Source organism: Eucalyptus grandis, chromosome 2, assembly GCF_016545825.1.
Source record: "Eucalyptus grandis isolate ANBG69807.140 chromosome 2, ASM1654582v1, whole genome shotgun sequence".
NCBI classification, from domain to species: Eukaryota; Viridiplantae; Streptophyta; class Magnoliopsida; order Myrtales; family Myrtaceae; genus Eucalyptus; species Eucalyptus grandis.
The window spans coordinates 15,785,637-15,911,660 of NC_052613.1; the positions used below are offsets into that span (position 1 = coordinate 15,785,637).

Sequence of the window (126,024 nt, forward strand, 5' to 3'; positions counted from 1 at the left end):
TTCTCACCGTATTTTACAATGGCCACGGATGGATTAACTTGGAAACTTAAGTCAGCAACGAGGTTCCCTACCTCATGTAACCAATTACTAGAATTTTCAGTCCTTCAAATATCACAAATTCTATGTGAGAGATCATAGATAGAAACAAAGTGGAATGACTAAGCTTCAAACATGAAAACAATAAGGTGCTAGCATCTTATCTACGAAGACTTGATTATCTTCTCAACTCATATTTGAGATACTTCACTTTTTTTGCATCATCATTTAAGCTCATGAAAACTTACATATTGTCTATCTTTTCCTTTAAATAAGAAATTGCAAAAAAGTACAAGTCTTTGTCTTCCACAATCTCAAGTATGGAATTCAATATCTCTATGAGGTCCTTATAAGAACCAACTAAATTGATTGTTTTAGATGCAACAATGGCAGTGCTCTTACTCTCAATAACTGTAAGCATACATAAAATGATTGATATATTTCTTTCCTTGTCCCTTTAAGATCCAGAGGCATTGCGGCGGAAGCGACACTTCAAATCTAGAACGGTCGCTCTCTGGGAAGCATCGCATACATAAAAGGTATCAATTCTTTAAAGAAATTCATTTGTTCATTTCTACTTGTTGGACTATAATTTTGTTATTCTCTATTCATGTTAATTTGGAAAAACTAGTATTAATTAGATTTTCTAGGTCGCTTGCTCAATGTGCTTAGATTCTATCTCTTATGAAGATGGAAGAAGTGCCATCTTTATTGTTAAAATGTCAAAATCTAACACTATATGGACCAGTTAATCAATATGACCTTCTTGCGATAGCATACATGCTACGAGGTTCACCATGCTGGCTTTACCTGAATCGTAGAGAGAAAAAGTCTCTAGAGAAAGGAGCTATGGAAAGAAAGAAGCATTTGTATTACTAAAAGGATTGGATTGATACAAATGAGGGGAGGGCACCCCTTCTTATACTAGAGGCCTTCAGATTACATCCGTTGATCGACTTTTTATCCGGTAGATGAGATCGCACCGCCATATCTACCAACTACCAACACTTATAACAGGAGACTTCTAGAATTTGACGTAATGACCGTATCACCCGCCCTTGGAATGTTCCAGAGGTCTTATTGTTGGGAATCCAAGCAAGCACAGGAGGTCCTCCTCGAGAAGGCACGGCCCTTTAGCTCCAAAAACCTCTTGGCCATGACAATGTACTGGAGGTTCCTTTGTTGCCATGTAGCATTAGGATCTTGAACTAGGAGTGTAGCAATGTGCACTTAGAAGGAGAAGATGTTTTATATGTATAGATGAGTTTAAAAGCTTAATTTGATTAAGACTCGTTATAAAGGAAAACTAACTAGCATTTGTAGTGAACAAATGAAGGTTGTTTGTTTGAAATTTCAGCAAGTCAATAAATTTTTTTTTCCTGTGGATCCACATATGATATGGAGTAAATTTCTTAAATGAGCTAATACATGCAATTTGAGCTTGATGAAGAATCTCAAGAATGTTTTAACTTTGACGAAGGAGTTTTTTGTGTTCACGTAAAGGAACTTTCAATGTTTGGCGAAACGTCTCAAGAGAGTTGAGATCATCGGTTTGGAAGCTAATAGTTTTGAGTTGAAACATCTACTCGCCCTAATTAAGCTTCTTCTTGAAATACACGTGCTAGAGAAGTTTATTATCAAGGCTAAATTGCCCATACAATATGGACAAAATTGTTTTGAAGCCACATTTCTGTCGAAACTACTTGCTGTGAAAAAAGATGTGCTCACCTGTCGAAGAGATTCCAAAAATGTTGACGTAATCTTCGATTATCCTTCTGAATAGGTGTACTTAGAAAAGCATATGGACGGCCGAGTTTCAGGTTGACCTCATGGCAAGGTATGTTGACCTGGGCACTACACTGCTCTTTCGTATTGACACTCTTTTGACGGTAAAGCTACCTGAATGTGACAGTATTAGGCTTTTTAACAAGCATCTAATTTGCTCTTGTTTCAAGTTTCATTCTAGTTGTAAATATGAACCTCTCAAGGAAAGAGTTTAATGCTAGTGCTTTGGTTAAAGGGGAATTTTTTCCCAACAAAAAGTTTGCAATTGGAACTAAACTTTATTTACGGTTTGATTTGGTTCGGGTTTTTGAAAATCAAAACAAATCGTGGATTCTCGAGTCTCCCCATTAGCTCCGTCAGGTTTTATTGGATGTTCACATGTCATTTTTTTATTTGATGGTCACAGCATATCAAAAAAATGAAATGAAAAAAAAATAAAGTCACGTGACATTTTTTGTTCACTTAAAATTGACGAAGTTAACAAAAAGATCCAAATACATCAAAGTTGTATGTTTGAGTATTTAATGCACGCAATTCAAGTTTTTGGAATTCAAGTGCATTGTCATAAGAAAACTTGTTCTATAATTATCCAAAAAAAAAGCATATTATGTAGCTTGTCCTATAATTATCTGAAAAAAAAAAAGGTATATTATGTAAGACTTCGAGTTTGGCTAATTCTTTGGAGTAAAATCTAATTATTTTTTACAAAAAAAGAAAAGAAAAAAAAAGGTATGTAAGACCTGTTTTAAGTCGCACGAACAAATCTGAAATTTAATATAAACTGACGGCTTTAAAGCAGGCTATCACTAGTTGAAAAAGTATATCTCAACTGCTTCAACTTTTAAATGTTCTACTTTCTATTTATGATAATTTTGAAAATTTTGCAGCACTTATAGTTATATTTTTTATTTAACGTGAAACACTTGAAACATTTTAAAATGTTTACATAATGTAAAGTCAATTCATATATTGTTTTTTCATCCTTTTTAGTTTCAGATTTTAAAGCAAAATCATGAGCAGAAATATTGAGTAATTTTTCTGTGATTCACAAACGCGTGGGCGATGCTCAAATATAATCAACCATACTAGAATTAAGTTCTCAAATATTAAACTATTGAATTAAATGACATTTAAATTACTGGATAACTCAATTTTCATACTTAAATAATTAAGATATTAATTATCATAATTAATTAAAGCGATTTCATCATTATTGATAGTTATAATTCGTTTCAAAAACTGCTGAAACTTAATAGTCCCTAACCCGTAATCGTCAAGTTGTCTATGATTTATAATCATTGCCATAATATAAAAAGATATCGATGCATTATTATATTATATTAGGATTTAACCATCATATAATTAAGGGAAAATTCTAAAAAAAATGCCTAAAGTGGACCTATTTTCAAATAATAGCCTGAAGTGCCATCGTTTTTTTCTAATAAAAATCTAAAGTGGACATTATTTCAAATAAATAGCTAAAATTGCTATGTCAATATCAAAGAATTGCCTAATCTCAATGACTGACAAGGACATTTTTGTCCTTTATTTTTCGATAATTTTTCCTTTTTCTATATTAGATGAAAGATAAATTAAAAAAAGGGGAAGGGAAAACAACAAGGGCCTGCAGAGCCCTTGTCACCGCCACTCCACCATCGCCAAGGGTCGGTGAGGGCTTGTATTGCTAGGAAGGGCTAGCGATGGTGGGGAAGCAATGACAAGCCTAATTTCCTTCCTTTTTGAAAAGATTTAATATATTTTAAATATTATTTAAAATTAAAATTATATTGGACAAAAATGCGTTTGACCAATCAGAATATTTAGCCAGCTAACAATGTTAAATCCTTATCTAAAACTGTCAAGACTATTTTAGACTCTTATTTGAAAAAAAAAGTCAACTTCAACCTCTTACTTGGAATTTTTCCTTTTATTAAAACTGACAAGAAATAAAATGAAGCTTGCTGATGTTATTATTAAATTATCCTATTACCAAATAGATTATATATTTTTCAATATCCATTCCGAGTTTGATTTATATTCATGAATTCACAAATCAAAGGATGAGGGGTTCACCCTTTCCCTTTGCCTAACTAAAAAGATGGAAAGTTTCGACCCAAAAAAAAAAAAAAACTAAAAGATGGAAAGCGGTCGCTAGAGCAAAAACTAGCCAGCGACAACTCAAGAAAAGTCTCACAGCTTGTGCTCGATGCTCTCCCTCCCTCTCCTCCCTCCCTCTCTCTCTCTCTCTCTCTCTCTCTCTCTCTCTCTCTCTCTCTCTCTCTCTAAAAGAAGGTAGAAGAAGAAGAGCAGCATCAACTAGGACCGCTCAACGAACCCACAAAGGCCACTCATCAGGACCACTCATGGCCCACTACTCGGTTCCATTTCCCTCATCAAATAGCCTATCATTTCCACACACGGTTCAGACATGATCAGAAGCCAAACAGCTTTCTTGGAGGCATCAAATGGTGCGTAATTTTCATGTTTCCTCTTGATGGGTGTTTTGGTTGTTCTCTTTCTGAGTAGTGGTCTGGCCTTTTGGAGCGATGACCGCACAAATACAAGCAGGTCCACCAGGCATTTTGTGGTCATGTAGAATGTGTGTTCGTTTCTGTGTAGTTAGGTAGCTTGAAAGATGTTAGCTTTAGCACTGCTAAGATATTTGCATATAATATCTGTAACCAAACTTTGCAAATCCGGACAACGGGTGGTCCATGTCCCATGTTGTCTCTCTGGTTGCAGATTCCTTGGTAGCGGAATCTTTTGTCGTGGCAGAAGGGGAATCAGTTTATGATTTCTACTGGTACTCATACATATCTGCTACACCAATTAATGAACATGGTTATTTTTTCAGCCGTGGTTATTTGTCCTCCGGTAATTAGCCACAGCTAGAATTGAGCTTGGAAGCTTTTCATTATTCAGACCCGGTTAGCTGTGTATTTGCATCAACTACTTGGGATCATCCGATTCATGTCTTAACTGCTACTACCGACAGGTCAGAATTGTTAAGTTTAGTTTAGAGGTTTTAAGATCTCTTAGGGAGACTTTATGGGAGCCATATAATCGTTTCGGGGTACACTGAAGTTGTAGATCCTGAGCTTATCACACGTCTTAAACCCAAGGTGGAATTGTCGGGTAAGATCCATATGATAATTTTTGGTGACTCGGGTCGGGTCACGTGAGAGGGGCCTGCTATTGGGCTTTTCATTGGTGAATCTATGAGCGACAAAACTGAGCACGACCAATGTATTTGAACAAAACCAAGGGAGGCCATTGATAAAACTGGAAAAATATGAATTGTGGATATAAAGATAAACAAAGAATTGAGTTGATGAAGCACGCTCCTTTCATTGATACTTCTTCATACAGTACAAGTAGCTAGATATCACCCTCCCTTAATCACGGTGGAAGTTGAACAGCAATTTTTTTTTTTTTTTATGACCCGGAAAGCGCCGTACAACCGGCAACCGGAGGCATAAACCCGGGGTGACCCGTAAGGACCCACCTCGGGTTTACCCGCAGGGACCCACCTCCCACGGGCCGCAGGTAAGTTGTGCAAATGATGAGGTGGGGAGTTGAACTCTAGCCTTGCGAGTGGCCAACATGCAACTCCACCATCTCTGCCACCAACGGGATGGGTAAGTTGAACAACAATTTGATTTACATTAAGATCGAAGAAAATCAGATCGAGGGGAAAAAAACTCTAGATGATCAACTCGTGAACGCTCTACTTGATATATTCTATTTGTGCTGATTTGTAAAAATTATGCACTATATTTGTGGATGGATAGAGGAGGACTGGCAGGGACGTAGCACTTTAGTCATTTGTCATGCAAGCATACTTAAATTATTATAAAGTTGATGTTAGACCTTCTCGTTTACAGTCAAATCCAATTAGTTGTGTTGGGTATTTATATTTATTTTGAAGTTTAGTGTTCAATAGTGGATCTAAACTTTAAGCAATATCACACATTGACATTGGACTATATTTACATCTTTATATACAGGAAAAGAAGTTTAGTGTTCAATAGTGGATCTAAACTTTAAGCAATATCACACATTGACATTGGACTATATTTACATCTTTATATACAGGAAAAGTATTTAAAAAAAAAATCCTAAACCTAGCCATATCACCTAGAATGGCCGACATTCAAGTCAACACTTTCCTAAATAAATTGACTGAATGGACTATATTAGTATCAATATAAAAGTCACCGCACTCGTTTATGACAAAATTGGTCAAATTAAAAGGTTTATAACTAAATTTGTATCAATACAATAGATTTAGAACATTTTTTGTACTTTTCCCTTTTTGTAATGTGCAAACCTAATATGTGACAAAATTAGTCAAATTAAAAGCCCAAAGATTTAGAACATTGAGAAACAAACTTGTGGGAAAAAAAAAATTGACAGAGCGTTTGAGAATTCAAATTACAGACATTCTTAAAATCTAATATTTTTTTTAAATGACACGTATTATACTTTACAACTTAACCCATCTAAATTCCTAACTTCAAATTCGTCCTTCCATGTCAGCTACTTTTTATAAATTAAAGCTCTTGAACGGTACATTCAAAAAAACACTTAAAGATAGAAAACCCAAGTTGTCCGCCAACTACTTTCCATACACCGTCCGGTTTAAAACCATCATTGCATCAAAACATATAAATTACGTTTGCTGGTTTGAATTTATAACTTAGATAAAACTGGATATATTATTTGGTAGAAATGCCTATATGAATCGCAAATTTTACAAACGAAGATAGTAAAAATTTCCTTGTCTACTTTATTTTTATTTCATTTTTATTTTATTTTCCTCTCTCTTTTTATTAATTTCTTTTTATTTCTTTCTTCCCCTTCCATCATTCTCTAATAAAATTTTATTAAATAGAAAATTGTACTAATATACCTAAAATACTAAAACACCTAAAATATGTAATAAATATATATTTATATATTGAATTTATATAATAAGATATAATTAAATTCGAATATATAAATAACAATAAGATTAAATTAAAAATAAATAATTTTTCATTTTTTATTATTGTGAATTTATTATATTAGAATTCAAATATTATTTATATTGAAATATAATTTTAATTTGTTAATTTAAGAAATTTGTTATATGAGAAAAAAATTCTATTATAAATATTAAAATCATATCCATCTTTACCATATCTCTCCCGTGGGATAATTTATCCGGTCTATATCCCCTTTTACATCCAACTTTATTCTATCTTGAGCAAATATCAAACGCAGGATAGGAGATCCTAAATTTTATCCTAACCATCAAATGTAACCATAGGGATCACAAAGAATCTTAAACCGGTACACCTATAGCAATATATGCCTAACTAATTTTTTTAACCATTAAAAATCTCAAACCAATGCGCTTGTAACAAATTTATCCAAATTTCTCATTCATTAGTTTTCATTAAAACCGATACATTGTTGAATTAAATGACACGTAATAATTTATATGTGTATCAATTTGGATTTTTACATAAATATATTAATTTGTGATTTTTCATAGTATATTTTCAAATTAAAGAAAACTAACATATGGTAAATTTATCATAAATATAACAATTTAAAGTTTTTAATGATAAAAAATTAGTTTGAAGATAAATTTATCATAAATATATTAGTTTGAGATTTTTCATGATACTATCACAAGTATATATTACTAAACGTGCCAATTAAAAATCACCAAAATAAAAAGTGTCAGAACACAAGGTACAACAGTTCACGGGTACGACCAGGACACAACTCCCTATCCATATGTGTCGGTACAGCTACAGCCATGACGAGCGTCCAGCTTTCGCCCGACTTTCCGCGTTGAGGCTGGAAGACCAGTCAGTGCATTGATTTCTGTCGGTCGGTGGTGGGAGGATCGGCTCGCGATCGTTTTAAAAAAGCCCAAATAATGCAGAGCAGTCCGGGTTGACCGCGAGCAAAATGCGTGACACGATGCTGAAAAACAGGGACTCTCCGTCCGGGAGGAAACATCGCTGTTCTCTCTCCATGCTCTTTTGCCTTTTGAATTTCTCATCTCGGCAATTTCCTTTCGAAATTGGTAAGAGGGTATCCAAGCACTCTTCAGAATGTCAGCAAGAGTGGACCAAGTTTTACTGGGTTGATCGTAGACAGATGTTTTATGTTGGGAAAACTTGATTGTTGATGAAGATAAAGAAGTCATAATAGATTCTCCATGCTTTGATGCATGGTGACGATTACTACCCTTAAAAATATTATTTGCCTTATTATTGTTGTTTCTAGATATAGACAAAAGCCGCAAAGAAACGAGTTTAACAATTTACTTACTGTCTCTCTTAGAATTTCATTTTGAATATGTCGTTAAAGTTGTAAGAGGTAGTTCTGAAGAAGAAACATTCATGAATAGTTGTGATTATTATGTAAACTGGTCTCTAGACTTACCAATTAACACATCTTTTGAAAATATGTATATTATCCCCAACTATCACCACTCTATACCAAAAATTATATGACGACGTCTTTTTAGGACAAGAGTCACTTCTTTTCATAATTAAGAGTCGCATCTTCTTTTAATCAATAGATATTTTTTTTTCTTGTGAGAACAAATTATTTCAACAACGTTTTGTCCAAACCAATCTGGTTAAAAAACAGGGCATATTCAAGATTTGGCCAGGAAGAAACCCTGCCGCGTCCGCTGGCGCTGGCTATAAAGGGTGGCCTTGGCTTTTTTATTGTATTGTTGCCTGTCCTTTTGTGCTGTGTGGCCGCTCAAGGGTTATATATTTTCAAGTGGTGTGAGGAGCTCCTCCTCTTCAAGCCTCTCCCTCTCAGCCTCCACCCCCTTCCCTGAGGCACTACAAATTCACACCCTCCCACCTCCATCTCCTCATCTCATCTCCTCTCACCTGCTCTTTCTTCTTCAGCTATATCTGCTGAACTTTCCAAATATTTTGCCCCCTCTTCCTTTCGGTTCCTTCTTCTGGCATGGCGACCGTTGTCTGCCAAGATCTGCAGTCACGTCTGGAGTCCCAAATCATGGAGCCGGTGTCTCTAAGGCTCAAATTGACTTCACCAAGTCCTCCCCACTTCTTTCAGTCCTTAGACGTGCCCTCAAGGAGCAGCCTCTTGGGTAACTCCTGCGACTTTCTTGCCAATCCCGTCTCACCAGTCAACAAGCAAGATTTTGCCTATGTCCCTCCGCTGACAAGGAGCCCTTCTTCGATATCACTCCGCGAGAGAAGCTTAGAGATGTGCACTGAGGATCTAGGGAATGAGACTGGTATTGTCGACCATGTTAGCGAAAGCGTGGTTGTACCTTCCATTCCGACCGACCGGTCAAGGTCTGATCAGAATTCGCTTGAACCCCCTCAACATGCCGGGGCTAAGGAACCAACGCGCCGCAGCTTTCCACCTCCGCTGACAACCATCAGCGGGGTAAAGTCCCTCCAGTTTAGGCCTCACAGAGAAGACGGGAGGTTGGTCATCGAAGCCATTGAGACCCTGTCGAGTTACCCTCAGTTTCAAGCCGAAAGGAGCGACGGCCGGCTTCGGCTATGTTTCCTGAGAGAACCCGCTTCATCATGCGTTGATTCTATAGATGATGATGAAAGAGAGAATGTCCGACGGCGACGAGATGGAAGATGATGAAAAGGATTGGGGAGAAAACGGTGTCTTTGAGCTAGAGGAAGCTGATGGTGATGAAAATGATAAGAGAGATGACGATGCCTCTGGGGATGTCAAGGGAATCTTTCACAGAAGTGGAAGATGCAAGGAAAGAGAGCCTGAGAAAAGAAGGTTGTTAAGTTGGGAGCCACACTGGGTGGCCACATCTTGAAGCTTTTTCTCTTCTTTTTTTTTGAATGAATATCATAGTGCAATTTTGTTAAGTGTAGTCCTTTTCCATCTTGTTATCCTTTCGTTCTTTGCAATTGGGTTTTCTTTTTTCTAACTTGATAAAGCCAAGAAAAAACAAATCAAGGAAGCAAAAACACACGTTCTAGCCAAGGGGGTGTCATTCTTTGTTACCATCTCCTGTCCCCAAGTTCACTTAAGGGTACATGTTGCCAAACTAGACATCTCATTTTCTCACTAAACCACCACGCTCTTCCCTTAAGACCATCGCAGCCGCTGTCGGCATCCTCGCCGCCTCCGTCTCCCTCCCCCGGTGTATGTTTGTGTATGCGCGTACATCTCTCGTGCATCTAGTTCCCTCCCATGAGCTCTCTTTCTCTCTCTCCTCTTTACTCAATCCCGCTCTCACCGTCGTGGTTGGCGAGGGCTTCTACGGCAATTTTAGGACATCTCCGATGAGAAGTTAACATACCTGAACAAGTGACGATGCTGCATCCTCTCTTACTTTAGGTGTTCATATCCCAAATTCAAAGCAACCTAATTCACGAATCAGAGAGTATGAAAGAGTAGGGAATAATTGTCAAAAAAATCTTGAATCTATTATACAGCAATCAATTTAGTCAAAAACATTTCAATTATTCCAATTTAGTTTTAAACATTTTGAAGTTTTATCAATTTAGTTTTAAACATTTTAAATGTGCTAATATAATACGAAACATTTTGAAAATTTGCCATTTTAGTCCAACACCTATTATTTGAATAATTGGTTGGAAAGACTACATTAATAAATCGTTAAAAGGTTTAGGACTAAAATGGCAAAATTAAAATGTTTATGATCAAATTGATAAATCATTAAAAAAAATAGGATTAAATTAGTTATTAAAAGGTTTAAATCTGAAATAAATATGGGATTTTCTTTTTTTTTGTAATTTTTCGAATGAGTTGCTTGGTACAGATGACTTGACTGAAAACACATACAGACATGTGACCGTGAAAGTTAAATCCACATCTTGTCTCGCATCCATCCAACATAAATTTAAAAGGATGTCCCGGCACCGCCCTCGAAACGGCCAAATGTTCCTCAATTTTCTGCATATTTATAATTTTCCAGCTCATTCGACGTGGCCGATGCAACTCCAATCTTCTCAGATTTGGATTAGGTTGTCTAAAACTATGAACCATATTCAATCTGCACACCGCCCACATATGCAGCATGTGTTGAAAATGAAAACATGGTGGCACCATCATGAAAAAGGATATAAAAAAGAACAATCTTTTGTCCTCGTGAAATAATAAGATTTCACTTTATTTGCGGAAAAATTATCAAAAAGTTCTTAATTTATTGCATTTCTACCAATTCAACCTTAAATATATTAATTTTACCAATTGAATTTTAAACCATTTCATATTTTTTCAATTAAGTCCATCCGGTCAATTTTGGATAAAAATCACTGACGTAAATATTGACCGTCTTACGTGGCATGACTAGTTAACGTAGACAAATTTTAATAATATTTTTTCAATTTTTTATTAATTTTTATCTTTTTCTTTTTCTTTCTCTTTTAAACAACTTTGGTTCTCACCGGCAACCATCGATGGCCAAGGGTTCTCACCATCTTTCACCTCTTTGTCTTCAACGCCATTGAAGATGAACTCATCATCTTGGACTCCTCGTCCTCCCAAGCATGGGCGTTGCGAAGACCAGGCTCATGGCCGGCAACCTCCATGGCTAGAGGTGTAAAAAAAGAAAAATAATAAAAATAAAAATAAAATATTAAAATGTTGAAATATTATTAAAAATTATCCACGTCAACTTCAACAATATCGCATAGGATAACTAGTATTCATATTAGCGATTTCTGACCAAAATTGATTCAATTGATTCAATTGATTAAACATTAAAAGGTTTAAGTCTCAATCGGCAAAATTAAAAATTTTAACATTAAATTGACAAAAGAACAATAAATTTGGGATTTTTTGGACAATTTTCCCGAGCAATAGACACGATCTATTTCAGAATATGTAGGTTTCAAATCAAGAACTTAGAAATTACCTAATGATTTGTATTCTCTTAGAAATTGATTGGTTCCAAAGTGACCCGAGAATCGAGCCAACCTTTACAATGAGAGGGATCTATGCTTAGAACTAAGGAAGACCAAGTCGGTCGCAGCAAGTATGCTATCCCACAACAGGCACCAACCTCTTTGTTTAAGCCTTCAAGGGATTGCCTTTTAGCCATGAACTACTCAAAAATTTAATTCAGAGCATAGAGACGCTCATGGGTATCAAGATTGTAACATTTTTAACTTGATAGAGCTGCATTTTTTAAGGTATCCTACCAAGCTGGAGAAGAATAAGTATTTAAAAAGACATGGAGAGAATTTGCATAAGTACACACTTTACTTTAAGGGGCTCCACCTCTTACATTACATCATCTTTACCTTTTATAGGCATTAAGAGGTCACAAACAAATAATGACCATATTCACAGGTCCGAAAACAATCAGGCTCCAAGATTCATGAAGAAAAATCTGCCTCAAGCAATCAAAGTATGTGGGAAGCTCTAATCTCATAAAGGGAATCCTCTCACAATACCAATAATCCTCCTTATAATGTTGGAATGGAACAACGCTACAAGAAAAAAACAGCTTGCAACACATAACTCTGATGATTCAGACTATGACTATAACTCTCATAATGACAAATATACTTGTAGCGAAAGTTACTGTAGCACAGGTCACTGTAACAAAGTATTGTAGTAATAAGCTAAGAAAATCACTATTCATAGGCACTGTTCATACCATCTAAAATAATTTGTGACATAAAATTTAAGTAATAATCATGTGAACAACTTATAGTATAATGGTTAAGCCATTGACAATTCATAGTATAAAATTGGAAACTATACTGGTCAAAGCCAATTCGATTCGATTCTCGAGTTGAATTAGAGTGGTTGCTTAGGAAATGTTTGGTAACGTTTCTATTCCAAAGAACAATTTTTGAATAGAAATAGTTTTTTTTGGTTTCTGTCGTATGGGAGGATCCGGAATAAATTGCAAACCCAGGTTTTGCTTCTGTCGTATGGGAGGATCCCGAATGTTTCTTGTGCCTTCTGCTCAAGTAGGCCAGACTCAATCGATCACTTATACTTTGGTTGCTCAATTACGGGTAGGTTGGCTTCGTTCTGGGCTTCTAAATGTAATTTCAGTTGGTGAAATGGTCCTTGGAAGGACAATCTTCAGTGGATGGTCAGCCATCTCTCAGACTCGAGCTTCCACCATTCCATTGCTCGCTTTGCATTTGCTGCCCTGTGCTACCTCATATGGAAGGAGCGAAATAATATAATTTTTCGGAATCAGAGCCTATTCCTGCCCGCTCTCAAAGAACATCTTCGGAAAGCTGTCAAAGATAGAGCCTCCACATTCTCAAGAGTTCCGGATAATCCGTGTAACCAAAGGCTCTAAATGTGCTGGGGAATCCATCCTTCAATCTTTGAATAATTCTATTATTGATCTCTGGCCTTATACACTATCGCTATGCCCCTCTTTCGGTTGCCTTTACTGCCTCGAATGCTTTTGGGTACACCCCTCTTCCTAATGTCTCTAGACAGGGTCTCCATCCTGGCCTGTCTCCCTTGCGCTGCGAGATGCTGCTGTTGTTGAAAATGCGTCCTGCTCTCCCTTCGCAAGGCTATTCTGTTTTGTTTTTTTTTCGGTTGCTGCCGGGTTATTCCCCTCCCCCTGCTCCTCGTCTTGGCAGGCTATGGTTCCCAGGCCCTTGGCTTTTGCTTGTTCTTTTCTTTTGGCCGTCGTGTTTGGCCTTTTGCTGCATTTGTTTCTTTTTTTTCTTTTTTTTGCTATGTAGCCCCTCCGCCTCCTGTCCACTCAGTCTGACGCCTGTGTCAATTTGAGTGCATGTTTGGAGTCGGTTGTTTGTTGTGCCTTTGTGTAGCTCTTTGGTTCTAAAGTTATAATATTCTTACTTCTTACCAAAAAAAAAAAATAATAATTTATGAGTATAAGAACGTGTTTGATAACTGCAAAAAAAAAATTTACTTCAGGAATCGAAACACGTTTGGTAAACTTATATAATTTTTTTGTTTCTTTTAATTTTTTAATATTTTTATTTTTTTTCCTTTTTTCCTTTTTTATTTTTTCTTCATTCTTCCTTTTGGTCGGTTGTCGGCGACCGGCCAACGAGGGTCGACGAGACCGAACCTCGCTAGATCTAGGCGAGCTCGAGCTCGCCTAGATAAGGCAAGGCGAGGCGAGGCCGACCGTGCGCCGCCCGGGCAAGGCCGAGCCTCATCGGTGACCTCGCTTGGCCACCGAGGCCATCAGCGAGGCTCGGCCTCGCCCAAACGACGTGAGGTTAGCCTCGCCTTGGCTGGGTGAGGCTGACCTAGTGGTGGTTGGGCGAGGCCAAGCCTCACCGGGGGCCAATGACACTCCGGCGAGGCCGACGACCAGCCAAAAGGAAGAAAAAAGAAGAAAAAATAAAAGTGTTTTTCGGAAGTGTTCTCGAGAACATGAAATAAGTTTTTTTTACTTCTTGTTTATATTCCAAATCTGTTCCTAAGAACAGAAGTGTAAACAAACGCATTTTTGTTCTTTTTTTGTTCCTCGGAATAAAAATTTGTTTTCCGGCGAACGGAAACATATTTTGCCAAACACACCCTTAGTGAGCAACCATAACACCATGTCTATAGTCCAAATGTGACGATGTTTATTGTGACAACTTGCAAGGACGATACAAGATATAATTTTGTGGTTCACATAATCTCATAATAATTATCATAATCAAATTACTTCCATTAGATAGAAAGGAATATGCTATTTTGTTGTTTTCTTTTGCTCATTTGTTGAGAGCATATTTTGCTCCGAGTGGGAAATGAATAGGTCCAAAAAAAATTTCTTCCCTATGGAATCGACAGAAGATATGGTTCATGTTGCCATCACCTTGCTGTCCCAGTGGTCCCGATACCAAGTCAATTTAACGTACTGGCGTGTTGTTTCAATATAACATAATTAGACAGTTTTAACACGTTTAACGCTCATATTTAAAGACTTTCATGCTATTGTTTGTCTAGAAAACTGTTAAATGTGTCAACGCAAATGATCATGCATAAACGCGTTTTACATATTGATTATGTATATAGGTTTTTTTATATTTGCAAATATATGTTAATGGATAGTGTCATGTCAATACCTAATACCATGAGATGCTTGATAATTGTGTGAGTCATACGATACCACGTAATCTATTTCGTTAGGCATTTCATATTCGTGTGTCATTTCAACACCTTTAATAATGAACATGTCACATTCAAATTAGTCATATTCGTGCGATATCCTGTTTTGATACAAAACAAAGCGATTAATATGATACGACACAAGTCACTATCTCTATATAGGAATATATTTTTTAAATTTTATAAGTACTAAAGAAAAAGAAAATTTTCCCCGGTCTAAACCAGGTAAATTTTACCTGCGGTAACGAAACTTTGATGGATTCATTGACTTTTGATGTCAATTACTTTACGAATATTAACCTTCCATTTCTTAAAAATTACTGCCCTTTTATCGTAATTTATAATCCATCCATCCATGACGTCAGCAAAAGAATGGAACCTGGCGGCGTAACGCTCTGACGTGGCTCTCGGCACATCAACGCTGACTAAAACAAAATTAAAAAAGTTCGCGAATATAACAAAAACAAAAAGGAAACAGAGAGCGGCAGAGAAGAGCCTGTTTGTTTGGTTTTTATCTCTCTTCCCATAACACAATTTTTGTTCGTTTTTTCTATTTTTATTTCCTAAAATAATTTTTAAATAGAAATTTTACCAAACACATCCAAAGAGACCCGCCACCTTTTTTTTTTTTTCCTTATTTTCTATTTTTCAGATTCTTTTATTTTTCTTAATTAGGGTTGACCATGACAACATGACATCTTCCGGCCGTATTAGCATTTTGCAAAAAGACTGATTGGTGTGTTCTTATAGCAGAAAATAAATAATTTAAAAAATATTTTTCAAAAAATTATTGCTTATATTATTTAGAAAATTAATAAATAAGAAATATTTTCATCATCAATAATAATCTATATCTAACTAAAAAAAAATCTATTCATTTATTATTTTAGACGATATTAGCAATCGTTTTCAGAAAATATTTGTCAAACTACTCATTTTTCACGGGATGAATGCGTCTTTAGTTGTGGTTAAAATGAGTTAGTTACAGAGAAAGGGAAATTTCGGTGCATCAAAAAAAAAAAAAAAAGTTCCATGTAAAATCCTTCAAAGTATCCTGTCAATCAAATATACCCAACTAATTTTGGGTCCCTCGTTTGTACGTCATCCGTGGTCCGAAAGATAAGACACTTGCACAAAAGAAATTGGAAAAAGTACTCGAAATAGATGAAATAGAGTTAAGCTATCCAGCTAGTATGTCGAACTCCGATGATTTTTCAAGATCAACTCACCTAATACAAATATGAGGTCAATTTGAAGCTGCCCCAAATATTTTGTCAAGCCAAATTCAAGCTTGATCAAGCTTCGACTATATCTTTGAAGAAAATTTAATACTTGTAAAAATAGATATAAAATATTTAAAATTGCGAAAAAAAAAATGCTCAACCTTTATTCGTAAATAGATGGCTATCTAGTCTAGTCTAGTCGAGTCGAGGTGATGTATCCCAACTTTATAAATAAGTCGAGTTCAAGCAGGAAAATTAATGCACCATGAAGTTTGAGTCGAATAAAAAGGTTCTATTTTAAGTAGACTTATTCAGCAACATTCTCTACTTATTTCCAACCCCATTTGTCCCTCATGATATATTGATTTAGTCAACATCATCGAATTAGTATAATTTTTCTTTGCAAGTTCCATTTTCATTAATCAATCTATAATTCGAAAAAAAAATTGAAGAACAGTCAAAATTCTCTTGTTTTACTTGATTGTCACCTTTTCTTTTCTTTTTTCCTTTAAATCTTAGCAACTTAAGTACGAAACAACAACTACTAAAGTAAAATACAATTATATTGTATTTATATATAATTTATAATCTAGATATATACGGAATGCAAAAACAATCTCCATCTTCTTCTCTCTCACACCTCGGAGAAGTCAAACGAACAACTCATTATTCGCTTTGATGATAAACAAGCCTGTAATTAAACAATTGAGTCATATTCAACATGTAAAAAAAATATATGAATGGTTCTAAATAATTGAAAATAAATCTTTGATATTTCCATTTTTTTTTTCATTCTGTGCTCAGCACGAAAGATGTGAATAAAAAATGAATTTTTATTTTGTTGATAATTTCTATGAAATGCAAATATGTTCTCGCAATTTTCATTCTCGGAGGCAAGACCTGTTTTATTGGGCGAGCCTTCCTGCCCAAAGCCCGCCCAGGCCCAACCCAAGGGTAAAACATGGGCTAGCCAGGCCCATCCTATGGCCACCATTCTTTTTCTAATTTCTAAAATTTTCAACTAAAAAGGAGATAGAAATGTGAAAACGGAAATTACTTTTAGGGCTTCCAGTCATCTTATTTTATTAGTTCACCTATTACTTTTATGCTATTTTTCTCTACTATATTAGAAATAAAGGCCTATTTTATCCTACTAGCTTTTATAAATAATAAATATTTAGAATCAAATTATTATGAAAATTATTCTATGATGTTTTTCAAGAATATACGAGCAGGTCGAATTTGGCTTGAAGGCCAACCAAATCTGGTGTCAACTAAACCTACCCATATTGAAACCTTGTTACAACATTTCATTCCTCTATATAATAAGGCCCAACGAACGTTTGGTAATGTCATCAATAGTGAATCACCACATTACCTCGAGCCAAACACTTAGGCATCATTCAATCAGTAAGAGCAATGTGAGGTGTGTGCAAAGCCCTCATTAGCAAAAAAAAAAGGGTGTAGAAGCCGCAACAAAGCAATTTGGTTAACGAAAAATATGTGTAGCTACTAAATAATAATCTCCTCTTGCAAATAAACAATGGGTGTAATAGCAATCTTAATTTTTTTAATTTATGCAATTAAACAATAGAATTTTTTAATTCGTGCAATCAAATACCTTCGTTCACTCAATGCGTTGGACAAAAAACGACGAGATTGCTTTTTTATAATAATTCTAGACTGCAAGTGGCCCTAAGTGGGCGCCGCCGCATAAGAGGACAAGACCAAAATCATTATTATTATTATCTTTTTAAGAACAGACCATAAAAAGGCCAAAAAGGGAAAATATGCCAATAATTCAATACAAAAAAAAAAGGGTTTTTTTTAAGAGAAAAGGAAGGACAGAGTTCAATCTTAAAAAAGCTAGCAAGGAGTGACCGTTGAAAACGTGATTGGACAAGAACTTACAACCGCCACCAACCCCTCAACTAGGATTTACAACCCTCGTTAGGTGTAGGTAAGGATTCAATGACCCTTGATGATGCCATCAACCAACCTCGCATCAAGTTCATCAAGATTTTGCCATTCCAACCAACCTCGCATCAAGTTCATGAATAGCCTTTTTTTTTCTCAACTATTAGATATGGCTTTTTCCTTTTTATTTTGTGGTTTTTTGTTTTTCCACTTTTTTGGGCTTTTGGACCCCTTTTTTTCCTTATTCCATTCATGCCACAATAGCCTTTTCCGGTGTCAATGAAGTCAACAAAGTTTACAAATTGTAAAGTTTTAAAACTTAATTACAAAACTTGAAATTTTTAAAATTTAATTGTATTTACATGACCAATTTATGATTTATTGCACTAATTCCAACAAACAACTCACGTATGGAATTTTTTTTTTTTTTTGGTTAAAAGTAACAAAGAATTGATGTGCAAAAAGTCATTAGTCAACTTTGTTGCGAATAATAATCATACTTCTGTAATGAGAGGTTCAAATCTTTGAAGAGTGGGTTTTGGACTCACCACACCCTACTGAGGAGCGGGGCAAAATTTGAGTGTTAAAGTAGGATTAGAGTATGATCGACAAAAAAAAAAAAAAAAAACTTTGTTGCGAATAATAATCATATACGTAATCTAATGCACTTAAACCTAAATTGTCAAGTTAGTAGAATTACTTCTTAAATCTCACTTGCATATATGTCTATATACAATTGAAAAAAAAAAGGAATAAAAATTAAAAAATCAAAATCAATCTTTGTAAAACAGTGCACAGGTACTTGATAATAATCTCTTTATACAAGTAACTCAAGTATGGAAAATCATTCGTCGGAAGGTTCTATTTTGTTTTTGTTTTTTTTTTTTTTTGGGTCGAATTAAAAGGTTCTATTTTAAGTAGACTTAGGGCTGTTTGTTAACATTTTTTTTTTTTTTATGAATAAATTTTCTGTTTTTTTTTTCCATTTCGGACAAAAAAAAAACGAAAACGCGTTTGTTTGCGTTTTGTTCCAAATCTATTTTTTGTTCCTAGGAACATATTTAGAATAAAAATGAGAAACAAGAAAAAAATGTTTATTGTTTAACAATTTTTAAGAACAAATTTTTTATTTCCTCTCTTTTTCTTATCTTTTTTTTTTTTATTATTATTTTCTTTTTCTTTTTTTTGGCTTTGGCGGTGGCCTCGCCCAGCCACAACGAGGCTCGACCTTACCCATGGGGAAGTCTCGCCGATCTGGGCGAGTTCGAGCTCACCTAGCCACTAGCGAGACTCGTCGGCCTAGTAGTCCGGATCACAACTCACCATATAGTTTTACCCCGATCTTGCGCGAGGGCCGCCCAGCCACAATGAGGCTCGGCCTCCCGGGCGAGAGCCTCGCCGTGGTTGGACGAGGTCATAGCCGAGGCGGCCAAAAAGAAAAAAAAAAAAAAAAAGAAAAAAAAAATTAAAAGAAACAAAAAAAGAATATAAATTTACCAAACGTGATTCTCGTTCATTTTTTATTTCCGCAAGTTCTTTACAAACGCTTTTTTCGTTAAAAATTATTCCCCGGCGAAATAATTTTTTCTATTTTTATTCTCAAACAATTTTTTAACAGAAATGTTATCAAACGCGCCTTTATTCGGCAACACTCTCTACTTATTTCCAACCCCATTTGTCCCTCATGATATATTGCTTTAGTCAACATCATCGAATTAGTATAATTTTTCTTTCCAAGTTCCATTTTCATTAATCAATCTATAATTCGATTTTTTTTTTTTTGGGAAGAACAGTCAAAATTCTCTTGTTTTACTTGATCGTCACCTTTTCTTTTCATTTTTTACTTAAATCTTAGCAACTTAAGTACGAAACAACAACTGCTAAAGTAAAATACAATTATATTGTATTTATATATAATTTATAATCTAGATATATACGGAATGCAAAAACAATCTCCATCTTCTTCTCTCTCACACGTCAGAGAAGTCAAACGAACAACTCTTTCCCAGAAGCTCGCGGCTTCCCAGCTTCGCTTGTCCCCGCCGTGATCGGATTCTCGACCCGCGGCGACGCCACGCCGGCGCCACCCTGCTCGTCGCCGTCGTCTTCGGGCCGCAGGTACCCCAGGAATCCGGTCTTCTCCCTCTCTCTCTCTCTCTCTCTCTGTGCGTCTGGTGCGCGCGTTGGCCGATTCTCCCTGTATGTCTAGCTTTCGTGCGTGCGTTGGAACTTGGTGAATTTGGATTTCTGGCGGAGATCGGCGCTTGGCATGTGGATGTGCGATTTGGGTCTCTGGATTTTGAGATGTTATGAATTGTTGGATCTTGTTTTTGGGGTTCAGTCATGTAATTGGTCTCTGAGACTTGATGGGTGTGTGAAAGAGAGAGGCTATAAATGAAAGAAAGGGGCGGTGTCGATGGAAGCAAAGGAGCTTCCATGGCTGAATAGAAACTCTCGGATGGAATTTTGCCCATATGGGGCGGGGTCCCCGTGGCGGTTGCCGCTACCTAATGGCGGATGCCCTCGGACGAATTCTTCCGCTGCTGCCGGGAAGGGCGGCCGAACGCGTTCCTGTTGAAGTAATGCCTTTCGCCCCGTTTTCTTGGAACATTCGTACTTCATCAGAAGTGCTTTCTGGGGTGATACCAAAACATGCCTTAAGACATCCCAAAAGCTCTTGTGCTTTAAGGAAGAATTGGATCATATGGATTTGGCGAAAAGAATTCTTGTTTTTTTCGCTTTCGTATTCAAAAAGGACTCATTTTTGGAGTGTCCCTTTGAAGGAGTTGTTGTTAGACCTATTTACAAATTTTTAAATCCTATGTCGATGGATAATTCTTCTATGAAGGTTCTCTTTTTTTGCCTAATGGTGTTTTTAACAGAAATAACTTATTGTGAGATTGTCAACATCCTGCAACCTGTTGGCAAAGAAAAGAAGTTCACATAGGAAGGACCCTTTGAAAAAACTCCTCCATTTTTAACATCATACCTCTTTCCATCCTCTGTTTTATACAGCTTGCTCTGCATAGGCTATACAAGCCTTGCTCGAATGAATCAAAAGAAGTTCTCAGGAAGCAGAATGCTCTGTTTTGAAGTTGAAGATAAAGAGGCAGTGAAGGGAGAAAGATTTGAAACCTACCATTTGGACTTGGTTCCTAGAGTCTAGTTCTCAAGGAGAAAGGAGAGGCATTCCTTGATTATCTTGGTGCGGCTAGCATCAATAGAGTAGGGGTTTTAGAGTAAGGTCACCCAGTAGCCATCTTGCTGGGAAGAATCCCCTAACGCAATTTGTCTAGTAGGAACCTGATTTCAACCATCCACCCACCTTAATTACCACTTTGCATCTTGAGTTTTCATCTTGGAGACCAAATTGCACCTCACAATAGTTGACATCTTTGATTTGTTTACAAAAACTCTATTTCTTCCTAAATTAGCCCTGTTATAGTTCTAAAATTCCCACACTCCATAAAAACCCTCCCTATTAGAAAAATCACAACCCTAACCTCCCAGCCTAGCTTCTGCCTCCACTTCCACAGCGCCATACCATCCACCATCCCAATTATCTATTGACTGGCCGGTGGATTTCTGAAAGTCATGCGTTACTAGGGCTTTTGCATCTATTCTTAGGTTTGAACCAGAGTTGCGACCAATGTCCTAGGATTTTTTGAGATGCTCTGTGCCAGGTCTGGTTAAAATTCTGCACTTGAATGAAGTTGTTAAGCTATATTTGAGTCAATCGGATCACATGATGGAGTTGGAGTTTCAGTGATGTTCCGCTGGGAAATTCTAATCTCAAAGTTTTGACTTTTTGTTTAATTGATCAAGCCATGTTCTTCGTTTGCCTTAGAACTGTTATCCTCCAAGGAAATTTCTCGTATAAGAATGTAGTGTTCTTTTATTGCTTGTAATCGTTTTGGCAGTCTTTGCACCATGCTTTATGCCATATTCTTTCATGTTATGGTCTTGTTATCATACAGTAGTTTGTATTAGTGACAAACTGGCATCAATCGCCAAAATTCGATTAATGCTACTGGTTCAAATAGTTTGAACAATTAGCATTGGCCCTACATGACATGTGGACTGTCAAAAGGCCTGTGCGTGCCCCTTTTCTTTGACCAGTAAATATGCTAGCCCTTTGTCCATGTAGTTGTTGCCTATGTAAAAAGCCAGATTGTTTATGACAGATCTATGCTTCTGTCGCCTGTGTAGCTGTTTCTTTATCTTAACTTAAATGAAAAAAGTGGGCTTAACATTTGCTTATGGAGACTCGCTAAGGCATAGCTGTACAAATAAAGGAAGCCTACTATAAGCACCTGTTGAGCAATAGATGGCGATTTGTATACTATTTACTACTTTAAGATCTATGGTTATCTTCTGTCATCCATAAATTTGTGCTAAGAGTTGCAAGATTACTTTTCCAAGATAACCTTTGTAATGCGGTTGACCATTCTCCAAGTTTTGCATGAGAGTTATATCTACATGTAATTCAGAGGCATGCTTCTTATGAGCCCAATCTGCTTTTTCTGTAGGAATTACTTGCAGTAAATGGCTTCTTTTCGAGCTTTCCTGAACAGTCCTGTTGGCCCCAAAACTACTCATTTTTGGGGACCTGTTGCAAACTGGGGATTTGTGGTCGCTGTACGCTTCTCTTCCTACTGTCTATTTCTACGTGCCCTAATGAAACATCTTGAAATTTTAGTTTTTCCACTGGTGTTTTATTTACTTGGTGCTTTCAACAGGGATTGGTTGACATGCAAAAACCGCCAGAGATGATATCTGGCAACATGACTGCAGGTGAGCAATTTCTGATCCAAGAAACTGCATCAATTTATCTTCTTTTCATGCCCAGCTAGACAGCGTTTTCACCTCCTTGTCTTGGTTGCAGCTATGTGCGTATACTCAGCACTGTTTATGAGGTTCGCATGGATGGTGCAACCACGCAACTATCTACTTCTTGCATGCCATGCTTCAAATGAAACCGTCCAGCTCTATCAACTCTCCCGTTGGGCAAAGGGTCAGGGGTAAGTCCCGACCACAGTATTGGTTTAATACACTATTTGCATATTACCTCTAGTATACACTTAAGATTTCTTAGGCTCATTCATCATTTTACTTTGCCGTTTCTCTATCTAGGTACTTGTCGGAGAAGAAGAAAGATGAAGCCTCGTCACAGTGATATGTTGTGAATGTATCTTTCCCTGTTCCAATTGTCTTTTGATATTTTCACTGGAGTTCCATAAAACAATTTCCTTTCTTATGCTATTAAAATCGCGATTTAGCGAGACTTGAGTGATCCTAGCTGGATTTGTATATCTTGGTGTTGCAATTTACAATTTATGTTAAACAAATGGTGCTTACGATTGCACATATGTGAATGGATAGGATCACGCTGTCTATTTGTGCTTGCAATGAAAATCGCATCGTACAATCTATGAATGTACTGTGCAATCCATTAGGCAAAGATTATTTACCTGTGGGGAGAGGAGTCAGGAAGCGCAATCTGTTTGATTTAATGGTGAAATTTCCCTATCCAGTTTTGTTTGGCATGTGGGCTCCTGTGTCCATTGCTTGAGAAGATATGGATCCATGTTTTTCTCCAAATTTATAGACTTATAATGCATTTAATCAGCTTCTCGAGATGCTTCGGAACTGATTAACTCAATCTCGCTGAGAATGTCAGATCGATCCTTAAACTAACAAACCAACTAAACTAGCAAATCTGTTCAGTTCCCTTTAGCTTTGAACCGAGTAACCTTAGGAGAAAGAACAATCTTCTGTTTCCTATTTGAAATTCTTTCAATGAACGTTCCCTGGGTTCTAAATCTTCACTTCCTTAAAATCTTTTGTAGCGTAGGTAGATCGAAGCATTTATTCCAGAATAGAAATTACAGTCCAAGGCTAGTGATCTCAAATTGTTTTGCCAGAATATCTCCTGTGACTAAATTCGTTTCACCCGAAAGTCATTTTTCTGGTTATTATTAGAGGGAATGAGTTCTGCACCAGTTTTGGACGAGAAATATCCAAGCACATAAAAAAAAAAAAACAAGAGCTTTTCTTTGAACCAAACTATAAAAAGATAAATTGTGTCAGAATTTAATTGACAACAAAGCTTAGAAAGTACAGCTATTACAATTTTTTCTTTTTGGCGCTCCTGCAACTATTACAAGTGACCCACATGTGAAAAAAAACCTCTGCAAAGTACAACTATTATAAGCAAACTAACTGTAAGTCCGAATTTGATTTATGAAGCCTAAGTACACCAAGATAAAGATATACATCATAATTTAATTGATGACACAAATCTGAAAACTACAGCCAAGAAGCATGTCGAGATTTAATTGATGATGCGAGTCTAAAAAGCAAAAGTACAGCGCATAAAAGTAAACATATTGAGAGATAGTAAATTTTGTTTAATCTATTCGGGGCTCTCATTTTGTTTGATTTATGTGGATCTCTCAATAGATAGGCAATTGCGTCCACGTTTTGACGATGCCATTATCTTATTTTCAAGCGGTTGTTCCTACAAAAATATATGTTCCCTATCTCACGACTGCAATCACTCTGTTCTCTGGTGGCTTCAAACTTTGCGATCATATCTCGATGCATCTTCTCTTTCAATACTTTGATAACTCATCGATTTTTTCTATAGGTATTCTTGTCGATTATCATTACCCATTTATTGTTGATGATTATCAATATGCACTAACATTAAAACCGATTGGTCACTTTTCACTCTAATCACATGTCGATAACTAGGTCACTTTTTGGCACAAACACAAATTAAAATCAAATAATTCGAAATAGGTTGTCGATTTATTGGTTGGTTTTGGTTGGGGCGGAAGAGCAACATAAGTCTTATATAGCTTGGCGCCGGGACACTTAAGTGCTTATAACTTCCAAACGGTACACTTAAGTGCCACTTTTTTTTTCGAGTGGGACACTTAAGTGCCACCTCCGGCGACCCTTGCCGGAAATCCTACGTGGCAATATTTTATTATTATTTTTTGCCTACGTGGCTCGCCGGAGCTCCAAATCAGCATAAAAATTAACAAAAAAAAATTTTTAAAAAGAAAATTTTAAAAATTTTAATTTAAAAAAAATTTAAAAATTTAAAAAAAATAAGAAAATTTTAAAAAATTTAAAATTTAAGAATTTAAAAAAAAAAAAAGTGGGGGAGGTCGAACGGGCGGGCGAGGGCTGAGCCCTCGCCGCCGCCTCCCCACCGTCCGGGAAGGGCCGGCGACGGAGGGGGAGGGTCGGTCGGGGTCGCCGGCCCCGGCCGACCGACGGCGGGGCTGCGAGCCCTCGCCAAATCGCGGCGAGGGCCGCGACCCTCGCCCCGGATGCAGGCGAGGCTCGCGGGCCCTCGCCGCCGTCGGCCGGCCCCAGCCGGGCCCGGCGACCCGGCCGACCCTCCCCCTCCGTCGCCGACCCTTCCCGGCGGCGGGGAGGCGGCGAGGGCCCGCGACCCCTCGCCGGATCTGGGCAAGGGTCGCGGCCCGCGCCCAGATCTAGGGCGAGGGTCACGGCCCTCGCCCAGATCCGGCGAGGGCTCGCGGGCCCTCGCCACCTCCCGCCGCCGGGAAGGGCCGGCAGCGGAGTGGGGAGGGTCGGCGAGGGCCCGCGAGCCCTCGCCCGGATCTAGGGCGAGGGTCACGGCCCTCGCCGCATCGGCGAGGGCTCGCAGCCCTCGCCGCACCGCGAGGGCTCGCGGCCCTCGCCGTCGATCGGCCGGGGACAGGCGACCCGGCCGACCCTCCCCCTCCGTCGCCGACCCTTCCGGCGGCGGCGGGGGGGCGCGACGACGGGGAGGCGGCGGCGAGGGCTCGCCCTCGGCCGCCCGTCGACCTCCCCCACCCTTTTTTTTTAATTTTTCATTTTCTTAATTTTTTAAAAATTTTAAATTTTTCTTAATTTTTAAAAATTTTAAATTTTTCTTAATTTTTAAAAATTTTAAATTTTCTTAATTTTTTAAATTTTTGAATACTTTATAATTTAATTAATTTTTATATTATTATTTACACGTAGGCACAAAACGGCGTCGTTTTTGCGTTTTCTCGCCACGTCGGCGTGCAAAACGACGCCGTTTTTGGACTAAACTCGCCGGAAAATTGCCACGTCAGCCATTTGGCCGGATTTTCGCCGGAGTGGCACTTAAGTGTCCCATTTTACTCCGATGATGGCACTTAAGTGTACCATTTTAAAGTTATGGCGACTTAAGTGTCGTCGTGCCAAGTTATGGCACTCCAGGTGTCCTCACCTCTTTTGGTTGGAGTAAATCAAAAGATTGAATTCCATCTTTAGACCTAAAATTTGAGTAACCTCATTGTTTAGACCATTAACGAGAGAGAAGCGAAAGAGAAGTTGCACCAAGAGAAGCGTCTCATTGGGATTTTGTATCTTCAATGCTATTCTTGAAATCAAAATGCGTTTTTTTTTTTCTCATGTAAAACACATGGCCTTATTAAAATTTCCTTGACTTGTTTGGATACATATCGAATAGAAATGAAGAAAGGTTGTTCAATTTGTGAATGGACTAAATTATCTATTGTCTTATTTTACACATTAAGGCATTATGAAAGAAAAGGCAACATTTGCATTTTATTTTTATTTTTTCCATTTTTTTTTTGTTTGTTTTTGGAAGAAAATGGAAGGTCAACTGTAAGGAATTATTTTCTTACTTTTCAAAATATGTTTGGGATAGTGGTACCACTTTAGAGGTTTTTGTGGGTTCAAAAGTAGTTTGGGATAAATGCTTCTAAGTAGTATCAGTTTAGGATTTTCTATGGCATTAGCCTAAAAATAATAATAAATTATTTTATATTCCACTTTGTGAATAAAAAAATCAAAATATTTTCTTATTAGTTATTTAATACAATAACAAAGATATCAAATGACATATTTTTAGTTATTTTAGGAAATTGAAATGGCTTTTGATGCATTCTAATGTTAATCGTTTCAAGATGATGAAAATAACAAAAGATGAATGCCAGGGAACTAATGCTAGGACATTAAATGTGTGCTTTGGCTTTTCAAGTGTTTGGTAGTAGCCTCGTAGCTGAAGCACTTCACAGCATCAACCACAAAGCTACCTCTAGTAGTTTACAGAATACTTTATTAGGATAAAAATATTGTGAATGCCTCTTTAGTGTTATACCGTAGCAATGCCAATAAAGTCAAACTAACTTACCGTTTACCCAATACATTTGACATGAGGTTTTAGAATGGTTAAAATATGTTTCAAGTTTAAGTAGTCAAAGAGACTCCATCCAGGTAGATTGAATTTGGTCTTTTAAAGGGTTTTCTATTTTAAATACAAATATTATGCATATGTAAGATATGAAATTCTACCCAATGAGCACACACTAGAGCATACAAAATGAGTGTTCAGATTTCTTTCTATGAGTTTTCTAATCGAGTTCTTCTAGAGGCTGTGAGATAATACTTATGTATTTAGTTTAGGTGTAATCTAGGGTCAAGGTAACTTGAACAATTGAGTAATTGTACTCCGTTCTCTAAGGGTTTATAATTGATTTCTAATTGGCTGGCTTTCTATGTAAAGTATTGACATTAGATCGAAATACATAACAATTTATGGTGTCTTCATTATTCTTTCTTGATTTCTCTTGTCTGTTAGATTTGAATTACAAGATCCATCACTTCTACCTTATTTTCACAACAAGAATCCCTCCCAGCCAATTTGGGAAACAAGGGGACAAGATCACTGCCAGCAACCCTAAATCCACCAATGTATGTGGTAGAACAATAGTTGAGGGTATTTCTGAATTGAGGTTTCACATCTTGCATCTTTTCCCTCAAAATAAGCTATCGTGGGTAGATGTTTCGTCCTTGTTCGCCCGTACCTAATTTCATTTTGTCTGATCTTTGATTTAAAATGTCATATTGATTAATATCACTAAAATAACAAATTTATATATTTGTAATAAATTTACACTCATTTAATTTTCATCAATTTTATCATCAAACTATTATGTTGGATGATACGTGACAGTTGATGGGTGTACCAATTTAAAGTTTTACCATGTATTTATTATAAATGTAATAGTTTATAGTTTTTCATTATATTAATCTAATTTAATGAAAAATCAAATGATGGCAAATTTGTCAAAAATGTACTAGTTTAGAATTTTGGATGGTAAAAAGTTAATCTTGGGCAAATTTATTATAAGTTTATTAATTCACTTAGGGTGAAGTTATCATGAATGTGTCAATTGAGGCATACATTCGAAGATTACGATTTGTATATATATAGGGGTGAGCTTGACCCTAGATCGATCTTGAACCGACCCAATTTGATTTTCAAGGGGATTGGGCCGGTCCTTAGTCTTGAGATTTCTAGTTATGTATTAGTCAAATAACGGTTTGTCGACGCGAGTAAAACAAAAGAAAAGCCCCCGTTACAGACGTTCACGTTTCCGATTCCCGAAAAGATACACCGTCACACGGCACAGTCTCTCTGTAACCAAAGCCCATCACTTCCCACCATCACTTTCACTACCTCTCTCTCTCTCTCTCTCTCTCTTCCTTGACCCAGCTGCTCACCTCCCGGAAGACGACGCACGCCCTTCCATTCCCCGCCTCTCCAACTGGGCCTAATGGACGCGGCAGCGGCGGCGCGTGAAGTACGGTGACGGCTCGGTTCTCCCTTTTATCCGCCGGCGAGAACTCGGAAAGACTTTCTTGAATCATGGCGTTTAACCTGGAGTCCATCTCGGAGGCGACGTCCGGGGCCATCGGAGCGCTGGTCAGCACCACCGTCCTGTACCCGCTCGACACCTGCAAGACCAAGTACCAGGCCGAGGTTCGATCCCGCAACCACCAGAAGTACAGGTAATACGAGATATTTCTCTCTCTCCCCTACTGGGTCCCACTAAAAAAGCACGAGTTTTTTTATGCTGTCGTGCTTGCTTTCGGCGGGATTTTCTTTTGCGTTGTGATGGTTAGCGTTGGTTTCTTGATGTTCTTGGATCAGGGTCTTGTGTTTTGAAGATGATAGTTTATCTTGGGAAGATGCTCTGTTGCGTGAACTTCTTTTTATCCGGATTATGGGTAGTTTTCTGCTTTAAATAGTGCCAGTGTTTTAGTAACGTGATGTTGTTAGTATAAAAACAGTGGAATGGCTCAGAATTAGCAATGGAGATATCAAAATTTGCAGTTAGTCTCGCTGTCCTGTTGCTGTTTTGTACTCCCGTCGAGATTGTTCGGAGTATACGAGTGTCTAGGGGATCGTTGTACTGTGGACATAGAAATGGCTCAATTGGCATGGCCTTGGACTCTCCGGAGGAGTTGTTTCAAGTTTCGACTGAACGTTGTAGTAGCACAGGCTTCCGCTGGATGCTAGACTTTTGAGGAATCATTCATTGTGTCAGGCAACTGCTTTTGCCGAGAAACATCAGTTTGTATGCAGGAATCATGAATTCAAACTTAGTCCCTTATATCTCATGCTTCTTATAGCTTTCAGACATCCACTGTCCATTTTTTCTTTGATTTCTGTTGGAATCATTTCTCCAAGTACTCCATTGTATTCTTGCCGATGAATGAATCTGAGAAGTGAAACATTGAGATCCTTCATCATCAATGGGATAATCTAGGACCAGGTCACATGCAAACACTATAAGATTGTTTTGTTCAGAGCATGTGGTCTAAGTGGGCGAGTGACAGTTCTAACACTCACAATCTATGCATGCTGGACTTCAATGCCCAATTTGTGGCACCCTTGGGAGGTTTCTGTCTGGTTGACTTCGTAATCCAGTAGTTCATTGTGATTTTATTTTCTGTACATCAATGGTTTTTTTTTTTCTATATTTGGTTGTTTATTTATTTATTATGCAAGCTAAGGATGCTGAGCATTTCCCGGTTTCTGTTAAAACTGATTGGGTAGTTGTCTGGTGTTTGTGTCAAGTGTTAATCTGTACATTGCTTTTGCAATGTGCTTTGCAGTTGGATGGGGGTGAACCATCTTCAAGTTTGTAGAATAGCAAAAAGGAGGTTTTGCTGACAAGATGTGAAACAACGGTATTTGTGTTTTTATTAAACCAAGGACTGACTAAGTTGAAATTTTCGAACTAGTTGGAGTCAATGTTGCTGGTTCTCTCATGTTATTTTAAATTTCTAGATCCTTCCATTTATGGGGATGCCTGATCTGTTTCAGTGTTCACATCCTCATCCAAGTTGCTGACATGGACCTTCTGAAGATAGCTTGTATTCTGTGTCTTGCTTCTTCAGGAACATTTCAGATGTCCTATGGGAGGCAATTTCTACGCGCCAGATTCTTTCATTATATCAGGGACTTGGGACGAAGAATCTCCAATCTTTCATTTCACAATTTATCTACTTTTATGGATATAGCTTCTTTAAGAGACTTTACTTGAAAAGAGCGGCAATAAAAGTATTGGAACCAGAGCAAACCTGATTCTTGCAGCTGCAGCTGGAGCTTGTACTGTCATTGTGACACAGGTAGTTAACATGGGCTGTTCTCGTGTTTAAAATTATATAAATATAGGAGGAAGGGATTGGTGTTATTTATCTTGAAATCACAAGGGAAATATGGATAGGTATCACAAGTAGAATTGTAATGAAGGAGTAAAACCATTAGGTTAATGTCTAATGCGATAACTACAACATCTGCTAATCTTTTTGTGCCATTGATGAAACCAGACATTTAGCCCAGTGAAAAGGCACTATTTCACCAATATTGTTTAGAATTCTTCTTCCATAATAAATGTTGATGTCAAGAGTGAATAGATCTGTTTTCGTTTGATCTTTTTTTAGTAGTCTAATATCAAAAGCATGATGCAGCCCTTGGATACTGCATCATCCAGGATGCAGACAAGCGAATTTGGTAAATCTAAAGGACTTTGGAAGACCTTTTCAGAGTTCACATGGAGGGAAGCATTTGACGGTCTTGGCATTTCTCTCCTCCTAACAATAAATCCATCTATTCAGGTAGGTGATTCTCTTTCAATATGTAGTCACATGTAGAGAGCATCTACTTTTCAGGGCTGCGAGATTCTTGATGTTATAATGTACAAAGATGACTATGGCGTGTTCTGTTCTAAAGAGGAAAAAGGTAACTAATGTATCCAAGATCCATTTTCATGCATGATGTTACTGTAATAGCTGATGTCAGGAACTAATTGCTGCTGTCTAATTGATGTTAGCTGCTTCCAATTCTGCAACATTTTTAGAGAGCGTTAAATTGTTGCTCAAATGTTACAACCCAAGGAAACAACCTGATGGCAGCTAGTAATAATTAAGACCCACCTTATAGAATCATTCCAAAAAAAAAAAAAAAAAAAAATAGAATCCACTTGCTGTAACTATAGATATATGTTTTTCTTATTTTTATGTCTAGTTGAAAAGGTTAAATGCAGACAGCATATTTAATAATGCAAGTATTTTTGTATTCTACAGTACACTGTCTTTGATCAGTTGAAACAGAGATTGTTGAAGGAAAAGCAGAGCAGAAGTAGAGGTACGGGGTCATCTCCTGAGTCTCTTTCTGCCTTTTCTGCTTTCGTCCTGGGTGCAGTCTCCAAGTGTGTTGCGACCTGCACAACATACCCAGCAATCAGGTGAACTTATCAGTTTTTCTTTTCCTGACACATGGTTAATTTAACCTAATTCTTGAATTCATAGTTATGTTGCAATAGCCAGTTGGGATGAATGGATGGTAATAGTTACTGATTTTTTTTTCTTCGTCTTCTCTGTTGTTTCAGTTTATGCAAAATACATCAATAGGAGGCTTTCATGAAATTTTTTTGACAGAAAGATACTGCAATTGCCATACTTATCTGTATAGATCTTTCGGATTTTCTATGGAAACCAAATACTCATATATTGTGAAAAGTTGTCTACCTAAATGCAAGCTTAATAACTATTATCTGCTGGGCTAGTTTTCCAGAAGCTTGATACAAGATCTTTTGATGATGACTTGTGCATGATTGTCAATTGAGTGATATGAGTCTAAAAAAGAGGGCTGCTTTTGTAATAAATGCTTGTTCACATGCTATCAATCAACCTTGATTAAAGGAGCAGTAGTAAATCTATGAGATACTTAATTCCACATATTTTTCAGCTCTTAATGAGGTCAAACTTGACTCTAATTGTGTGTTCCATGGTTGTCCTCAACCTGCTATTTGTCTGTGCCTTCTACAGTACTGTCTACAGAACTTACTTTATCGAGTTTTGACACAGGTGTAAGGTCACGATTCAGGCCGCGGAATCAGATGAAGATGAGACAAAGGAACCTCGGCCTAAAGCCGAGAAGACAATTACTGGTGCAATGTACGCAATTTGGAGACGGGAAGGCTTGCTGGGTTTCTTCAAGGGACTGCAAGCTCAGATCCTGAAGACGGTGCTAAGTTCAGCATTACTCTTGATGGTTAAGGAGAAGATCACAAAGAGCACGTGGGTTTTAATGCTTGCGCTTCAAAGGTATATTTTGGTCAATAGTGTCAAATTAAAGAATGCTTGATCATTGCTGCATGTCATCAAAATTGTGGGTTGTAGAGCGTTGGAATTCGAAGTTGTGATTAAGGGCCTCTTCCAAGGGAAAGGGAAGATAAATCAAATTCTAGCAGATGGCGGCTACTTTCTCCTTGTTTAATAATGTGGGAATGGTTTAGGTTTGTTAAGAGATTATAAGTAGATGTATTTCTAGATCTCTTCTGCATATGTGATGTTACTTTGCCAATTGGATGTGATTTGCTTGCGTACTAGAAAATCAAGTCCGCAAACTCATATTGCCTGTATGAATGCCGGATAGGGATTCAGCCGCGTCCCTGCAATGGTAAATTGATGCTACGGCATCTTGGTCTCTTAAACAGGTTTTCGTCCCTGGTTTGTATTATTTGAGGTGACTTTAGTTCAGCATGTGAATAAAGATTGGATTTCAGATTTTGTTTTGGTCAACAAATTCGAACGTCTGTAGCTGTATTAGTTCTTGCGCACACAAAACGAACTTGGGTGTGCCAAAGAACCCATTCAAAAAGATTAATCACTCAGCAAGATAAGTAAGTGAAATATATTAGGAGTCTTGTATATTTTGTTGAGATTTTCTACACAAATTAGATAATTAATTACCATTAGTAAACATATAATGATGTAGCAGGGTTGAGCTCCTATTTTAGCGGTCAATATTTTGGAAAAATGTTTTCTTGATCAATGTCGATCAAAATATTAGCCCACTCTAATTGTTTAGTGGCCTGGTCAAGATAAGATCGACAAGTCCAGTTGTTTCGAGCTAAAGGAGAGGCTAGTCATCAAATGGGCCGAGCTATCACTGAGTCAAATGATTGTTCATGCCATAAGCTTTTCTCTATGCAAAATTTAAACTGTCAGAAGAGCCCGGTCATATATATATAGACTATATTAAATTCTTATTACTTTTCCCATATGCGATCTCTTTGTATATGTAAGCTGAGTCTTGTATGTGAAATACAAAATTATATCGATCTAGAATTTTAATTTGAGGTGAACAATATATGAAATTTGACTATATCTAAGCTTGGCATGGGCGAGATCTAAAAAATTTTAAAAGGAAATACTAGCAAATTTGACCTCAAAAAAAAAAAAAAAAAATCATGATCTCCCCTCTCACTTCCAAAAAATCATTTGAACCCACTCAAGACTTTCTTGCGTTCGCGTAATTGACCAAGATATTAAAAAGTGGTGAAAATCAAACAAAAACGACTAAAATAAAACATGACTGGTCTCAAAGTAACACTTTCTTTTAATTGACATCATAGTCAATATTTCATATGCCAAATTAATACAAATTTCGGTAACCGTTGACCTAGGGAAAGCAGAAAGAAAACCAAAACATGAGAAGACCTTCCCATGGCTTCTCAAGCAAGCTTGATTTGGATGGCTGTTTCCGCAAACCGCCCGGAATTTTGTCGGCGAGAATTTATGGTGGCGTCGCCTTCCCTTCCTCTTCCTCTCAATCTCCTCTTCCCTCTTTCTCTTTCGCCCTCACATCGGTTTTCAGGTTATTACAGTTTCCTTAATGAAGTTTCTGTATTATCCTTGGGTGATAGAATTGTTATTTCACTGATCTGCCATTTGGACATTTTGGACCTATTTATAGCACCATAAATTAGTTACTTAAGTGCATGTGCGCACATGAAAAATCTTTGCTATTGTTGATCACATTCGTATCATCCAATTCTCCAAAACAATCCAGGTTTAGATAGATGGATGGGATAAATATGTGCAAGAGCAATTTTCTTCCTTACCGGGGTTATTAGCGAGATGTGCATTCTGTATTATCCAATCGGAAAAGCTTGGCAAGATGTGATTTTTTGGTAAATTGCTTCCGTTGACATTCAAAATATAAACAATACACTTTCAACTTCAGAGCAGTGCTTATTTTTAACCATGCATACATACGTAGGCACGGACAGACAGACACAGACAACAACATGCACTTATTTGCCCGGAAACCAAAGTTAGCTACTTGCTACTTTTGGTTAGGGGCTACATTATTGTCTTATTTTTTAAGGAAACCAGAAATTACAAAATAGCACACAGCATCATTGCGCACAAAGGTTCTTGTTCCTTTGATGGCCGCACCAACTTGAACTGTTCTCGTCAAGGTTTGACTGTGAAATCGAAGTTGGCGCAAGTAGTGGCATAGCCCAGCAATGAGGAACTGAACCCCAGCGTCGATTGAGCCAGATCGAACACAAGGAAGTTGTCCTCCATTTGGTAAGACCCGATGGCCACTGCTTGCTCGGCCGCCTTCCCTCCGTCCACGAAGGCCAGGCAGGCCACATCCTTGCTCACTTGCTTCATCGAGTTCGCTCCAGAGATTGTCCAGTCCTTCCCACTCGCCACTTGCAGACTAATCTGGGGGACCTGTAAACCCACCCGAGTCGACGCAATCGCGCTTGACTTGAGACAATAATCAAAGGGCTTCACCTTTCTCGCTTGAGGAATGTGCTTGGTGGCCATCTTGAACTCCCTGACAAGGCATCATAGACATCGCTCCTGAGAACAGTGTAAGGAAGCACAGTGCTCAGCTTCGTGCCGCCACGGCCAAAAGAATCAATGGAAAATGCGTTTCTTGGGAAACGGACTGCCTTCCCAGCAACTGATATGCCGTTGAGGCCGATGTAGTAGTCAGATGATTTAGGGTTCTTTACCAATGGGGTGTAGGAAAGGTATCTGGATACATCAACCAAGGCTGGGCTCCTAAAGAGATACGGGCCGTTTCCAAAGAAAAGCGTACCCTTACCATTAGAAACACTAGGAAGACACATAGCGAATTTCTTGGTTATTCCCAAACGAGGAGGGGTTAGTTGTGTCGAAAGAGCGAGAGAAGCCCACGAAAGGGAAGCCAAACCAGTAGTGCCCGAAGGAAGAGACTTCAAAAGGTACCCAGGAGCACAGGACATGTATATGTCGTTCAAAGTTATAGAACTAGTCGGGTGTCCGCCATTTGTGACATAAAGGGCGACGTTCTTGTACGTGAGGTCGGACAGAGCGCAAGTTTTGGTAAGCGGGTTGACGGGAGTGGTGATGCAATTTTGGCAACGGTTGTTGGAGGAGCTGCTGGATGGAGGGCAAAGTGGGGAGAGGTAGGACCTTGCCGACATGCATGGCGCAGCCTTGCAAGTTACGGGAGGGTGCTTATACTGGCAAGAGTACCATGAGAACGGAGCGCCGAGATCGACGAGGTAGTTCTCATGGAAGTTGAGGGTGGTGGTGTAGAGAGAAGTGGTGGTGTCTTTGGTGATGGGTGCAACTAGGGTTTTGTAGGGCGGAAATGCTGAAACATGAGAGCCAGCAAGGGCAAGTGCGAGAAGCAATAATGCTTGAACTAGCTGCATTTTTTCTCTTCTCTTGGATTGGATCAGTGTTGATGCTTTGAGGGATGATTTTGGGTGATTGGAGAGATGGTTATTTATAGGGAAAGATAAGCATTGACTTCTTGATGGATCAAGGAGAGTAGGTACTTCACTGGGACTGGAGAGCATATCCTCATGGATAAACAGCGTGCTAACTTGAGCAGAAGACTTCAACTGATTCTGACCAGAGCTACTAAAACAGCCAATTGATGGTCTCTTAGCTTTAATGACTTCTTCATTATTCAACTAATCTGTGTACATGTCATTAATAAATATGGATTCTCTCACCTGTGAAGTGCATTGATGAGTCCGCTTAAAAAAAAGAAAGTACATTGATGAGATGAGTGTTTTCAATAATTCAAATTTAATTACTTTTTAACCATACTCAATCTTAAAAATTCGATTTCAATAATATTGTTTATTTTGAACTTAAGCAAGTTCTTAAAAGTTTTTGTCTAAGTACTCGTCTGGACCTCATAATTACCTGGATGTAAAACAAAAGGAGGAAATTGTTGGTATAGGGCAAGAAAAAGATACTATACCAATATAGGGCGCATGGTGTATGAACACCGATACGTCAAAATAAGAAATGCATATGTGGAACTTGTTGTCCTTATATATAAAATGGACAAGCTGCATAGAGCCATTTGAGAGTTTCAGCTCCTCTTATGTGGTCATAACACAAGAAAAAGTACTGCATTGAAATTTAAGAATTTTACTAATTGATTGCTAAAAAAATTGCCTAGGAACCCCTTAATAGGCTCCTAATAAAATAAGGAATTATTGATTGTCAAATTACGACTCGAAAGCACCATAAGAGCATTAATAAAGAATCACACAAACTTATTTTTGGAACGAAACCAACAAGTAAAATATGAGCAGGTATTTATGTGGTAATATCAAAAGTATAATTAGCTCAGCTAAATTAAAAGATAAGGAAAAAAAAATCGTATTAACCATCTCTGCCAAATTTTTAAAATAGATCATTCATATCAGAAAGATTGTACAACGTTTTTGTAAGCCCATGTGCTGGATGAATGTGCTGAAGGAAGTCAAATTATAGAAACAGCATTATCATCACTCTTCTGTCTAGTATTTTAAAGGCACTTCCAAAAATCCCAAAGGATCCGACTCTTGGAGAAAGGCGAGCGTTGGGTTAGTAGAGAATGAATCTCGGTCTTTCATTAAAAGCCTCTAAAGTATTTGTGTAGTACAAGATTTGGTGAAAAGGATATCACAAAATGCAATTGAGTATAATATTTTTAGGAAGATAAATCAGTATCTCGAGAGTCCATAAAAATCCCATTTATACTTTGAGGTGAGAACTCTCCTCAACATGGTTGCATTTAATAATGGTTGCTAGATTGAGAGTAAACTGTGAACCACTACTAAAGAACTTTCAATCGATCCTCAAGAGGGTAGGAGCGATGACTGGTTTGATTAGAAGCTTCTTCTCGTTAGTCAAAATACATGGGCTTTGGCTTGGGCCTTCTACCTTTGCTTTTCTCTTTTTCTCTTTTCTTTTGATTTTGCTTTTGAGAGGTTGGCAATAGGGCCTCTAGGAGTTGAAAAACTAGTGTTAACATTCCGCGGGTAGCCGCAAGTCCGAGAACGCATTCTTTACAGGGCTTAGAGTCTTGTCGGAACTTAGGAGCCTCAAGCAGGCTGACAGCTTTGACCATAGCCGTCAGCTTAAAGTATAGCATCCATCAACTACATTGTCCCAAAGTGACTCGTTATCTTGGAGATGGCCGGATTCAATAAAACAATCAACAATCTACAATTAAAGAAATGGTTTTTTAACAGGATTCTTCCGCTAAGCATAAATGCGCAACCCATTTTGGGTCGAAAGTGTGCATTCGAATTGAAGGCACAACTTGCCATATATCGGTGACACAATGGGCAATTGCCTTTGAAACTCAAAAACCTTGGAATTAGAAAGTCCTCTCATGAATATATCAGCAATTAAGACTGGCCTCTCTGGGATAAAGTTTCTGGTTTCAGCCTCTAGCAGTTGCCGCATCATGTGATGAACACAATTAACACGTGAACTAAAGAGAGTATAAACACTTTGGAATGATTAATTAGGTGAAGACCAGTGATTGCACAAGAATATTGCGGATCCACAGATTTAAAGCTTGATCTACTGCACTAAGTAAGCAAAAAACAATTAATATCTCATCGATGCCACACGGATTTGGTAGAATCTTTGCCCATAGGCCACCGACCATTTACTTAGCATAAGCTTTTCTAAAGGAGTGTGAACCTTTTGACAGCCAAAAAGAATCCTTCCTTCCATGAAGCCTACTACCTTTTCTCGGCAGAGCTATTGCATTGTTAATAGCCACACATAAGCTCTAGAGATAGCCAGGTGTGACATACTACCGTGGTTACCGCACGATACTGTGGAAAAATTCCATCATTCACCAATTGTATCTTAGTCGTATCAAAGACTAGGTAGTTAGTTCCTGTTTTCTTCTTCTATTTTTTTTTAATTGACTGCTTAAAAGATCGGAATTAGCAAGCAACAAAATGATTAATTGAATGAGTTTCGATGCAGATAAGGCCGTCCTACCCAATTGACATCCAGCCTCACTCAACCACGCCCAAGAATGCGAGAGCAATTGAGATAGCACGGATGATACTGTTCCAGTCTCGAAGGCACAGCGCCACAGCCCCCGAGTTAGAATTTTCACCAAGGAAATAATGAGCAAGGGCAACAAATGATTTAAGGTTAATCACTACTCTAGGGCTTCGCCCTAGAGGCCAGCTGCTCTTATGAGAATTGCGAGGTTCGACTCTCAGTCTCTCACCTTTGATGGGGTTGGAGACTAAATAGCCTATGAGTTCTTGAGATGCAATGCAGCAACAAACCAAGAAAGTAAAAAGGGAAGAAAAGGTTTATGGTCTAATCGCAACAAATGGAATAATAAGGAAAGCTTTCGGAAGAACAGAACCAAGAAACCTGCGACTCTTTTGCACTAATTCCCTTTGCAATGTACCTCAGTATTCAAGTAAAGGATGAAATTAGGGCAAAAGGAAGAACAAATATAACATAGTAGAATCCTCATACCAAGTCACGTGTTACATATTTCCAGCCACAACACAAGCTACTACGAAAAGAATGTACTCAAGATTATTCTGCAATTTCACCTTTTCCTTCAAAATAAAACAATGCAATGAATACTCTGTAGCTGTTCTTTGATTGCTCTCCGTCAAGCAGCCATTAGGCCATGTTATCACCAGTTTCATAATAGGAGCACAAAACCGACCAGTAGAAAAAGCAGTTGATAAATGAAACTGCTTTTCAGAATCAAACTGGCTGACTCGACACTCATGAAGCTTCCTTCAGGTGTATTCGTGGTTAAGATGACTACCATCCAATCATTTTCAGAATTAATTCCAATTCCTGTATACTTGCTATCATTTAGGCTAACTGAATACTGAGACTGGGTGAAGTTAGTGAGGACAAGGCTTGGGACCAAGTTGGGAACACAAGCAGGCATTATTACCCCATCCCTTATGACAGAGACATTCAGATGGCAGTTGGCTAAAAGTGTTGGATAGTTGGAGAACTGAGGCTCAGTACCGGTACTGTGTCAGCACCTGTCGTATTAGTGCAAGGTTGATTCTTATATTGATCAGCCATTTCCTTGGCAAGGCATTCCGCATTATCATTTTTTGTAAGGACTGTTAAATTCAAAGTTGTCCGATAACTATTAATGCCTTGAAGAAGATTATCTTCCTCACCTGCAAGGACAAGGAGAAGATGAATTAGATGGTAGTTTGGAAGCACGGGCAGGTGCACATATGAGAGATGGGAGAGGGAGTAAGGGGCTTGTTCCTTGGAGATGTGATATTCATGGATATTTAAGAAATGAATTAGGTGGCATTGATTTTCAACAGCATACCAGCTCTAAAATACAAAATTGTTCTAATTTTAGCATATCAATCATTTAACTAAATAAGCTAGCAAAGTTATAAAAAACAACCAAAATACTAGAACGTGGTAGGTGGGATTCGCCCATGGTAATAGAAAGGCCTCAGTCATCCCCCACATGACAATGAAAGACATGGCTTGTCGATATGCAGTGCAACTATTTGAAAGGCATGGCTTGTCCATGCGCAGAAATTGAAGGCCAAACTTTAGACTGGGATACCTAAATATATTGATAATCCATACTTTAGGTGACCAGAAATTAAAATCTATAAACTCACATGGTGCTCCGCATTGAACTACCAATGGATTCAGAATTTTGTGAAGTACAATACATCCAGACAAGCATTACAAGAAAGTGTAGTGACAGGAGTAGCTAAAAAAAACAGCATAGGCATTTATCTCTCCTGGATATTAACAGAACTGCCTTGATGGCAAGAAAATCAAATGACTTAGCTAAAAAAAACAAATTCAGCTCTAGTGTAAGGATCATAGGAACTAAAAGTAAACATACAGCTCAATAACCTATTTACTGCCAAGTTACAGATTGACAACATGGACAAAGAATCGAAACCAGTCCATCAGAAGGTTTGAGACAAATTGTTTGATGGCGATATCTGAAATAAATCTACTTCGCTGACAGCAATTACCATAATTTTCTCCAGATGATTCAGTCCAGTTAAAGAGAGTCGATTCCATCTAACCATGACATGAGTAACAGTTTGGCAGTGACGTAGCATTTCTAAATGGAAAGGCATGTTCCTACGATCTACACAAGATTCAGTTAAAGTCAAGCAAAATCATCGACTTCCAAAACTTGGCATCTGTGTGTGCAAATTTACTCCATGCTCTCATTCATCAGTTTAAGACACCTCAGAAACCATCTCAGAACAAGCGGCAAAGAAGAACCCAACCCAAAAAAAAAAAACTTATGGAGAAATGACAACATGACATACAGAAGACTGTCAACATTTTTGACGAAAATTGCATAGATTTCCATGGCCACCCAAGCCTGGAAAAGTTCAGGTCAGATCTGTTCCTACCAATTAAGAGACAGCATAACACAAACCCAAACCCTCAATTCGCCTGCTCTCCGTAACAGTCAACCACACATCGCATCGGACATTTATGAATTGCTTCAAATATATACACATCCATCAACTACGTTCACAGGATGATCAGAGACCATTTCTTCCCATCAAAGTTCTCCATCCAGTCTAAATCTTCCTAAGACGAAGAAAAAGATTCAGCAGCGTTCCTGAACGGATCGAAGCATAAATAAACCGACGGCATCAACTACTCCAACATCCAATCAGAAAATCAACAGCGTAACCGCAAAAAGTCCTCCATTTCTCTAAGCCGAACGACAACCGCGAAATCGCAACCGAACCGAAGTCAAACCGACGTCAGCGGATGTAAACAGCGAGTCTGGGAGCTCAACAGCGAAGCTAGACCAGATTCGGCGCTCGGATCAAAGGATGCTCAGATCTCGCCACCTATCCCCGTCCGCGGCACCGACGGAACTCGCGATGTTCGAAATGCACCTCTCTCTCTCTCTCTCTCTCTCGGATACAGCAAGGGAAAAGGACGGACGAGCGAACGAGAAGGCAAGCGGGAGGGAAGGAATGCCGAAGCTTACTGTCGCACTTGACCAGGAGGCGGTCCGGGGAGAGGATCGCGACGGCGAGCAGAGCGAGGAGGAGGCGGCGGAGCGCCGAGGAAGACGAAGGCAGCGGCGGCGGCGGCGACGTCATTGTTGTCGGGACCTGAAGAGAGAGAGAATGAATGCCGGTGAGCTCGCTCCGTCTGTTTCTCTCTCTCTCTCTCTCTCTAGCTTTCTCTGTTGCTCCGTCTGTTGCTCCGTCTGTTGCTTCTTTATTTTGTTGGTGCAGAGAACGAGGAGAGAGGGAAGGACGGTGGTTCGGGAGAGGAAGACGGGCTAACTCACGACGACGACGACATTCTAACAAGTAACCACTTTTCTGGTGCAGGTCAGGACCGGGACCGTCTTGACTTGACGGTCGGACCGGGTTCGACCGGTTGTGACTGCGGTTCTTCCGCTGGGAGGCTTGCTGCCTGGGCTTTTTATCCGGTTGGGCCAGGGCCGAGTCAGGCCCATGGGCCCTTCCGAGGCCCATTTTTAGAATTGAGTGAATGAAGTATAGGACCCAATTCAGGCCGCGCAGCATGGCCCGATGGGCATCCCTAATTGTGGCTCTACCTTCAGCATGACCTTTCGACTTTGAGTCTAACTACTTTTTGGAGCTAGAGATTTCAATTTTTTTGTTCAGTAATGAAGTCTCGAATATGTAAGTTATCGCGGTTTTTGAAGGGACGGGTTTCGAGAAATCATATATCAAGTATCAACGGCTGAGATTGCTTCACATAATGCTTATGTATTTGTCAAGGTCTCGAGGTTCTCGCTACCAAAAGATTCCGCTAGATCAAGGAAAACCATCCAAAGTTGCTTAGAGTTTTCCGGGCATTCTCAAGGACAGGTGAGACGATAATTGTGTCAAGTTCTAGAGTTTTCTCGATTTAAATACTAATAGATGGTAGGAGAATAGATGCGATCTCATTCGCTAGATTAAATATGAATCAACAGATGTAACGAGAGGCTTCTAGTATAAGAAATGATGCCCTCTCTCTCTTATTATAATCATCCAAACATTTCAATTATAGAGTTCTCTTCTCTCCCAAAATTTCTCTCTTTTTACAATCTAGGGCAGCGGTGAGCGATGATTTTTGGGAAAGGCTTAGCTTATGAGCTCTAACAATCTAAGGAAGCCTAAGTCATAGCACGGTCTCTATCCCAAATAATCAACTTGTGACAAATGTCATCAGAGCAAGTAGAGGAAAACCGTTCTAAGAGATCGAGGAGAACCAATTGGTCAAGAGAATGTCGAGCCAAGGTGTTTGTTGACACCTAAATTTTGGCAATCTGATCATTTATTTATTGCATAAAAAATTAGGGATTAATTTTGTCCCTGAAAAATATTAATTTCATATCATATAGATTTAGGTGCATTTATTTTGCATTTATTTATTGGACCGGTGGCAGATGAGTTCGACTTGGTGGTTCTAAGTTTTAAATTAACAAGTAGGACTAAGGCGCGAATGGAACAGTCATTGGCAAGCCCGTTTTCTTTTATGACAAAACATTATCTAGTGAGGAACAGTCATTTGAAATTTTCTAGGATATGATGGGGATGTTTCAATATCATCAGATAGGGCAACTATGACAAAGAATATCGCGAGCTCATCTTCGCAAGATTTGTGATTTGAGAAAAATTCTATCACAATCTTGAATAAAATTGATGAAGGAATATTGCATTCGAAAAATCCTCATGGATGTTGATCTAAAATGCTAGTCCCACTCACCTATAAATAGGTTGCTGCACCACATAAAAAGGGGGGCATAATTAAGCACACGATAAAAAAATTGAGAAGACACGGGTGAGAAATTGAGAGGAGAAGGCGGATCTTGAGGAATATCGATAACGAAGAGCTCTGCCCTCGGGGACTCCTTCGACGTCAGAGATCTCCATGCACGTCCGTGGTGTTTTCTCGGTGATGCTATTGCGTTCGGTGAAGGACGCCTAGCATCAATTGCCGCTGTTCCAGTTGCTATACCACGCCAGGTGCCTTGTGGTGTCCGTGAGCCGTGCCCCCAGCTTCACCAGCAAACTGCTCGGATCTCCGAACGCCAGGTGCTGCTCCCGCTGATCTGCCACGCCAGGCGCTGCTCCCGCTGATCTATCACGCCAGTCCAAGTGTGTGTGTCAAGAAGGATCGAACAGCATCTTCTCAACATTGACGTGGGCTTTCAAACATCCAGCTTGCTATTCCTGCTGCCTTGCCACGCCTGCGTCCATCTCTTAGTGAAGAGGTATTCGCCGGTTCTTCAGCCTTGAATCGTGCCCATCACGGCCCAGCCCAACATCGGCGAAGCTTGCCGATCTTGCTGCATCGACGTTGCTGCTTCCTGTTCAATTTGACGCCACGGTTTTCTTGGCGTCTCCAACGATAGCCCATCAAACCTGTTGTGACTTTGTCGATCCACGCCAAGTCACCACCACAGCCATCATCCTTAGCCATGCCGCCCCGAATCTCCATCGTCGATCCATTCTACCTTGGATTTTTCAAGAAAATTCAAATTTAGGTAGAGATTTATTTTATTAGGTAAAGATTTATCTTATTAGGTAGGTTTATTTTATTTTATTAGGTAGATTTATTTTGTTTTAATTTTTTATGTTTTGTCTCATTGTTTTAAATACTTTTCTATGCATAATTGAAATCCCTGATGTAGTATCTAATTCGCAACCGCATGAATTTTTATCCTATCTATAAGGCTTTAGATGGAATAATTATTCACACTGGAGTAAAATTGATATCTTGATCTTTAAGGCTTAAGATCAATTTATCGATTTTATTAGCGAAATAATCAAGTTTGAAATTCAATTTGAATGGTGGATAGCATTTTGGATGACTATGGATGGCTTGATGTTTATCTTTTAATTGTTTTGTTTATCCCGAAAGTACAAAAAAAATTGCATTTGCATTCCATGTAGATTAGAATTGATTGCATGATAGGTTAGTTAGATTTTTTTTTACAAAATGCATGTATTTAGAATAGATAACATTTCACTTTAGTTTTCACTTTAGTTAAATTTCTATTCTTAGTGATTTTAATTACGAATTCTTATAAAAAAAATACAAAACTTCATGCGCATGTCATATAGATTTAGGATTATGAAATGCACGTCATCTAGTGATTGTTGCTAGATTCATTTAGTTAGAAATTGCTCGTCATTAGAATTAGATCATTTGGTTAATTTCGCATATTTAATTGTTGCATTTCTTTAATTTCGAATTTCATGAAAAAGGAAAAAAAAACTTAGAGTTAGGGCATGCTTTGTACGTCATTGCATCTTATGGTAAGATTGCATGTTTAATTTTATTTTCTACTTAGTTATAGTTAGAGATAATTTTCTTTAGGATAGACTGCATGCTTATATTTTATTTGTGTATAGTTTATGTCATATTGCCATGTCATATCATTTCATGTTAGATTAGTAGCATGCATTGCATGATTCTTATTGAATAAAATGAAAACAAAAAAGAAATTGCGTGTTAATTAGATATCATATCTAGGATTGTCGATATGAATTCTGATCTAACATTGCAGATGTTTTCGATGCCATAAGGTAAGTTCTGCAATTTATTCATTGCTTTATCTAGGTGTTAAATTGGTGGTTTGCGCACCTGCATGATAACCTCACGTGTTAGGAAGATAAATTAAAATCAATTCAAGCTGCTTGCCAAACATTTTTTTCAAAATGAAAGAGAAAGGTATTGAAATAGTGTTAGAGAAATCTAACGTAATCAAGTCCCTGTACCCAAAATCTCTGGTTCATAGAAGTGAAATAATTCTCCCATTATTTTACTTAGGTGTCTAATCGACTTATCGTAAACCGATTAATGGCGACTCACTTTTGCATGTTAGATATTTGAACTTAAGTCGTGAATTGGTATAGGCTTAGGAGAGCCCGAGCTAAGTTTAGACTTAGTAGTTCATTAGCCTAATTTTAGGTGGTGCACCAAGTCAATAGATGGAGAGATCCCCCAAATCAAGGAGATCCGTGGCCAAGCCAAGAAAAGGGATACCTCATTGGACGTCATGTCCGTCTTTGATGAGAAAATTGCTTTTGGTGAGGAGTGCCATGGCGAAATTCATGGATGGAGTCAATGAAGTGAGAGACTACATCAATGAAGTCAAAGACACGCTCCTTCTCAAGTAAACTATTGTCATGAATGAAACCACAACGTCTTTGCATAAGAATGATGAGGCCCTTAAAGCATTGATCAATGCTATAAAGGCAAAGGTCCAAGAGCTCAAAGAGGACAACCCCCACAATGCCAAGGTTGAAGCCATGAAGGTGGAGATCCAAGAGCTCAAGACCAAGCTCGCCTTAAGCAAGCTAAGCATCACAAACGGAACAATGCCTGTTCAAATGGCACCCAAGCTTGGGGTGCCAAATTTCAAAGAGTTCAAGGGCAACCAATCCACCAAAGATGTGGATAACTTCTTATGGAGCATAGAGCAATACTCTTGATGCCATTAATATCCAAGAAGAGATGGCCAAGGTAAGAACCACTTTGATGTTCCTTAGGGACAATGCAATGCTTTGGTGGCGCAATAAGTGTGATGAGACCAAACGAGGTGTTGATCCCATCAACATGTGAGATGACTTTGTGAAGGAATTTTGAGACTACTTCCTTGAGTTTGCTCAACAAAAAACCCGAAGCAAACTCCGTTTCCTTAAGCAACAAGGCATGGTCCAAGAGTATGTGAAGGAATTCACCGAGCTTAAACTCCAAATTCCCAATTTAGGGGAGGATGAGGCTCTTGGGCCATTCATGGATGGACTAAAACCGTGAGCACAACTTGAGCTCAAGTGAAGGGATGTCCAGAGTATCTTGAGGGCGCCCACCATGGTTAAGTCCCTTGTCGACTTCACAAGGTGGAATCATCCAAGTTCAAAACAAGTGGATGGAGAACAAATCACCACCATGAGGACTAGGAAGGAGAAACCAACCGTGGCCAAAGAGACCATGGTGGCCAAGACAAGTCATGGGCGAGAAGAATCGTCTAAGTTGTCATTCCAAAAGAACTAGCTCCAAGTGGACTTCAACAAGAAAAATTCAACCAACCTCCACCATCCCCGTGCTTCATTTGCCAAGGTCCTCATTGGACCAAAAAATGTCCCAAGAAGAGTATGATCAATGCCCTTCTCATCATAGAAGAGGAAGGAGCTGAAGCAAGAGAGGAGGCAAGCACAACTCAAGCTGTTGAAGGTTCCCAATTCCGTGTGAGCCCAAACACCAACAAAATCCATAAACACAAACATGTCATTCATGCAAGTCAAGATATGTGGCATGACCCTATATCCTTGGTTGATACAAGTGCTTTTAATATGTTCATGTCTACCGAGGTGGCAAAGGCCTTGGGACTTCATGTGGAGCTAAACAAGAATCAATTCAAGGCCGCCAACTTGGATGACATCAAGGGCATAGGCTCAACCTAAGATGTGGACATCCAAATTGGCGAATGGAAAGACAAACTCTCCTTCGAGGTAATTCCAATTGATGAGTACGATCTAATTTTGGGTTTGGAGTTCCCCGATAATGCAAAAGCCATGGTTGATGTTAGGACCAAGTGCATTATAATTACCAAACCACGACACCTAATGATGATGCTGAAGTTGCAAGGAATGATGGACACCAAGAGCATCTCCACTGTTTGATTCATGGAAAAAGGGCCAATAGTTGAAGAGCTCATGATCGAGTCACGCCCAAAGCCACAACCTTTGGAGAAGTCGAAGGTAGGGTTGGATCCTCCTACTCTAACTCGTGACATGCTGATCCATGTGCTTTTTACAGAAGTAGAGTACTTGCAAGGCACCATGGTGATGGCTGAACCAAAGAAGGAGCCGTGTAGCCGATGAACTGAGAAGCCTAAGACGAGGCGAACTTGGAAGAAGAAGAATCGCTCCAAATGACCAACACCCCGAGTTGAGAGCACCGAGGGTGTAGCTCAAATGGGTGGGGAGAATGTTACAATTTCGAGCTTCCCATGACTAAAGGATTGTGCTTGATTGAGGAAGACCATCCAAAATCACCTTGGGTTTCCAAAACATTCTCAGGGACTAGCAAGACAATAATTGTGTCAAGTTCTAGAGTTTGCTCAACTTAAATGCCAAAAGTCGGTAGGAGGAGATGCAATCTCGTATGCTAAATCGAATATGAATCAATGGTTATAACGAAAGGGCCTCTACTATAAGAAGGGTACTCTCCTCCTCATTGTAATCATCCGAATATTTTAGTAATTGAGTTCCCTTCTCTCATAAAGATTCTCTCTCTAGAATTTTCTCTCTTTACGATTCGGGTGAGCAAGCGAGTAATCGATTCCCGGCAATGGCTTAGTTTAGGCACTCCAATGATCCAAGGAGGCCTAAGTTGGTGCTCTAATGATTCAAGGAAGTCTAAGTCCCCGTTTGGTAACTATCCAAACAAAAAGCCAAATTCCCGATTCTTTGTTCCCTAATCGTTTATTTAGAATCGCGTTTGGTAAAATTTTTGTTCCTGAACAGATTGGGAATAGAATCAAGAAAAAAAAGTTGATTCTTGTTCTAACGAATTTGAGAATCAAAATCAATAAATTTTCTTCTTCCCTTCGGCCATCTCGCGACCGCCGTCCACCACCGCCCGCCACCGTCCCGCCGTTCGCCACCGCCATCCACCGCTGCCGTGGCCGCCATCGCCGCCGTGGCTGCCGCCGTCGGCCGCCGGTCCAATGAGCTCGTCGGAGGCAAGCCCGCCATCGGCTCTCGGCCTCCCCAGATCCGGCGAGGTCGAGCCTCGCCGGGGCGGGCGAGGCCTCGGGCGGGTCGGCGAGGCTCGCCATGACCGGGCAGGGGTCGGGCGAGCCTCACGACGCCCGCCCACCGGTGGCTGCGAGGCTCGTCAGCCCGGCGGGTGGCCTAGCCTAGCCTCGCCCAAACCCGATGAGGTCGGCCTAGCCACCTAGCGGGCTAGGCGAGCCTTGCTCGGCGCCGGCGATGCCCGATGAGGTCGCCGATCCGCGACCGGACCGCGACCGGCCGTAAGAAGAAGAAGAAGATGAGAAAAGAAAAGAAAAAGGAAAAAAAAAAAAAAAGAAAAAGAAAAGAAAAAAGGAAAATGAAAAGAAAAAAATTAAAAATTAAAAAAAGAAAAGAAAACAAAGGAAAAAAGTAAAAAATTATTTAAAAATTAAAAGAAATTGATTTGGGAATTAATGAACACGGCATTCAAATGCAATTCTATTCCTGTAATCGAAATTTTGAATGATTCCAAACGCTTAAAATGCTTAGAATCGCTTCCCTAGAACAGACAAAAAGAATCGGTTCATCGTAATCGCCTCCTGAATAGAATCGTTACCAAACGCGCCCTAAGTCGCTGCACAATCTTGATCTCAAACGATTGGCCCGTAACTTATTCGTGTTCAATAAAAATATAATCACACATTCATATTAAAACCTGTTCATTTGCAATCAAATGTTGGTCTTGAACTCATAGAATGGTAGGCAGATTTTTGACCGAGAAAGGCAACAAAACAAAAGCTTTGACTTGAGGCGAGTTGCCGCCTAATATCATTTGAGGAATATCATTGTAAGAGATGGTGAGATTTTTGGTCTTTCAAACATGGCAAAGAATCTAAATCATGATTTTGTGTTTAAGTGCTTACAAAGTATGTCAATTTGTATTAGCATGTCCTAATCAAATCTGTAATTTGCATCACTTCGTGTCGATCTAAAGCATCTTGATTTTGGTGATTCCACACGTCAAACGGTTGAATTACAATAAAAACATGTTAATCCATCTTAATTCGTGTCAATATATAAAGTTAGACATATCACGTTGTATAACATTAGGTTTTTATCTTCGTGCGATGTAAATGAGCCATGGTCAACATCAGTTAGTCGAAATTATGGATCGCATTAGTAGGAGAAGGTGGTGGAAGCATTTAACCACACAAGCCGCATAAACCCAAGCATTCAAACCAAAAACCTACTACAGTAGTTTCCAACTTATTCATGGATTATGATTTTTAAAATCTTATTCTCTATGCTAGTTCTCCATAAAGTCAATAACATGATTAAGTAGTAATACATGGATTGAGATGACTTTTGAATTAAAGAAAAAATCACAATGGTTTTTATTCTATTAGCATGGGAATTTTGCATCAAGTGTTGCCAAATTTATTGTTTTTCCCCTCTTCCCTCGCATGGGAATGAGAAAATTCTAGCTTTTTTTTTCAACCAAAAGTTGAAATGCAAAAAATAAGAAAGAAAAGTCCGGCACGGAGAATGCCCTAATTTGCTATCAACGTCATAGATAATTCACAAGGTATCGCAATTATATTCAGTTGGATAACAGAAGATTTCGTTGCGAAACTTGACTTGCTAATACGATATCATCAGCATATCGGGCGCAAAACTGATACTTTCTTTCGTGATCACAAGAGGAAAAAGGAAAGGTGGTTGTGCTATATAATTGCAAATTCTAGATGAAATTAACAACGTAGCAAAATGTTCTACTCTTGTGAACTGTCGACTCAAAAGGGAGGTGGCCGAATGATCTTGAAACTCTGAACATGTGATTGATCATGGAGGGCAAACTGATCACATAAATTTATAATTGTAAAAAGCAAGACAATATAGAAATATATTGTGACCAAAGTTCTGATGAGAATTTGACAGAAATCAACACCAGAGGCATATTGAAATATAACTTTAACATGTATTTTTGAGAGAGTCACATAGAGAGAGAGAGAGAGAGATTTAGCCGAAGTCAATGCTAAGGGCAAAAGGAGAGTGATTTAAAAAAATAAAAGGCAAATTAAAAAAACTAAAAAATCACGAGGCAACTTGCTATAATCTCAAAAACTATGGAGCAAAATGTGAATCACATTATTAAATCAATCATCTCAGTCGACTAGATTTTGATAAACCAACATAAATGGGCCTAGTTAAATAAGCCCACCCATTTGTCCCTTCGAGCTGATAGAGCTTGACCGGGACTAGTCAAGACATCGGGCTACCTACTTAAGGATCTTGTCTGGTCATTGGGTTTTCGAAAAGTTGTGATGCATTATTGTTATATCTTGTGTGAAAAGACTTCTTCGCTACTTGTATAGTTCATGTGATCTCCAATTTCAAACCTTCGGTCAAGGATGGTATAAAGTAATTATAATTAAATTCAGATTTTCATAGTGATTGATGGGCATATTCCCTATTTCACGGTTCCAGAATCAAACGCACAATGGCCAGGAGTCACTAGTTACAAAAATGGCATGTCATGCAACTTCTTCTTCAAGAGGACCACAAGTAGCAGGAACAAGAAATTGGTGGACGCCATTTATTGAAGATAACGTCGCCCAATTTTCCATTTCCATGCATTTCCATGAAATCAAATATCTCTCTCTCTCCCTCTCTCTCTCTCTCTCTCTCTCTGCCTTCACTGTCCTCTGCTCAGTCTCCATAGTTCACAGTCTTCATCTACGTGAACACAGAAAACGCTAAAACAATTTGACACTTCTCCAAAGTTCGATCTTTTCTCTACCATTTCTTGAAGAGGAGATGGCGGTCTCGGCTGATGGCCGGGTGTCGCTCTCGGCCACCGGGCAGCTGCATGGCGCGACAGGATTGGCGGGCCGGAGCTGGAAGATGGTGAAGTTCTGCAACGGGGAGTTGATGGGGAAGAAGCTGAAGATGAGCCAAACGGGTCACGGGGTCAACGGAAAGAGTGATGTCAAGAAGCATGTGTCCATGTCTCTCGCTACTGATATTGCAGGCGAGGCTAAGGTAAAGCTAACAGTTTTGATGCTCGCTAGACGCTATGCAGTTCAAGAAAATGCGAAAGCCATTTAACCATGCATCAAGAGATCACATTACTTAAAGATAGTTTAGTTATTGCATTATGTACAAACAGGACAGGGTTCTCTGGGCTGCTAGCATATGGTAATTTTTTTAAAGATTTAACCACTCAGAGCTTAAGATGGCAGACGTTTGTCTGCAACCTTTTTTGCTATTTTTGGTTGAGCAAGTAGTTAAGCATTAAAAAAGAGAATTGCTGAACAAATAGAGATCAGAATACCATGCTTCAGGAATTGCGGAATATCGATTAGAAGATCCTATGTTGTGTATACGATGTACATGTTCGAATAGCAAATTGCTGGATTGATATTACTGTTTCTAGTTACAAGGTTCGGTATGTTTATTCAGGACGCGTTGGCCAGACGTAAAAGAGCTGGTAATTTCTCCACTTCTTGAATAGAGCAATCTTCTCTCACAAGCAAAATGTGACCCGGAAATGGATTTTGAATGCCCATGTGAAATTGCTTTTTAGCAACGTAATTCTACTTGGTGATGCAGTCACATTAAGCGACAAAATTAGCTTCTGAATGATGTTACATGATGCAGTTGAGGGACTTGGAGATGGAAAGGAGGGATGCAAGGACAGTTGCGGCAATTATATTGGGAGGCGGTGCCGGTACTCGTCTTTTCCCTCTTACCAAACGCCGTGCCAAGCCTGCCGTAAGTGTCATAACATCATCTCTCTACCTCCAACTTTCTCTTGAATTTGTCCTATAGAATTGACTTCAGTGACAAACACAAGGGGCCTACTTTGGGTTCAGACATGTTGGCCACACGTTTCTTGAGTTATGTTCGCTGAAAAGCAACTATGCCTAGCAATTTTGCCAGAGCTAAGTGACGCAGGCGGTTCTATGATTCTACAAATAAGTATCTTACGTGGATTGCAATCGACTGTTTGATAGAACGACTCTTACAGAATTTGCTGTGTTTCTTTTGCTCCTACTTGTAGGTTCCGATTGGGGGCGCGTATAGGCTGATTGATGTGCCGATGAGCAACTGCATTAATAGCGGAGTCAACAAGATCTACATCCTCACTCAGTTCAATTCAGCATCTCTCAACAGACACCTTGCCCGTGCTTACAATTTTGGCAGTGGAGTCACCCTTGGAGATGGCTACGTCGAGGTAATCACTTGTCTACAACTTATTGTTTCTTGTTGCATGCAGTTGATTAATAGACTCGCTTATGAATAGATCTTGGGAAGTGTGAAGTCAATTCGGAGTTGTTAACTGAGGCTTACTAGGGCTGATTTTTGGCCAGGTTCTTGCAGCAACCCAAACTCCAGGAGAGGCAGGTAAGAGGTGGTTCCAGGGCACTGCAGATGCAGTTCGACAGTTCCATTGGCTTTTTGAGGTACTGTGCAACGCTACTAAGATGCTTAGCTCATAATCTCAAGACATTGAAATGATGTGCACTTCTACTGTTCTGCAGGAGTTGAATTACTGAGATTGACTGTTTGCTCAGAGTCAAATACTCTCGAGATACCATAAAAGTGGATCATTTCAGGACACGTAGAACATAGGAAAGTGATTTGGATGAAATTTTAACATGTTCTAGATGAGGTTTATACTATGTAGTCAGCCTTTATTTGCGAATTAGCTGATGATCAACCAGGTTGCCCCTCTATTTCTATGCTCCTCAAGACTGAATCTTGGAGAGAGGCATTGATGCTCTTGATATTCCAATAGGATGGTGCAGTAACAGCTAGCATTCTATGGTAGAAACTGAATCCGAACATTAATCAACACTATGATACAGTCCATGTCAGTTTGACCCTTTTCCTACTAGACAGAATCTGTATGTCCAGTGAGAATGTCTATGCATTTCGACCTGAAATGACATTTTCATCACATGAATGATGGTAAATAACTCGTTCCTTCCTGATGCAGGACGCGAGAACCAAGGAGATTGAGGATGTCCTTATCCTATCCGGGGATCACTTATATCGGATGGACTATATGGATTTTGTTCAGGTGATGAACCATTGGAGAACTCCGGGGAATCTTAGTGGGACTATTCTCGTTTCTTAATGGCATTTTACAGTTTTAAAACACTCTCACACATGATTTTATATCTTCATTTCAGAACCATAGACAGAGTGGGGCAGATATCAGCATTGCTTCTTTGCCAGTGGATGACAGGTAGAGCACTGATTCAATCAAACCCAGGTCTATTTCCATGCCTAAAAACATTTCTTCAACTTACCCAAAGCACTAGAATTTCACGACCTTCTTGCGGATACTTTGTATTGTGTCCAGTTAAGCTTCGATCAGACGCCAAACCTCTGTATCGGTCTCCATTTCCAACATCCAATCAGCAGTCACTGTCTCTTAATGTTATGTTGCTTGCATTTATTCATGATGAAGATTACCTATTTGACAAGCTTTCTTCTGTTTCTACACAGACGGGCCTCGGACTTTGGTTTAATGAAGATTGACAACAAAGGAAGGATCCTTTCCTTCAGCGAGAAGCCCAGGGGAGCTGACCTCAAAGCAATGGTACTAACAGAAACCAGAATACTTTTTATGAACTTAGGGTCATATTCAGAAACTGGTAACATGCTGATACAAATGAATGCTTCAGCAAGTGGATACCACTGTTCTAGGTCTTTCACGGGATGAGGCAAAGAAAAAACCGTATATTGCTTCCATGGGAGTCTACGTCTTCAAGAAGGAGATACTTCTGAATCTTTTAAGGTACCTGTTCACTCAAAGTCGTGCTTCTCATGCACGAATGTACAGAACTATGGCACATCTTAGGCTGATCAATGCAAATTAATTCTATGCCTCTTTGTCGATTCAGATGGCGCTTTCCCACTGCCAATGACTTTGGATCGGAGATTATCCCTGCCTCTGCCAGCGAATTCTACACAAAGGTCAGAATTGTTCCATGCTTATTGTCATCGGTGAAGTATGTTTTTAGTTCATTAGCTAGTAACTTTAGGTGCTAGCATCAACAGATTCATTGAGAAGTTGTTGCAGGCTTATCTATTTAATGATTACTGGGAAGACATAGGGACCATCAGATCCTTCTTTGAGGCAAACCTCGCTCTGACCGAGCATGTAAGTGCATTATTTAACTAGATTGTATCTCACTTCTGTAAACTAGCTTCAATGCTTCTTTCTGTTTCCATCTGGAACAAAAAGTACGACATTGACTGCATTTTTTTCCATGTTCTGGGTTCTTATTAAGAGCTCTAACCCATACAGAGCATTTCTTTTTTTATCTCTCAGCCACCAAGATTTAGCTTTTACGATGCGACAAAGCCAATATACACATCAAGAAGGAACTTGCCACCGTCCAAGATCGACAGCAGCAAGGTGAGTTTAGGTTACATTCCCCATTCCATCAACCTGGTAACATTGCCTTTATCTTCAAATAGTTTATATTGGGGAAGGAAAATGTGCGGAGATCTCTTTTGTCCTACCAATCGTTGGCCAACTGTTCATCCTTTCTTCAGATTGTTGACTCAATTGTATCACACGGGAGCTTCTTAAATAATTGCTTCATAGAGCACAGCGTCGTTGGTATCAGATCGCGCATAAATGCTAACGTTCACCTGAAGGTAATTACCACACTTTACTCTGATCTTAAGCGAATTAGACATGTGCGAAATTGCTGATTTGGCAAGTTTATTATGATCTCATTTAGGAGCTCAGTTGCTGCTTAGCATGAAATGTTCTGCTTCAGCTAATTACATGGTGTTACAGGACACAGTGATGCTCGGAGCTGACTTTTATGAAACTGATGCCGAAGTAGCCGCGCAGTTTGCTGAGGGAAAAGCCCCCATTGGCATCGGAGAAAACACGAAAATCAAGTATCGCAACAATGCTCCTAATCTTTCCATTAATTCCGTTCCGTCCTCATTTCATGTCTTTCTCCATGTGCACTAGAGCGAGGTTGAGCATGTTTGGTGAACATCTGCGCGCGCATGAAACACCATGGAGCCTGGATCAAGCTATGATCCTTATGCACTCTTGCCTTCGACTTGCTTATCGTTACATATCTGTGCAGGGATTGCATCATCGACAAAAATGCAAGAATTGGGAAGAATGTCGTCATTGCGAATTCCGAGGTTCACTGAATTGAATTCCCCTTGATATGCAGCCTAAAAGACATCTCATTTCATACATGATACGGGGAGTTCATTCATTCAATCGTCAGATGTTCACATTTCATCGTTCTTTTTGCAGGGAATACAAGAAGCTGACAGATCTTCGGAAGGCTTCTACATCAGATCCGGCATCAGCGTTATCCTGAAAAACTCAACGATCCCGGACGGATTTGTAATATAAACCGATCGCCCTATCCTTTCATTTTGTTCTGCGATTAGGGATGGGATATCAAGGGGACCAAAGAAGACAATGAATACAAGATTATGTTTGCTAGAGAAGGGAAAGAAACATGTCACTGCAAATAGCCAGTGTCTTCAAAAGGCATACGTCAATATGCAATGCGAAATGACCTGAATTCTCGTTAGTCTTTCAATTGATTTCCTAATGCATCTTAAATTTAGATTCTTTTGATAAATATATGAAACAAACGATGCTAAATTTGTTAATGCAGATTACAAAACAAGAAATTGCCAATTACTTTCATAAAAAAGATCATAGTTACATAGGTAAAGATCTTAAGATTATGGCCATAATGTGTAGTCCATAGGTTTGCTGCAATAATCCTGGGACTAGAATCAATTGGACCGGCTGCAAATGGGCGGGCCAGAGTCTATTGGACCAACTAGTTGGCCCTGACTAGGCTTTTTAATTTGGATTACTTTTTCGAACCCGCCCATCTGCGCTTCAGGCTCGGTCGATCTACTGGGCACGTGAACACGTTTACTATTAGTTTAGGAACAATTACAATGGAATTCCTAAAATTTGTAAGCACTTAATAATTTTACCGTATATTTAAGTTCTAAAACTTGTCGCCATTCTCCATTTTAGTTGGTGCTTCTGTGAGCTCTGTCAGCTTTTCGTGGACCAAAAGTCCAAAACAACATGTTTCATTAAATTTTTGGTGCTTGTAGGGTCAAATAAGCTGATGGAGTTCATTAAAACTCAATATGAGTTACAAATTAAAATGAAAAAAAAAATTCACTGGTTCAAAGATGACATCATCGATTCCCTTTCTTTACTGCCCCTTTTTGACCTGGATATCCGAGCCATGCTATTATTATTATCCTTATATAAGTGCCTGCCACTGGCATAAAAAAAGAAAAAGAAAAGACAGTCTGACGTGCGACTCACGAAGGGGGGAGATCCCAATATTAGGACATGTCGGCATGTTTGGGTTGCGACAATGCCTTTTCTTTTAAACTATAATTTTCATCTAATTAATATGACAAATTTATCTCAAAATATTTTATATCACTAAAAATCCAAATTTATCATTTATTAATTTATATTAAATTGACTAAATATCTATAAATTGATACATATGTGCAAAAAAAGTAAAATTCTAAAATCGCAAAAATTGATATATATGTGACAAATGAAAAATAAAATCCCAAATTACATAACTATCAATTGTTACGTGCCATTTAATTCAATAATTTGATGAAAGAATTTAATTGAAATTAACTAAGAGTAAATCTGTTATAAATATAATAATTTGAGATTTTTCTTGGTCTAATAATAAATTTGGATAAATTTGTCATAAATGTATTAATTTGGAATTTTTTTGTTATATCAATCATTTTTATTTTCTTGGATAAGTGCATTGAATATCTTAAATTTTGTCACGAAAGTACAATTAATTTTTAGAACTTTTTAAAAGTGCAATCAATTTAATAGAATGACTAATTGCACCAATTTGACAAATTTTAGGATTTGAATATACTTTTTGAAAGTTTTAGAATTAATTGTATTTTTGTGATAAGTTTTACGATTTTTAGTGCACTTATAGCTTGTGAAAGTTGTTTTTTTTTTATTTTTATTTTTATTGTAAGATATTCAGAATCTTTAAATATGGTTAAGATTTAGATTTATATGCATATTTTTTCACAGTTTTTTTTTGGCATATTTTGGCAAGAAATCTGACTTCCAAAAAGTTGAGACAAATTAACCCTAATTGCTTGGGAGTGTGGCAATCTCCCGTGTTCTCATGTAATTGGATAATTTTCGGGATAGGAGACTCGTATGTCACAAGTCAACACTTCAAGGCTTGCCCGGTCATCTTGACCATCTTCAGGGTCTGTTAGGTCTCGATAACCTCCAATCCGTGACACATAATCCTATAAATAAGTCTCAAAATGATCAATTTGAATTGCAAGTGCCATAGATTATCACGAAGGTGACGAATTCCAACGGATACGGCGGTCCAGATGCTTTCTATTCTTGTGCCATGCTCATAGAATAGTAATTCTTCATCGAACGATCCTTTGCGTGGCTTCAGTGAGAAGTTCCGAATCCAAATGGATAGCCGTCGGACCGGAAGTGGACAGCTCCCACTGGCCGTCGTGTTGCCACTGCTTCATGAAGAAATCGACGCGAATGTATGTACGGAGAAAAAGCAATAAAAACATGGGAAAACACTTTATTGCAGCCGGATGTTTCACACGCATGCCAACTGCACATAACTAAATGGAAACAACCGGAACTGACGAGACCGGAGTTACTAGGGGCGTAGAAACGATCTAGACGGGGCAATACACAACAAGACTGTCTACAGAATCGTTTGGATACTCGCCCCAATCGCGAAGCAATGTCCATACAAGCTTAATCTATTCTGGTCGACAACAGCACCTTGTTGATCACCTCGTCCAGGTTCAAGAACGACGACCCGGAAGGACGCGTGGCCTCTCGGGCCATCTCCTTCCACTCCATCGCCTTCCTCTTCATCTGCTTCCCTTTCTCCCCCTCCATTAGCTCCTTCACCTGCCTCTCCACCTCGTTCCTTTTCACGTTGTTGTCGATCTCCATCCCGATTCCCCACTCCTGGCAGCTGTACCAGCAGTTCGTCTGCTGGTCCCCAAAGAATGGCCAGCACACCACCGGCACCCCAGCCGCAATGCTCTCGATCGTGGAGTTCCACCCGTTGTGGGTCAGGAACCCGCCAACCGCTGAGTGGCTTAGCACCCGCTCCTGGGGGCACCAGCTCACCAGCAGGCTCCGCTCCCTCGTTGCAGCCAAGAAATCCGGAGGCAGCATCGCCGCATCACCAACGACCAAGTCTGGCCTGATGACCCACAGGAACGCCTGGCCGCTGTTTGCGAGCCCCCATGCGAACTCCACCAGTTGCACTGGCGACATCACGGTGATGCTCCCGAAGTTCACGTACACAACTGAGCTGGGTTGTTTCGAGTCGAGCCACTCGATGCAACCTGGTTCTTCCTTCCACAGGTTGGACCCGAACGGCCTGGTGTTATTATCGGATAGTTGCTTTGTAAGGAGATGAAGGGGGCCAAGGGTGTAGATGGGAGGGAACATGGCCTTGAGGGCGTCGAGGACCTCGTGCTCTAATTGGTCGAACGTGTTGAAAACAATGGCTGAGGCTCTCTTCGCTCGATCGACCTCTCTCAAGCAGAAGGGTATCATTAGGTCGTTCGGGTCAGTGGTTTGGATGAAGGACGGTAAGTCTCTCAGGCGGATGTTTCTCATCCCGGGTATCCAGTCAATGGTGGTGTCTAGATACCCGTTTGTCAAGTAGCTGGCATCTACAAATTGAGAGTCGATCGATTAAACCATTTAACCATTCATGATAAGGTTCTTACATCTTAAATTCTACTTTTCACAGTTGACTTTGTTAAGTATTTAGAAAACTACGATACAGTCCGCCACTGGCTAATCATGTAAATCAGGAACAAACAAAGCCACACGTTATAAACGCCAACCAAATCCACAAAAGAGAAGAAAAATCATTAGTGTAAATCTGCTAAGTGAGATTACTTTATTAAACCAAATCGAACAGTTTACCTTTGAGTGGAGTAAGACCCTTGTCAATAAGACTGCGATACTGCACGTAGCCCATGAAGCTGCACGCGCTCGCCGTCCAGAGCAGGACCTCCGGCACGCCGATTGCCTCTGCAGCATCGAGTGTGAAGGTCATCGCGCCATCCGACACCACGCAGCTCACCAGCGGGGAACCCGACGTCGCGCTCTCCTCGTTGAGCCTCTGGAGCAAGTCCCGGAAGTAGGGCAAGCAGAACTTACTCGTGGACTGGCAGAGGGCGAGAGTGTCCTGCGTGGCGTCGGCGGCGGCATCGGAGGGCGGGAGGCCGTCGGGGATGGTGCGGAACTGGAAAGATGGGAGGCCATCGAGGGAGGAGGGGCCGCGGGAGCGGAGGAGGCGGCTGTGGTTGTACTCGGTGTTGACGAAGGTGACGTGGAAGCCCCGGTGGTGGAGGAGCTTGGCGAGGTTGAGCATGGGGTTGATGTGGCCCTGGGCTGGGTAGGGAATGCACACCGCGTGCGGCTTCTGGATCATATCTATCTTATCCATCTCTCTCTCTCTCCTCTGTGTTTTGATCGTTTCTCTTGATGTTGTCTTGCTCTTTTCTGGTTTTGGTCCATTTATAGGCGGGGCGAGATCGAGAGGGGACGGCGGGTGGCACGTGGGCGACCAATTCCGGCCGATTTGCAAGACGTGAGAGAGACACGTGATGCGGCGGGGGATAAGAAGAACGTGACATGGCTCGTCGTTCACGTGCATTTGCAGATCTCATAATCCAAAAATGGGTCGACGCCATGATCCTTGGCGTGTTTGGTCTTTTTCCGCTATAAAAAATAAAAATAAATAATGATTTCTTTATTTTTAGTGGTTTGAATAATTGGTGAAAAGTTAGGTAGTTTATAATTTTTTAGATACGGGCTGATATATGCTATTGCAAGACCGTCATTAATGAATAGATTCAAGTGCTTAACAGGCAGATCCAGGGTCCTGATAACTAGACCTTGGAAGCTAGTGATTAGATTTAGATCTTTGATGCTTGGATTGTAATTTGACAATTTTAAATACCAAATGATATTCGAACAAGCGAAATATATTTGAGAAGTGAATCCATCCGTTTATATTATCTTATAGGCTAAATTTACACCATTATCATCCCCATTCTCTTGTTCTCTATATGAAGCTCTATGAGTCATTGTTGAAAGCAGCATATGCTTGCATGCCTAGTGTGAACAAAGGTTTTAGACATGCGTCATGCACTTATAAGAATTTGAAACTTTGGGAAAGCAAAATATTACTTGATTTACAAATCCAAGTCCATTTCAACCATCAATCAATCAGGTGAATCTACACTAAAATGTGCATAATTGATAATCCAAATAATAATGATTCGCATGATTTACGAATCACGCAATATACTTTTCGAAATTTACCCGGACTTGTCAAAATAGGCAATGGTTATTATTTGGACTGTTGTTATCCGTTTTCCTCTCGTGTTCCAAAATTCTGGCCATAGAGAAAAGCAGTGCGAACTGCGCTGCGAAGCCAAATTTGAGTGAAGGTGACTTTAGAACGCACGCTGCACTTTTCTATTTGCATGTTTCCAGCTTTGTTGTATTGGTCATTGGATCTTGGTTTTCCTTTGGATTTGATGATTGAGATTTCTCCTTGAGTGACGATAGCGGATAGCCCTATTTTAAGAACTCGTCCGATATTAAGGATCTGCAATAGATAGTTTAAATTAAAGATTGAATTTTAGGTTACGAGAGAATTATTTCGATAACATTAGCAAAATACGGTGGTCCATGAAAAACATTTTGGAAGGTGAAAGGCCATGGAGAGATACTGTCCACGACTCAGGTATCTCTTATTCAAGCTCATATTCTTCTATCCATTTATTTGTTTCTTCATATGCCTCCCCACCAGTAGATCTCAAGATCGGATTCCATGCTTGTGTAGCCGATGGATTAAGTAGCCATTTTTATCATCTTTTTCTTAAACGGAACGAATTACGTTGTGTAGCCATTTTCTTTTTTTCTTCTTCTTATTACGTAAAGTAGCAACTTTCGTGCTGAGCAAGCTAAGTGGTATTTTGACTTTATTGAATATTTTTAATCTATTCAAATTATGCTTGCCAGACATCAAATGGGTTCAAAAGGCTGAGCAATCTGGGGCTCGCTTGACTCTGCATGCCTCATGAATCGATTAGATAGTTGATACGCATATTGTAACTGGAAAGAGTTTACATACGATTAGTAAGATTTTAGCGGTTGACTTTTAGATTTTGAGCTAAAAATATCCAGAACAGTTTGTAGTACATTTGAATTTTCCGATTTAGCCAATTTAAATTTTCCGGTCTAGTTAGCTAAATGCTTATGCAAATTCAACAACTGTTTTTGATCCTAGGCTAGCCAGATAAACTTCACAAGCAAATGACTGAGGAGGTTGAAATTTGAAGAACTTTTGTTCTCATAACGTGTATTTTTTTCGCGGGTTACGCACCGCATGACCCATTTTCGACCTCAGCAATGGAGAAAATGTTAAAAAATTTCATGCATTGCTTCGCCTCTTGCCCATGCGCTCATTTAAAATAATGTCTTCTAGAAAATTCTTTGGCTAAATATTTTAGTTATAGGGACGTCTTTAATTATATTTTATTCAAAATAAATTATTTTTCATGGCATTGGTTGTACAAGAGTCTTTAGGATACTTATCAACAAAATTTCAATAGCGTAATTGTCTCCTCGAATTGAAATGTGGGTCGACGACTTTAAAAAAAGGAAGAAATTCAAATAGCCTCCTTCTCACAGTAAGTGGCGGCCAAATAAAATAATCAATTATTCAACTAGCCATTGACTCCGTATAAGCCGCCACGGGACTAATTAAATGATTTAAAAACAAAAATGCTCATTTCTTAACATACTGTGAACATAAAAGGTAATTACCAATTTTAACAGTAACACTTAAACGTTTAAATTGTCAAAGCGCATAAAATGAGACTTAATAAATAGCTGAAGAACACTCTTTAATATTTTATGGTGTGTTTTTTTGTAAAAAAATGATTTGAAAAATATTTTTTTTTAAAGTATCACTTACGAAGAAAATATATTTTCATCGTCCGAGAAGTTATCAAATATTCTACTCAATTTTAGCCCAGATTATTGCACGAGTTTGGTCAGCGGAAAACGCACATCATTTATTCTTTTTGCTCGATTGATTGCTCATGGTGGAACCAATCTTTGCGTTTCGTACTAGGCCGACATCGACGGATTCGTTATTTTCAATTTGGCGGAACTAGAGCCCATGGAACTTAATTGGAAATTTTCTACAAGTTGGACGATATATAACAGAAATTATAAAATTGAGAAGTTAAAGAAAACAATGCAAGTTTAGTAATCAAATGTACATCATGGGTTTTTCAATAAATTCAGTCTCTATTTGAAATGGTTTTTAGAGTATATTTTTTTCACAGAAAATTCAATAAGAAAGCATTTTCCAAGAAATACGATTAGTTTTCTTTTATTTGGTGATATATGATCAAATTTTATTTTATATTTTTTTATTATGTTTGGATCTTATTGGAAAAGAATTTCAATCTCATGCCTTCTTTATCTTAGGCCAAAAAAATATTTTTTTAAATATTTTTAAATTAAAATTTTAATTATCTTTTTAAATTTTTTGATTATCTTTTTTTCTTTTTTCTTTTTTTTTTCCTCATCCTTGTTGTGACTGGCTGGCAACAATCATAGGCAAGCTCTAGGCTTGCCCAATATTGGCCTTGGACGAGCTCAAAATCACCAAGATTTGGTGAGATCAAGCCTCGTCGGCCATCACCAAGACATGACAACCGGTTGAGGGAGAAATAAAAAGAAAAATAAGGAAAAAATTAAAAATTTAAGATGAGCAATTTCAAAAGGTGTTTTCACCTCTTTAGATTTAGGAATTCACTTTCCTAGACTTATACATAAATATTTTCATTGACCGCAAAGTGTTTTCGGTCAACAAGCCATTTTCCGTGAAAATCCGAAAAATCAGTTCCCGAAAAACGCTTTTCCTACAAACATATCCTTACTTTTTACTGTTTTACTTAATCTAAATCTCTCAACTCACGCACTTTTTTTCTCAAAGTCAAAACTCCCAAAACATTTACAATACTCCCAAACTGTCACATGAAATTCACAATTGATTTTTATTCAGAACAATAATTTAAATGTTGGCGAGTACTTTCCTTTTTATGAATATGTTGGAATAAATTTGTTATATCTAACATGGATCCTTTGGTGTCAATCTACTTCCAAGATGGGAACCTAGCACTTGAAACTTGAAAAGAAATAATACACAGAGACTCCTGCAATTAGAAGGCATTATGAAAATTCACCACCATGATCCCACAGTGAAGTGGCAAATTATAGCAATAATTAAAATACCCATCATAATAATGGTGAAAACAGGATATACTCAAATTATATCAAGCAGCCCTTTTATGACATCACTATGTACAGAGCGAGAAAATATTTGGTACGCTTGGGGTGCCAAGTCATCTTCCTACTAGTCCATTTAATATATGACATGTGTTCATAAAGGGTCCCACTTGTAAGATTTTTCTCTCTTCTTTACCCTCACTTGTAATCTCACCTTTTTTTTTCTTGTTTCCTTTTTGCAGACGACCTTGCACAATGCCGTCTCTTCCCTTACCCGCCTCACCTCCCTTCGGCTCTCTCCCTCACCTGCATGGCGATGGCAATCATTCACCTGCCATCTCCCTCACCTGAGCCTGACCTTTGCACCTCCCCCACCAGCGACGACTCCACCAATGAAGCCATCCACCACACCCGCGACCCCTTTGGGTCCAAGAACAAGCCGAGTCCCTCCGTCATCATCACCCACGACCCCGAGCCCTCCTTCTCCCTCTCCTTCTCCCTTACACCCCGCATCCTCAAGGTTCTTTGTGGCTCTGCCGTCATTGTCTCCCTTCACAACTTCCGGATCCGACGAGGGCTCAACCCTCGCCAAATCCAATGTGGTCATCCCTCACCTTAGGTGCAAGAGTCGCCCCTCACCACTGTTCTAGGTCTTTCACGGGATGAGGCACAGAAAAACCGTATATTGCTTCCATGGGAGTCTACATCTTCAAGAAGGAGATACTTCTGAATCTCTTAAGGTACCGGTTCACTCAAAGTCGTGCTTCTCATGCACGAATGTGCAGAACTATGGCACATCTTAGGCTGATCAATGCAAATTAATTCTATGCCTCTTTGTCGATTTGGATGGCGCTTTCCCACTGCCAATGACTTTGGATTGGAGATTATCCCTGCATCTGCCAGCGAATTCTACACAAAGGTCAGAATTGTTCCGTGCTTATTGTCATCGGTGAAGTATTTTTTTGGTTCATTAGCTAGTAACTTTAGGTGCTAGCATCGACAGATTCATTGAGAAGTTGTTGCAGGCTTATCTATTTAATGATTACTGGGAAGACATAGGGACCATCAGATCCTTCTTTGAGGCAAACTTCGCTCTGACCGAGCACGTAAGTGCATTATTTAACTAGATTGTATCTCACTTCTGTCCACTAGCTTCAATGCTTCTTTCTGTTTCTATCTGTTGACTGCATTTTTTCACATGTTCTGGGTTCTTATTAAAAGCTCTAACCCATACAGAGCATGTCTTTTTTTATCTATCAGCCACCAAGATTTAGCTTTTACGATGTGACAAAGCCAATAACACATCAAGAAGGAACTTGCCACCGTCCAAGATCGACAGCAGCAAGGTGTGTTTAGGTTACATTCCCCATTCCATGAACCTGGTAACATTGCATTTATCTTCAAATAGTTTGTCCTACCAATCGTTGGCCAACTGCTCATCCTTTCTTCAGGTTGTTGACTCAATTGTCTCGCACGGGAGCTTCTTAAATAATTGCTTCATAGAGCACAGCGTCGTTGGTATCAGATCGCGCATAAATGCTAACGTTCACCTGAAGGTAATTACCACTCTTTACTCTGATCTTAAGTGAATTAGACAAGTGCGAAATTGCTGCTTTGGCAAGTTTATTATGATCTCATTTAGGAGCTCAGTTGCTGCTTAGCATGAAATGTTCTGCTTCAGCTAATTACATGGTGTTACAGGACACAGTGATGCTCGGAGCTGACTTTTATGAAACTGATGCCGAAGTAGCCGCGCAGTTTGCCAAGGGAAAAGCCCCCATCGGCATCGGAGAAAACACGAAAATCAGGTATCGCAACAATGCTCCTAATCTTTCCATTAATTCCGTTCCGTCCTCATTTCATGTCTTTCTCCATGTGCACTAGAGCGAGGTTGAGCATGTTTGGTGAATATCTGCGCGCGCATGAAACACCATGGAGCCTGGATCAAGCTATGATCCTTATTCACTCTTGCCTTCGACTTGATTATCGTTACATATCTGTGCAGGGATTGCATCATCGACAAAAATGCAAGAATTGGGAAGAATGTTGTCATTGCGATTCTGAGGTTCGCCGAATTGAATTCCCCTTGATATGCAGCCTAACAAGACATTTTCATTTCATACATGATACGGGAAGTTTATCCATTCAATTGTCAGATGTTCACATTTCACCGTTCTTTTTGCAGGGAATACAAGAAGCTGATAGATCTTCGGAAGGCTTTTACATCAGATCCGGCATCAGCGTCATCCTAAAAAACTCAACGATCCCGGACGGATTTTTAATATAAACTGACCACCCTATCCTTTCATTTTGTTATGCAATTAGGATGGGATATCAAGGGGACCAAAGAAGACAATGAATACAAGATTATGTTTGCTAGAGAAGGGAAAGAAACATGTCACTGCAAATAGCTAGTGGCTTCAAAAGGCATACGTCATATGCAATACGAAATAACCCGAATTCTCGCTAGTCTTTCAATTGATTCCATAATGTACCTTAAATTTAGATTCTTTCGATAAATATATATAACGGTTATCAGATGATGCTAAATTTGTTAACACAGATTACAAAACAAGAAGAAATTGCCAATTGCTTTCATAAAAAAGATCATAGTTACATAGGTAAAGATCTTAAGATTATGGCGACAATGTAGTCCGTAGGTTTGCTGCCATAATCCTGGGACTAGAATCAATTGGACCGGCTGCAAATGGGCGGGCCAGAATCAATTGGACCGACTAGTTGGCCCTGACTAGGCTTTTTAATTTGGATTACTTTTTCGAACCCGCCCATCTGCGCTTTGGGCTCGGTCAATCTACTGGGCACGTGAACAAGTTTACTATTAGTTTAGGAACAATTACGATGGAGTTCCTAAAATTTGTAAGCACTTAATACTTTTACCGTATATTTAAGTTCTAAAACTTGTCGCCATTCTCCATTTTAGTTAGTGCTTCTGTGAGCTCTGTCACCTTTTCGTGGACCAAAAGTCCAAAATAACACGTTTCATTAAATTTTTGGTCCTTCGTAGGGTCCAATAAGCTGATGGAGTTCATTAAAACTCAATATGAGTTACAAATTAAAATGAAAATAAAAAAATAATTAATATTACAAAATCTGCAAAACTATATCTACCACGGCACAAGTATTCTCAACTTGTTTGTATTGCTAAAAACACTAAATTTGCCAAGTGTGACAAAAAAAAAATGCCACACTTTTTTTTTTTATCATAAAAACTTCTGAAACTTATACCAACGTAACAAATATATCATGAATGGAACTAAAATAAAGAATATATATGTCACATGTATAATGTTTGGATTTTTCCGTGACACAAACAAAATTATTACTTTGAAATTTTGTGGTATTTACCCTAAAATAAACTCAAAATAAAGAAATAAACTATATTAAGATCAGGGACAAAAAGATTGAGGGCAAGACAAGGATAAGCACAAATGTTCAGGAACCCTAGTCACTGTGAGGGCATGCCAGGGCCAACTGGCTCTTGCTCGATGATGACTAGCCATGTTGTCACAACCATCAAAAGTGGGCCATTGTCTTATTTTTCTAAACCTTCTTAACGATGGGATCTTCATTAGAAAAATAGTCACTTTTCTTAATATTGCAATTTGTACAATTTCTTTCATTTTTCACTAAACAAATTTTTTTTTAAATTTTCAAAAAAAAAAAAACAAAAAACCAAACCAAATTGAACCAAGTATTTGATTCTTGGCACAATTCCGTTTGGTTTTACTGAAAATCCAAATTGACTCAAACCAAACCAAACTATCCCGGTGGCGACGAGCTGCATTGCCCTGACCACCGGGATGGTCAGGGCCCTCGCCTTCTTTTTCCAAACCTTCTTACACGGCGGAATCTTCCGTAGAAAAAGGGCCAAAACCGAACCGCGTTAAAAGCAAGTCTTTCCACGGCACAACTCGTCGGTTCTTTTCACTTTTGACGGCCGTGGCTTCCCGTAGAAAAATAAAAAAAGGTGAAAAAAAACTAAAAACCGAACGACGACACGTCCACACGAAGCTGCTCCGAAAGTCAAGAGCTTCTTAAAAGACTCGCGACCCGACCGAAGGAGTCGCACGTTGTTGGGGCCATGCTCTGCTCCTCGCACTTTCTTCGTCCCCTCGTGCTTTTGGAAATTTTCACCGGTTCAAAGATGACATCATCGATTCCCCTTTCTTTATCTTAATTTTCTGCCCCCCTTTTTGACCTGGATTTCCGAGCCATGTTATTTCTATTATTATCCCAATATAGGCGCCTGCCAATGGTAAAAAAGAAAAGAAAAAGACATCTGACGTGCGATTCACGATGGGGGAGATCCCACAGGACATGTCGGCATGTTTGGGTTGCTACAATGCCTTTTCTTTTAAAATTTAATTTCATCAAATTAATATCATTATAATAAATTTACCTCAAATTATTTTTATCATTAAAAACCCAAATTTACCATCTATTTGATTTATGTTAAATTGACTAAATATTGCGAAAAACTATAAATTGATACATATGTGACAAATGAAAGGCAAAATCCCAAAATCGCGAGAGTATAAATCGGTATTTATATGACAAATGAAATGTAAAATCTTAAATTGCATAACTATTAATCACGTGCCATTTAATTCAACAATTTGATGAAAAAATTTAACTAAAACTAACAAACGAAAATTTGTCGGTATACTAATTTAAGATTTTTCTTGGTCAAATAATAAATCTAGATAAATTTATTATAAATGTATCAATTTGGAAGTTTTTGTGATATCAATCATTTTTCTTTTCTTAGATAAGTGCGCTGAATATCCTAAATTTAGTCATGAAAGTACAATTAATTTTTAGAATTTTAAAAATGCAATCAATTTAATGGAAAGACCAATTGCACCAATTTGATAAATTTTATGATTTAAATGCACTTTTTGAAAATTTTAAAATTAATTGTACTTGTATGATAAGTTTTACATTTTTAGTGCACTTATAGCTTGTGAAATTTGTTTTTTTTATTGTAATATATTCGGAATCTTTATATACGGTTAAGATTTAGATTTACATGCATCTTTCTTCACAATTTGTTTGGCATATTTTGGCAAGAAATCCAACTTCCAAAAAGTTGAGACAAATTAACCCTAATTGCGTGGGAGTGTGGTAATCTCCCGTGTTCTCATGTAATTGGATAATTTTTGGGATTGGAGGCTCGTATGTCACAAGTCAACACTTCAAGTCTTGCCCGGTCATCTTGGCCATCTTCACGGTTTATTAGGCCTTGATAATCTCCAATCCGTGACACATAATCCTATAAATAAGTTTTGAAATGATCAATTTGAATTGCAAGTGCCATAGATTATCACGAAGGTGACGAATTCCATCGAATACGGCGGTCCAGATGCTTTCTATTATCGTACCATGCTCATAGAATAATATTTCTTCATCAAACGATCCTTTGCGTGGCTTCGGTAGGAAGATCCGAATCCAAATGGATGGCCGTCGGATTGGAAGTGGAAAGCTCCTACTGGCCGTCGGATTACGAAGAGGATGACAGTTCCAAAGCTTGGGGATATAAAGGTGGGAGGAAAGTGGGGTTGGTGAATGGACTTTGATTTCTCAACCCTTGATTTAGAAGTGAAGGGACATCAATGCCGAATCAAGTGGAGGACCAAAAGAGTAATTACCCAAAAAATATTAAAAATAACTTACGAATTTTAGGTGACGTGCAATAATTAGGTGATCATAGCCATGGTTATGGACAAGATGTAATTATTGCTTCTCACTTTACTTATTTCTTTGATGAAAATAATTATATATATTAAGTCAATTTTGTACTGATTTGATATTGAAAGATTTATCTTGGAAAGATTTCACTTATTGATGATCATTTGACAATTCAAACGTGGCATTAAATTTCATGGAATTTATGGTGGGCTTTTTTTTTTTTTTAATTCTTACACTCAATGATTAATAAAAATTATAGTTATAAAATAAGAATTTTTGGTGAGGTGAAATAATTAGGTGACCATAGCCATGGTTATCGACAAGGTGTTATTATTGCTTCTCACCTTACTGTTTTTTTTGCCCCTCCAGGAAAGATTTTCCGTTATATTATATATAGACATATACAAAATCAGCTTCGCAAGAAATAAAAATGGAAACCAAGTGGTGTTCCATAAATGAAAATTGCGAGAAATGCTTGATATAGACCTCATACCTAATTTGGTTTAAACCGTGAAGATTTTGACTTATCATTTGCTCATGTTTCTCAATTGTCATTATCCTCGAAGTTGCTACTTTTAATCCAACCGCAACTTAGAAAAATGGGTCGAAAGGGCTTTGTTGATTATGAGTTCATGAAAGAGTTATAACTAATACTGAAGAAAGAAATTATTTTTCCTTCACATTAAACAAACATGAGCAATTTAAGTTAACACATGCGTGGTTGAATTGATGCTATTTGGTGTTTTTCTAAATTCGACTTGACTTGACTTTTCAACTACGAATTGGACCTATCGATATATTTATAAATTTCATCTCAACTCAACTCAGTTTGATTTTATTATCGTAAGCAGAATCTTAATTATAACCCAACTTCGAAGTTCGATTTATGGTCTTCCAAGTACCCTAATAGTTAAAAGTAAATATTTTACACATGTGTTCCGAGGATAAAATTCTCTTATCCCTATATAGTATGTAATTTGTACATGGCATCCAACGTTACTTTGCATGAGCACGAGGAGGGAGGGGGAGCTTTTCGAAAAGTAGTTGTTTTTTCTTTTTCTTCTTTGTTTGTCTCCTTTCCTTTTCCCTCATTAAATTGAAATCAAAGGAGCTTAATTGTGAGAATCCACTAAAAAAGTGATGAAATAAATGAATAATTATCATTATTTTTGGTTGAGACTTGATGGGAAAAAGGTGAGATGAAAATGAAGAAAATGGTGAAATGAGAAATGGCAAGAAAGAAAGAAAGGAAAAGGTGTGGGGTTTGATCCAATCAAAGCGTCTGAATCGGGTGTTCCCCCTTACCCCTTCCTTCCTTCCTCCCCTGTCCTTTCCCTTCCTTTTCCCTCGCTTCAGTTCTCTTCCCTCCTCCCCCATTATTCTCTCTCCCTCTCTCTCTCTCCCTTGACTCTCTCTCCTCTCTCTAGTTTCTCTCTCTTGTTTCTCTCTCTCCGCATTTCTAGGGTTCTTTCCTTCTCCTGCTCCACAACCCTCTCTCCTCACTCCTCCCCATTCCTCTCTTCCCATCTCTCTCTCTCTCTCTCTCTCTCTTTCCTTTGCTGTGAAGAGACCAGTCGAGCTCCCATGGCGAATTTCGCCTTTCCGTCTTCCCTGGAGAAACCCACCAGCTTCACCGCCTCGTCCTCCTCCGCTCCGGCCGCCGGCGACGACGACGACGTCTTCGAGGACAGCTGCAGCATCTGCCTCGAGTGTTTCACCTCCCAGGACCCCGCCACTGTATGATCGCCGTCGCTTGAGCCGCTCCTCAGTGTTCTTTTTCTTTTTTTGCTTTTGTTTGCTTTTGTGGGTTGTGTGTGTGACGACGGGAACAGTGTAGCGGAAATGGTTTCCGTGGTTTTGGGGACGCGATGGGGGGTAGTGGGAGCTTTACGACGTCGGAGTTGTCGAAATGTCGGATCTTTTTAGAAAAGGGTTGAATTGCATTCGGTTGAATTGATGTTGTATCCGGTAGATTCGTGCTTATGTTGCCTCTGATTAAGGGTGTGGTGGGAATGGTCCTGAAAATCACCATCTGCTTCGATACAGGATGTAGAACTTGGGAGGTTTGGGAGATCATTGATGGATCTGCCGGAGTCAAAACGAAATATGGGTTAGTTTTTGTTAGCAGGTGCGAGCAGGATAGGCGTTGATTTTCTTTGGCCGACCCAGATATGGTAATTGGGGAACTGTAATGCCGGGTTGTTCGAGGTTGCGCAGTACCGTCTTTTAGTATGGTCCTGTTGATTTTTTGGGTGCAAATGTTGTAATTCCTGATGCATATTTGGGAGATGAGAAGTTTCAATAGCCAACTATTTTTTATTGGATGACACAAAAACTACTCGTTTATGAATGCCTAAATCTCTCTCTTTTGGATGCATCAATTATTGTATTTTCACATTAAACTCCTTTTTGTTCAGCCGATGAATTTTTTTTTTTCCTTTTGTGAGAACTACTGTGTGATCTACTTTATTTTCTAAGTGGGTCATCTCTATCCTTTTCCTGTTGCAGGTTACAACTTGCAATCATGATTATCACCTTCAATGTATTCTTGAATGGTAAAGCCTAACCTAATATTATTTGATTCTACTTTTATAGTTTTCTTGGTTAAGTTTCCTACCATGAGGGATTCTGGTTCCACCTTGTTTGTGGTGAGTCTATTACATCCAGGCAATCACCCAGTCACAATAATTGAGATCACTTTCTCACAGGTCACAGAGAAGCAAAGAATGCCCAATCTGTTGGCAGTTACTTTCCTTGAAGGATCCTGGCAGGTATGCAGTCATTGTGGCTGGTTATTCCTTGGGATTATTCTTGCATTTGTAATTTGAAACCCAGCTCACAAGCAAATAAGATGTTTGCATGTTGATTCAAGCTTTCGTTTCATCAAGCACTGCTTCTCATCTATATATTACTTTTTCCATAGCCAAGAGCTTCTCAGTGCTGTTGAGCAGGAAAGAAAGCGAAGGTCGAGGAACAGATCTACCCCTTCACCGACCACTGTCGTCAGTTTCCATGAGGATTTTGGCATCGGACAAGTATTTTACATAAAAGAGTCATTTTTCTTATACTTTCACAAGTGCTGTTAGAGGCACATTAGACGAATGCGTATTTATTTCGTCCCTTTTCACTCCTTCAGGAACTTTCCTCACAAGACGTCTCAGATATTGATGAGCGTGTTCTGCAGCATTTAGCTGCTGCAGTGAGTAGGGCTCATTATTTACGCAGAAGGGAGAGACAGAGATCGTCTGGACTTGGTTCTTCCAGAATCCGTGTTTCTAGCTCTCCAGACAATTGCCCCATGATGCGGCATTCACACCAGACCAATGTGGAAGGGCAAGAAGGTTTCATTGTTGAGTCTTCTAGCAGTGATTTAACTTCTGGAACTCCAATCTGTCTAAACATTCGTCCTCAGTCCCCAATGTCCCCTCCTTTTGCAAACATGGCTCCCAGTGCTGCAGTCAACAGAGGAACTTTTGGTAGCAGGTAGAAAGTTGAAAATTGCATCTTTTGAGAGTACATTTTTCAGTGTCTTGCCTTTTATGATGAATCTACTCTCTTTTTATTATCGATATATCTCTCTTTAACTCATGCTCATTGAAGGCATCGAATAGATTTTTCACAATCTTGATTAACAGAAGGATGATACATCACGTGACATATCTATGTGTAGCTTGTCATCCTATCTGTGCTAGTGCCAACTGCAATCACTTGTAGGATGTTCTCATATCCGTTAAACACCTGTGGAAAATGTCCTGTGTGGTATGGGTACTCCTAGTGGGATTGATTTTCAGAGTGGTGCCTTTTTTGATTAGTGGTTTTCAAAGATGTTCTTATGATTTAAAATTTAATTTACAGAGTTCTTCAGAGCCAGATACGAGTTAACAGTCATCAGAGCCCACAGGAACCTAGTCCACCTGAAATGTCCTCCTTCTCAGAGTCTTTAAAATCTAAGTTCTCTTCTGCAACTGCCAGGTAAAATTATTTTGCAACTTGATAATTTTGGAGAATTAACTTCTGTCATAGTAATTCTTTGAAGAGCCTAATCTATAATATAAATGTGTATCAGATACAAGGAGTCAATCTCAAAGGGCACTAAAGGTTTGAAGGAGAAGATACTTGCTCGCAACAGCTCAGTCAAGGAGCTGAGTAAGGGAGTTCAGCGTGAGATGAGTGCTGGAATTGCTGGTGTTGCGCGAATCATTGAGCGCCTAGACCTGAAGCGATCTGAAGCCTCTGCATCTGTCCCTGGTCATGTTGTGGTAACTTCGGATTTATCCAAGAGAGAAAAGAGTTCACTGGAGGATCTTCTGACTCAATCTTTTAGAGAAGCTCCAGTAAGTCTAGATGCAGAATTACATGACATGGGTAATATCCCAGGCCGACTTGAAGTTATTCCTACCCAGGTGACAAACACCCTTCTTTCTGTGGTTTGACTATCTACTTAATTTTCTTGCAGAATGTATTTGCTCGAGCTGTTTGTGTAGGATTGAAAGGGCTATTTAGAATGCAAAGTCGTCAGTTAAAAGTCTTTCTTTGAAAAAGTCTTGACTTTTCATGTTGAATCATGTGAAAAAGTATTGATATAACATGACCAGCCTCGATACATTTACTATAATGGTAGTATCCCAAAGGTGAAAAGAAGGTGGCAAAACAAATAGTGATGTGGCGCCACATCGCTTGGCTGATTTCTTTTTGGCACATGGAAGCATGATGAATTGTTTTTGTCTTATATTTCTACAGGAGAGACATTGATGCTGCTATGTTGTGGGTCGGCCTTGAGCTATTCTGGTTTTTCTACTAGTGGGCTTGTCTGAAGGCATGTGGAGCAAGTGACGTACAGTTAGAAAACCAACTTCTCTCATTGGTTTCTGCGTCCTGCGTCCGCTGTTCATGTGAAGGAACCATCAGCTGATTGTTTAACATATGAAAGCATTCTTTCTATATATATTTGAGGGTATTGAAGAAGGATCATTTGATGATTCTCATGTTACTTATATGTTTCTATTCACAAAGTTGCTTGCCCCTTCAAGAATTCAAAGATATGTCCATTTCCTCCTATACAATTTACTATGGACAGACGAAGATGCTGAATATGTTTCACTATAGGATCATACAGAAATACTTCTCCGAACCCCAGCATCTTGTCCTTTTCTTATTGCAATGGTAAAAGCATAACATTGGCACGGAAGGAAAGAAAACAAAATCCCAATGCCATTATTTAAGAAAAGAGAGGTTTGTGGAAGGCTTCCAAGGTTTTAATCTTAATGAACAGTGATTGCTGATCGTTTGTTTGTTCGCTTTTATTTCTGAGATTCTTGATTAGCATATGGCTGCACTTTTGTTCTCTGTAAGTTCTTGAATGCCTTAACGATTTCCCCACATGCCTCCTTTCACCTCTTTTCTCCGCATCGCTTATCTGAGCGCCGATTCTGCTCATCTAAGTCGGGAGTGTCAGAGTCAAGCTGCTGACCCTTCTGTGCTCAATTTGTTGATCATTCGTACTCGGTTCATTTCTATCATTGAGGAGAAGATCTAGAAGTACTTCCCCCCGAATCCCATCTTTTCTAATAGCAATGGCAAACAGATTCAACTTTAGTGCGCTTTCAAATTCTAGTTCGAGCTTGAGATTTTACTTCGCTGGGAATCAGACCGAGTCGAGCCTAATGAAAAAGTTATTAGGGTTGAACTTGGACCTTAGAAGACAAGTTCGAATCTGAGTTTAGCATCACCGCACGCATTCGATTGGGGTTCCGCTTAAGTCACGAATTCTGGTCAGGCCACTTCTGTCAAAGGCCACATATTACGAAGAATGCGTCGATCAAGGGCGAATGACCGCAGGGGTAGAGCCACTAGGCGTTTTGAGGCTATTCGGTCTTTTCGCGGTGAAGAAAGCATTGATAAAATTTTTCATTTTGGTATAAGAGCACAAAAAAGTTGTTCACAATCAACTTATTCTTATGATACCTCATAGTCAAGCTGCAATTTGCCATTCTAACCCTGATAAAACAGTATCGATGAACAGACAATCTCATTTAACTTGTGCAACAATGGACACAGCAGCTAGTCATGACATTCTCTCAGAGTCGTGCCTTATCAGTAAGCAAGTGCTCCTTGAAGGATTGCGAAAGAGAAGGTTTCCTCATATCTGTCCCAGAATAACCTCGGCACCAGAAACCTTGAGGTCGGATGGAGCTTCTTCCACATTGAGAGCCTTCACTTTCCCGTCCTCCACATAAGCTGACCATCTACACCAGAGCAGCCATTTGATTACCCAAAAAAAAAGAAGAGTAGATCCAAGGACAAACTGATCATTTAATTAGGCATTTCATCCATAAAGTGATGGTCCAAAGGTAAAAATGACGGAAGGAGATTCAAGGAGGTGTTTGATGTCCAATATTAACTTATTAGGGCCTAGGGCATACCTTTCAGAGCGAAGTCCAAGCAAAGCTGCTGAGAGATCTTTAGTCAAGTCCAAGCTCTTATGGAAGCTAGCATCAAAATCCCCATAGAATTCGATCTGTTATGATTAAGATAAACAAGCACAAGTTCATGTCAGAACCTTCTTTCACTTTAAAATGTGGGGAGGCAGAGATGACAGAAGTTCACAAACAAGGTAAAAATCAAGCTTTGCTTGTTGTGCATACATGAACCACATTCCTTCACTGTGTCACACACATACTCTAAAAAAGAAGCCTCATTTGCATCTCTGGAAATGGATTGTTTTGCCCAAGAAAACTTCTGTAGTAGTACACTTTCTTTAAAGATGGCACTAAAATAAAACTGAGGTAAGTATTCTAGCTGCTCTACTGCCATTTCACCTCTGATTGTGATCACTGCATGTCCTAACAACATGCATTTACAGTTTTGCAAATGGAACGTTGTGACATAAAGGAGAGTCATCCTCTTGAAGAAAATAAAAACAAAAGAAAATAACCTCGTATTGATGTTCTACAAGTTGCAGGAAGAAATGTGAGGCAATACCAGAAATCCTCACAACAATCAACAAATTTTTCCTCAAGAAATTATCAAAAAGATGAGTCAAGGAACTCAACACCCAACTCAAACATTCCAAAACCATTCATAATTCATTTAAGAGAGAAAAGACTGCCAAAAGGATATTTGGATGAAGAAAATACGTAAGCCAGACACAGTAGTTCATCTCTAGAAGCAAAGAATTGGGTTTCAAAATTAGTAACTTACAGCATCTTTTGCTTTGAGATTTTCAGCCCAGCCATTCATGGTGTAGGGGTCATTGACAGCCACACAAATCACAGAGTCTATGCCTTTAGCCTTAAACTTATCGATATTATTCTTGTAGCTAGGCACATGCTGCTGTGAACAAACTCCAGTGTATGCACCCTGGGAGACATCAAATATGAAAACTTGAATAGAAAGCACCAAGAGAAAGAAGGAAAACCAGTATAGAATTGTTAAATATCAACTTGCTATCCTTTATCATTTGACCTGCAGTAGCTACAGCTTCAATATGTCAAATCTTCTTAAAGTTAACATGTCTCAGTTTCCGAGGTTAAAATGGCAAGATAATGCACATCATGAACTATAACCGGATAATGCATTCCGAGAAAACACATGCAATGGTATTGAGAAGAGACTGCATAGACTGACATATGCAGTCTCTCTTGGGCATTAGACGCAAGATGAATTCAGCATCAAGGACTTGGGTACAAATTAAAAAAATAGAAATATGGTGTATATAAAACTAGAAATGCTTTAAGAGGTAAGATGGAAGATTAAATATGGCATCGCATCAAACTACATTATTAACAGACAACAACAAAGTTTTCTCTAAACATACTAACTTTGTTGTGCAAGTTTTGTTCAAGGTTACATGTTTTTCAACTTCTTATTTCTATTTTTTGCTTTTAGTGTTTTAGATTGACTTTTATCTAGTATTGAACACCTCGATATAAAAAAGTACGTGAATTATAACATTAATGTCTGGTGAAACTTATTTAAAATTGTCTAAATCCAAATCGTTTTTTCTTTTTTACTTTCATTTTGGTTGGAAGTTATAACAAGTTGGTTAAATAGTCACCTCGATGTCCAAATTTTCGTCAATGATGCAGCTAGGATCATGAAGTAAGTGAACCACAGAACCTAAACATGGTGGACTAGCATGCAATCTCATATCATGGACTGCAATGCCTTTGAAGTTTCTGCTAGGAACCCAGCACCTATCCTTTTCACAAGTACAATAAATATTCGAAGAATGGGACAATACTTCATAGAAGCGTCAAACATCAAATTTCAATATGATCTCATTTATTAGGCTCTTTTCCAGATTTCTATATACTCCTTCCAGCTTTTCAAAAATAAGAACTTTGCAGAGTTCAAAGGAAAGATTTCTATTTTTGCTATCAAAGAGCATAACACGACTCTCTCATGGCAATTGGCAAAGTCTAGCTGCATATCATAATCTATCGATCTATTCAAGCCTCCACACGATGACACCAACCAATAAGGCGAGAACATGAAAGCAACCCATTAAACGAATAATTGAAACGATTCCCATTAGACAATTCAGACGCATCTCCTCTGTCTTATTCAACCATTTCAGATGTCGGAAAAAAAAGAGCAATCTTTGCCGCTAAGTTAGCACTAAATAAGGAAGACATTGCTTGCTGCAATCGACACCCATGAATCAACTGCCCAGAAGACAAAAAGGGCTCGATTATTTCCCACGAAACTACAGACATGAAAGGGCCGAGAGTTCACTCACCGGGAGTCCGAAAATCACCACCTTCTTGCCCTGAAATCCCATGTCCGAATGAAGCCCAGGCAAAGCAAATTAGTAAAAATTCAGAAGCTGAACTTCCACTGCGAATGAAGCAATCAGCAAGAAATCGAAAACCAACCTCGAAGATATCCTTGACAGGTGTGGTGGCGAACTTGGAGGACACGCCCTCGTCCCAGCTCCGAGCCTTCTGGAGGGAGACGCCCGGCGCGGCGGAGACGATGTCGCCGCCGACGGCGACCGAGGCGTAGGTCCTGGCCGCGGCCGTCCATAGGCCGCCGAGGACGGAGGAGCTCGAGCGCTTCGCGAGCAGCGACGCCATCGCCGGAGGTTTTGCAGTCGACGGAGGTGGGTGCGTGCGGAATGTGGACTGGTGCGGTTCCTTCCTTCTCGACCAGTTTTGCTCCACACTTTTGGGGAAGGAGTGTGGTATTTTTCTACCCATTAAAAATGAAAATATATTTTGACCAAAATACAAAAAAGGAAAATATATTAAGGTTTGTTTTACTAAAAACTCAAGATTCGAAAAATATATATTTTTTAAATTAATCGGTTATATTGCTTAAAAAATAAATTAATAAAAAATATATTCATTATGGACAATAGTTTCTAATTAATTATTTTGATGGGTGGTAAAAATATTTTTTATCTGTCCATTTTTATAAGAAATATAAATAATAATTGTTCAGATAATATTTTTCAAATTTTGATTTTTCTATGAAACAAATACATCTTAAAATCTGACAAGAAATAAAAGAATACGCTAGTAAATTAATAGTTGAAATTCGCTTTCTTGCAACACCTGCCTTAAAGTGGAGCCAGGCACGAATAGCTCTAGCTTGACTCAGTGGCTGCTCAAGATCGACTTTCGACAAACTCAAGAGGTTAATTTAATTTCTATGATTGTCTCTTTTTTGCAAAGATATCAATTACTCATGAAAATAGAAAAAAAAAAAGCCTTTAAAACTACATTATACATCCATATTTCTAGGCTCTTTTTAAGATTGAGCTCAAGCTCGAGTTTTTTTTCATAAAACCGATCGTAATCAAGTTGAAGTTGAGTCAAATATACAAATTATCTATACTAATGGAGCTCAAGTAGGAATTTTTATATTAGATCTATTCGAATCAAATTTTGAGCATCAAGTAAAAAGTTAAATCAAGCTTGAGCTCGGCGATGTATGGCTCCGTTCAAGTTCACCTTTTTATTGATTTTTAGTAAGTGTCTAGTTACTACTTAAGCTGGTTAGCTTCCCTAGGTTTATACATTTAAGTTTATGGATCCTTGATTTTCTAGAAGTGTCTCTTTACTACTTAGGCTTAGTTAGCAATCCTTCATGTTATGGTTTAAGAGGTTTTTCACCATATGCTTTTCTGTATCCTTCTGTAATTTCATTATTAGTTTGCTGAACCTGTCTCATGAGCACGAAGGCAAGTTTGCAACATTGGAAAATGTTTGCAGGTCTGTTTGTTTTGCAGGAAATATGTACTTTGAAAATTTTATCTGATTTTTTCAGTGATGAAATCGCCTAGAAAAATAAGTCGATAGAAAGTCCTTTCATGATGATGGAAAACTTATACTAGAAAAATGACTTCCTTTACTAAAAATCAGAAATCAATTTTCAAAATACGACTAAACCCTGAAGTTCAAACTTGGGCCAAGGATCCTCCTGGCTGGGCAAGACCCTTGAGGCCAAGCCCGGATCCTGGCTGCTGGACGGACCGGCTAATGCTCGAGAAAAAGGCAACTGAAGCGATAGCATATTCGACAATTTTCATCGTCTGCTGAAGTTCCAAAGACATATCCAACCGGTAAACTTAACCCCCCAAATTCAAGGATGCTGTCAGGTTAGATAGAAAATGTCTGCTTTTGGCGGGGGAAGAACATGTCTGCGCATCGTTCACTTCCCTCCTTGCATATGCCGAATGGTACAAGTTGAAATTTGAATGATTCACAGTAGAACATGATATTTTCGAACATTTTGACAAATACAGATCTATAAAAACATTACTCCTTTCTCAAGTAAGATCTACATCGGAGCAGCATTGAATATCAACAAGCAAATTTCCCAAGAGAAATTTAAGTAAATCTAGACAAGATCACATGATAGGGTTCCGAGGATTTAGGCTTTTCAAGCACATCAAGATGTCCCAACTCTCAAGTGAGATACCTAACGTTCAAGAGAACTAAATACAAGAGGACCAGATTGGATGAGATTGAGACAAATTTTCTGGCTGGTTTGCTTCATGACTAAAGCAAATGGTGTTGAGAGCGCACGGTAGAAGTTCAATACCTTCACCTGATGAGATCGTTAAGAGAGGGCCTAAGTCCGAGCTCATCAATATATTCAGATAGTTTATCAATTTTCCGTTGCGGGACTTTTCTAACATAACTTACTCACATGTGCATCTTAACAAATGGTGACCAAAAACTTCATAAAATAAATTGTCATATTTTCACCCTCATTTTGGGGGAAAAGTGTCAGAAAGTTCTAAACTTATGATATTAGTGTCAATTTAGTTCAAAATCTTTTGTCTTAGAGCCAAATTAGTTCTTTGCTAACATGAACATTTTAAATATTATTTAAATAATAATTGATTTTTTTTTAATGTTTTCTTTCCTCCTCTTTCCCCAACGGTTGGTGAGGTAGTCTCTAGGCAAAGCATGGCCTCACCAGTGTTTGTTTGCCCTTGCCTCAACATGGGGGGCCACTTTGCTTAAGCGAGGCCAACCCTTGCCAAACTAACACTAGAGGAAAGAGGAAGGAAAAAAGAGAGAAAAAAAGAAAGAAAGAAAAAGAAATAGAAAATCTAAAATTATTAAAATATTATTGAAAGATATCTAGTCAGTGTTGACTATGCTATATAAGCTAGCTGACATCCACATCAACAATATTCAACCAAAAATAGTCGAAATGATTGAATTGACTCTAGCTCAAAATATTTAGGACTAAACTAACACCATTAAAATGTTTAGGATTAAATTGGCACAAATGCGATATGTTTAGACTTTTCTAATACTTTTCCTTTCATTTTGTTTAAGACATTCCTTTTTTTCTAGTTAGCTTACCAAAATATCCTCATTTCTCTCTTTAAATTATTATTATTTTTATATCAGGCTAATCCACAAAGCCATATTTATTTTTATCATCTCTCTTATCGGTTTCACAATTTAAATGCTCCATTACACCCTGTAAAATATCATTGTATCATGATTTTATTATAACTTTGCCTAGAGAACGTTGTCAATCTTAATTTACAAAATTATATTTTCAATCACAAGATAATTCTATTTATGATAGCTTATGAACACACAATTAATTTCCTATTTTTATCAAATAGTATAAGTGAAAGTATAATTCAAAATTGAAATTAAAATTCAATTTAATTATCTAGTCGATCTTGATAAAAAAATGTAAAAGAAAAATTGATCAAAATTTGGAAAATGTTAAATTGTTAAAAGCATGATCAAATGTCAAACATATTTATTTTTAGATCATACACACATAAAGGAAAATAGAAAAGAAACTTTTTGTTGTTCTACTCTTATTATGATGAAAGCAATTACTATCAATTGTAAATTCAATTTCATATCAAGAGTATCAAAACTTTAAATTATACCTAAAACTTTCCTACAAGAAAATCTGATGTGAGTTCGAAAGTGAGAGGCGTCATTTAATCATTTGGTAATTCATAATAAAATGTAAAAAGCTCAAAAGAAAGCACAAATAAGTATTATTTGACTTTAAAAACCTACAAACTTATTGTGGAAAGACGCTCACAATGTTAAAATCGGCTAGATAATTAGATTAAATTCTAATTTTTAACTTTGAAATAAAGTTTCGCTCAAACTACTTGATAAAAAAAATACAATTAATTGTGTCTTCATAAGCCGACATAACTACAAATTTCTAACATTTTGTGTAACTTTCGTGATTAATATATAAGATCATATATTAAAATGAATGACCTTTTCTAGGCAAAACGATAAAAATATACATGATAAGACATTATCTTGTTGAGTGTAATCTGACATATATATTGTGAAATTGATAAGATAAAAGGGATGGCAAAAATAAAGGTCGTTTTGTGGGTTAGGTTGATAAAAAAAGAAATAATAATTTGAAGAGAGAGAGAGAGGGAGGGAGGGAGGGAGGGTATTTTGGTAAGTTTATTGAAAAAAAATGGAGTGTTTTAGCGAAAATGGAGGTGCAAATAGCACTGCCCTTACATGGGATGAACAAGCATATCATATGGTCATCCTGCTACATGAATGGTAGCTTTCTCTTTAGCTAGCAATCCAAGAAATATGACTTGAAATGGTCGAGCCTCTAAAATCATCATCTTTTTACAATATTTCATCATATTCCATAATGCAGGAGGAAAGTCAATGAAAGACGACTTATTTATTTCAGCAATCGCAATGAACAATTTACCCTAGAATGAACATTGAATTACAGATGAATGACGAACAATATTACTTCACATTAGTTTGAATGCAGTCATGAGGAAAACATCCAATTTCCACAGCATAAATGCCAATTGTTTTCGTAAAGAAGAAATGGAATGCCTTCTTTTTCTTTGATGGAAAGGGGACAAGAAAAGAACAACAATTTTCTTCTGAGCGTATGTTCTACCAACCGTCTCAACAGTTATCTTCAGAAGTTTTTTATACGACTCTTTCATACCCTTTCAAAGGATGTCTTTCCATCATAATATATCATGAATGAAATGGTGCGTTCTAATTGCACCATATCATGGACGTATTAATAAAACACAACACACAATAACAAGTGTATCTCAAGTTATAAAGAGAGAAGTCATTGTGTCATATAAGTAAAACCAACGATAGCAGCAACAGATGACAAAGCAACCCGGCATCGAGGAGGTCCACTGCAGAACACTTACTGGTCACTGCTTTTTTTGCGCATACCACTTTTCTATGCTGCTATACCAGTTCCACAGTAAGAAGAGACCGGCGAGACGGGAAATTCCAGCTCCAACTACCTCCAAAAATGCCATGACGTACGATCTTTGAGGAGACAAACCAGCACTCGCAATTGCTAGCACGTAGCCCACAACGTTGCAAGGCACAATGAAACTGCCAGATTTAATCCCGTTTATTGTCTTCTCCGCAACTTCATCCGCTTTCATTGCAGCGGAAGTAGCAGCTATGATGCTTGATATCGGAGGTCTTCTCTTTTTTTCTGCAGTCAGGAAGTGATGTATCCGTTAAAAAGAAAAAAAGAGAAAAAGGATGGACTAATTCAAAGAGCGTAGGCAAGAACAAGAACAATTTGCTGGCATGTCCTGCAACTAATTTAGAAAGCATTTATTAAAAGCAGGAAAGAGATCATAAGCTAGGGACAAAGTAGATGCAGCTTAACCTGAACTAGCGGGAATCATGCATGCTAGCTTGATTATTCTACACTTTTGTGCCGCGGAAACAACTATGTGCTTCAGAAACCACCAGCAAAAAACCCTGGGATTGCCTAGGAGCAATTACCGTGAACTAACAAAAGAACTCTATGGTTTGGAAAAAAAGATCCACTTCTCCTTCGATCATCTATGGAAGTTCTTAGAGAATGAATTGTCATTCAGGCTTCATTCATTTCGTGAAAAATATGGCATTTCTAGAAAATGTTTTTCAGAAAAATGACAATATTTTCAGTGTTTCGTTGAAATCTAAAAATGAATTAGAAAATATTTTCAGTCATTTAATGAGGAAGATATTTTCCTCCATGCATTCCTTTCAATAATTTTTTTAAAAATATGATTTTTTTATTAATTTTTTTTATTAATTAAAGTTATTTGACGTGAGAGATTTACTTGCCACTTGACCATAGAGCACAACATCATACTAACAATTAATAAATAATATCATTTTAGCAAAAAAAAAATTAACAAATAATATCACGTATCATTCCGAGTCACAATAATTCAGAAACTACCAATCACTTATTTCTTAGTTATTTACATTTTCATAAAAAAAGTTCAATCACTTGAGGTACTCAACATATATTCTACATAATTTAAGTGCTTGTGATTGATAATTAATTCACCTATTGTAAGCATGCACTATGACGTGGATTCACGCGCATATCAAGAATCCACATACTCACAAAAGCAATTGCAAGCACCAAGCAACCGTGTCGGTTTTCCATCAACACTTGGCCACTACAGAAGTAAGGAAATCAACATACTCAAAACAATGAGTTCTCACATGCACTTATTTCTGCTTACACTAAAAAAATGACAAACTTTTTGTTATCATCAACATGTGAAAGACTTAGTTAATGTGAGCAGAATTTGATTATTTATTAACAGAATCATTGGTAAATTAAAGAGAATCAAAACTTCATCATTGAAGATATTGATGACATACAATGTGAAGATATCGACGAGAACCTTGAAGTTAATCAAAGAATCATCGACATCGACAATAAGCAATTGACAAGAGCATAATCACTGGTTGGTCATTTTGCCTTCATTTTTGGGATAGTTGTAACTTCTCGTAACCACCAGGAAGTTATTCCTTTTCAATAACTGTTTGTAACCTCCATTTGTAATCTCCATTGATAATTGTTGATTGTAGGCTTTAAATAATCACATTGTATTCTCTAGAATGAATGACCTTTTCTAGGCAAGATGATAAAAATATACATGATAAGACATTATCTTTTTGAGTGTATTTCGACATATATATTGTGAAAATGATAAGATAAAAGAGCCAACAAAAATAAAGGTCGTTTTGTGGGTTAGGTCGATAAAAAAGAAATAATAATTTGAAGAGAGATTTGAAGAGAGAGAGAGAGAGGGGGGGGAGGGAGGGAGGGAGGGTATTTTGGTAAGTTTATTGAAAGAAAATGGAGTGTTTTTGTGAAAATGGAGGTACAAAATAGCACCGCCCTTACATTGGGATGAACATGCATATCATATGGTCATCCTGCTATATGAATGGTAGCTTTCTCTTTAGCCAGCAATCCAAGAAATACGACTTGAAAAGGTCGAGCCTCTGAAAGGTCGAGCCTCTGAAATCATCATCTTTTTACAATATTTCATCATATTCCACAATAACAAGGTATCTCAGGCTATACAGACAGAAGTCATCGTGTCATATAACTAAAACCAACGATAGCAGCAACAGATGACAAAGCAACCCGGCATCGAGGAGGTCCACTGCAGAACACTCACTGGTCACTGCTTTTTTGCGCATACCACTTTTCTATACTGCTATACCAGTTCCACAGCAAGAAGAGACCGGCGAGACGGGAAATTCCAGCACCAACTACCTCCACGAATGCCGTGACGTACGATCTCTGAGGAGACAAACCAGCACCCGCAATTGCTAGCAAGTAGCCCACAACGTTGCAAGGCACAATGAAACTGCCAGATTTAATCCCGTTTATTGTCTTCTCCGCAACTTCATCCGCTTTCATTGCAGCGGAAGTAGCAGCTATGATGCTTGATATCGGAGGTCTTCTCTTTTTTTCTGCAGTCAGGAAGTGATGTATCCGTTAAAAAGGAAAAAAAAAGGATGGACTAATTCAAAGAGCATAGGCAAGAACAAGAACAATTTGCTGGCATGTCCTGCAACTAATTTAGAAAGCATTTATAAAAAGCAGGAAAGAGATCATAAGCTAGGAACAAAGTAGATGCAGCTTAACCTGAACTAGCGGGAATCATGCATGCTAGCTTGCTTATTCTACACTTTTGTGCCGCGGAAACAACTATGTTCTTCAGAAACTACCAGCGAAAAACCCTGGGATTGCCGAGGAGCAATTACCGTGAACTAACAAAAGAACTCTATGGTTTGTAAAAAAGAAGATCCACTTCTCCTTCGATCATTTACGGAAGTTCTTAGAGAATGAATTGTCATTCAAGCTCTATTCATTTCGTGAAAAATATAGCGCTTTTAGAAAATGTTTTTCAGGAAAATGACAATATTTCCAGTATTTCGCTAAAATCTGAAAATGAATTAGAAAATATTTTCCGTCATTTGATGAGGAAAATCTTTTCCTCCATGCATTCCTTTCAATAATTTTTTAAAAAATTGATTGTATTATTATTATTATTATTATTATTATTATTATTATTATTATTATTATTATTATTATTATTTCTTCTTTTTCCTTAGCTGGTGGCGAGACCCTCTTAGCTCACTTGAGGACCGACCTCAAGTGAGCTTAGGCCTTGCTAGATCCAACAAGCTGAGCAAGGTTTGAGCTCTCCCGAGGTTGCTAGAGGTCGACGAGGCTCAAGCCTCACCCACCTTGCCATAGTCGATGAGGTTTGATCTCGCATGGCCAATTGCTGACCGAGGAAGAAGAAAATGAAAAAAATAAAGAAAAAGAAAAGAAAAAAAAGAAAAAGATAATTAAAAAGAAATTTAAAAATAAAAGGAAAAAGTGTTTTGTGATAGAAAGTGAGGTGAAAGAAAAAATAGAAAATGTTTTCAGCTTTTTCCGCTACTTGAAATGTAGAAAACATTTTTTCCTCTTTTAGAAGACTTTTTTCTATGAATGAAAAGTGTTTTCCCTGTCATTTTCCATGAATTTAACAATAGAAAATCCAAAAAATATTTTCTTGAAAATTATTTTCCGCAAAAGTAACTATTAACACCAAAAGTTGACTCCGTGGGCTGTCGATAGTCAATAAGGCCCACCGGGCTTGTAATGGACATATCGAGCCACGGGAGTTCAGATGTAGCAATAGTCATAGTTAATGACGGCTCGACATCAACTACCATTTGGAGACACGATGTTAACCACTTTGTGGATAAAGCGATACAGAAGTCAATACACAAAAAAACGGAAGAGCCAACCTCCAATGAAAGATATTTTGTCTAGAAACTTTCTCGGTGGAACACGAAAGGAGCCTTACATATCAAAATTCTAGCACATTTAGATTATCTTGTTCCGTTAATAGTCATCTAACTACATAGATTTCACAAACAATATATGGTAGAGCATCTAATCCTTGCAACTGGAAAGCGATGCGATTAAAAACATTGCACACGGACAATCTACAAGAGCGAATTCACAACGATATACCTAGACTCGTCAAACTAGTGGTCGGGTTGGATTGACAATGATCCAACTCAGTGACCTATACCCGAATCAACCAATGTTGCTAAAGCATTTTCTTATATATCCAAATTTATGAAAACTCATAGTGTGGAGTAAGTGAGTGCGAGATCAAATGAGGGTGAGAAAGAATGAAGAGAAATTAATAGATGTGGATTGGGTCAAGTTCTAAATCCAGTTATGACATTTTTTTTTATACCCATGTTATGTTTAAACTCATTTATAACTTATTTATTAAATATAACTAACCCATCACCATATCTGAAATAAGACAGGTTTGGATATACCTTCCGCTAATCCAGGAGTATCGGTATCCGGTGGGAGAACAAGCGAAACATGGATGTCATCAGCAATTATCTCTTGTTGCAGTGCTTCCGCTAATCCTCGGAGCCCAAATTTGCTTGCGCAGTAAGCAGTGTAACCGTAGATCCCCACCTACAGCAATCACGAATCATCAATTCCAATTCAAAGCATAGAGACAATGCAAAACTAATGCTCTATTCATTTCGTGGAAAACTATTTACAGAAAACTATTTTTCAGATTTTTCGATATTCGTTTCACAGAGAACGGAGAATGAACTAGTTGTGGAAAATATTTTCCACCAAGAAAAAAAAGTCTCCTCAAGTAGGGGAAAATATTTTTCACTTTTCAAGTTGGGGAAAACATCAACAAGAAAAAAAAAGTTGGGGAAAATATTTTCATGATTCATTCTCTCTCATCCCATACCCTAATAACCCCTCTTTTTTTCTTTTTTAAAAGTTCGAATTTTTAATTTTTTTTTTGCTTTTATTTTTTTTCCACTTGCTTCGGCAGGTTGCCGGCCGTGGCTATGGTCAATGATCGCCCATAGGTGAGCGCCTTGGGCCTCGCCAGAGGCTTGCCCTCACACTTGCCTATCTCTACCGATCTCTAGCAAGCGATGAGCTTGAGGTTGCTGACCTCTGGCGAGCTCTCAAGCTCGCCGCTCGCCAAATCGGCAAACAATGGCGAGTGCGAGCCTCTGGCTCACTGATCTAGCGAGGCCCGAGTTTGGCGAGCTTAAGGCTCGCCCTCATGCTCACCGATCTCTTGTGAGCTCAAGCTTGTCTTTGGCTAGCGACTGGCCATAAAAGAATAAGACAAAAAGAAAGAAAATAAAAATAAAAAAAATATTTAAAAATCTTTTTTTGAAAAATTAAAATAATTAAAAATCGATTTCAAAATATAAACAATAAAAAATTTATTGAAAAAGAGTGCATGGCGAAAAGATTTCTTTACCAAACAACTAAAAATATTTAATTACTTTATTTTTAAGTTTCAGTCGAATACTAAAAAATAATTATATTTTCTTAAAAATTATTTTGTGGAAAACATTTTCCTAAAATATTATATTTTTTCGAAACAACTGGAGGCTAGATTCTCTCACCATGAATTGAAACAGTAATTACCTGGCCGGCCTGAGAGGACATGAGGACAATTGAAGCCGGCCTACGATCGGTCCTTGCTTTCATCGCCGGCAAAACTGCCTTGATCATGTTGAAGCTGCCCATCAGATTGACGTCTATCATGAACCTGACCTCGTCCAGATCCTGCTTGACCAGTTCCTCGGGGAGGAACACCCCCTGGTTCACCACCAGCACGTCGACTGGCCCAGCCTCCTCTGTGGCGCGCCTCACGGTGTCAAAGTCACGGACATCAGCGGAGAAGGTCGCGACATTGGTGCCGGTGGCGAGCCGGATTTCCTGCTTGGCCTTCCCCAGCTTGGCCTGTGACCGGGCGAGGATCGAGACGCGGGCGCCCTCCGAGGCGGCACGGTGGGCGATTGCGAGGCCGATGCCGCTGGAGCCGCCGGTGATGAAGACGTGGCGGTTCTTGATGGGGATCTTAACGGGGCGGGGGCGGACAATGAGGAAGAGGAGGAGGAGGAGGGAGAGAGGGAGGAGGAGGAGGAGGAGGAGCGAGAGGAGAGAGAGTGCCGCCATTGAGAGCGTTGACTGAGGAGCCGGCCAATTCAGAATTTGTATGCAATAAGTTCCTGGGAGAGGATCAACACTGGAGGGGACATCGAGGCGTGGGGTATTGAAAATAAGAGCACTTCCTCCTCAAATATAAGCCAATTAGCGTCACGACGTAAAATTTTCTATACAAATTTCAAGCGAATAAATAATTTAATTTCATTTTTCGATGAATGCCTAATTTATCCTTAATTGTACGTATAATTTAAACTCAACTCATATGCACTGAAGTCTTTTATATAGAAATATGTCTTTACATTTGCTATGTGGTCTGATTTAATCTTGCAAAGAGATTTTTGGAAGCACTAATCTAAATGCCCTTGAGATTCGAACTAGACCAATGAAAGTAATTTGACGTGAGAATAATCTAGTAGATGAAAGCTTTAGGTCTAAAGTAAGAGATTACTTGCCACTCGACCATAGAGCACAACATCATACTAACAATTGATAAATAATATCATTTTAGCCAAAAAAAAAATTAACAAATAATATCACATATCATTCCGGTCACTATAATTCATAAACTACCAATCACTTATTTCTTAGTTATTTCCATTTTCATAAAAAAGTTCAATCACTTGAGAAACATAACATATCTTCTACATAATTTTCAGTGCTTGTAATTGATAATTAATTCACCCATTGCAAGCATGCATGATGACGTAGATTCACAAGCATATCAAGAATCCACATACTCACAAAAGCAATTGCAAGCACCAAGCAACCGTGTCGATTTTCCTTCAACACTTGCCCACTACACTAGTAAGGGAATCAACATACTCAAAACAATGAGTTCTCACATACACTTCTTTCTGTTTACACTAAAAAAATGACAAACTTTTTGTTATCATCAACATGTGAAAGACTTAGTTAATGAGGGCGGAATTTGATTATTTATGAACAAAATCATTGGTAACTTAAAGAGAATCAAAATTTCATCATTGAAGATATTGATGACATACGACGTGAAGATATCAATGAGAACCTTGAAGTTAATCAAAGAAATCATCGACATTGACAGTAAGCAATTAACAAGAGCATAATCGCCGGTTGGTCATTTTGCCTCCATTTTTGGGATTTTTGTAACTTCTCATAATCACTAGGAAGTTATTCCTTTTTAATAAATGTTTGTAACCTATGTTTGTAACCTCCATTTGTAATCTCCGTTGATAATCGTTGATTGTAGGCTTTAAATAATCACATTGTATTCTCTAGAAACCCCCCCACACACACACACACACACACACACAAACAAACAAATCTTGTTATTATTCAATTATCTTTGAATTTCTATATTGTAGTCATAGTTGTAGTTTACAGGTTCTCACCATCGATTAAGTTCAAGTAAAATTTATGTATTTTCGGTTTCGTTTGAAGTGAAAATATTGATTTCCTTGTGTATTTGTGATTTTTCCTATTCGGAGTTAACCCAAAACCTATATTCTCTCACAAAACATCTTTTTGGCATGCCCAGTAAGACAAGTGCAGTGAATTTGAGGAAATACGATGCCGAAAACAAGGAATCACTCAAAACTTGATCGATGCTGTTGTAACAACCTTGGTGATGCGGCTATCCGATTTGAGACCTCATCCTTTATGGCAACATAGCCAAACCAAGGGGGCAATCTCAAAATCCCTTTGCACTTTATAAGGAGTAGGTGAGGGTGTTAGTACCAAAACCCACTTTGAAGGCTATTCAAGAAACAATAGAATAAGATGGCAAATTATGTAGCAAGACAAATATTTGATGCGATCAAACTCGAGACATCGAATCAGTCCATACTAATATTACCCAATATGACAGTTTTCAAATATGTTCCTCAAACTCTTAATCAATTGAATAGTGAAAATAATTTAGGCCAAGTAATCCCAACATAAGAGGATTTTACAAAGTCCTCAAAATCTCATCTACTTTGAACCTAAAGGATAGGAATGTCAAGTCTATTGATCTGTCCATGCTAAACCCAAGGGGGCAGGAAGACAAGTATATCCACTTACAAATCCTAATTAAGTGGCTAGGCTCATATTACAAGAATTAGGTGTCGATAAAGAAATGACCAAGCTAATATGTGGGAAGCCACATCATGGTTGGGTTGACACTAGACCTTACCCAAGAGAATTCAAAACTCCTGACTTTGTTGTTTTCACTCGCTAAAGATGACTGTTGCATGTTGGTCAACTTATTGCCTAATGTGGAGACGTAGGAAATGAATTCTTGAGACTTAGGTGTTCCCTTTGCCTTCATCAAAAACTGCCTTTACTTAATATATAAATTTATCTCCTAATTCAGTTCATACTTGGGCTAAGATGGAAGGATAATAACATTTTCAATTTTATAGAATGATATCTAAGGTATTGTTTATTGATTTGACTTGAATCTATCAATATGATAATGAGTTAGTCAATCAGTTTGTTGCCTGATTCAAGGGGGCTAGAAATAAATGCCCCACTTCACTCTTAGAGAAAGAATTTACAAATAAATCCCAGTTCGTTAGTGAAATTATCGACAAAAACTTTGAAGTTGATCAATGAAGTCATTAAATCAACAACAAACAATTGACAAGAGGATAACTACCATTTGATTATTTAGTCACTATTTTAGTATCATTGTAACTTTTCATAACCCTAGGAAGTTATTTCTCTTTTAGTAACCTTTTGTAACCTATAATTGTAACCACCATAGGTAACTGTCCATTGTAGGTTTTAAATAATCACATCATACTCTTTATAAACCCCTTTTCACCAACAAACAAATCTTGTTATCTTGCAATTATCTTTCAATTATTGTATTGTAGTCATGGTTGTAGTTTTCAAATCCTTGCTATCGATTAAATTCCAGTGTTGTATTTTTATATCCTTTGACTTAGTTGTCAATTATATTACAACAAAAAGTTTTATGCTTTTAGCTCCATTTGAAGTGAAATCATTGGTCTCCTTGTGTATGTGAAATATTTTCTATTTAGAGTCATTGCATAATCTTTCTTCTCTCATAAAAAATTGAAGAATGACTTTCAGCAAAAGATATTTCATTGTGGATGGAAATTTTGGTGAAACACTTTCAAAAAATATTATTTAAGTTCGTTCAAGACAATGAGAATAATGACACTAAAAGTGCAAAAAATTCATATGACACTTACCTTAGTGCCATAAGTTTTCGCTGGCTTACTTAAGTGTCAAATTGGAAAGTCCAACATGGACTTTTGAGGTGGCTTGCCTAAACGATGTCACACGAAACTTCATGCATTCTCGCAAAATAGATAGAGTCATGAAGCTTCGTTCAATGCTAGTGTTTTGTCTTCTCTCCCTCTTGCTATCGTTGATTGTTCAAAGTCATCAATCAACGTTGCTCGGTCATAATCACTTGCTTGCTCACATGCCCTTTCTCTCGCTCTCATTCAACCACTCACTCAAGGTTCGTCATCCCCTCTCACTTGCTCAATTTATTGGAAAGGATTCAGTTTGTGGTGCAATTGTGGCGGTGTCAATGCTAAAGAAGGAATTTCACAACAAATCAAAGGTGAGTGATTTATTTTGTTTGGTGAAATGCATTGTGTTCTCTCTCCACTAAATGACAACCACTTAGTCATTATTTATTCAATTTGGTGCGATTGTAAATAACTCATATGAAGTTACTGTCATTTTTGCATTGTGATCTCAAAAACTAATTATATTTTCTTATCTTGAGTGCAACGTTGACATGGACACCATTGCATTCATCACTATTTGTGATGGTTGAGAAATTTTTATTGGTAGTGATTAGTGGGAATATATTGGTGGAAATATTGGTACTATCCTTGTTGATGTAAGTAGACTATCATATATTAATTTCAGGACAGAAATAGTGCAATATTTAGGATATAAGCGATCATTTTTTGTGGAAATGTTGGTACTATCCTTGTCGGTGGTGGAACTACTAGTACAAGCGATTATTTTTTCACAAATGTTTTCCAAATTTTAATTTTTTCGTGAAACAAATGCACCGTAAAATATAACAAGAAATAAGAGAATTCACCAATAAATTAATAGTCGAAATCCACTTTCTTGCAAGACTATACTTTGGGTGGAGCTAGGGACGAATAGTTAGGCTTAACTTGATGATTACTTCAAATCGACTCATCTAGTTTTGAATCAAGTTTGAGCTCAAATTTCTTAATTATTTGTTGAATCCAATAGTCACCTCAACAAGCTGACGAGGTTAATCCAATTTCTATTTTTTTTTTTTTTTTTTTGCAGATATATTAATAACTTCAAAAAATAGACAACAAAAGGTCTTCAAAGTTACATTATACATCCATATTTCCTGGCTATTTTTTGGATTGAGCTCAAGCTCGAGTTCCTTCACAAACTGATTGTAACCGAGTCGAAGTTGAGTCAAGTATATAGATTCTTATCTAAAGGAGCTCAAGTAGGGGATTACATATTAGACCCATTCAAATCTAATTTCAAGCACCGGGTATAAAAGTTGAATCAAGCTCGAGCTTGGTGATGTATCTCTACGTTTCAGTTCACCTTTCCATTGATTTTCAGTTAGTGTCTATTTACTGCTTAAGCTAGTTAGATTCCCTTTAGTAATGATTATAAAATAAAAGGTCCATTTATGTATATTTATACAACCTTGATTTTCTAGGAGTGTCTCTTTACTATTTAGGCTAGCTAGCATCCCTTTAGTTATGGTTTTAAAGATTTCTCATTATATGTTTTTCTGCATCCCTCAGTAATTTCATTATCAGTTTGCTGATCCTGTCTCAGGATGACGAAGGCAAGTATGCAACATTGGAAGATGATTCTAGGTCCCTTTATTTTGTGGGAAATTTGTGTTCGAAAAATAGTAATCTCATTTTTCAGCTATTAGATTGCTTAAAAAGTAAATTGATGGAAAGTCTCTTACGGAAAATCTATACTTATATTCGGGGAAATGACTCTTCCGAAACTCGGAAACTATTTTTCAAAGTACGACTAGACTCTAACGCTTGGACCCTTGTGGCCCGGCCCAATACCTTCAACGCTAAGCTCGGATCCTCCAACACCAGACATACCAGCTTATGCTCAAGAAAATGGCAAATGAGGTGATGGCGTACTCGACGGTTTTCATCGTTTGCTGAAGTCCCAAAGACATCCAACCGGTAAACTGGAAGTTCAAGGATGCTCTTAGGTTAACAACCAGTCATTCAAATGATACTTAGTCTTGCCTCCATTTTCACGGGTGAAGAACATGTCTGCACATTGTTCACTTCCCACTTTGCATATGCCAAACGTTACAAGTTGAAATTTTAACGATTAACAGTCGAACATGATTTTTCCTAACATTTTCACAGATACAGATCTATAAAAGCATCACTCCTTTCTCCGGTAAGATCTCCATCAGAGCAGCATTAAAAATTGACAAGCTAATTTCTGAGATAAATATGAGTAATTCTAGTCTGAGAGCACATGATAGGGTTCCAAGGATTTAGAAATTTCAAGCACCCCAAGAAGTCTCAACTCTAATGTAAGACATCTAACGTTCAAGATAAATTAATACTAGAGGACCAGAGTGGATGAGATTGAGACAAATTTTCTGGCTGGTCTGCTTCATGACTAAAGCAAATGGCAGTCAAAAACTTCAGAAAACAACTTTGACAATCTAAGGCAATACAGAGATCATATAAAAGCATCACATATGAAGTCATCGTGTTATATAACAAAACTCAAAGCAATGACAGAAGCAACAGATGGCAAAACAACCCAGCATTGAGGAGGACTGCTGCAGAAAACTTACAGGTCACTGCTTACTTTGCGCATGCCACTTTTCTATACTGCTATACCAGTTCCACTGAAAGAACAAACCGGCAAGATGGACAATACCAGCACTGACCACCTCCACGAATGCCATGACGTACGATCTTTGAGGAGACAAACCAGCGGTCGCAACTGCTAGCAAGTAGCCCTCGAAGTTGCAAGGTACAATAAAACTGCCAGATTTAATTCCATTTAATGTCTTCTCTGCAACTTCATCCGCTTTCATTGCACCAGAAGAAGCAGCTATGATGCTTGTCAGCGGAGGTCTTTTCTTATTTTCTGCAGTCAGGAAATGATGTATAAATAATTGTCCATAGGAAACAAAACTAATCCAAGAGCATAGGCAAGAAAAATAAAACACAATTTGCTAGTGTGGCCTCAGCATTCAATTCTTGACAGCACTCAGAGCACAGGAGATACGGACATAAGGCCAGTCATACAAATGCATATGCCTTTTAGGTACTAATTTATGGGCCAGAGCTGTTGCCATTAATAGCTAGAGACAATGTCTATTATAAAATGCCCAATATAACAATAGATGAAAATGCATTCCTGCAGTTAAGTTAGAAAGCATCTATCAAGAGCAGGTAAGAGATCATGAGCTAGGAAACAAGTAGATGCAGCTTAATCAAAGTTAGCTGGAATCATGCATGCTAACTCGATCATTCTACACTCTTGTGCGGTAGAAACAACTACATGCTTCTCATCATCCAATCATGATCGATGAAACCAGCGGAAAGCCCGGGGATTGCAGAGCAGCAACTACTGTGAAAGAAATAAAAGAACTATTTGGAAAGCAATTGATTTGTTTCTCCTTCGATCATTTATGGAAGTTTGTAGCGAATCAACAGTCATTTACATATCTAAATTCTACCAAATTCAGATTATCTTGTTCCAATAAAGTCAGCTAACTACACAGATTCCACAAGCAATATATGGTCAAAGCATTTGATCCTCAGCAATTGCAAAGCAGTACAACTTAAAGCACTACACCAGGGCAATCTGCAAGAGGGGAATTCACAACGATATACCTTCCACTAGTCCAGGAGTATCAGTATCTGGTGGGAAAACAAGTGAAACATGGATGTCGTCGGCGATAATCTCTTGTTGCAGCGCCTCCGCCAATCCTCGGAGCCCGAATTTGCTCGCGGAGTAAGCAGTGTAGCCGTAGATCCCCACCTACCAGCAATCGCCCAATAACCAATTCAATTCAACGCATGGAAATAAAGCAAAGCTAGAATGCTCTCACGGCGAGCTATAGCAGGAATTACCTGACCGGCCTGAGAGGACATGAGGGCAATCGAGGCCGGCCTCCGGTCGGTCCTCGCTTTCATCGCCGGCAAGAACGCCTTGATCATGTTGAAGCTCCCGATCAGGTTGACGTCTATCATGAACCTGACCTCCTCCAGCTCCTGCTTGGCCAGCTCCCCGGGGACGAACACCCCCTGGTTCACCACCAGCACGTCCACCGGCCCGGCCTCCTCCGCGGCCCGCCGCACGGCGTCGAAGTCGCGGACGTCGGCGGAGAAGGTCGCGACGTCGATCCCCGTGGCGAGGCGGATGGCCTGCTTTGCCTCCTCCAGCTTGGCCTGGGACCGGGCGAGGATCGAGACGCGGGCGCCCTCCGCGGCGGCGCGGTGGGCGAGGGCGAGGCCGATGCCGCTGGAGCCGCCGGTGATGAACACGTGGCGGTTCTTGAGGGGGATCCTGACGGGGCGGGGGCGGACGATGAGGGAGAGGAGGAGGAGGAGGAGGGCGGGGAGGAGGAGGAGGGCGACGAGGGAGAGGAGGGAGAGCGCCGCCATCGCCGGAGAGGGGCTTCGGAGCTCGAGCTCGGGCGATGACGGTGGCGGCGGCGGCGGCGGGGGCAGAGGGAGATGCGGGAGGGGAACGGACGGTAATGATGCGTGACGGAGGGGTGGGGATCGATCGGGCGGGCTTTTCTAACCGTTCGATGAGATCGAGAGCGTAGACCGAGGAATCAATCTGTTCTCAATTTGGGAGGGGAAATCGAGGCATGCGATGTGGACAGATTAGTGCATTGAAACTAAGAATATTATTTTATTGAATATAATTAATCAGTATTTGGAGACCCTAGTTAAGAAAATCCATGGGACGGTACCCTATTAACCCATCGATTTTGTCCCAAACAAATTTTCAACAAGCATTTTTTTTTATAGTAGCCAACAAAAATCATAAATTATATCCACTATGACAGAATCACATGAAATTTTTTATTGTGACATAAAAATTCCAAAATATACTCATTAGGACGCATTTATTTTCCATCAAGATTCCATTAGATTATTTATCAACCAAAATAAAGTCGTACTTAATCACACGTGTGTTATGTTAACATTATTTGTTTTCTAGAGTCAATGTAGGAAAATTTTTAATAATTCTAATCTTTTGCGGAACAAGTTCATAGAAGGGGATCAATTTGGAACAAGAAATGGAGACATGGGATGTGGACAAATTAGTGTATTGAAAATAAGAATATTTCTTTCTTAAAAGTAATTAATCAGTGTGTGGACAAACCATCATTAAGAAAATCCATGATACAGTCTCCAACTAACCGATTGATTTTATCCAATTTTTTTTTTACAAGCATCCTTTTTTTATTTTTTGGTATAACATAATAGAACACTGGTATTTGAGAAATCATTTTTCTTCCAAGAATCTAAACTATTTGGAAAGGAAATAAGTCACGAAAAATCTTAAATTATATCCATTATGACATATTTATCATGAATTTTTAATTGTGGTATAAAAAAGCCCAAACTATACCTATTAAGATACATTTACTTTCCGTTAGATAGTTTGACAGCCAAAATGAGGTCATTTTTATTTTATTTAAGTCACGTGTACGTTATATCAACATTGTTTGTTTTTTAATATTCATGTAGCTAGATTTTTAACGATTCTAATCTTTTGTGCAAGAAGTTCATATAAGAGGGTCGATTTGGGAGGGGAAATCGAGGCATTGGATGTGGACAAATTAGCACATCAAATCATTAAGAAAATCTGTGGTATAATCTCCTATTAACTTATTGATTTTGTACCAAAAGAATTTTCTACATGCATCCTTTTTTTTTTGGGTATAGCAGAACATTGGTATTTGAGAAATCATTTTTGTTCCAAGAATCTAGACTATTCGAAAAGAAAAAAAAAAAACCCACCAAAAATCTTAAATTATATTCATTATGATAGATTTATCATAAACTTTTAATTGTGACATAAAAAATCCCAAACTATATCTATTATGACACATTTACTTTTCGTTAGATGATTTGTCAACCAAAATAATGTCCTTTTTACTTCATCTAAGTCACGTGTATATTAACACTGTTTGTATCTAATGTTCATGTAGGCAGATTTTTAACTATTATAATCTTTTGTGCAACAAGTTCGTATAAGAGGATCAACGTGGGAGGGGAAATCAAGGCATGGGATGTGTAAAAATTAGCGTATGAATCGTTAAGAAAATCCAAGGTATGATCTCCTATTAACAAATCGATTTTGTCCCAAAAGAATTTTCGGCATGCATCTTCTTCTTTTTTTTTTGGATATAGCAGAACATTGGTATTTGACAAATCATGTTTCTTCCAAAATTCCAGACTTTTAAGAAAGGAAAAAAGCCAACAAAAATCATAAATTATATCTACTTTGACAAATTTACCATAAACTTTTTATTGTGACATAAAAAGCCCTAAACTATGCCTACTTGGACACATTTACCTTCCGTCAAGGTTCCATTAGATGATTTGTTGGCCAAAATAAGGTTGTTTTTATTTCACTTAAATTACGTATGTATTATGTCAACACTATTTGTATTCTAACTTCTATCCAAGCAAATTTTTAATGATTCCGATCTTTTGCGACAACAAGTTCATATAAGAGGATCAATTTGGGGGGGGAATAAAGACATGGGATGTGGGCAGATTACAGATTAACATATTGAAAATAAGAATATTTGTTTATTAAATATATTTAATCAGTGTCCTGAGATCCTCATTAAGAAAGTCCATGGTATAAAGGGTAGGATTGCTGGAGATGGCCAGTGAAGGTCGCTAATCTTAGGCAAGGGTGACTAGTCCTCCTAGCACCTAGGTGATTGTGTGGGCTGACGAGGCTCACCCAAAACTAGGTTGAGGGTGCCCATGTTTGCTGGCCTTTGGTGATGGTGCTGGCATTGCCCCTCTGGTAAGGGCCTCGATATTCTTTTTTTTACAAATTTTTAATAAATTTTGCCCTTACATTTTTAATCTAATTTACATAATATTTTAAGGAGACTATAATAAAAAAAAATGCCCCATATGAGAGAGAAAATAATTGTAAAAATATAATGTCAATATTTTTCGTTAGCCAACTTAATCATGTTAATGGAAGAACTTGCATCAATTTGACAATTTTTAGAATTTAATTGTACTTTTTGAAAATTTTAGAGTGTAATTGCCTTTTTATAATGAGTTTTAGAACTTCTAATATACTTATCACATCATTAAATTATTGTTTTGTCATATTTAAACTTCTCTTTGATCATTTATCCTAAATTTTAACAAATGGACAAATGAAAATATCTTTAAATGATGTAGTAATGTATATAAATTAATCTGATATGTAAAAATGTGTGTTGTGGTTTTCAAGAAAATGTGACCCTACTTTTTTATCTCATTGAATTGTTGTTTGGGGATTATTTATATACTTTTGCATGTGCATTAAAATGAACGGGCTGGCGATGTGTCCTAGGACGTCGCTTTTTAATCGACTATAGAGGGATGGGTACGTGCTTGGAGGATCGGGGCGTGACAAATTTATACTTAATTGTATGTATAATTTAACCCCAACTCATATGCACCAATATCTTTTATATAGAAATATATCTTTATATTTGCTGTGCGCTCTGATTTAATCTTCCAAAGAGATTTTTGGAAGCACTAATCTAAATGCCCTCGAGATCCGAACTAGACCAATCAAAGTTATTTGACATAAGAATAATCTAGTAGATGAAAGCTTTAGGTCTAAAGTAAGAGATCTACTTGCCACTCGACCATAGAGCACAACATCATACTAACAATTAATAAATAATATCATTTTAGCAAAAAAAAATTAACAAATAATATCACATATCATTCCGAGTCACTATAATTTAGAAACTACCAATCACTTATTTCTTAGTTATTTACATTTTCATAAAAAAAATTAAATCACTTGAGGAACACAACATATATTCTACATAATTTAAGTGCTTGTAATTGATAACTAATTCACCTATTGCAACCATGCACGGTGATGTAGATTCACAAGCATATCAAGAATCCACATACTCATGAAAGCAATTGCAAGCACCAAGCAACCATGTCAATTTTCCTTTAACACTTGCCCACTACAGTAGTAAGGAAATCAACATACTCAAAACAATGAGTTCTCACATGCACTTATTTCTGTTTACACTAAAAAAAATGACAAACTTTTTATTATTATCAATGTGTGAAAAACTTAGTTAATGAGAACATAATTTGATTATTTATGAACATAATCATTGGTAACTTAAAGAGAATCAAAATTTCATCATTGAAGATATTGATGACATACGACATGAAGATATCGACGAGAACCTTGAAGTTAATCAAAGGAATCATCGACGTCAACGGTAAGCAATTGACAAGAGCATAATCGCTGGTTGGTCATTTTGCCTCCTTTTTGGGATTGTTGTAACTTCTCATAACCACGAGGAAGTTATTCCTTTTCAATAACTATTTGTAACCTATGTTTGGACCCTCCATTTGTAATCTCTGTTGATAATTGTTGATCGTAGCCTTTAAATAATCACATTGTATTCTCTAGAAACACCCCCAACACACACAAACAAACAAATCTTGTTATTATTCAATTATCTTTCAATTTTTGTATTGTAGTCATAGTTGTAGTTTTCAGGTTCTCAGCATTGATTAAATTCAAGTAAAATTTGTGTATTTTCGGTTTCATTTGAAGTGAAAATATCGATTTCCTTGTGTATCTATGATTTTTCCTATTCAGAGTTAGCCCAAAACCTGTATTCTTTCACAAAACATCTTTTTGGCATGTCTTGTAAGACAATTGCAGTGAATTTGAGGATATAGAATGCCGAGAACAATGAATCATCCAAAACCTGATTGATGCTATTGTAACAACCTTGGTGATGCGGCTATCCAATCTGAGACCTCATCCTTTACAGTAGTAAGCCAAACCAAGGAGGCAATGTTGAAATCCCTTTGCATATTATAAGGAGTAGGCGAGGGTGTTAGTACCAAACCCCACTTTGAAGGCTATTCAAGAAACAATAGAATAGGATGGCAAATTACGTAGCAAAACACATATTTGATGCTATCAAACTAGAGACATTGAATCAGTCCATACTAATATTACCCAATCTGACAGTTTTCAAATATGTTCTTCCAACTCTTAATCAATTGAACAGTGGAAATAATTTAGACCAAGTAATCCCAACACTAGAGGATTTTACAAAGTACTCAAAATCTCATCTACCTTGAACCTAAAGGATAGGAATGTCAAGTCTATTGATCTATTTATGCTAAACAAAAGGGGGTAGGAAGACAAGTATATCCACTTACGAATCCTAATTAAGTGGCTAGTAGGTGCCGATAAAGAAATGATCAAGCCAATATATAGGAAGCCGCATCATGTTTGGGTTGACCCTAGACCTTACCCAAGAGAATTCAAAACTCCCGATTTTGTTGTTTTCACTAGCTAAAGATGGTGACTACTACATGTTGGTCAACTTATTGCCTAATGTGGAGAGGAAGGAACAAATGAATTCTTGAGACTCAGGTGTTCCTTTTGCCTTCATCAAAAACTGCCTTTACTTCATATATAAATTTATCTCCTAATTCAGTTCATACTTTGGCTAAGATAGAAGAATAATAACATTCTCCATTTGACAGAATGACATCTAAGGTACCGATTATTGATTTGACTTGAATCTATCAATATGATAATGAGTTAGTCAATGAGTTTGTTGCTTGATTCAAGGGGATTAGAAATAGATGCCTCGCTTCACTCTTAGAGAAAGAATTCACAAATATGCCTTCCGGTGGATTGAAATTCAATCCTGGAGAAAAAATTTAAAGTCAAAATTTTGTAGATTTAATCCAATTGGCAATGAGAGTGTCTAAGTATAAGCAATTATTTAAGGACAAAGATAGAAAGCCACATGAAGACAATACAAAATGTGTCTTTTGTGGAAAAATATGAGTTAGATAATGAATCTGACCAAAATAAAATTCACCAAGGAAAAATCAAATTTGTTGATGACCAGGCGGCTCATGATGACTCATGATTATCTATCTAAAAGAATCGAATGATCAATGAATCATTTATTTCTTTAAAGGCGGCATTTACTTACACGAAAAAATGATCAACTTTTGATTATTATCAACAAGATTTCAGCAATGAGAGTATAGTCTAGTCATTTATGAATAGAATTATCAGTAACTCACAGAGAATTGATAGTTTGATAGTGAAATTATTGCTGAAAACCTTGAAGTTGATCAATGAAGTCACTGAATCAACAACAAACAATTGACAAGAGGATAACCACCGGTTGATTATTTAGTCGCTATTTTAGTATAATTGTCACTTTTCATAACCACTAGGAAGTTATTTCTCTTTCGGTAAACTTTTGTAACCTATATTCGTAACCACCATAGGTAATTGTCGATCATAGCTTTTAAATAATCATATCATACTCTTTGAAAACCCCTTAACACCAACAAACAAATCTTGTTATCTTGTGATTATCTTTCAATTATTGTATTTTAGTCATGGTTGTAGTTTTCAAATCCTCATTATCGATTAAATTCCAGTGTTATATCTTTATATCCTTTGACTTATTTGTTGATTATATTTCAGCAAAAGTTTTATGCTTTTAGTTCCATTTGAAGTGAAATCATTGGTCTCTTTGTGTACGTGAAAATCTATTTAGAGTCATTGCATAATTTGTCTTCTCTCATAAAAAAATGAAGAATGACTTTTGGTAAAAGATATTTCATCGTTGATGGAAATTCTGGTGAAACACTTTCAAAAAATATTATTTAAGTTCGTTCAAGATAATGGGAATAATGACACTAAAAGTGCAAAAAGCTTCATATGACACTTATTTTAGTGTCATAAGTTTTCACTGGCTTACTTAAGTGTTAAATCGGAAAGTCCAACGTGGACTTTTAAGGTGGCTTGCCTAAACAATGTCACACGAAGCTTCACACATTCTCGCAAAATAGATAGAGTCATGAAGCTTCATTCAATGCTAGTGTTTTGTCCTCTCTCCCTCTTGCTATCGTTGACTGTTCAAAGTCATCAATTGATGTTGCTCGGTCGCAATCACTTGCTTGCTCATGTGCCCTTTCTCTCGCTCTCATTCAATCTCTCGCTCAAGGTTCATCATCCTCTCTCACTTACTCAATTTGTTGGAAAGGATTCGGTTCGTGGTGGATTGTGGCGATGTCAATGCTAAAGAAGGAATCTCACAATAAATCAAAGGTGAGTGATTTATTTTGTTTGGTGAAATGCATTGTGTTCTTTGTCCACTAAATGACAACCACTTAGTCATTGTTTATTCAATTTGGTACAATTGTAAAGACCTCATATGAAGTTACTGTCCTTTCTGCATTGTGATCCCAAAAACTAATTATATTTTCTTATCTTGAGTGCAACGTTGACATGGACACCATTGCATCCATCACTGTTTGTGATGGTTGAGAAATTTTTATTGGTAGTGATTAGTGGGAATATATAGGTAGAAATGTTGGTACTATCCTTGTTGATGTAAGTAGACAGTCATATATTAATTTCAGATGTAGTGCAATATTTAAGATATAAGCGATCATTTTTTGTAGAAATGTTGGTACTATCCTTGTTGGTGGAATTGTTAGTACAATTTTTTTCGTTAATGATGAAATTTTATTTATTTATCCATTTTTGTAAGCAATACAAGCGATCATTTTTTTCAAAAATATTTTCCAAATTTTAATGTTTCTATGAAACAAATGCACCCTAAAATATAACAAGAAATAAGAGAATTCGAAAGTAAATTAATAGTTGAAATTTGCTTTCTTGCAAGAATAGACTTTGGATGGAGCTAGGGACGAATAGTTAAGCTTAACTTGATGGTTACTTCAAATTGACTCATCTAGTTTTGAATCAAGTTTGAGCTCAAATTTCTTAATTATCTATCGAGTTGAGCTTGAGGTTGCCAATAGTCACCTCAGCAAATTGACGAGGTTAATCCAATTTCTATTTTTTTTTGTAGAGATATTAATAACTTCAAAAAATAGACACCAAAAGCTCTTCAAAGTTGCATAATACATCCATATTTCCTGGCTATTTTTTGGATTGAGCTCAAGCTCGAGTTCCTTCACAAGTTGATTGCAACCGAGTTGAAGTTGAGTCAAGTATATAGATTGTTCTCTAAAGGAGCTCAAGTAGGGGATTACATATTAGACCCATTCAAATCTAATTTCGAGCACCAAGAACAAAAGTTGAATAAAGCTCGAGCTTGGTTGATGTATCTCTACGTTTCAGTTCACCTTTCCATTGATTTTCAGTTAGTGTCTATTTACTACTTAAGCCAATTATGGCGCATTTGGTAACATTTCTATTTCAGGGAACAATTTTTGAACAGAAATAGATTTTTTTTTGTTTCTGTTCCCGAGAACAATTTCTGAATATAAGAACAATGCTTGGTTACTACAAAAATTTATATTCCAGAAATAAAAATGCATTTGGTAAACTTGTATAATTTTATTTTTCTTTTAATTTTTCAATATTTTTATTACATTTTTCTTTTTCTTTTTTCCTTCTTTATCTTTGTGGACAGTCGCCGACCACAGGCTAGGTGAGCTCCGGCAAGCTCGCCGAAGCCTCACCGGTGGCCTTAGTGGCCAAGTGAGCCTCACATTGCCTAGGTGAGTTTGAGCCTCACCACTGCCTCAACCTCGCCTAGGCAAGAAGAAGAAGAAGGAGGAGGAGGAGGAAGCTCGCCGAAGCCTCACCAGTGGCCTCGGTGGCCAAGTGAGCCTCACATTGCCTAGGTGAGTTTGAGCCTCACCAGTGGCCTCAACCTCGCCTAGGCAAGAAGAAGAAGAAGAAGAAGAATGAGGAGGAGGAGGAGGAGGAGGAGGAGGAGGAGGAGAAGAAGGAGAAGAAGAAGAAGAGAAAAATTTTTTCTCAAAATTGTTCCCGAAAATAAAAAGCAACTTTTATCTACTTCTTATTTCTGTTCCAAATCTGTTCTCGGGAACCAAAGTTTTACTAAACACGTTTCAGTTCTTTTTTTTGTTCCCCGGAACAAAAGAACATAAATTTTTGTTCCGGGGAACAGAAACAATTTTAAACAAACAGGACCTTAGCTTCCCTTTAGTTATGATTATAAAATAAAAGGTCAATTTCTGTATATTTATAAAACCTTGATTTTCTAGGAGTGTCTCTTTACTCTTTAGGCTAGTTAGCATTCCTTTAGTTATGGTTTTAAAGATTTCTCGTTATATGTTTTTCTGATAATTTCATTATCAGTTTATTGATCTTGTCTCAGAATGACGAAGGCAAGTATGCAACATTGGAAGATGATTCTAGGTCCCTTTATTTTGTGGGAAATTTGTGTTCAAAAAATATTTATCTCATTTTTCAGCTATTAAATTGCTTAAAAAAGCAAATTGATGGAAAGTCTCTTACGGAAAATCTATACTTATATTTGGGGAAATGACTTCCGAAACTCAGAAACTATTTTTCAAAATAGTAAGACTAGACTCGAATGCTTGGACCTCGGATGGGACATTTGGACTTGGGTACCAAGACCGGGCCGAGGACCCTTGTGGCCGGGCCCAATACCTTCAACGCTAAGCTCGGATCCCCCAAAGCCAGACTTACCGGCTTATGCTCAAGAAAATGGCAAATGAAGCGATGGCGCATTCGACGGTTTTCGTCGTTTGCACTTTGCTGTAGTCCCAAAGACATACAACCGGTAAACTGGAAGTTCAAGGATGCTCTTAGGTTAACAACCAGTCATTCAAATGATACTTAGTCTTGCCTCCATTTTCGCAGGCGAAGAACATGTCTGCGCATTGTTCACTTCCCACTTTGCATATGCCAAACGTTACAAGTTGAAATTTTAACGATTAACAGTCGAACATGATTTTTTCTAACATTTTCACAGATACAGATCTATAAAAGCATCACTCCTTTCTCCGGCAAGATCTCCATGAGAGCAGCATTAAAAATTGACAAGTTAATTTCCGAGAGAAATATGAGTAATTCTAGTCTGAGAGCACATGATAGGGTTCCAAGGATTTAGACTTTTCAAGCACACCAAGAAGTCTCAACTCTAAAGTAAGACATGTAACGTTCAAGAGAAATTAATACTGGAGGACCAGAGGGGATGAGATTGAGACAAATTTTCTGGCTGGTTTGCTTCATGACTAAAGTAAATGGCAGTCAAGAACTTCAGAAAACAACTTTGACAATCTAAGGCAATACAGAGATCAAATAAAAGCATCGCATATGAAGTCATCGTGTTATATAACAAAACTCAAAGCAATGACAGCAGCAGATGGCAAAACAACCCAGCGTTGAGGAGGACTACTGCAGAAAACTTACAGGTCACTGCTTACTTTGCGAGTGCCAGTTTTCTATACTGCTATACCAGCTCCACTGAAAGAACAAACAGGCAAGACGGACAATACCAGCACTGACCATCTCCACGAATGCCATGACGTACGATCTTTGAGGAGAGACACCACCAGTCAAAATTGCTAGCAAGTAGCCCTCGAAGTTGCAAGGTACAATAAAACTGCCAGATTTAATTCCATTTATTGTCTTCTCTGCAACTTCATCCGCTTTCATTGCACCAGAAGAAGCAGCTATGATGCTTGTCAGCGGAGGTCTTCTCTTATTTTCTGCAGTCAGGAAATGATGTATAAATAATTGTCCATAGGAAAAAAAAAAGGATGGACTAATCCAAGAGCATAGACAAGAAAAATAAAACACAATTTGCTAGCGTGGCCTCAGCATTCAATTCTTGACGGCACTCAGAGCAATGGAGATACGGTCAGCCATACAAACGCATGTGCCTTTTAGGTACTAATTTATGGGCCAGAGCTGTTGCCATTAATAGCTAGAGACACTGTCTATTAGAAAATGCCCAATATAACAATAGATGAAAATGCATTCCTGCAGTTAAGTTAGAAAGCATCCATCAAGAGCAGGTAAGAGATCACGAGCTGGGAAACAAGTAGATGCAGATCGAAGTTAGCTGGAATCATGCATGCTAACTCTATTATTCTACACTCTTGTGCGGTAGAAACAACTACATGCTTCTCATCATCCAATCGTGATCGATGAAACCAGCGGAAAGCCCGGGGATTGCAGAGCAGCAACTACTGTGAAGAAATAAAAGAACTCTAAGATTTGGAAAGCAATTGATTTGCTTCTCGTTTGATCATTTATGGAAGTTCCTAGTGAATCAACTGTCATTTACATATCTAAATTCTACTAAGGGTGTGTTTGTTTCACATAAAACTCAATGGTAAAGGAAAATGTTTTCTGCGAAAGCATTTTCTAAGAATATGGTTTATTTTCCTTTGTTTAGTAATGTATAATTGAAAATGTTTTCTATCATTTGGATCCCATTAAATAATTTCACACTTCATCACAGGAAAAAAAAAATGAATTTTCAATTTAAAAAACTTCAAAATTTTAATATTATTGTTTTTGATTTACTTTTATTTTTTATTTTCTTTCTTTTTATTTCCTTTTTTTTTTTTTTTCTTTTTTTCACTTCTCAGCTTCCTCACGCCATCCCTTCTACTTCCTCGGCGGTTTGTTCTCGGCTTGCTTATAAAGGATGAGCTCCGGTGTCGCCAAAGCGCGAGCTCGCTAGCTGGCCTCTAGAGGTTGCGAGCTCGCCCAATCTAGCGATGCTTGAGCCTCATCGTTGGAGGCCACAAGCTCACCCGATTTAGCAAGGCTAGAGGCTTATCAGCCTCAGGCAAACTCAAGCCTTGTTGTCGAAGGTCATAAGATCGCTCGATCTGGTGAGACCAAAACTCACCGGTCGTCCTTGTGGCCGGTGACGGGTGAAAAAGAAGCTAAAAGAAAAAGGAAGAAAAGAAAAAGAAGAAAATTCGAATTTTTTATTTTTATTTTTATAATGTTTTCCTAATTTTAAAAAATCAAAAAATCAAATTCAGTTTTTTTAAATATATTTTTATAAGAATAATTGTTTGTAAATTAAGCATCAAATTTAAGCTCTGGTAGATTCAGAAAACGTTTTCCGGTCCTTTCAAAAGGGAAATCATTTTCTTAAATTTAAATTTTGCTAGGAAAACATTTTTTGTTGACTAGGAAAACGTTTTTCATTGATTCATTTTCCCGATCGACCCAAACACTAAAAAATGAAGAAAATATTTTCCCCGAAAATGTATCCCGCGAAACAAACGCACCCTAAATTCAAATTATCTTCTTCCAGCACAGTTGGCTAACTACACAGATTCCACAAGCAATATATGGTCAAAGCATTTGATCCTCACAATTGCAAAGTAGTACAACTAAAAACACTACACCGTGACGATCTGCAAGAGGCGAGTTCACAACGACATACCTTCCACTAATCCAGGAGTATCTGTATCCGGTGGGAAAACAAGCGAAACATGGATGTCGTCGGCGATAATCTCTTGTTGCAGCGCCTCCGCCAATCCTTGGAGCCCGAATTTGCTCGCGGAGTAAGCAGTGTAGCCGTAGATGCCCACCTATAGCAATCACCCCATCAGCAATTTCCATTAAAAGCATAGAGACAATGCAAAGCGAGAATGCTCTCACGGTGAGCTATAGCAGGAATTACCTGACCGGCCTGAGAGGACATGAGGGCAATCGAGGCCGGCCTCCGATCGGTCCTCGCTTTCATCGCCGGCAAGAACGCCTTGATCATGTTGAAGCTCCCGATCAGGTTGACGTCTATTATGAGCTTGACCACCTCCAGCTCCTGCTTGGCCAGCTCCTCGGCGACGAACACCCCCTGGTTCACCACCATCACGTCCACTGGCTCGGCCTCCTCCGCGACCCGTCGCAACGCATCGAAGTCGCGAACGTCCGCGGAGAACGTTGCAACGTCAATCCCTGTGGCGAGGCGGATGGCCTCCCTGGCCTCCTTCAGCTTGGCCTGGGACCGGGCAAGGATCGAGACGCGGGCGCCCTCCGCGGCGGCGCGGTGGGCGAGGGCGAGGCCAATGCCACTAGACCCGCCAGTGATGAACACGTGGCGGTTCTTGAGGGGGATCCTGACAGGGCGGGGGCGAACGATGATGGAGAGGAGGAGGAGGAGGGCGGGGAGGAGGAGGAGGGCGATGAGGGAGAGGAGGGAGAGTGCCGCCATCGCCGAAGGAGAACTTTGGATCTCGAGCTCGGGTGATAGTGTGGTGGTGGTGGTGGTGGTGAGGGCAGAGGCGGAGGGGGCAATGCGGGAAAGCAACGGATGGTGGTGATGTGTGACGGACGGGTGGGCATGTAGAAAATATTGGGCGGGTTTTACGAGAAAGTATTGCAAACCCTCAAAGGACAACATCATTTATGTGCTAGTCCATTTACGGGTTGACAACTGTCCAGCAGCAGGTTCACGTCTTCCCTCCCTTGTCATCTCGCTTCTTTCTCTCTCCTCTCTCTTCTCACTCTAAAGGATGGATGGATGGGTAATAAATGTGCAACACTCCCGCTCAAAATTTCTCTCTCCTCACTTGAATGTCTCTCTCTCCTCGTGGAAGAGCAGACGGTCTTCTCTCTCCTCTTTGCTCTCTCTTCCTCCTCCGACGGTTCATCCGGTCTAGCGATTCCTCCGACGACTGTTGCTCCCTCCCGACGATGGCCTTTCTCTCTCCACTCGACAACCTCATCTCAGCGCTCCATTCTCTTGGTGCACTTCTTCCTAAATCGCACTCTCCCGACGGTCGATTTCGCTTGCCTCTCCCACGACTTCCACGCTTTTGGCGATTCTTCCGTCGTGGTTTGGTGAGGTCTTGGGTATGCCCTCGTGCTGCATCTCTTCTTCCTTGCTCAGCAACACCGTACTGCCTCTCTCTCTGAGTGTGTCTCTTTGTGCATTATTTCATCCATGAGGCAAGCATTTCGACTAGGGTTCAGGGGTTTCACCACCCCTTCTTCGAGGTTTGTCTGGGTACCTCTCATTTTTGCATGAACCCAGTGTGAATTTTATAGTCTTTCTTTCCAAATGACTACCCTTTTCACTTCGCTCGGTCCTTCGACAATGCGACGGCAATTTCGAATCTTGGGCTTTGCTCTGTGATGCTAAGCCTTGCTTTGGTTCCTTAAAAATTTGCCGACCTTTTTGCACGTTGTAGCTTCGCAGCTGCTCTGAGATTTGTTCTATCGTCTTGCTCTGAGCGAGCGAAATGGTGTCCAAAAGGGGCGTGTCGAATTCGTCGATACCTGAGTCGGCGGTGACTTCTGAGGACAATAAAGGGAAGAAATCGAAAGAATTAGTGGCTTCAGTTCCTAGTGTTAAGATCATATATCAACAGAGAGCAGATGATGCTGCTGAGACTGCTGAAGTTAGAACAGAGGATGCTGCGAAGGATGATAAAGCAAGAAGAAAAGAAGTAACGTGGATCGATATCGGTGGAAATGAATGGCTAAGATAAAGAGTGATGAAGTCTGTGATCAACGATGGAAAATCTGTCAAAGAGGATAAACAGGGATTGCGGATTACCTCTATGAAGATATATGAAGTCGTCGGTCAGTTACAAAGTTAAAACAGAAGTTAGTTTTCTGTTAGTCTTCATCTTCCTAAATAAGGAAGATATATAGCTTCGCGAGAGATAGAGAGAGGTGTGTTCAAGAAGTCATTTTTGATATGTTCATTCTTCTTCTCGTAACTACGAAAAGATACGAGAAAAGATAGATGAGAGTATGGATTCAATATAGAGATTTTTCCTTTCAATTGATGTAAAAGATCTTGAAGTACATTGTGATCAAGTACAAAAGAGAATATACAGAGTTCTTCATTGATCAATCTCAATCTCTACATCTATATCTTCCTATTCCTGCATTCTTCAATTCTTCTGTACCAGAAGCTTCTGCATTGTTGATTCTTCTATATGAATGCATCATCTTCACATGGTATCAGAGCAGGACAATCATTTCAGCCAAAAAGGATCTATTCAGTAGCTACTTGTTTGATCGAGAAGAAGGATCTAAAGCTATACAGATTACTGTATCACGGTAACTCAGTTAGTTTTTCATAAACGAAATTGCTATCCTAGTTTTTCCATAGTTGAAAGAATACAGCAATGGCAGTAAGAGCATCGAAGTATCCCTTCCCTATACATGTGAATATTTCTAACTTTGTCACCATAAAACTTGCTGAAGACAATTTTCTTTTATGGCAAGCTCAGATCTATAGGTTTCTGAAAAGCCAAGAACTCTTTGGCTTTGTTAATGGTGATATTACACCACCTACTCGAATGCTGCAGAATGTAGTTGCAAGAGATGAAGCTGAGGCTGTAAATCCAGAATATACTGATTGGATAAAAACAGATCAGCTAGTATCCTCATGGATAAGCGGAGCTGTATCTGAGAATATACTAAGCTTAATAATTGGCTTAGAAACATCTTATGAAGCGTGGCAGACACTCTTGAATCGATTCACACAAAAATCAGCAGCAAGAGAGTTTGAGTTGAGGGGGAAACTTCAAGGCTGTCAAAAACATGATCGAGATCTTCCAATCTATCTTCGAGAATACAAGTCAATATGTGATCAGTTAAATGCTATCGGGAAACCGGTGGATGATATAACCAAGCTATTTGGTGTATTGGAAGGGTTAGGAGCTGAGTATGAAAATTTTCGAACAACAATATACTGTCTAAAACCTCAACCTGAGTATGATGAGGTAATTGCACAATTAGAAAGGTTCGAGTCAAGAATGCAGAACTACTCTAGAACGCAATTTAACCCCAATATGGCTTACTTTGGGCAAAGATATTCTCAAGCACAGTTCAAAGAAACTACTGATGGAGGGTATATTCCTCAAAATTTAAGCTTTGCTGCTCAAAGAGGTAATTACAGAGGAGACCGCAGTTATGGAAGAGGACGCTCTCTTAATAACAGAGGCCGTGGATTCAGATACCCTGGAGACAACTCAGGTTACAGGTCTAACAATGTCAGCTATATGCAAGAGAATCAGAGAACCAAACCTTATTACAGTTCCTCTAAACCTGCTTTCACCTCTGGATTTTGTCCTTATGCTGGTCCATCACAGAGATACCAAGAAATAAAATCTTATCCTTCCAATCTAACTTTTCCCAAGAATGTGCAGGATGAGAAGCCAATTAACAACATAAAATTAGAATGCCAAATCTGCAAGAAACCAGGCCATGATGCTTTGCATTGCTGGTACAGATTTGATAACTCATATCAAGCTGAGGAGATACCAACAGCTTTAGCAGCTATACATCTTGAGGATGCCAAAGGCAGCGAGTGGTATCCAGATACTGGTGCAACTGCACACATTACAGCTAATCCTGGTATGCTTCAAAACTCTTCTGAATACACTGGATATGACATTGTCATGATTGGTGATGGATCACACTTGTCGATTACACATACTGGTAACACATTGTTGCATACTGAAGAAAGTCTATTGCCTCCGAATGATGTTCTAATCGTCCCTGATATAAAGAAAAATCTGTTATCAGTGTCCAAATTAACAGATGATTACCCATGCTCATTTGTCTTTGACAAATTTGGTGTATATGTAAAGGACAATTGGACCAACACAACCTTGCTGCTCGGAAGGAAAACTAAAGGACTATATCAAGTGAATTCACAAACAACACAAGCCTTTCTAGCTCAGAGACACAGAACAGTAGAAGAGGACACATGGCATCAAAGACTAGCACACACCAATCTGCATATCTTGAAGTATTTGCATAATCAAAAACTCATTCAATGTAGCAGTAAGATGTTGAGTGTTTATAGTAGTTGTCAAACTGCTAAGAATGCAGCTTTACCATTTCCATCCTCTGAATCTGTAACAACCATGCCTCTACAGAAAATCCACTGTGATATATGGGGGCCATCACCTGTGACTTCATTTCAAAGTTTCAAATACTATGTTCTGTTTGTGGATAATTTCTCTCGATATAGTTGGATATATCCATTAAAATTGAAGTCAGACTTCTATAAGATCTTTGTTATGTTTCAAAAGCAAGTAGAAAACCAATTTGAGTAAAAAATCAAGGTCTTTCAGTGTGATGGAGGAGGAGAATTTCTTAGCCACAGGTTTCAAGCTCATTTGCAAGACTGTGGTATAAAACAAAATCTCTCTTGTCCCTATACACCTGCACAGAACGGGATATCTGAGAGGAAGCATCGGCATATTGTTGAATTAGGTCTTGCCATGTTATATCATGGCAGAGTTCCACTGAAGTATTGGGTTGATGCTTTTATTACAGCTAACTATGTCATCAATCTTCTTCCAACACCGAGATTGGACATGCAATCACCACACAGAAAACTCTATCACCAAGAGCCAACCTATGATCACCTCAGAGTATTTGGTTGTGCCTGTTATCCATGTTTACGACCCTATGCTCAGCATAAGTTTGATCCAAGATCTCTCACCTGTGTATTCATTGGTTATAGTGACCATCATAAAGGCTACAGATGTCTTGTGCCTTCAATAGGTCGAATATATATCAGTAGAAATGTAAAGTTTGATGAGAAGTTTTTCCCATTCACTAAGTTGTGCTTGACAAAGTATGCACCTCTTACAACATTATACCAGATATGGGCAGAAGAAGTTCAGTTAACAGAGTCAGCAAATAGAGAAACAGTCTCTAATATACCTTATATTGGTTCTCATACATGTGCAGCCCATCTGCCACTCGATAAAGACAATATTGTCATCAACTCTCAAAGTACTCAACAGAACTTTATTCCCTATACTGATCAATCGAGACATGGCGTCTCCACAATGATTACACATGATGCAGAAACTTCACCTGTACAGAACCAAGACATATCTGATGCTGATACACCACTATCCAATAGTACAAGCAGTGGATCTGATCAAGCCACTTCTCACACAACTCAAGGGATTCCTTCTATTCCTTCTAATCATTCAATGCAGACACGATCAAAGTCTGGAATTGTCAAACCGAATCCCAGGTATGCATGTCTTGCTGTCTATAAGGTACCTTCTGAACCAAAGACAATTAAATCTGCATTAGCACATGAAGGTTGGCATAAAGCAATGACAAGAAATGGAGGCATTATATCAAAACAAAACCTGGGACTTAGTTCCTCGAGCTGAACATATGAATATAATTGGCTGCAAGTGGGTCTTCAAAACAAAACTTGCATCTGATGGTAGTCTTGATAGATTGAAAGCCCGTTTAGTTGCTAAGGTATTCCATCAAGAAGAAGGCATAGATTTCACAGAGACCTTTAGTCCAGTAATCAAGCATGCCACAATTAGAATTGTTCTGTCTATAGCAAAGATGAGACAGTGGCCTATACATCAACTTGATGTTAAAAACGCATTTTTACATGGCACTCTTAATGAAACAGTCTACATGGAGCAGCCTCCTGGTTTTCAAGATCCACAGAGACCTTATCATGTGTGTTTACTCAAGAAATCACTCTATGGTCTTCGACAAGCTCCTCGAGCATGGTTTGATAAGTTCAATGATTTTCTACTCGAATATGGATTCTTTTGCAGCTCGACAGATCCATCTTTATTCATATATCATCATCAACAGCATACTATTCTTCTGCTTTTGTATGTTGATGACATTGTCTTAACTGGCAGTTCTTTTCAAATACTCTCTGTTCTTATTCAGTCTCTTAGCCTCAAATTTCACATGAAAGATCTTGGTCCTCTGCATTATTTTCTTGGCATTGAAGTCAAACAAAATTCAGATCATTTGTTTCTATGTCAAACAAAATATGCTAGTGATCTTCTCACTCGAGCTTACATGTCTGAATGTAAACCAATTGCTACTCCTCTGTCCCTAAAGCCAATTATTATGCAACAAGACTCTGTTTCTCTGACCAATCCTACTGAATATCGTAGCTTGGTAGGTGCTCTTCAATATCTAACTTTGACTCGACCTAACATAGCCTATGCTACCAACCTACTGTGTCAGAAATTACAGACACCAACTGTGGCAGATCTTGCTCGACTTAAAAGGGTGCTGAGATACATCAAAGGCACAATCAATCTTGGTTTATTCATTCACTCACGAGTTCTTCACATCTGTATGGTTTTTCGGATGCGGATTGGGCGGGGTGTACGAAACACGAAGATCAACTACAGGATTTTGTACTTACATTGGTTCCAATCTTATCTCTTGGGCAGCCAAGAAGCAATCCACAGTCAGCAGGTCCTCTACAGAAGCCGAGTACCGAGCACTTGCTTCCACTTCTGCAAAACTCACTTGGATCAGCTTTGTCTTACGAGACATAGGCTGTGCTCTCCACTCTCCTACACATCTATTTTGTGACAATAAATCAGCTATAGCTCTCACTGCTAATCCTATATTACATGCTCGAACAAAGCATATTGAAGTCGTCTTTCACTCTGTTAGAGAAAAAGTCTCTTTAGGATCACTCACTGTTCGGTATGTCCCAAGCAATTTCCAAATTGTTGACATTTTCACCAAATCTCTCTCACACTTTACACATTGCCAACTCCGCACTAAATTGGGACTTGGTTCTCCACCTACTCCCAATTTGAGGGGGAATGTTAAGATCATATATCAACAGAGAGCAGATGATGCTGCGAGGCTGAAGTTAGAACAGAGGATCTTTGCGAAGGCGATAAAGCAAGAAGAAAAGAAGTAACGCGGATCGATATCAGTGGAAATGAACGGCTAAGATAAAGAGTGATGAAGTCTGTGATCAACGATGGAAAATCTATCAAAGAGGATAAACAGGGATTGCGGATTACCTCTATGAAGATATATGAAGTCGTCGGTCAGTTACAAAGTTAAAATAGAAGTTAGTTTTCTGTTAGTCTTCATCTTCCTAAATAAGGAAGATATATAGCTTCGCAGAGATAGAGAGAGGTGTGTTCAAGAAGTCATTTTTGATATGTTCATTCTTCCTCTCTGTAACTACAAAAAGATATAGAGAAAGATAGATGAGAGTATGGATTCAATATAGAGATTTTTCCTTTCAATTGATGTAAAAGATCTTGAAGTACATTGTGATCAAGTACAGAAGAGAATATACAGAGTTCTTCATTGATCAATCTCAATCTCTACATCTATATCTTCCTATTCCTGCATTCTTCAATTCTTCTGTACCAGAAGCTTCTGCATTGTTGATTCTTCTGTATGAATGCATCATCTTCACACCTAGTTCTACCAAAAGTCATGTCAAGGTATTGTCTTTTAATCGAACCTATTGTTCCACCCCTGTTTTGGGGACTTGACCCTTTCTCTGAATTTGTGTTTTGCTTTTTTGTGGAAGCGGGAGAAGTCCCTGAGCCAGAGATTGCCCTTGTGTTACTTATAATCGTTCCCTTTCTGTTAACATGTCTATTGCATTTAAGCTCGAGCGAAGAAGTCTTGCATAAAACATAAAAATGAACTAAAGAAATCTTTAGTCGATTCCCCTTCCTCCCGAAATGATAACAACAATAATAGTAAAAATCAAATACATAAATGAAAAGATTATCCTTGCAAGAAATGTTTGATTTTGTGTTATATTTTTATGTAGAGATATCCTTTATTCCAGTCAATAATAACCAGTCAAGGGTGATTGCAGGCTGGAGGAGAATTGACAGACTTCGTTATAATGTTGAGAACAACTGAGGCTGTGAAGACATTTGGTGGTACTGCTCATTTTTTAGTTGGGGATGGTTTCAGTGCAGCAGTTGGTCCCATTGGAAGGGCTGCTGAAGCTGATGTATGAGCGGGGGATGGTGGCTGTGCTGCTTGTTATACATACAGCTGCAGTAAAGGCACTCATCTATATAGCTATTTTTCCTTTTAAACTGTGGAGTTGTCCTCTGGACTGATTTTTGGGTATGTATACATTGCTATGCAAAAAAACATGGATAGTATCCTATGATATTAACCGTTTTAATGTGATAGTAATTTCTCTATTTTTATTAAGTCCTAAGCGGATGCAATAACAGTCTCGGTACATAGAAAAATTGCTCATTTTGCAAAAGATCTTGTTCTCTCACTTTCTTTCTTCCTCATTTGTCTCTGTTGCTGAGGTGAGCTATGTAGTCTAGCTTGTATGGCATGGATATCTGTCCTTAGGCAGTCATGTAAAAGACTATTCTCCGATTACTTAAAATGCTCTTGCACAAATGCTATTTATATATTCAATAAAATGATGATGCTCTTTACCTTTTCAAGCTATGTGAAGCTGTTTTCATTAGATCATTGGTTGAAAAAGTTTCTACAAAGAGCATTTCTTGAGACGCTTGCTTGTTGCCCATTTCTTAGTGCCAAAGAAAGGGGAAAAGGGAGAGACATTAGTTGAGAAAGCTTCTGCAGGGATATTTTTGAATAAGCAATCATTTGAGAGAACATTGAGCTTGATTCGTCATAGATCCTACTTAAATTGAGACGCTCATAGTAAAAAGTTGGAGAGGTCTAGAATTTGTATTTCACATTTTCCTATCATTTCATTGCCAGCAGTCCGTGGGGCTCGTTCCGCTTTCTGAAGTTCTTTAATTGTTTTCAATTTTTTCATAAAATAATTGGCAGGTGCTTTTTGTTGGATGCTCCCTTCAAGGTAGTGTCGTGACAACGCAGACAAGAGAAAATTGCCGTGATTGAGGAGGGGGGAGTAACTCTCACCACAGTGAAGGCACGGATTTCAGTGGACAATTTTGGCAAATTAGAACGAAGGTAGGTAGAAATGATTAAGGAGGGGGGAAGTGGGTGGTTGCTTGACTAGTCACCAATCGCCCCCATTTTGCACGGAAGACGCGATGGCAAAAGGAGACGAATTAGTTGGTTTTTAGACTTTAATCACACATGTGACACGTGGCCCCACCTACCCAACCCGCATTAATTTGTGTTAAGAGGTATGAGTTCAACTAAGGGCGTGCATTGAAACGCTCCAAAGAAACGTTTCTGAAACACTTCGTACGGATTTTGTTTTCGGGAACAAAAAAAAGAACAGAAACGCGTTTGATTGCGTTTTTGTTCTTTTTTTGTTTTTTTGTTTTCAAACTGCAACAAGTCATCTTCCTCATTGTGGTGAGAGTTACTCCATCGATGAAACATGGTGCTTGAAACCACAAAATTGAAGGAATTAATAATATATCTTTAAAGAACTATTGATGGCCTACTATAGAAGTAACAATTCACACCATATAAGAACATGCACAGATATTCAAAAGACTAGGAATAAGAGCATATTTCCTATAGGTAAAATAGACGGGAAAATAAATTGTTGACACCTAATTTTTTGCAAATCTAGGAAAATAAAGAAAATAAAAATTGCATTGGAACAAATAAAAGGAAAAAACGAATAAAAAATGGGGGAAATTGATTTGATTAATTATGCATGGAAAATTAGAATTCTGATGGATCTTCGGATTTTGTTAAATGCATAAGCAATTTAAAAATCAAGTGAATAAGAGGCAAGAATTTTCATAAAACGGAATAAATCGGAACAAAATCGAGTTGATTGCGAAATCACGATCTGATTTACAGTTTTGATTTAATGCGACAGAAGATGGAAACTCGGAAAATGCCGTACAAAGCGGCCGTTCGGAATCAGTATAAAGAGAGCTTCAATTTTTATTTTTTTTTGGTAAAAAAAGAGAGCTTCATTTTTCGTAACCAAAAAAAAAGGGAAAATTGGAGAGCAAATACGTGAGGAGGTTGTTTTCGTATGAGAGTTGAAAATTCAAAAATTCTGGGAAGAGTCAACTCTGGTTTGCCTTGGTCGAAGAAACATTGGGCAGAGACCGTACAGAGTGACGTGAGTAGAGAGAGAGTACAGAGACAGAGAGGGACGTGCGGCAGAGAAAAAAAAAAGAAAAAAGAAAAAGAAAAAGGACTACAGTGTCGTCTTCTTCGCAAGGGCTCTCCTGCCCGCGCCAGCCCGTGCCCGCGCCGGCCACTGCGCTGGCACCACGACGCCGGACACCGTCGCGCTTCGCCACCTCGCCACCTCGCCGTTCGCTCTTCTCGCCCACCATCAAGCGCGACCCAGCCCCAACGCCAGCAGATCTGTGGTCCCCTGCAGCAGCCGCAACCCGAGTGCTCCAGCTCCGCCTCTGCCGTCGCCGATCTGCAGCACCAGAAGTCTCGGCGCTCCTGCTCGCCTCCGCCCCAGCCGCGACGCAGCAGCTTTCCCCTCCGAGCGACATTCGCGCCTGCAGTCCCCTGTTCGCTGCTGACCCGCTCGCCGCCGGTGCGCCTGCTGTGTCTTCTCGCCGGAATTCCTCGCCAGCGACTTCCCGCGCCAGAACTCCGAAACGGTTGCCAAGCTCGGTTTGGAAGAAAAAAGAAAAAAAATCAAATTAGGTAGATTTAATTTATTTTATCTATATTTTATTTATTGTATCTTGTATTCTTTATTTGAAATGTTTCCCTATGCATAACTAGAAATTATGACATGTCACCCGATTCACAACCGCACCTGAATTTTTATTTTATCTATAAGACTTTAAATGAAATAATTAATTAAGCGGGAATAAAATTGATACTTTGATCTTTAAGGCTTAAGATCAATTTATCGATTTTACTAGTGAAATATTATCCATTGATCTGAACGATATATAATATCTTTGGTTTGGCTTGTCTTGATTGCTTTGTTTATTTTGAAATATGTTTGAATTAGAATATTGCATGGTTTAAGGTTATCTTGCATGTTTAGGGTAGGAGTTTTATTATTTCGAATTTTTAAAAATTAAAAATTAAAAATCAAAAAATCAAAAAAAAGGAAGTCAAATCAATTTATTTAGGTTGCTAGTTTTTTTTTTTTTTTTTTAAACTTGGAATGCATGTTTAATTATTTGGCAATTATTAATTTATAAATTAAAAAAGGAAAAAAAGAAAAAAAATCATCATGCATATGTCATGTAGAATTAGGGTATATTTTGTATATCATTACATATTATGGTAAAATTGCACTTAGTTTAGTTTTAGATAATATTTTTCTTAGTTTATTATAAGTTTAGGTATTTTCTTAAATAGATTGCATTTTAGGATTATTTGGGTTAAGATAATATTTTAGTCTAAATTAGGATTTAGCTCAACTCTACAACTTTTAGCGCCATATCTTCCAAAACTCAGTTGTGTACCGTCCGGTTCGCAACCCCTACTACATCTACCTTTATGATATTTACTATATTTCGTACGTTTTGGATATAGCACCTCCCTAATTTCTAATACAAATTGAATAGGATCTTCATCTAATTAGATAATTTTCATTTTTTTTTTTAATTTCGAATTTCATAAAAAAAAAAACAAAAAATGTCTTAGAATAAATTAGTTTCAATCTCTAGGATATATTGCATTATTTTTCTTTTTTTTAAGAAAGAAAATAAAATAAAAAATGTCATGTGCATGTCATTAGGATTAGATTCATGAAATGCATGCCATTTAGTGATTGTTGGTAGGTCCATTTAATTAGAAATTGCATTGCATATTGTATAATTTTCATTAATCAAGTGAAAATACGAAAAAAATGAATTACGTGTTAATTAGAAATCATATCTAGGGTTGTTGATGTGGATTTTGAATTAACATTGCAGATACTTTCGTTGCCTCAAGGTAAGTTTTGAATTTTATTCATTGTTTATTTAGGTGTTAAATTGATGGTTTGCGCACCCACATAATAACCTTACATGTTAGGGAGATAAATTAGAATCAATTCAAGCTGCTTGCCAAATATTTTTCAAAATAAAAAGAAAGGTACCGAAAGGGCATTAGGGAAGTCTAGTGTAATTAAGCCCCCGTACCCAAAGTCTCTGGTTCGTAGGAGTAAAATAATCATCCCATTATTTTACTTGAGTTTCTAATCGACCCACCAAGAATAGATTAGTGGCGACTCCTAAATAAAACCCATTTACATGTTAAGAAATTTGAACTTAAGTTGCGAATTGGTATGAGCTTGGGAGAGCTGAGTTAAATCTAGACTTAACAATCCATTAGCCAAATTTTAGGCGGTTCACCCGAAAAATTGGTCGCGACATAAATTACAAAGGCAAATGGAGCCTTTGCTCTCTAGTCCCTAACAGAACAAAAAAGGAAGGGTAAGAGAACTAAGCCCTTAATTTTAAGGAAAGAACAATCTAATAATTGAGTAATGTAGATGTATTGCAATTCAACCACATTGATATTATAGTGCAAAAAGTAAAGCCCATATATAGGATAGGCGACACTCCAACATCAACCATCAATAGTGTCACTGTGCTTGAACTTGTAAAACAATTGCAGCTCCCCCGAAGAAAGCATGCTCTCAAATTCTTAATTTGCGAGATATTCATGAATTAGAGCCAATGTGCACATTGCATACGCGTATCCAAACAGATTATAAAAAAAAATCCCAAGAAAGCACTAGAAATGCTACAAGAAAAATACCGAATTTGTCTCCATCGCCGTACTGTCGGAAGCTTATGTTCTATCAGCATTTTGGTTCTCCACATCAATCGCAACTCCATCAGAATCATCGTCCTCAGAATCATCAGCCACAATTTCCCGATCAACGCTATGCATGCTCTCCACCAAAGCAACGTCCTCTTGCAGGAGGCGGGGAGAAGTCGGCGGTGGCGGCAAGGGGTTGGGGGAAGCGAAGGTTCGCAGGAAGCTCGAGTCCCTCCGGCATGGCCTGCTTAGCCCCCGGCTTAGCAAGCACGTGGACATCGTCGTCCTTCATTAGGATGTTTTTGATCTCGTTGAATCATGAGCCCAAGTCTGGAGATGACGACGACTCGTTCGTTGAGGAGCAAGCACCAATGACGTCGCCGGCCTTAGGGAGGTCGTCGAAGAAGCCGTCGAGGTTGATGTGAGACATCACGTCATCCACCATCATAACACTAGGGAGAAAAAAAACAACAAAACAAAAAAAAAAGGGGGGGGGGGAAAGAAGATGAAGGTGACAATGGGAGATCTTTACAAAAACATCTGATTTGCTCGCGGTGGTTTATTGGTCGGAAAGAGAGAGGGAAGAGAGAGAGGGAGGTCGTGGTCCTCTCGCCAGTCCCGTGCAGTGGTTTGTCCATTGCTCGCAGTCCTCTCACGGTCTTGTGCGGTGGTTCGTCGGTTGGAAAGAGGGAGGGCAAAGAGAGAGAGAGGGAGGTCGCGGTCCTCTCGCCAGTCGGAAAGAGGGAGGGCAGAGGGAGGGAGCTAGGTCTCGCTGTCCTCTCACCGGTCCGGTGCAATGGTTCGTTGGTTGTTGGCAGTGGTTCACCGGTCGAAAAGAGGGAGGGCACAGAGAGACTGGGAGGTCGCGTGATGTTCGTCGGAGAGAGAGAGGAAGGGAGGGTAGAGTGAGGAGTGTGCAGAAGGTGGGCTAGGTCTATTAGAGAGAGAGCAGAGGAAGGGGGAAGAGCGAATTTTGAATCTCTGACCCCATTTACACGTGGCTCCACGTGTCACCTTCTGAATGATGATAAATTAGGCCTACGTGGAGTGTAAAACCCACCTAATATTTTCTCGAGGAGGGGGAAGAGCGAATTTTGAATCTCTGACCCCATTTACACGTGGCTCCATGTGTCGCCTTCTGAATGGTGATACATTTGGCTTACGTGGAGTGTAAAACCCACCTAATATTTTCTCAAGGAGGGGGAAGAGCAAATTTTGAATTTCTGACCCCATTTACACGTGGCTCCACGTGTCGCCTTATGAATGGTGATACATTTGGCCTACGTTGAGTGTAAAACCCACCTAATATTTTCTCGCATGGGATATGGACAAATTAGTGCATTGAAACTAAGAATATTATTTTATTGAATATAATTAATCAGTATTTCGAGACCCTAGTTAAGAAAATCCATGGGACAGTACCCTATTAACCGATCGATTTTGTCCCAAACAAATTTTCGACAAGCATTTATTTTTATTTTTATAGTGGCCACCAAAAATCATAAATTATATCCACTATGAGAGAATCACATGAAATTTTTTATTGTGACATAAAAATTTCTAAAATATACTCATTAGGACACATTTACTTTCCATCAAGATTCCATTAGATTATTTGTCAACCAAAGTAAAGTCGTACTTAATCACACACGTGTTATGTTAACATTATTTGTTTTCTAGAGTCAATGTAGGCCCAATTTTTAATAATTCTAATCTTTTGCAGAACAAGTTCATACAAGGGGATCAATTTGGGAGAAGAAATAGAGACATGGGATGTGGACAATTTATTGGATTGAAAATAAGAATATTTCTTTCTTAAATATAATTAATCAGTGTGTAGAGAGACCATGTTAAGAAAATCCATGATACAGTCTCCTACTAACCGATTGATTTCATCACAATTTTTTTTTGACAAGCATCCTTTTTTTTTTTTTTGGTATAACAGAACATTGGTATTTGAGAAATCATTTTTCTTCCAAGAATCTAGACTATTTGGAAAGGAAATAAGTTGCAAAAACTCTTAAATTATATCCATTATGACATATGTATCATGAATTTTTAATTGTGGTATAAAAAAGCCCAAACTATATCTATTAAGATACATTTACCTTCCGTTAGATAGTTTGACAACCAAAATGAGGTCATTTTTATTTTGTTTAAGTCACGTGTACGTTATATCAACATTGTTTGTTTTTTAATATTCATGTAGCTAGACTTTTAACAATTCTGATCTTTTGTGCAAGAAGTTCATATAAGAGGATCGATTTGGGAGGGGAAATCGAGGCATTGGATGTGGACAAATTAGCACATCAAATCATTAAGAAAATCCGTGGTATAATCTCCTATTAACTATTGATTTTGTACCAAAAGAATTTTCTACATGCATCCTCTCTTTTTTTTTTTTGGGTATAGCAGAACATTGGTACTTGAGAAATCATTTTTGTTCCAAGAATCTAGACTATTTGGAAAGAAAAAAAGTCACCAAAAATATTAAATTATATTCATTATGATAGATTTATCATAAATTATTAATTGTGACATAAAAAAACCTTAAACTATACATATTATGACACATTTTACTTTTTGTTAGATGATTTGTCAACCAAAATAATGTCATTTTTATTTCATCTAAGTCACATGTGCAATATATTAACACTGTTTGTTTTCTAATGTTCATGTAAGTAGATTTTTAACTATTATACTCTTTTGTGCAACAAGTTTGTATAAGAGGATCAATTTGGGAGGGGAAATCAAGGCATGGGATGTGTAAAAATTAAAGTATTGAATCGTTAAGAAAATCCGTGGTATAATCTCCTATTAACAAATCGATTTTGTCTCAAAAGAATTTTCGGCATGCATCTTTTTTTGTGTGGATATAGCAGAACATTGGTATTTGACAAATCATTTTTCTTCCAAAATTCCTGACTTTTAGGAAAGGAAAAAAGCCAACAAAAATCATAAATTATATCCACTTTGACAATTTATCATAAACTTTTTACTGTGACATAAAAAGCCCCAAAATGTACCTACTTGGACACATTTACCTTCCGTCAAGGTTCCATTAGATGATTTGTTGGCCAAAACAAGGTCATTTTTATTTCACTTAAATCACGTATGTGTTATGTCAACACTATTTGTTTTCTAACTTCTATCCAAGCAAATTTTTAATGATTCTAATCTTTTGCGCAACAAGTTCATATAAGAGGATCAATTTGAGAGGGGAAATAAAGACATGGGATGTGGACAAATTAGCATATTGAAAATAAGAATATTTATTTATTAAACATATTTAATCAATGTCTTAAGACCCTCATTAAGAAAGTCCATGGTATAGAGGGTAGGATTGCTGGAGATGGCCAGCGAAGGTTGCTAATCTTAGACAAGGGCGGCTAGTCCTCTTAGCCCTTGGGTGATGGCGAGGGCCGACGAGGCTCACCCAAATCTGAGTCGAGGGTGCCCATATTTGCTGGCCTTTGGCGATGGTGCTAGTATTGCCCCTCTGGTAAGGGCCTCGCTATTCTTTTTTTACAATTTTTTAATAAATTTTACCCTTACATTTTTAATCTAATTTAAGTAATATTTTAAGGAGACCATGATAAAAAAAAAAAAATGCCCCATATGACAAAGAAAATAATTGTAAAAATGCAATGTTGTTATTTTTCGTTAGCCAACTTAATCATGTTAATGGAAGAACTTGCATCAATTTGACAAATTTTAGAATTTAATTGTACTTTTTGAAAATTTTAGGGAGCAATTGCATTTTCATAACAAATTTTAGAACTTTCAGTACACTTATCACATAATTAAATTATGGGAAAATTCCAAATAAGAACCCGGAGTTGACCAAATTTCTCAAAGAAGGACCCGAAATGAACTTTGTATCGGATAAAGACCTAAAGTGGATCAATTGTCTCAAATAAGGACCCGAAGTAGTTAAATCAATTCCAAATAAGAACCTGAACTTGCGAAAATCGGAGTTTGGGCAATTTTGTCCAAAAAAAAAAACAGGGAAAATTAACAAATCCTAAAACAGAAACAAAAAAATCCTAAGTTTTCTACGATCTCCCCGTTCTTTGTACCCATCCTCTGCAAAGTCAAAGACCGAAGTTCTCCCCATTTTTTGTACCCATCTTCTGTAAAGTCGAAGACCCAAATTTTCTGCCGGTCAAGCAAGGCGAGGAGCGATGAGAATCGAGTCACGATGATGACTATGTAGTGATTTGGTCGAGGAGCAATGGGGGAGAAGAAAGAAGAAAACGTAAACATCTAAATAAAAAACCTAAACTTAATTAATTTAGAATTTTCCCTTTTTTTCCAATCACAAGTTTTTGACAAAATTGCCCCTATTTTAATCGCCGAACTAAGGTCCTCAATAGAGATTAACTTGATCACTTTGGGTCCTTATTTGACA

General features: G+C 38.4%; 13 protein-coding genes across 15 annotated transcripts; 6 read left to right on the forward strand and 7 right to left on the reverse strand.

Annotated features, from left to right (window-relative positions):
* The first annotated feature begins 8,583 nt into the window (after positions 1-8,583).
* LOC104424577 (protein FANTASTIC FOUR 3) lies at positions 8,584-9,772 on the forward strand. Its single transcript, XM_010037035.3, has one exon. It carries the CDS (start codon positions 8,809-8,811, stop codon positions 9,466-9,468), a length of 660 nt encoding a protein of 219 aa, XP_010035337.2. The 5' UTR covers positions 8,584-8,808; the 3' UTR covers positions 9,469-9,772.
* Positions 9,773-20,007: 10,235 nt separating this feature from the next.
* On the forward strand, positions 20,008-23,474 carry LOC104424607 (mitochondrial pyruvate carrier 1). Of its 2 annotated transcripts, none has more exons than XM_010037063.3 (5): positions 20,008-20,183; positions 22,595-22,703; positions 22,805-22,859; positions 22,951-23,086; positions 23,199-23,474. In XM_010037063.3, exons 2-5 carry the CDS (start codon positions 22,611-22,613, stop codon positions 23,239-23,241), a joined length of 327 nt encoding a protein of 108 aa, XP_010035365.1. In that variant the 5' UTR covers positions 20,008-20,183; positions 22,595-22,610; the 3' UTR covers positions 23,242-23,474. The 2 variants fall into 2 exon arrangements, with proteins under 2 accessions (XP_010035365.1, XP_010035374.1); XM_010037072.3 differs by having other exon boundaries at positions 20,020-20,199; positions 23,199-23,461.
* A 5,037-nt stretch (positions 23,475-28,511) lies between these two features.
* LOC104424598 (peroxisomal adenine nucleotide carrier 1) lies at positions 28,512-32,984 on the forward strand. Its single transcript, XM_010037052.3, is given in 6 exon segments — positions 28,512-28,916; positions 30,312-30,451; positions 30,454-30,542; positions 30,885-31,031; positions 31,500-31,660; positions 32,283-32,984. Coding segments are annotated over 6 exon segments (960 nt in total). The 5' UTR covers positions 28,512-28,773; the 3' UTR covers positions 32,563-32,984.
* A 1,695-nt stretch (positions 32,985-34,679) lies between these two features.
* LOC104428652 (probable aspartic proteinase GIP2) lies at positions 34,680-35,920 on the reverse strand. The gene is made up of 2 exons (XM_039306820.1): positions 35,010-35,920; positions 34,680-34,932 (listed from the first exon to the last, which is right to left on the reverse strand). The coding sequence occupies exons 1-2, from the start codon at positions 35,918-35,920 to the stop codon at positions 34,680-34,682; spliced, it is 1,164 nt and encodes a 387-aa protein (XP_039162754.1).
* A 2,990-nt stretch (positions 35,921-38,910) lies between these two features.
* LOC104424587 (uncharacterized GPI-anchored protein At3g06035) lies at positions 38,911-41,732 on the reverse strand. Its single transcript, XM_010037044.3, is given in 3 exon segments — positions 38,911-39,527; positions 39,530-39,688; positions 41,515-41,732. Coding segments are annotated over 3 exon segments (615 nt in total). The 5' UTR covers positions 41,630-41,732; the 3' UTR covers positions 38,911-39,186.
* Positions 41,733-50,883: 9,151 nt separating this feature from the next.
* On the forward strand, positions 50,884-55,842 carry LOC104424626 (glucose-1-phosphate adenylyltransferase large subunit 3, chloroplastic/amyloplastic). 2 transcript variants are annotated; one of them, XM_039306140.1, is made up of 15 exons: positions 50,884-51,283; positions 51,902-52,015; positions 52,305-52,478; positions 52,615-52,707; positions 53,244-53,327; positions 53,440-53,495; positions 53,759-53,852; positions 53,938-54,050; positions 54,157-54,229; positions 54,336-54,416; positions 54,588-54,674; positions 54,815-54,919; positions 55,065-55,236; positions 55,274-55,429; positions 55,548-55,842. In XM_039306140.1, the coding sequence occupies exons 1-15, from the start codon at positions 51,059-51,061 to the stop codon at positions 55,562-55,564; spliced, it is 1,644 nt and encodes a 547-aa protein (XP_039162074.1). In that variant the 5' UTR covers positions 50,884-51,058; the 3' UTR covers positions 55,565-55,842. The 2 variants fall into 2 exon arrangements, with proteins under 2 accessions (XP_039162074.1, XP_010035400.2); XM_010037098.3 differs by having other exon boundaries at positions 55,065-55,171; positions 55,369-55,429.
* Positions 55,843-57,866: 2,024 nt separating this feature from the next.
* LOC104428639 (7-deoxyloganetin glucosyltransferase) lies at positions 57,867-59,844 on the reverse strand. Its single transcript, XM_010041605.3, has 2 exons — positions 59,268-59,844; positions 57,867-59,008 (listed from the first exon to the last, which is right to left on the reverse strand). Exons 1-2 carry the CDS (start codon positions 59,791-59,793, stop codon positions 58,071-58,073), a joined length of 1,464 nt encoding a protein of 487 aa, XP_010039907.2. The 5' UTR covers positions 59,794-59,844; the 3' UTR covers positions 57,867-58,070.
* Positions 59,845-64,970: 5,126 nt separating this feature from the next.
* Positions 64,971-66,092, forward strand: LOC108956611 (glucose-1-phosphate adenylyltransferase large subunit 3, chloroplastic/amyloplastic-like). The gene is made up of 4 exons (XM_039304576.1): positions 64,971-65,218; positions 65,364-65,470; positions 65,668-65,727; positions 65,848-66,092. Exons 1-4 carry the CDS (start codon positions 65,036-65,038, stop codon positions 65,912-65,914), a joined length of 417 nt encoding a protein of 138 aa, XP_039160510.1. The 5' UTR covers positions 64,971-65,035; the 3' UTR covers positions 65,915-66,092.
* A 4,665-nt stretch (positions 66,093-70,757) lies between these two features.
* On the forward strand, positions 70,758-74,693 carry LOC104424634 (E3 ubiquitin-protein ligase RHF1A). Its single transcript, XM_010037107.3, has 8 exons — positions 70,758-71,108; positions 71,880-71,926; positions 72,080-72,142; positions 72,295-72,406; positions 72,508-72,854; positions 73,227-73,343; positions 73,438-73,774; positions 74,112-74,693. The coding sequence occupies exons 1-8, from the start codon at positions 70,956-70,958 to the stop codon at positions 74,121-74,123; spliced, it is 1,188 nt and encodes a 395-aa protein (XP_010035409.2). The 5' UTR covers positions 70,758-70,955; the 3' UTR covers positions 74,124-74,693.
* A 561-nt stretch (positions 74,694-75,254) lies between these two features.
* On the reverse strand, positions 75,255-78,546 carry LOC104424645 (peroxiredoxin-2F, mitochondrial). Its single transcript, XM_010037119.3, has 5 exons — positions 78,248-78,546; positions 78,112-78,141; positions 76,572-76,730; positions 75,794-75,888; positions 75,255-75,616 (listed from the first exon to the last, which is right to left on the reverse strand). Exons 1-5 carry the CDS (start codon positions 78,446-78,448, stop codon positions 75,511-75,513), a joined length of 591 nt encoding a protein of 196 aa, XP_010035421.2. The 5' UTR covers positions 78,449-78,546; the 3' UTR covers positions 75,255-75,510.
* Positions 78,547-85,189: 6,643 nt separating this feature from the next.
* Positions 85,190-89,309, reverse strand: LOC104424652 (3-dehydrosphinganine reductase TSC10A-like). The gene is made up of 3 exons (XM_039305588.1): positions 88,641-89,309; positions 87,500-87,647; positions 85,190-85,618 (listed from the first exon to the last, which is right to left on the reverse strand). The coding sequence occupies exons 1-3, from the start codon at positions 89,172-89,174 to the stop codon at positions 85,317-85,319; spliced, it is 984 nt and encodes a 327-aa protein (XP_039161522.1). The 5' UTR covers positions 89,175-89,309; the 3' UTR covers positions 85,190-85,316.
* Positions 89,310-94,641: 5,332 nt separating this feature from the next.
* Positions 94,642-96,984, reverse strand: LOC104424660 (3-dehydrosphinganine reductase TSC10A). The gene is made up of 3 exons (XM_010037145.3): positions 96,257-96,984; positions 96,017-96,164; positions 94,642-95,264 (listed from the first exon to the last, which is right to left on the reverse strand). The coding sequence occupies exons 1-3, from the start codon at positions 96,788-96,790 to the stop codon at positions 94,969-94,971; spliced, it is 978 nt and encodes a 325-aa protein (XP_010035447.2). The 5' UTR covers positions 96,791-96,984; the 3' UTR covers positions 94,642-94,968.
* Positions 96,985-106,422: 9,438 nt separating this feature from the next.
* On the reverse strand, positions 106,423-109,513 carry LOC104424669 (3-dehydrosphinganine reductase TSC10A). Its single transcript, XM_010037158.3, has 3 exons — positions 108,877-109,513; positions 108,637-108,784; positions 106,423-106,933 (listed from the first exon to the last, which is right to left on the reverse strand). Exons 1-3 carry the CDS (start codon positions 109,405-109,407, stop codon positions 106,638-106,640), a joined length of 975 nt encoding a protein of 324 aa, XP_010035460.1. The 5' UTR covers positions 109,408-109,513; the 3' UTR covers positions 106,423-106,637.
* Between the last annotated feature and the right edge of the window lie 16,511 nt (positions 109,514-126,024).

Bases quoted from the DNA above. Each gene is read 5' to 3' on its own strand.
- LOC104424634 (XM_010037107.3), top strand. From the start codon at position 70,956: ATGGCGAATTTCGCCTTTCCGTCTTCCCTGGAGAAACCCACCAGCTTC. The intron at 71,927-72,079 runs GTAAAGCCTAAC...ACTTTCTCACAG, and splicing joins CTTCAATGTATTCTTGAATG to GTCACAGAGAAGCAAAGAAT. The intron at 73,344-73,437 runs GTAAAATTATTT...AATGTGTATCAG, and splicing joins TTCTCTTCTGCAACTGCCAG to ATACAAGGAGTCAATCTCAA.
- LOC104424607 (XM_010037063.3), top strand. From the start codon at position 22,611: ATGGCTTCTTTTCGAGCTTTCCTGAACAGTCCTGTTGGCCCCAAAACT. The intron at 22,704-22,804 runs GTACGCTTCTCT...TGCTTTCAACAG, and splicing joins ACTGGGGATTTGTGGTCGCT to GGATTGGTTGACATGCAAAA. The intron at 23,087-23,198 runs GTAAGTCCCGAC...TTCTCTATCTAG, and splicing joins CGTTGGGCAAAGGGTCAGGG to GTACTTGTCGGAGAAGAAGA.
- LOC104428639 (XM_010041605.3), bottom strand. From the start codon at position 59,793: ATGGATAAGATAGATATGATCCAGAAGCCGCACGCGGTGTGCATTCCC. The intron at 59,009-59,267 runs GTAAACTGTTCG...CTCAATTTGTAG, and splicing joins GGGTCTTACTCCACTCAAAG to ATGCCAGCTACTTGACAAAC.
- LOC104424626 (XM_039306140.1), top strand. From the start codon at position 51,059: ATGGCGGTCTCGGCTGATGGCCGGGTGTCGCTCTCGGCCACCGGGCAG. The intron at 52,479-52,614 runs GTAATCACTTGT...ATTTTTGGCCAG, and splicing joins TTGGAGATGGCTACGTCGAG to GTTCTTGCAGCAACCCAAAC. The intron at 54,417-54,587 runs GTAAGTGCATTA...TTTATCTCTCAG, and splicing joins ACCTCGCTCTGACCGAGCAT to CCACCAAGATTTAGCTTTTA.
- LOC104428652 (XM_039306820.1), bottom strand. From the start codon at position 35,920: ATGCAGCTAGTTCAAGCATTATTGCTTCTCGCACTTGCCCTTGCTGGC. The intron at 34,933-35,009 runs GTGAAGCCCTTT...CCCCCAGATTAG, and splicing joins ACATTCCTCAAGCGAGAAAG to TCTGCAAGTGGCGAGTGGGA.
- LOC104424645 (XM_010037119.3), bottom strand. From the start codon at position 78,448: ATGGCGTCGCTGCTCGCGAAGCGCTCGAGCTCCTCCGTCCTCGGCGGC. The intron at 78,142-78,247 runs GTTGGTTTTCGA...ATGGGATTTCAG, and splicing joins CTGTCAAGGATATCTTCGAG to GGCAAGAAGGTGGTGATTTT. The intron at 75,889-76,571 runs GTAAGTTACTAA...TAATCATAACAG, and splicing joins ATCTCAAAGCAAAAGATGCT to ATCGAATTCTATGGGGATTT.
- LOC108956611 (XM_039304576.1), top strand. From the start codon at position 65,036: ATGAACCTGGTAACATTGCATTTATCTTCAAATAGTTTGTCCTACCAA. The intron at 65,219-65,363 runs GTAATTACCACT...ATGGTGTTACAG, and splicing joins ATGCTAACGTTCACCTGAAG to GACACAGTGATGCTCGGAGC. The intron at 65,471-65,667 runs GTATCGCAACAA...ATATCTGTGCAG, and splicing joins GGAGAAAACACGAAAATCAG to GGATTGCATCATCGACAAAA.
- LOC104424652 (XM_039305588.1), bottom strand. From the start codon at position 89,174: ATGGCGGCACTCTCTCTCCTCTCGCTCCTCCTCCTCCTCCTCCTCCCT. The intron at 87,648-88,640 runs GTAATTACTGTT...TGATTGCTGTAG, and splicing joins TGTCCTCTCAGGCCGGCCAG to GTGGGGATCTACGGTTACAC. The intron at 85,619-87,499 runs GTATATCCAAAC...TCCTGACTGCAG, and splicing joins TACTCCTGGATTAGCGGAAG to AAAAAAAGAGAAGACCTCCG.
- LOC104424660 (XM_010037145.3), bottom strand. From the start codon at position 96,790: ATGGCGGCGCTCTCCCTCCTCTCCCTCGTCGCCCTCCTCCTCCTCCCC. The intron at 96,165-96,256 runs GTAATTCCTGCT...GATTGCTGGTAG, and splicing joins TGTCCTCTCAGGCCGGTCAG to GTGGGGATCTACGGCTACAC. The intron at 95,265-96,016 runs GTATATCGTTGT...TCCTGACTGCAG, and splicing joins TACTCCTGGACTAGTGGAAG to AAAATAAGAAAAGACCTCCG.
- LOC104424577 (XM_010037035.3), top strand. From the start codon at position 8,809: ATGGCGACCGTTGTCTGCCAAGATCTGCAGTCACGTCTGGAGTCCCAA.
- LOC104424669 (XM_010037158.3), bottom strand. From the start codon at position 109,407: ATGGCGGCACTCTCCCTCCTCTCCCTCATCGCCCTCCTCCTCCTCCCC. The intron at 108,785-108,876 runs GTAATTCCTGCT...TGATTGCTATAG, and splicing joins TGTCCTCTCAGGCCGGTCAG to GTGGGCATCTACGGCTACAC. The intron at 106,934-108,636 runs GTATGTCGTTGT...TCCTGACTGCAG, and splicing joins TACTCCTGGATTAGTGGAAG to AAAATAAGAGAAGACCTCCG.